General features: G+C 44.1%; 1 long non-coding RNA gene across 3 annotated transcripts; it reads left to right on the top strand.

Moving 5' to 3' along the window:
• The first annotated feature begins 29501 nt into the window (after positions 1-29501).
• On the top strand, positions 29502-118391 carry LOC148474709 (uncharacterized). 3 transcript variants are annotated; one of them, XR_015872854.1, is made up of 4 exons: positions 29502-29712; positions 42051-42146; positions 116679-116956; positions 118054-118391. It is a non-coding gene; the product is annotated as an uncharacterized LOC148474709 (long non-coding RNA). The 3 variants fall into 3 exon arrangements; XR_015872853.1 differs by lacking the exon at positions 118054-118391 and having other exon boundaries at positions 116679-117948; XR_015872855.1 differs by lacking the exons at positions 29502-29712; positions 118054-118391 and adding an exon at positions 32731-32758 and having other exon boundaries at positions 116679-117948.
• Positions 118392-144179: the final 25788 nt, after the last annotated feature.

The following is a 144179-nucleotide window of genomic DNA, read 5'->3' as shown; positions in this document are numbered from 1 at the left end:
TGTCCTACCAAGAGAACAGCTCCTCAGATTACCCTATAAGTGTTACAACAGAAGTGATTCCAAGAATCAAGCTAAAGACACATCAGCTGGATTTAATCCCAGGGGGAATAGCAATTAAAATATCTAGACAGTATATTAAAAGGCTCTAAGCACACCAGGAGAGACCCCAACTAAAGCTTTTTTTCAACTTGATAAGAATAATTGGCACATACAGTGCCTAGATGAAAGCTATCTAACTGATATGGACTTAAAGTAGGGGTTGATTAAGCAAAGGCAACAAATGGTATGAAAAAAAGAATCAGTAACCTACATCTTTTCTACAGCCACCATCCCAGTCCTGAAAACTAGAACTGGCTCAGCAAAGACAGTAAGCTTATATCATTGCGATTCGGATTGAATGACTCATGGTAAAAGATTCTCTGCAAACACCACAAAGTGGACTTTTACCCACAAACACAATTGCAGGACAATAGAAGTGATTTAGGGCCTGATTCAGAGCCGTTCGCTATTTGTGGTCGTTCGTTCAAAAACAAGGGGTGGCTATTCAAATGATCCGTTCGCAAATTGCAGTCTGTTCCCACCTCTAAGTCTGAACGAGCGAGCAAAACATACGCTCGTTTATTTGATAAAAACGCCCCCTGGCCGCACGCACCATACGTCATGTCCGCTATTTATTAGATTAATCGAGTACATCGTACAGCGTATGAACTGCTCGCTATTCTTGTGGTTGGTGTTTTCAATCGCTATTTTGCGAGCAGTTCTGAGTTAAAAAAAACCAAGTGACGTGGTCAATGACGCTGCTGTATTAATTATGCACTCCCTTAAAACGCCCGTTTTGACCTTTAAGCACGCCTGCGTTCGGATCTCCACTCCCCGTTTTCAAGCACCTTCCCCTGTTACCACCCACATACGCCTCATTCTGTCACTCAAAATAGCAGGCCCTCGCTATATTGCGTACCAACGATTTTCGGCCGCACTGACTGGTTCGCGCATGCGTACTAAAAACCGTACGCATGCGCAGATGTGCGAACATCGCTCGGAACGAGCGTACTGCCGCTAGCGAGTGGCTCTGAATGAGGGCCTTAGTTGGCAACGTGTATTTGTAGCTACCAGTATGTAATATGTAGGGGAAATAAATAGAGCTTTGCATTCTAAAGGTGCATACACACGTAAAGATTTTCTGTCCAACCATCCAACTAGTTGATTGGTTGGAATGAAAATCTAGCAAGGTATGAAAGCAAATGACAATCAGCAATTTGCTCCCAAATGCCGGAAAATGGACAAAAACTGTTGTTTGAACAAATTGTTTAGATCAAACATTTAACAAACTTGTCTGACAACCACTTTCATCTGTTTTCTGGCATTTAGGAGCAAATGGCTAGTCATCATTTACTCCCATACGTTACCAGATTTTCATTCTAACCAATCAACTAGTTGGATGGTTGGGCAGAAAATCTTTACGTGTGTACCCAGCTTTAAACAGTTCTGTCAAAAATTGCATTAATACCATGGCACCAGGCAACATTAATGCAAAATACAAGGGACAAGCTGAAGAATACTGGTGGACGTCTGATCCAATTTAAAATAGTGTGGATTTCCGAACAGTTTCTGTAGTCACGCTTCATGTAGAACTTTATGGGGCATATTCAATTAGTTGTGAAAAGTCGCGTTCACCAGTGCGAACTTTTCACGCAAATGTGCATATTGCGCTATCCAATTGCTAGAGTTTTCACATGTGCGAAAACTTCATAGGCAGAAACCGGCGAAAAGTTTTCACCATCTCAGAAGCATGTGATGAAATGTGCAAAATCTCTATTTATGGCTAAAAATGTGGGGACTTGGGGCCTCATTCAGCTTGGTAAGCAAGTCTGAGTTCTGCGCATGCGTACGTGCAGTGCGCGAACCGACCGCTGCAATCGCAAAAGCGAACACAGAGGATACACAGGGCTGGCAGTCCAATTAGCAGATAACTGCAAGATTGAGATCGATGGTAATATGGTGAGACTGGTATATATTCTTCAGTCCACAGGAAGAACCCTCAGGATTAAATCCACTGTGCAGATCACTGCAATGCTGGTGGTAGGTAAAGATGTCTCCATGATAGTCTCCTTGTGCATAAAAGTGAAACCTGGTATTTTCACAGGATTCTCTGGATCCACAGTGGGATAGGATAAAAGTCCATATAGAGCATATGTATAGGCTTAACGCGTTTCGCTGGATCACAGAACTCCAGCTTCTTCAGAAGCATGACTGAACTGACTCTAAAGAGCTCCATATATACCCCTTTGAAGGGTGTAACTAAAAACACCTGTGTGTATAATTAATAGACTTCCGCAACATTAAAACTCCTTGTAAACCAAATAATAAATAAAACAATGAAGGCAATCCTTTTCTACATGACCATAAGATATATTATTAATTTATTAAAGGAAAATAAATAAATATAACAACCAACCTCTTTAAATTGTGCTGTTGTTATCAGAAAACACATTCCTAAAACTAATCCGATCACATGACTTCAAAGTGCCATGTGATCTGATTAGAACCAATGATGTTCATGTTGTTTTAAAATCGGTTACTAGGTAACCAAAAGAAATGATAAATATCCCGGATCATCTAGCAGTATCAATATGTAAAAGGAATAATATAGAACTTATAAGGTGAGGATAGTTGTTGACCGGCCATTTGGTTACCACCAAGTATACTTATACTTATTCCGATAATTTATCATGTGGTGAACAATAATGTTTATATTATGTTGATAGATCAAATATAATAGTCCATCTTTATTATACAGTTTGTTATTAACCATACGTTTACTACGGATATTAGTCCGGTGTTATGACCGCTAGTGTCATGAGAACGAGATCGACTACACTCGTATCATGTAGAGACGGGTTGCCAAGCAACCCGCTGCTTGTATGTTTTACCAGTCACATGTCTTCGTCACATGCCTAATAGAAACCAATAACATATTGGTGACAACAAACTATAGTTGCGAAGCAACCCACTGCATACCGTCAGGTACTACTAAGTGGTTCCCCATGGTGGACGAGTGAGATAGCGTAATGGTATGATAGAAAAATATTACTAATTCACGTAACCTGTCTAAAACATCAATAATGGGTCCATATCATTCTACAAAGTAAAGAGTGAACCATAACCTTTAGGAATACTGATATACCCAATTAAAATAACCACTGTTGAATGGATAGTGCTAAATTCATAGTAAACATATGTGAACGACCATCGATTGTGAACCTATTTAGGGATGTCTCAAATATTGACCACTAAAATCCCAGTTAGATGTCCTGACAATTTCTACTAAATAAATAGAATAGGAAGGAACTATATATCATATTGAATCTATCTAAACATGTAAATACAAAAAATATATATTTTGATGGTCATGACAATATTAGCTCCCCCTACTCTACATCTTCCTTTCATCTTATCAATGGATTACTTGTTTCACAATAATTATATGATTCCTATACATACAGATTTGGAGTATATATCATAATCAATTAAACAAATAAAAAATAAATAAATAAATAATAAAAAAAATATGTATTAAAAAAATATATATATATAAAAAAAAAAAAAAAAAAAAAAAGAATAATAATGATAAATAGAATCATATCATGATGTAGCTATAGATCTGTGCATAAAACATTTTAGATGACAGAATTTAGTTCAATTGTTTAATTCAAACCCGTCGGATGTAGAGAATTGAACTGCAAAGTCCAATATACCTCTTGGCGACATAATTTATTGTATCTGTCTCCTCCTCGTAATGTATGTGGAATTATTTCGATCCCTACAATCAACAGACAGCTAGGATTACCATCATGTTTTGTAGAGTAGTGTCTTGAAACGCTATGGTATTGGTAGTGCCTCAAGATGTTACGTCTATGTTCCATAAATCGCACTCGTAACGATCTAATAATGCGACCTACGTAATACAGCCCACATCCACAGGTGAGTACATATATAATGTAACAACTGTCACAATTCATAAAATGTTGTAAAGTATATTGTTCATTGGTCGTTGGTATCATCATGGTGGTAGTCCTCCTGTCTACATGGGAACACATATTACATCTGGATTTACCACATTTATAAAAACCCTTTGGTCTTTGAACTAACCAATTCGAACTTTTATCTTCTGTTTTATCTGTTTTTTGTATTCTAAGATGACTAGGAGCCAAAATAGTTTTAATCGATCTATTCTTCTTGTAGATTACCTGTGGATTTTTTGGTAAAAAAGTATTCAGTAAAAGGTCCTGTTTTAATATAGGATAATTACGTTTGATGATAGCTTTAATAGCCGAAGCTTGATTATTATACTTACAAATAAACAACAAATGTTTATTATCCTCATAATCTATAAAGTTTGATGTCTTAGGTTGAAGTAATTTATCTCTGTCCATTAGTAAGACCTCTGAAAGGGCTTGTTCTAGTAGATCCTCTGGGTACCCACACTTTTTAAAAGAATTAAGCATGCTTTGAGCTTGTATCTTAAAGGTCTCTATATAGGTGCAGTTGCGTCGAAGGCGCATAAGTTGGCCCTTCAGGATGTTACGTTTCCAAGGGCCATAGTGTGCACTATCATAATGTAAATAGGAAGATGTATTGACTTCCTTAACATAATTGGAAGTCACAATCTGATTATCAATTATCTCGAGAGTCACATCCAGGAAGTCAATGCGGGTGGGGTGGAACCGATGGGTGAAGGACAAATTATAAGTGTTAGAATTAAGTGATTGGACAAAGGAAGTGGCAGAACAAAAGTCCCCATCCCAAATAATAAAAAGGTCATCTATATAACGGCCATAGAAGACCAGAGACACAGCCCAGTCGCTCTCCCACACATGGGTGTTCTCAAATTCACCCATGTATAGGTTCGCATAACTGGGCGCGAATCTGGTCCCCATGGCCGTTCCCATCACCTGTAAATAAACGTGATCGAGAAAAATGAAATAATTATGTGATAAAATAAAAGAAATGGACTCCAAAAGAAAAGAAGATGAGCATCACTGAGGTCACCATCTGAAAGTAACCTCCTAGATATAAAATCACATCCTTGAATATGAGGGATGTGTGTGTATAATGCTGACACATCCAATGTAAGGAACGCAAATGTTTCCCTCCAATGGATGGAACGGATGGATTGAAGGAAGTGGGTGGTGTCTTTCAGATGCGATCTCAGTGTGCTCACTCGTGGTTGAAGATAGGAATCAACATAAAAAGAAAGGTTGGCAGTAAGGGAATTGACACCAGAAACTATAGGTCGACCAGGAGGTGAAGAAAGGGATTTGTGAATTTTAGGAAGACAGTAAAAGGTGGGAATGGTGGGAAAGGACAAAGAAACCTGCATTCCTCCCTGGATATGACCCCCGAGTCCACCGCTGCTCCCAATAATCCTTTTAGGGATATAAGATATTCTGATGTGGGATCATTTTTAAGAATAGTATAAAATCTGGAATCTTGCAATTGACTAAGGGCCTCAGATATATAATCCACTCGATTCATAATTACTAAGGCACCCCCCTTATCGGCCTCTTTGATAATTATCGATGTATCTTTAGTTAGGATTTTTATAGCCCTTTTTTCCTCCCTAGAGAGATTAGTATTGTATTTAGTTGTATTTTGACTTCTACAACATAGATTTTTAAAATCCTGTAATGTAATTTTATAAAAAGCTTCAATATTACTGCTTTTAGCACAAATGGGAAAAAATTCCTTTTACATATTGATACTGCTAGATGATCCGGGATATTTATCATTTCTTTTGGTTACCTAGTAACCGATTTTAAAACAACATGAACATCATTGGTTCTAATCAGATCACATGGCACTTTGAAGTCATGTGATCGGATTAGTTTTAGGAATGTGTTTTCTGATAACAACAGCACAATTTAAAGAGGTTGGTTGTTATATTTATTTATTTTCCTTTAATAAATTAATAATATATCTTATGGTCATGTAGAAAAGGATTGCCTTCGTTGTTTTATTTATTATTTGGTTTACAAGGAGTTTTAATGTTGCGGAAGTCTATTAATTATACACACAGGTGTTTTTAGTTACACCCTTCAAAGGGGTATATATGGAGCTCTTTAGAGTCAGTTCAGTCATGCTTCTGAAGAAGCTGGAGTTCTGTGATCCAGCGAAACGCATTAAGCCTATACATATGCTCTATATGGACTTTTATCCTATCCCACTGTGGATCCAGAGAATCCTGTGAAAATACCAGGTTTCACTTTTATGCACAAGGAGACTATCGTGGAGACATCTTTACCTACCACCAGCATTGCAGTGATCTGCACAGTGGATTTAATCCTGAGGGTTCTTCCTGTGGACTGAAGAATACATACCAGTCTCACCATATTACCATCGATCTCAATCTTGCAGTTATCTGCTAATTGGACTGCCAGCCCGAAGGACCATTAATTGGTAAGTATCTGTGGGTATTGAACCCTAATAACATTGTCTCCTGACTCCACCGTCTGGACTTATAATTCACATCTATATTCAGGATATCCATAGATAGAGAATAATCTTTTGACTCACCATCGATGCTCCAATATCAGCGATTTTTTATCGATATACTATTACATTTTTTGATGTAATTTTTATTTCATATATATTGTGCATGACATGTGTATGTTTCATTGGTATTAAATGTGTTTATTTTGTTTAATAGACTTCCGCTGCCCACTCCTATTTCTATAATCATCATATGATAGTAATATAGCGCCAGTTATTTCATTTTTTCTCTATATTGGTTCAGAGGCTGACTACCTCTGTCTGGCTGCAATAGTGATAGCGCACCAAAATATTTTGCTTATTACAGAGGATACACAGAGCCACTGAGAAATGATTGACAGGAAGTGCCGTTTGGGGATGGAGAGGGGTGGGGTCCAAATGAGCCCTTGGTTCAGAACCCTTTGGATACCAACGACTACTTAGGCAAAAAAATTAAAAACAAATTTGCTTAATTCCCTCTAATAATATCATTTTTGGTGTGAAAAGTACTGGGGGCCTGATTCACTACGGAATGCAATTCTACTAATACGCACGCACCGTAGTTGCTAATATCAGCGGTACTATTTAAATGTTTGCATTCACATTGTGAACGTTATCAGACATAAGGACGCCCACTTCCACTTACTAACATCCGTACACTAGGGCAACCTAGCAAAACCATCGGTAACATCGGACCCATATGCACACTTGCACAAGCCCTGATCTTAGTCCGAAATTGCTAACATCCACGCACTCTATCAGTGCTATGGCTGCTTATGGCCACCCAGTGAATAATTTATGCATGCTCCTGCAACGGCGTTGCAACCACTGGCACGCCTGCGTTCGCTCGACCACCCCCCCATCACCACCCACCAACGGCACTTCCTGTCAATCACTCTTCTCTGTGTCTGTGTACACTCTGCAAACGCAATTCCCTATTGTATTTCTAGTTCGTGCACTACGATGCATATGCATGCGCAGAACTCAACAATCGACCGATTGCGTGCGTATTAGCAACTGCGTTCGGCAGTAAATCAAGCCCACCCGCGCACACAGGGTTTTTTTCCGAGTACCTAGAAACCCCCCCTGGCCGCCGCACTATTAACGCGCAGCTGAACAACAGTTTTTTTCCAAAGAGAAGGAGCAGCCGGCTTTTTACACTGGCTGTGGCTGGGCTGGCTGATTGAAGGGGGAGCTGCAGCTGCAGTGCGCAGCTCCTCCCAGGCTGTTCCGAGGATGGTGCATTGTGAGAGGCTGAATGATGAGCTGCCGCCCAGTGATTCACTGACTGTATCCTTGGCGCTTTCCCCCGGAGCCCCACAGGTCTGTGTATTACACGTGGGGATGTGCAGCAGAGGAAATGAGGTGCCGGCTGGGATGTGTATGTAGTGTCTTGCCAGCGCAGGGTGGTTGCCAAGTGAGGGGACGGGGGTTGTTGGCGGGGAAGGTGGGAATCTTTAATAAATTATGCTGTAGTTAATTGCCTGCATTAACTTTTTAAGTGAAAGAGGTGTGTGTGTAGTCTCTGTCAGTTTGTGTGTGTCAGTATGTGTGTGTGACAGTGTGTAGTCTTTGTCAGTTTGTGTGTCAGTATGTAGTGTTTGTCAGTGTGTGTGCATGTCTGTTCAATGCTATAAAATAAATAAAAAAAATAATATATATATATATGGTACTTGTGTACTTTACGGACTCATTACCTTATTATATAGAATTTTCGGTGAAAGTTGTCCGCTCGCCACACTTCGGGCCCGGTGGCTCGCTACGCTCGCCACTTGGTTAGTGACCCCAATAGTAATGCTCCCTGCAGTGCCCCAGTAGTAATGCCCCTTGACGTGCCCCCAATAGTAAGGGCCCCTGTAGTGCCCCCAGTTGTAGTGCCCCAATAGTGCCCCCATATGATGCCCCCAGTAGTAAGGCCCCTGTAGTGCCCCCTGTAGTAAGCCAACCCTCCCCCCGCGCACACACATACAAAAAAAAAATACTTACCATAAACCCAGCTCCAGTGCTTGCTGCCGTCCGTCCCTGGCGCCCGCTCCTCGAAACTATGGGAGCGACGTCATGACATCACTCCAATAGTGCACTGCGGGACCCGGAAGCCTGAGCTCAGGAGTGAGATCTGTCCTCTGGCTGCCGTTGGCGCTGGGGGGGGGAAGGAGAGAAGGAACCGGGCGCCCGCTGGTAACACAATCTCAGCGGGCGCCCGGCAAATGGAGGGTGCGCAGGGGCCGGCGCAGGGGGTGCGATCGCTGGGCCGGCGGGCCCCTTAAGCTGCCGGGCCCCATAGCAACCGCACCCCCCGTAGTTAGGCGGACTCAGAAGCGCCCTCTAGTGGCCGGCGCCCCTAGGGAGCTGCCTAAAGCTTGCCTAGTGGTAGCGCTGGCCCTGGATGTGTTTTTAGGATTGCAGGTGGCTGCAGCAGGTGTATTTTTAAAATTTTTTAAAACTGCACTTTATAGACACAAAAATATACTAGCACCCATTTTAATGTACCCCCAATTTAGCTACAGCTATTATTTTTTCCAAAATAAATTGCTTTATATCAGTTTTCCACACATTCAAATATGCATATAACAACCATTTGACTCACTTTAAGAAGCAAAAATACTTTTATTAGGACTATTAATACACTTTTATTTTGATTTCCAGTGTCAGTTAGGCTTTTTATGGGGTACAGACTGATTTCCCCAAAATGTGCTGTACTTTTTGCTAGTTTCGCCATGCATAATTATCGTACATATGCTTTTTCGCGTCTTTTGCAAATGGATAGGGCGAAAAGTGGGAGCGCGCATATGCAAAAAGATTGCATCAAAACTGGTGAATGCAGCGATAACTTTGCCATGTGAACGCTTTTCACCAAATACGACTTGTTGCACCTAATTGAATACAGCCCTACTGTATATCTAACATCTATTTTCTGGTATGAAGTAAGGTATCTTTGAGGTTCTAGGTATATGTATACTTTGTGACATGCTATATGTTGTATTGTTAGTGCAGTCTTCTTAAAATACTCTGTTATATCAAAAGGATAATATGCTAAATATCTTTTCTGCTTTCTTCTTCCTTTCCTTTCTTCTCCCTTTTATATATCATTCTTTACATGAGAGAGTGAACATCCAGAGGGAGGAAGACAGAAGCTCCATATCTTTGACAGCAAAAGTGTGTTATTTGATGAGTTCCAACATAAGGGAATAAAGAGTAAGGAGATTACTGAGAGAAGTATACCCCCATGGAGAACAAGGCATATCTATTTTTCTTTGGCTATTGGACTTTCTTTTCTTTACTAAAATAAGGGGATATTATTTGTTTATTTCTAGAACCCTTTTAGTGGCCACATGGCGATTTTGGATATCACAGGATTTAATATTGAATCAATTCAGTATTACACTATGTAGTATTTATTTTTCTTGGTTTACATGTCATTGAAAAACTGCGGAGACATACATTGGAATTCATCTGGGCTTGTTCATGTAAGTAGTATTGGAATTCATCTGGACTTGTTCATGTAAGTAGTATTTGTGAACTGTGGGTCCGATTCAGACTCGCTTGCTAGGCTACGTTCGCACGCAGCCTGCCAATTTTTCCAATCTGCATGCGCGAAGTCCATGCGATCAGGAAGCGTTCACTCGCTGCGCATAGCCAGCTCGCTAGCTAGAGTGACAGGACAAGCCGTTTGTGGGTGGTGATAGGGATGGTCGATGAAAACGGGGGTTTGGTGGTGCGAACGCAGGCGTGCCTGAGCGTCTTAACGTCGTTTTTAGAGGCGAGTATAATTAAGACACAGCGTCATAGTACACATCACATGGTTAAATTACACACTGAAGCACTCACAGTGCTTGCGGTATGGTATGGTCAACCACAAGTGCTGCGTTCGCTTCCGATGGTACTCGATGTTACCGATGGTTGCATACACATCATGGAGATGACGTGCATAAGTGGTCATCTTAAGACAGGTTGGTTGGCATCTACATACACACCACGATCGCACGCCAAGACATAGAGGGCGTGCTAATGCCTTGCCGTGCGATTGTGGATTTGCATACTTTCGCTGTGTGCGAACACATCTAGTGAGCAGGTCTGAATCGATCCCTGTGATCACTTAGTGTGCACTATTTGTTCACTCACTCCCTTAATAATTCCATAATTTTTTATATATTTTATTTGGTAAATATCGTGTGTGCATAGGAGCGACCTGATTCTGTGCATAATGCTGTTGATAGTGAGAGGAGGGCTTGGGGCGCGTGCGTAGATACATCTGACAGAATACAGACGGCTCTTCACTTGGAATTAAGTGCAGCTCATAAGCAGGTGCAATGACTCCAAGTGGACCACAGAGCAAAATATACAGTCATTGGGCCTGATTCAGACCCACTCGCGAGCGGCTGTCCGCTCGCAAGTGGGTCGATGTTCTGGACTGAGCATGCGCACGACGGAGGGAGCTCCGTCGTGCGCATGCGCCAGACGCGACGAGCGAAGGAAAGTCCTTCGCTCGTTGTGTCTGATCAAAGGGGGCGTGCTGTCGATGTTGATTGACAGCACGCCCCCTTTGGTAGGCATGCCGGGGGCGTGCCTCCCTGACGGGGGCGTTCCCACGGGAACGCCTCCCGTCAGAAGCCGGCCCACTGACATCACTAGTGATGTCAGTGGGAGTGATTTTGGCTCTGATAGAGCCAAAATCACTCCGGAGCTTGCGGTTGAAAACCTCAACTGCAGGCTCCGGCTCGCAGTTTCGATGGTCGCGATGGTCAAGACCATCGCGGCCAGCAAACTGCACGCTCGTATAGGCTGTGGGTGGTGACCAACAGCTATACGAGCGTCCAGGAGGACGCTCCATTTTCATGGAGGCCGGCCCTCATTCAGAGCGTGCGCTCTGCTCAGAGCGTACGGCTCTGAATGAGGGCCCTTGTCCCATCTCGGGCCCTGATTCAGAGCCGGACACTCTGAATCTGGGCGTTATTTTTTTTTTTTGTGCGGCCTCCTGGCCACTCGCATAGCTGTGGGTGACCACCCACAGCTATAGTGAGTGGCCAGGATGATGGTTAAGACCATCGCGACCATCGGGCTTGTGACGAAACCCTTGTGGTAGGGTCTCGTTCATCGCAAGCCCCAGAGAACTTTCGTCTCTAACAGAGTCGGAAGCTCTCCACTGACATCACTCGTGATGTCAGTGGAGCCGCCCCCAAATGGCAAGCTTTCCCTCGGGAACGCCTCCGTTTGGACAGCCACTCCCCCCGGCCTGGCCACCAAACGGGGCGAGTTGTCACTCATCATCGACAACTCGTCCCCTTTGGTGCGAGCAGGGCCGGTTCTAGGCATTGTGGAGCTCAGGGCGAAAGTTCACAGTTGCACCCCCCCCAAAAAAAAACACAACAACTTTTTGTAGATGACATTCCTCTGCACACGCTGAAAGCACACGCGCTTCAGCAAAGGGGGCGTGTCCTTGCGGAACACCCCCAAATCAACACACTGTTGGGCGTGCCCAGCAGTTATGAAGGTGCTGGGCTTCCCCCAAGCTATCCCCTCGTGGCGAATAATTGCCATGTGCAGTAATGCGCCTTACACAGTAATGCCCTTTATAAATACATTATGCCACACGCAGTAATGCCCTGTATAACATATTATGCCACACATTCAGTAATAGCCTTTATAACACATTATGCCACATACAGTAATGCCCTTTATAAACACATTATGCCACACGCAGTAATACCCTGTATAACACATTATGCCACAAGCAGTAATGCCCTGTTTATCACATTATGCCACACGCAGTAATGCCCTGTATAACACATTATGCCACATGAAGTAATGGCTTTTATAACACATTATGCCACATGCAGTAATGCCCTGTATAACACATTATGCCACATGCAGTAATTCCCTTTATAATACAGTATCCCCAATTAAAATTACGCCACACATTAGTCCCTTATTCATGTTATGACACACAGTGGTGCCCCTTTTACACAATGCCCAAATTAGTGCCCCTTATACACAAGGCCCACAGTACTGAGTAGAAGTACCCCTAATACAATGCCCACAGTAGTAGTGCCCCCTATAGTAGTGCCCACATTAGTAGTGCCCCAGTAATAATGCCCCCTATAGTAGTGCCCACTGTAGGAATACCCCCTATAGTAGTGCCCATAGTTGGAATGCCCCCATTAGTGCCCCCAGTAGTAATGCCCCCTTATAGACATGCCCCCAGTAGTAATGCCCCCTTATAGACATGCCCCCAGTAGAAATGCCCCCTTATAGACATGCTCCCAGTAGTAATGCCCCCTATAGACATGCCCCCAGTAGTAATGCCCCTTATAGACATGCCCCCAGTAGTAATGTCCCCTTATAGACATGCCCCCAGTAGTAATGCCCCTTTATAGACATGCTCCCAGTAGTAATGCCCCCCTATAGACATGCCCCCAGTAGTAATGCCCCTTATAGACATGCCCCAGTAGTAATGCCCCCTTATAGACATGCTCCCAGTAGTAATGCCCCCATGCCTCCCTTCTGAAAAATAAAAAATACAAACACAATACTTACCTTAGGCCCCGCTCCTGCGTCCGCTGCCGTCCGGTCTGACCACGGATCTATGGGAGAGATGTCATGACGTCATGACATCCCCTCCCATAGTGCTCTATGCGGGAGCTGGAGCTCTGGAGTGAGCTTCGGCTACCTTTGCAGGGAGGGAGCCGGGTACCCGCTGATAACAAATATCAGCGGGCGCCCGGCAACATGGGGGGGGGACCAGCGCTGTTTTTTTTTTTTTATTATGGGATTTAGTTATTTTTTTACCTTCTGGGGACTCAGTGGCGCCCTCTAGGGGCTGGCGCCCCAGGCGACGGCCCTGTTAGCCCACCCCTAGAACCGCCACTGGGTGCGAGACCCGGAGCGACGGATTGCCCGGCTCCGTCGTGCGCATGCGCTGTGGGCCACCATCGACCCGGTTGCGAGCGCTCAGCTCTTGCGACCGGGTCTGAATCAGGCCCTCTGTTCCTATATATAAATAGAAATGCAGAAATTACAAATACACTTCACATAATGGTGAAATAAAGGCAAAACTCAATAGTATTGCCTCTTTTAAATGTCCTGCTCTTGCTAAATGCTGAGTGGTCACACTAGTGCTACTAGAATTGCAAAGCAGTGCAAAAACAATATATTTTATGGCGCTCAATTACAGTAATGAGATAAATAGCTGGAGAGACCACATAATTAGGGCTGTTCCTGATGTGCAAAAGGACAGAGCCATTTCTACTCTGGAAAAGTATTGATATTAGCTGCAGATACACACCTTCCAGTTACACTTCAGCAGAAAAGTTATTACTAGGTGTCCCTCGTATAAATTAATAAAAAGCTCAACAGAAACCAAAAATTTAATAAATCAAAGTAGTTTTACACAAAAGCAGTACAACCATACAAAACCAAGGTGACTTGTGGTAAGCATCTATTAAATTAAGACCAATGATACAGATCTGCTCTATCCCAAAACGGGATACAGTCAATATCCCGGCGGCCGTGATGCCGGCACTGATATTACTGGCGCCAGAATGCCAACGCCAATCACAAACCTGGTGCCAGCATCCCGATCACCGGAATGCCGAAGGTAAGTAGCGGGGTGGGCGGAGAGGGTTAGGGTGCAGGGTTAGGCACTAGGGGGAGGGTTAGGCACTAAGGGGGGAGGGTTAGGTTTAGGGTACGCGGAGGGGGAGGTTAGGTTCAGGCACTAGGGGGGGAGGTTAGGGTTAGGCACCAAAGAGGGAGGGTTAGAGTTAGGGTAGGAAGAGGGGGAGGGTTAGCATACCAAGCAACTAGTGTCGGTATGTTAACCTTATCGGGATGCTGGTGTCGGGATTCTTACAGCCAGGATCCCGACTGCCGGCATCCCATACCGATTCCCCCAAAACATCAACAGCAACAGTATAAACGGTGTCAATACATATGTAAACTTCTATGGCAGATGGACCAAAGCTGCAATAAGCTGTGTGCATAATTTGTGCAGTTATTGTAAAAGTTGTCATGAGTATAGTAACGGTCAGGGCCGTTTTTATGTATGTTGCTAAATGGGCTGTCGAAACTGGATTATTGGCTGAGACAAGATCAGTTTAAAATTGAATCGCAGCGACACCATCTTGCGACTGGCCGTAAGACGCCATTTTGCGAAAGGCTGCCTAAGCGCCATTTTAGATAAACTCACACTTTAGTACATGTGGCGATAATACTATTAGCATCATGCGATTACATCCGTGACCATTGCCAAAAGTTACGGTGATTCACCAAAAGCCCATTTCATGACTTTACGTAGTTTGGGTGTTCTGGATAAAGTGCATATTATTATAGTTCCCCTAAAAAGGATATATATTGCATTTAGCTAGAACAGAGCAAATGGCCACGTGACAACTAGCTTGTGTAGATAAGCTTCCTGGATAACGCCTGCTCTCACTCCAGGTGCCCCGGCTAGAATACACACCTTACATTAGCAGGCTTCCTGCAATGAAATAACTTCAAAGCCAAGAGTGTTATCTTAGGTCTGGGTCTTGTAGCTGGGCTAATTTGCATCCACACAAGAGTCTGGGAGAATAAAGGGTTTTTCTTTTGAGCCTGGGAAAGGTGGGGGCTGCTGAGAGAAGGGGCATGTGGAACTATAATGCTCAGGTGCTCACTGCTAGGTGTTCACTTAGTGAGATTTAAGTGCACCATTCCTCATACACACATTAATACGCACAATTGCGCTGGTAACTAATCGCATATTAGCGAATGCATAAGACCTTGTATGAAAACACTGTTTTATTAGCTTCATGCACACGCATCTGCCCCAAGTTAACTAGCGTCTTTATATCAAACCCTGCATACTCACACATTACATATCCACATAAAAGGTTTAATAAGCTTTAAGGTATAAGATTTAAGTTGGTTCAATCAGTATAAATGCTGTGAAATAAGATATTTGATAACTAAGGTTTTATACATGCTAAGAAAGCCGTGTTTGGTTTCGTATTGATGCGTACTTTTTCAACAGAATTCCGGTATTATCGGTGTGGAGATCGCATCATGCATTCTCAACTTATGGACCGCAGAGACTTCAAGCAACAAATTGTATATAATATGAACAACTGTTAGGATGTTGCATGGGGGCGGGAGGGCAGAGACCCCCAGTTGTTAGAGGCTGGGATGAGTCTATTTGAACCAGCCTGTTAAACGCTCTGTAACAGATGCTTCCCCCCTGGGAACCAATGGCATAAGCAAGAAACTTCTCTATTGTCCTGTCTATTCTGGGGGGGTATAAATATGTGTGCTCCAACACTGGGTTCTTAGTCTTCTTGCTGAATTCTGAGGGGTTTCTTGCTGATGCCTAACATCTGGAGCAGAATGCGCTGCGTATGTATACTGTACTTGGGTCTGTATAATTCCTTTGCGCTGAATTGTGTCTGGATCAATAGCGTGTAACTGACTGTACTTTTACCTGAATAATACTTGTGCTTTGGAACCACAGATTCCAGGTCTTAAGTCTTTATTTACTGTATGACTGCGTACGCAAATTAGCGTCATCCTTAGAGGTTTATAGGTAGGATATTAGAAGGTATAGGCAGGGGTATATAGAGGTTCTGATCCAGTATCATCAGGGCAGTTGACCAGGGGTCCCACATTTACAGTTGCTTTAACTTTATCCTCTGAAAGCATTTATCTATCCTTGCTTTACAATTGAAAATCCATATTATATACATGCTCCAACTCAATTGGAAAAAGCGTTCACACTGTAATTTTGGCTGTTAAGTGTGGGGAAAAATTAGAAAATCACCCTGTACCCCTAAAAAAGGCCCCCTAAAAATTGGTTAAACGTATAGATGTGTCAGGGCTCAGCCGGGGATCGGCGCCCGCTTACCGCACCGCCGGCTTCCCCTTTCATCCTGGGTGGTCGGTCGGCCTGCGCGACGGCGGGGGAGAAGCTGAGGATTCTCCCCGCTTGCTGTGGCTTCCTGGAGGGCTGGTGTCCGGCATCACAAATCCGGACATGGGCGCCGCCATGACAGTCGGCCCATGTGACTGGATCCTTCCTCCTGATAGGCTCGTTTCCAGCTGATGCTGTGCACCTTTCTAAGGGTTCCCCTGGGTATAAAACTGTCCCACAGGTTATGGGAAATTGCCTGAACAACGGTTGTCTCCTAGCGTGCCTTAGTGAGTTCCCGGTCCAGGTTCCTATTCATCCGTACAGCAGCAGTGTTACCACCTTTACCTGTGTGCCTAAAACATCTCTGGTGAATACCCGTGCAGCAGTGTTACCACCTTTACCTGTGTGCCTAAACATCTCTGGTGAATACCCGTGCAGCAGTGTTACTACCTTTACCTGTGTGCCTTTACGTCTCTGGCGAATACCTGTGCAGCAGTGTACCCACCTTTACCTGTGTGCCTATACGTCTCTGGTGAATACCCGTGCAGCAGTGTTACCATCCCCACCTGTGTGCCTCACGTCTCCCATGGACATCCGTGCTACAGCATTTACCGCCTCTACCCGTGTGCCTTCTATCTCTGGTGACGTCTCAAGTAACCGTGAGTCGCTTCCCACTTTGAAATCCTTATTGACGTTTTGATCCTCGTGTCAAGGTGTTTTCTATACAGTATTTTAAGGGACTGTGTTGAGCCTAACAGGCATATCCTCGCTGGGCCACGGGTGTAGTGTCTCTATCCCTGCAGGGCTTGGGTACCTGGTCAAAGGACTGCGACCTGCTCACGGGGTGCAGCTAAGCCCATATCCCAATTGGGGGGGTCACTGGCAAACACCATCCTGTGGGTTAGACTCCGCACCTTTGCCCAGGTCTCGCCAACACTCAAGACCTGCGGATGAGGAGAACGTACATCCAGGCCCCTCGTCTCCGTTTCTTTCCCCAACTTAGGCCCACCACGTCCTCTTCTCCAGTCTCAGACGTGACAAGATGCCTATTAGTGGGCAAAATAAATATATTTGAGGATCTTTAAATATTTTAAATGGCAGATTTTTGCATCTTATATATAAAATTGTTTATTTGTTTGTTATACATTCGGACACCTCTGCACCGATTGGGATGAAACCAATGTGAGGTGGTCTAGTTAGATCCTGGCCAGTCCCGGTCGGTGTACGCTGGGCAGAACTTTGACCCGGGGAGCCTGTTCTGGGCCTTCCACTGGATGGATTTGGGTGAAAACTTCACAGTGTGGAAACATTGGATCCCAGTAGACATACTAGGGGGTTAAGGGCCCAGTCGGACCTCCCGTTGGTGTACGCTGGGCAGAACTTTGACTCGGGGACGCTGGGCTGAATTTTGACCCAGGAGCTTGTTCTAGGTCTTCCACTAGATGGATTTGGATGAAAACTTCACAGAGGGGTGGCAATTTGTCTGGGATGCCTGATGGAGTGGTTGGGGTTCCGGTTGGACCTAACAGCAAAGTGCGCTGGGCAGAACTTTGACCCAGGGAGCCTGTTCAGACCCGAGGAGCCTGTTCTGAGCCTTCCACTGGACGGATTTGGATGAAAACATCACCGAGTGGTAACACTGGTTCCCAGAAGACATACTAGGGGGAAGTCCCGGTAGGACCTCCTGTTTGTGTACGCTGGCCAGGACTTTGACCCAGGGAGCATGTTCTGGGCCTTCCACTGAATGGATTTGACATCATATAATAAAACTTAATAACTTGAAGATGTAAACCTGGGTAATGTGAGGGACTTCAGCAAGCTTTCTAATAAAAGTGAAAAATGATGGAAAACAAGATTTTTCAAGGAAATAAATGCTCTACTGTAATTTGGAAGGATAACAATGATGGTAAAATGATTTTATGTCATTTAAAGCCACTTATAAAAATGTGTGAAAAAACACCTGTAACTCCCACCTGCAAGGGTAAAAACACCTGTCCCATACAACAAGCTCAATACCTGTCCCACATCTTTTAACACATTATTTTGCACCTTGAAGAATGTCATCCCAGAAATTACATGTAATTATTGGCCAAATGAAGCTAACTAAAAAGTAATCAGTGCCTAAATATTAATTAGGTGGTGTGTCCGAGGGCTTCTGAACCAAGTCCCGACATTCCTACCTTAAAATAGGGATTTTCAGAAACGTTTCACCTGGTCAGGGACTGCGAGAAAAAGGCTTTTTCAATCTTATTGAAAATCACCGCAGCTTGAATAAAAAAAAACTCAGTTGAATTGCGGGTTAATGCTAACTGAATTGAACATGCCCCTTAGTTAAATCTTGAAGCTGACATCCAGTTTTAGCATTGTGTGGAATGAAGTGACATATTAGAATAGGGGGTCTAACATCTTAATATTAATGGCGCCAGATTCCAGTCTCTATCACAAAACGGCGCCGGCATCCCGATCATGGGCATCTTAATATCAGTGATGAAGGGTTAAACTTTACATTTAACAACGCTACGTAAACCTAAAATACTCTCTGTTTTCACAGTGATTTATTGTCAATGCAAATGTGACTGTTAAGCGACTGGCGTGGAGGAAGGAAGGCAGTGACGGCCAAACTGTGGGCCTGATTCAGAGATGGACGCTAATGTGATTGCAGCTGCAATGTCGCACGGAACACAGCTGCGAAAATACGCTAATGTCGCAAAGATCATCCGAGCATAGATACACCCACTGCTGCCTTCTTACCTGTGTGTGACAACGCATACCTGTGTAAACATCAGTAACATCGCCGCCCATCTTGCCCTTGCAGCAGGTCTGACCAGCTGCAGCCTCAGGAGCTCTCCTGACCCGCAGACCTGCGTATGCACGCGCAGTGGCTAATTTATGCACAGACAGGTACGCCTGTGTTTCTCTGACCACTCCCCGTTACCACCCCCCCAAACCATCATTCACTCTGCGATGGGTTCCTATGTGCATCCGCAATCATGGTGGGATTGCTGCGCACACGCAATGCGAGTAATAAGCATGCGCAATGGCAAACAATCGCTCGATCTGCGGGAGAATCGCAATAGCATCCATCTCTGAGTCAGGCCCTGTGACAAGGTCAGTGTGTGCTATTGGACACATAATGTTGGTTAGTAGCGGTAGCAAGTACAGTATTTCCATCTGACCTCCTTTATGCAGATCTACTATACACTGTTCCTTAAATTGTTTCTGCAGAGTTTTCCCCTTCATACCTGCTGTGGGTTGCAGATATGATGATCCTGGTTTCCACAGTAACACAGTCGAAAACTGCATTGCCGGCTTTTCTGACAACATAAAACATCCCTGCTATTTTCTAGTGGATATTCTGTGCACGAGAAGAAGAGGTGACAGTTGGTTGATTTCTGCATACAGCCTCATGCCTGCCTTACTTGTTTCCTTGGCAAAAATAAGTTTATGGCTGATGTAGGATGATGTACTGTTTTCCTCTATAACAGGTTTTATGATTATGCATACAGCATTTAGCGCATTATTGGTTATAGCTTAAGTTGAACCCACACTCAGGGAGATATATATCAAACTAAATTTGTGGTAAAACCTCTAAAAAAATTTAGGTTTCATCTGGTATGCTGAAAACTCTAAAAGGCCATAGTAGCAGACAGCATCCCATTAAATAAGGCTCCACCTGACCACATTGGACCTCAAGATTATTATCGAGAGATATCAAGAGATGTATCAGGTATTACTGGTTTTTGGTATGGTTTAATAAAATCTGATTGTTTGGCCATCAGGACAAATGACTAGACTTGAAGTAACCTGTATGTATATGGCCAACTAGATATTGGTCCCGTCGCCCTTTGCTTAGACCAATCATTAGCATCGACCCATGTATCCTAATAATAATAATAATAATAATAATAATAAATAATAATATTATAAGTGCATTTACTGTGGTAGGAGCACCTTGCAATGCCTCACTTTGAAATGGGTGGGGCTAACATTTAGTAGAAGATTCAGGGACAGATCAGTCTGTTTAGCACCACTTCATTTCAGGGAAGAAATTCTTACAACACAAACAGAAGAAGGCTGATGGTCCCTTGTGTGTGTCCATTTCAAGCTGAAGTGATACAAAATCATTCAGCATGACCTGTGCTCTTTGAAATAAGGTCTTTTCATCCTGAACTGACACAATGATAGGCAGAATGAATGAAATGAGCTACCAGACCCATCTGCCAGTACAAAAAAAAAAATGAGACGTATGTTACAATAACTTTGACTCTGCTATAAACAGAAGGGGCACAAAATCGATCAACTACGTCTTTCCAAATGCTCGGTGACAATCTGACAGACAAACCAGTGGCTGATAAATCCAGCCCTCACAGCACAGGACAACATGGACAAATCAGAATAGAAAAAGACTTGTTTCCCAGTTATTCTGTCTTTCTCTGTACAAAATCTGTCTAGATTAGCCAGACCTCAAGTAAATGTATGTTCTTCAGTGGTAACACTAACATCCAATGAAAGAGGACAGTTATTCTTACAGTCTCCTCAAGAGTCTTATAACAATTAGCATAATCCTTAGCAACAACATGAATCAAGCCAATACTCGTTAACATTGATTGCTAAAGAGCATCGTTGCCTCTCAACAAAGACTGCAAGAAACAAGATATATTGATAACATTCTCCATCATATGCTTTTCATAATTAAAAACTCCCTAGCAATGAAATGAAAGATAAGGATGCTCTAGAGTGTGTTGTGCAGACACACACTTTATTAAGGTATAAAATGAGCACCAGAGTTCTGCAATCCTTTATACAATGCGAATAAACATGCATATTGATTCTGCACCACGCTCTGCAAGCTTTTATTTCAGGGAGATAGAACACAGACTCACAGTGATAAAGTCCAAAAAGGTCAATATTACCCTTGAAAGGATAGAGGATTTGTGGCTTGGCAATTTACCCTTGCTCCACTTTAAACAAAAAAGATATCTTACTACCATTTAAAAAGGCATTTATTTTCCTTTTAATGGGCAATAAAATACATTATTGCAATTTATTATGTGCAGAGTTTATACGATAACTATATATTTACACTTATAAATATCTATGTATGTCTTGTGGGAGAAGCCATATTGAAAAACCTAAAAATCTGCCATACACGGGAATATGAATAGTGATAAGTCAACCTCGGTTTTGTTTATGACTGCATTATATATGTGTATCTGACATTTTGATCTCCAAAATGTATAATTTGACCCTATACAAAAATTAAGCTTCTTAAACTCCTCCTATAACAAAGGTTCCCAAACACGGCTCTCAAAGTACCCCAACAATGCAGGTTTTAGAGATATCCATGGTTGAGCACAGGTGGTTAAATAAAATTGACTGAGGTACTAATTAAGCCACCTTTGGTCAAGCGTGGATATCCTTAAAACCTGGACTGTTAAGGTGCCTTGAGGACCACGTTTTGGGAACCTCTGTCCTATAGGCTGTAGGAAATCTCTGCTCTTCTGAGTCCTCACCAAAGATATGTGCTTCATAAGCAATCTTAAAACACAGTAATATTTAGTTTATGCATCAGGCCTACAAATGCAAATACATATGCCACACGATAACAGGGATGTGACCTGACAGTCTACGATATGTAGCCTACAGGCTATAATGGCTTACGCCATCTTAGCTACTCGGGCCAAGCTACAGGAATGTTCCATTCTGAAGCTTGGTAAATAAATAGCAGCTGCTGTTGCAATCGGAAACAGCATATCTACTGATGAACCCCTGTAATACATCTGGGGGATGATTACATTTTCACCCAAAAACATCAGTTTGGGGGGATTTCACATAAAAATGAGTTTAACAAATATGCCCCTTACTTTTTCGAGTGTAATTATTGTACAGTAACTGCATATTTTTCAGGGGCATCCCAACTATTAAATATTAAATATATGTCCCTTCTTTGTAATAGTGACCAAATATACAGCACAATGGGGCTGATTCTAATGCGGCCAGTTTTATGAATAAGGAGACTCCCACTTGCAGTATCTTGTGGTGGTGCAAATCTGTCTCTATGCATCTTTAGATGCACCATCGCTATGGCAGGTGCAGGTTCCGTGTGTCAGTATGGCGTTCTTTGTGAGCGGTTGTGTGTTTTTTTGAGCGCAGCTACTTACAGCTACGCCCTCTTGACAGGATCACATATGCTTAGTCACCCCCATGTAACCTCATGGGAACACCCATTGGATTTCACAGACCATGAGCCTTATTCTGTTCTGCATCTCTAAGCGCTAACAATCGGGACGCATATGCAGTGCGACTCAAACGCATGTAGAGACTTAAAACATAAGCTATGTTTGCGATCATAGTCCGGGGGCTAACCCTAGCTTACTCTGTCTCTGTCCTCCTGGTGGATGTGGAGGAGGTTAGGTATGGTTCAGCACGGCTCCTTCCGTCTGCTCTCCTGGTGCGTCTGGGCTTTGGCGAGTTTTTCTCCACTTCTAGGAAATGCTTTGATACACTATGGGTATTTAGTCCTCTTTTGATATTGTTAAAGAGGACTAAATACCCATAGTGTAGCAAAGCATTTCCTAGAGGTACACAACAAAAACCCTCCAAACCTAAAATTCACAGCAATACAGAAGGTGGAAAAACTGGAGAGGAGGTGACGTAACAGTAGACCTGAGAAAGAATGAAACTAAATGGATCTTCGAACTACAAACTTTACAACCAGCTGGACTTAATATTGATATAGAATTAAATGTCTTCCTATAAACAAATACATAAACACTTCTACCTTAAGTCTATCTTTATTTATTGTTTTCACAAGCTCCTTGTTTTTTTTTGTGTGTGATATTTTATCCATATTATCTATATTTTTATATATATATATATATATATTTTATGCTTTTTATTTCTCTCTTATTAAGTGGCACCTGTTTATCAATTTATATTAATTCTGAATAACCGAAAGGATTTTTATACCAATTTTTATACTAATAAAGTGGTCACCAAAAATGTGATTACCTCTCTTTTATACAGCTTCCGGTGACAACATCTGTTTCTTTTTTTTTACTGGATTCAATAAAAGGGAAGTCTCCTTAATGCAAAAGTCATCCTTGAAAAAGTGCCTGGAGAGCACGAAACGCATTGGATACTTGAAGGGGACTGAATTACATAGCCACTGCATTTTATCCACCGCCTGCCCGCCCACGGGAGTGATTTCATCGATCGCGGCCCACCAAAAAAATCCAGACGCACCAGGAGAACACACAGCAGGAGTCGTGCTGAACCATCCCCAACCTCCTCCACATTCACCAGGAGCACAGAGATAGGGTAAGCTAAGGTCAGCACAGCCCCCGGACTATGATCGCAAACGGTCCCCACCACATATTTACAAAGAGCTATAAGCATTGCTGCTAACAACCCTCTTTTTTCACAGCTGTCAATTTTTTTGTTTACTTATTTCAATTGTATTAATAGTATTAGTCTTATTTATATATATATTTGATTTTATATTTATTTTTATCATATCTTTCTGCTAAAAATGCAAGCGCTCATATCTACCTATTAATCTATTATTAACTTAAGTGAGCTGCTGCATCTACACACAGAGCGCGACAGATCCCCTGTATCTTTTATATTTTTTACAGATATTTCCTGCTGTCCCCATACACTAGTATGGGGACAGAATTCATCAAGCTCAGAAAATACTATATTTTCAGAGCTTGATTGCAGGAGCATTCGCCATCTGCAGATGGCAAGTGCTCCCGCTACCTGCTCCTTCCCTATGGGAAGATATCCTGGGTCAGAAAAAAAGGAATCATTTCGGATCCCTCAGCCCCTGTACGACCCCTTCCACCGGACGTCAGGGCTTTTGTGCGCATGCGTGACCTGTAGGTCACGCATGCACACTTGTCTCACTGTCTCTGAAACGAGCCGTGAAGCCGCTCGCAGAGACAGCTGATTTTCGGATCAGCTGTCTCCGCATCGGAGCAACGATGAATTGCTCTGCCACTCGCGGTGAGTTAGTATGTTGATCATCAGGGTCCCGGTAAATAACAATGAATAGACCCTCTAAGTGTGTTGGACTTCTGGACTGTACAAAGACATTTCATCTTGGATACTGGTGTAATTCTATGCTGTAGCCATTTATAATCTCTAGAACCCAATGATCTTTGAAGGAATATGCCCATATGTGAGGCAAATGGGTAGATCTTTGTCCAGAAGATATCTGTATGATCTAATTGTTCACAAAACAGAAAGGTCCCTTTGTATGCAAGTTTAGTATGGGCAGTAGTGATACTGTGGATCTGCTGCCCATGGGCTTAACCAAAGGGCTCTTCTGTCCACTACAGTAGATGTCAGAGTAGTCTTTCACAAACTGAGTGCACAAGGCACCCTAACAGTCCAAATATTAAGGATATCCATGCTTGATTACATTATGGGTGCAGGGTGTGCAGTTCGCACAGGCCCCTGGGTCCAGGGGGGCCCACTCAGCACACCCTGCATCCATACATTATATTCCCCTCTCCGATGTTCAGCACTGGTGCTGCAGAAATCACAAGGAAATTGTTGCTGCTGCCACTTCCCCAAAGATTTGCACATGCACAGTAGAGAAATCGCTGGAAGCAAGGTGCGGGCACCATGTTCCTGGAGACCTGCGCACATGCAGTAGACTCTGGCACACTGCCAGAGTCTATTTGCAACTGTGCCATGAGAGAGGAGTAGGCCGCAGGAAGGCTGCACATGGGCCCCCTCCTCTCTTAAACTACCCCTGACATGACCATGTGTGCTCAAAACATGGATATCCTTAAAATCTGTACTGTCAGGGTACCTTGAGGACTGGGTTTGGGAAACACTGACAGACCTTTCTGAGAGAGCAACAGTATCAATTGAAGCTTCACATAGGAACTCTATTCATCTTTACATAATTGATATGCTTCTTTAGTAGGAATTGTCTGTTTACCTTTCCCTGGACATCCATTTGAAGTTTTCCTCCCCATAGTCTGAGGTGTCTGAATACTAGGGTTATGGCAATACTGAACTTCAATGCAGTCCCTGAAGAAATATAAAGCATTTTATAAGAAATCTCTATATTCCTATCTGTGAGGTCTCTAAAAAGAACCTCCCTCTTCAAGTGGATTTGCAGCTGTACTAGACATGCTAGCTATGGCTGCATCTACCTAGCTATGGGACCAGACTCTATTTCGGTATCATTTTAGCATTAGGCTGACATTTCTCCAGCTGTGTCCACTCTTACACGATTGAATCTTTAATCACGTGATTTTCAGGGATTACCCTGTTCTTTTTTGGGCTGCATTCTTCAAAACTGAATATTTGTTCAAAACAGCACTTTTACCGTTTAATTCATCCCCAAAAGATATAGGTATGTATTTTAACAAAATTTCAAGATCTCCGAGATTCAAATTTCTAGGTGCTTTTTTTTTCCACAGCACCTAAAAATTCCATTCGGAGTGAGTACTGTATCTTCCACCTCTGCACCTGTTGAATTCATCAAAGACCTTCATCCAGGCAATAACATTTTTAAACTGCTTGGTTTATCACATGCGCAGTAGACTCCGGGCACACTGTAGTGCCCAGGGTCTACTAATGCTCCGGTGGCTGTCCAGCCGCGTTAGTCAGCTGCCGGCCGCCGGGAAGAGAGGAGGGGGCCCCGGACGGGGAATGCACACGGGCCCCCTCCTTTCTAAAGACGCCCCTGTGCAGAACATGGGGGATTTTACATTTCTCTACCAGAACTGCTCAATAAGGTAACAGACTGGTGTGCCTGGGTAGCCAATATGTTCTTAGCTTGCAGCATGAGAATTGTGCATCCCCGGGACCTAGGAAAAAATAGTAATCCCCTGCATGGAGCAGAATAAAATAGTCACTACTTGCCTACATAGAAACAGGAAGATCCATTGGGAAAGTGTATATTTTATGCATAGGGAAGGGGTTCACAAACGCGATCCGAAAGGCTCCCCAACAGTTCAGGTTTTAGAGATATCCATGGTTGAGCACAGCTGGCTCAATTAGTGCCTCAGTCAATTTGATTTAACCACCTGTGCTCAACCATGAATATCAGTAAAACCTCAATTGTTGGTTGCCTTGAGGACCGCGTTTGGGAACCTCTGGCATAGGGCATTTTGTTATTCTGTCTCATATATAGAGCAAGAGCAGTGGCAGATTGGACATAAGCTTCTACGGGAGTTTTCACTATGGGACAGTGGCTCAGTTATGTGTATATTTTTTTAAACTTTATATATTGTTTTCCCCTTTTTTTTTTAATGTAACTAGAGGCCGGATTTGGCCTTTTACTGACCAAACCCAATTGTCTGTGTGCTTTCTGAGGGCTGATCCTTCTCCTGCAACAGGGAAAAATGGGCGTGGTCAAATACCGGAAGGGGCGTGGCCACTTAAAATGGGGCGTGTTATGTTATAACACGCCACCCATTTCTCATCACTCTGGGAACATTCCTTTCCATTCCGTATGCACCTTATCTATATGGTGGTTTCTCACAATGTGGAACCTCTGAAGAAATGTATCCTCCTTGGGCAGACGGCGTCTTCAGTCGGTATTCGCTATTCATGTAGGTCACATTGTCCGGAAGATGCCTGTTTGTGTAGGAATATTAACAAGGTCATCATCATACAACAGCGGTTCAACAAGACTCGTTCCCCCTGTGTAACGTCCTTCCCCCTGCGACTCTCAGCACACCATCACCTCCCCACCGCATCGTCTCTCAGTACACCATCACTTACCCCCCTACGTCATCTCTCAGCACACCATCACCTCCTCCCTACGTCATCTCTCAGCACATCTCCCCCCCGCGTTGTCTCTCAGTCACACCATCACATCCCCACCGCGTCGTCTCTGTCACACCATCACCCCTCCTGCATCGTCTCTATGCACACCATCACCTCCCCCCTGCGTCGTCTCTCAGCACACCATCGCCTCCCCCTTGCATCATCTCTCAGCACACCACCTCCCCACCGCGTCGTCTCTCAGTACACCATCACCCCCCCTGCGTCGTCTCTCAGCCACATCATCGCCTCCCCCCCTGTGTCATTTCTCAGCACATCATCACCTCCCCCCTGCATCGTCTCTCAGTCACACCATCACCTTCCCCCCTGCGTTGTCTCTCAGCACACCATCACTTCCCCCTCTGCGTCATCTCTCAGTCACACATATTGCATGTCTGTGTATTTGATGACAGATATGCACAGACACACCCTGACACAGATACACACACAATGACACAGATACACACACACACTGTACATGCACTGACACATATACACACACACTGAGAACAGACACACACTCTTTCACACAAATGCAACCAGCCCCCCACCAATACACACCTGCGGTGAGCGGACTCAGTGGAGAGAGCGCCTGGGAAGGAGGAATCACTCTTCACCCGGCGCAGGCGGAAGCTCTCAGGTCAGAATGGAGAATGGTAAGTAAGTAGACTGCCTGGGAGTGGATGCTCGCTTCCGCTGCAGCTCCCCCTACAGGCAGCCCAGCCGACACACTTGCCTGTTTATTACAGTGACAGTTGGTCACTCAGGACGCAATGGTGGCTGGGGGGCAGGCGGTGCGGGTACGATGCCCTGGCCAGCGCCGCCACTCTCTGCTGGGCCTGCCACGGCGCCCAAGGCACGTGTCCTGCTCGACCCCCCCCTATTTACGACACTGGTATAGCAGAAGAGAAGCAACAAGCTGAGACCAGCATTGAAGCAGAGTAGAAGAGAAATGTTAGGTATCAGGGGGGGCAGTGCCAGAGTAAAGTTGGGTACACACTGAGTGCACAGGACCCAGGTGATGTTGGCCTAAAGGGCTGACATATCGGATCCTGAGTACACATCAGAACGATGTAATGAACGGAGGAACGATCACTTTCCGCCCTTCATAACACTGCATGGCGCCGCATGCGATATAGGGCCGAATTCACTTAGTTTCACACCCGCGATACTTTTTCGCATGCCGTACTTTTCGCCTACATCGCCTGTTTTGCATGCAGAAAAGTATCAGGCGTGCTCCCGCTATTCGCCGTATTCAATTAGAAAGGACGCGAAAACGGTACCCGGCGAAACTGAAAAAGGCGAAAAGTCCTGTAAAAAAGGGGAACTCAGCCTAACAGCCCCCAAAAGATGCACTAACATTGGGGATCACTATAGATGCCCCCGATTAGCCCTAAGGAAGGTATTTGGAGTACTTAAGTTGTGCCAATTAGTGTATTAACACAAGTGGAGAAGAATAGCATTAAGCAGTATTTTTTGGTGACAATAACTACTCCCAGCAAAGTTGGGGTACTTGAAAATGGGTGCTAGCATATTTTTAAGTAGCTATAGTGAAGTTTTAAATCACATAAAAAAAATCCAGCTTCCGCAAGCACCTGCAATCAAAAAAACACCTGCCCCATTGCACCCCAAAACTGCAATTCTGCACTTTTTTTCCGCCCGCTATCCATAGGTGAAACTTTTCCGCTGATTACACTGACTTTTCGCATACGCAAAGTCTTTGGAATTGAATATGGCGGAAATTTTCCGCCTGGCGAAATGACGTCATCCATGATACTTTTCCGCGGATTCTGACTTTTCGCCTCAAATTGAATACCACCCATAGGTTTTATTTGCAGCTCATCAAACCTGATGATGTTGCATGCAACCGCAGGAGTGTGCATATCGTGCATACACTCTGCACAATTTGTCATTCCGATTTGGCCAAATTGCAGCATAAGAACCCATGGGGCCCTGGGCAAAATACTGGTCAAGGCATAATCCGTTTTAGAAATATTCTGCATTACAATAAGCTCAAGACAGCGCAGCAAGTGCTGGGGGAAGCGCAGCCTGCATGTCCCTGTCCTGTAGTGCTGCTTACTGCGGCCATCTTACAGAATCTGGGCGAGCTGAGGGTCCTTACAGAAGCTTGTCAGGATCCTGAGCAGCAGGCTAGATGCCACAAGATGGCTGCCGCTTGCCTGATTCAGAGACAAGCTGCTGCTGGCCTTGGCCAAACAACTTGTATTTTTGCCCCCAGCCCCCCAGAACTGTAATTTGCACTAGCAGCCATACAGTGTAGTAACTAGAAAAGGAGAAATGCTGGGGAATGGAATCATTCTGGATAGTTCTGGCTGCCACGAGTTAGGACCCTGAGCAGCCAGCCTGATTCCTCAAAGTGTCAATCATCTTGGTCGGGAGCTCCTCCCTCCAAACAACCCGCCCACTGTTTGAACTAGTCTTCATGAGGAGAGGTCCTGTCCCAGCTTGTTTATCTGAAATTTGACAGAAGTAGACTCTAAAGAAGATTGAAAAATGTAAGTAGCCTATACAATCATTACTCTGGCTGCTGCTGCAGAATTTATCAGGTAGCCAAAATGAAAAATACAATATTTTTCCAACAGATTTTTGAGTCAGTTAATGTCTGATTTTCTTTTTTTAAATCAGCTTACCCCTCTGCTAGTCCTACTTAATTTGGGGGGAGGGGTGGGAGCTAATAATGTCTGCAGTAATGCTGGGTACGCCCTTGATGCAATAAGAATGCAGAACATGGGAGTTTTTACATTTCTCTACCAGAACTGCTCCATAAGGTAACAGACTGGTGTGTCTAAGGTAACAGACTGGTGTGCGTAAGGTAACAGACTGGTGTGCGTAAGGTAACAGACTGGTGTGCGTAAGGTAACAGACTGGTGTGCGTAAGGTAACAGACTGGTGTGCCTAAGGTAACAGACTGGTGTGCCTAAGGTAACAGACTGGTGTGCGTAAGGTAGCAGACTGGTGTGCGTAAGGTAACAGACTGGTGTGTCTAAGGTAACAGACTGGTGTGTCTAAGGTAACAGACTGGTGTGTCTAAGGTAACAGACTGGTGTGTCTAAGGTAACAGACTGGTGTGTCTAAGGTAACAGACTGGTGTGTCTAAGGTAACAGACTGGTGTGCGTAAGGTAACAGACTGGTGTGCGTAAGGTAACAGACTGGTGTGCGTAAGGTAACAGACTGGTGTGCGTAAGGTAACAGACTGGTGTGCGTAAGGTAACAGACTGGTGTGCGTAAGGTAACAGACTGGTGTGTCTAAGGTAACAGACTGGTGTGTCTAAGGTAACAGACTGGTGTGTGTAAGGTAACAGACTGGTGTGTCTAAGGTAACAGACTGGTGTGCGTAAGGTAACAGACTGGTGTGCGTAAGGTAACAGACTGGTGTGCGTAAGGTAACAGACTGGTGTGCGTAAGGTAACAGACTGGTGTGCCTAAGGTAACAGACTGGCGTGCCTAAGGTAACAGACTGGCGTGCCTAAGGTAACAGACTGGCGTGCCTAAGGTAACAGACTGGCGTGCCTAAGGTAACAGACTGGCGTGCCTAAGGTAACAGACTGGCGTGCCTAAGGTAACAGACTGGCGTGCCTAAGGTAACAGACTGGCGTGCCTAAGGTAACAGACTGGCGTGCCTAAGGTAACAGACTGGCGTGCCTAAGGTAACAGACTGGCGTGCCTAAGGTAACAGACTGGTGTGCCTAAGGTAACAGACTGGTGTGCCTGGGTAGCCAGTGTGGTCTCAGCTTGCAGCATGAGAATAGTGCATCCCTGGGATCTAGCAAAAAGTAATTGCCTGCATGGAACATAATAAAATACACTACTTGCCTACTTAGAAACCGGAAAAGACATTGGGAAGTGTATAGTTTATGTATAGGGTAGTGGTTCCCAAACCCGGTCCGCCATGCTCCCCAACAGTTCAGGTTTTAGAGATATCCATGGTTGAGCACAGGTGACTTAATTAGTACCTCAGTCAATTTGATTTAACCAGCTGTGCTCAACCATGGATATCAGTAAAACCTAAACTATTGGGGTACCTTCGAGGACCAATGTTTTGCAACCTCTGGCATAGGGCATTTTTTTATTCTGTCTCATCTATAGCGTAAGAGCAGTTGCAGATTTGACATAGGCTTCTATGAGAGTTTTCACAATGGGACAGTGACTCAATGATGTGTACTTTTTAAAAACTTTATATATTTTTTCCCTGTTTTTTTTTTAACTAAAGGCCAGATTTGGCTTTTTAGTGACCAACCCAATGTCTGTCTGCTTTCTGAGGGCTGACCCTTCTCCTGCGACCGGCCACCTTATTAAATGTGCCAGGGCTGATCAGTACCACCCCCACTTGCCCTCACAAAAGCGGCTTGGAAGTCAGGTGGAATAACAGATAAGAATTTACAGTGGCTGTAAAGTTCTCTCCCATACCCCACTCATATTTTTTACTTTTTTTTCTACCCTATAACTTAAACCTAACCTACCACTTTGTGCATTTCAATCTAACTTATCCCTGCAGCCTAATTATATATTTTTTTTTTCCCGTTCACTTTTACTTAAAGGATCATAATGTTGTCTGAGAATCATTTGATTGCTTGGAACGAGAGCAGTAATAATGAAGTGGGAGAAGTATTGAAGTACTGTATAGCAAGAGAGAAGCAACAAGCTGAGGCTAGCATTGAAGCAGAGTAGCGGAGAAATGTTAGGTATTGGGGAGCAGTGCCAGGGTAAAGCTGGGTACACACTGAGCGCACAGGACCCAGGTGATGTTGTCACAATGTGCAGACATATCGGATTCTGGGTACACATCAGAACGAAGGAACGATAACGCTTTCCGTCCTTCATAACATTGCATGGTGCCGCATAGTCAGGTTTGATGTGCAGCACATCAAACCTGACTATGTTTAATGCAACCGCGGGAGTGTGCATATCGTGCACACACTGCACAATTTGTCGTTCCGATTTGGCCAAATCGCAGCTTAAGAACCCATGGGGCCCTAGTCAAGATACTGGTAATGGCATAATCGGTTTTAAAAATATTCTGCATTACAATAAGCTCAAGACAGCGCAGCTTGTGCTGGGGGAAGCACCTCCTGCATGTCCCGGTCCTGTAGTGCTGCTGACTCTGGCCATCTTGCAGAATCTGGGCTGGCCAGGGTCCTGACAGAGGCTTGTCACAGGACCCTGAGCAGCAGGCTAGATGCCACAAGATGGCTGCCGCCTGCCTGATTCAGAGACAAGCTGCTGCTGGCCTTGGCCAAACAACTTGTATTATTGCCCCCAGCCCCCCAGAACTGTAATTTGCACTAGCAGCTATACAGTGTAGTAACTAGAAAAGGAGAAATGCTGGGGAATGGAATCTGGAGAGTTCTGGCTGCCAGGAATTAGGACCCTGAGCAGCCAGCCAGATTCCTCAGACAGTGTCAATCATTCTGGGCGGGAGCTCCTCCCTCCAAACAACCCACCCACTGTTTGCCCACAGAAAGTCTTCATGAGGAGAGGTCCTGTCCTAGCTTGTTTGTCTGAATTTTGATAGAAGTAGACTCTAAAGAAGATTGAAAAATGCAGCAGCAAGAGTAATGATTGTAGCCTATACAATCATTACTCTGGCTGCTGCTGCTGCAGAATTTATCAGACAGCCAAAATGAAAAATATAATATTATTTTTCCAACAGATTTTTGAGTCCGTTAATGCCTGATTAGTTTTAAATCAATTTACCCCTCTCAGTGTTCTCTCCAGGCTGTTTTCTGCGGGCGCATCGCCCGGCAGAAACAGCCTGCCGCCCGGCACTTTTCCCCGCTGACCTTCGCTGTGAAACACTGGCCTCTGAAGTAACGGAGGCTAAAGAAGCCTCCGATCACTTCAGAGGCCAGCGTTCCCAGTGATGGAGGAGCCTGACCAGCGCGCCTGCTGGATCTAGTTAGATCCAGTCAGCGAGCGGGAGAGCAGCCAGCAAGTAAAGGTAAGTACTGGGACCGGGACCAGTCTGGGGCACTGCATAAAGGGGCCAACTTGGAGGCACTGCATAAAGGGGCCAGCCCGGGGTCACTACTTCAGCCAGGGGGCACTGCTTAAGGGCAAAGCTAAACTACAGGGGGCAATGCATAAGGGGAAAACTACAGGGGGCACTGTATAAAGGGCACAAATACAGGGGGCACTGCATAATGGGCACTTTTGACTGAGCGCCAGTGGGGGAGTAGCCTAAGACATGTCGGGCTGGATTGTTCTGGGAGATATCCCTTTTCCCGGAGCGCGCATTGTTGCGAAGGCCCCCACCCAGCTACTTTTGGATGCCACCCGGCTGGAAAAAAATTCTGGGGAGAACACTGCCCTCTGCTAGTTCCACTTAATTTGGGGGGAGAGGCGAGAGCTAATAATCTATGCAGTAATGCTGGGTATGCACTTGGTGCAATAAGAATGCAGAACATGGGAGTGATGTGTACTGGCCAATATATTGGATCCTGGGTACACTTCAGAACAAGGTAATGAATGACTGAATACCTTGTTCCGTCCTTCATTACCTTCAAGGGGGCCGTTTGCAATATCGATAGCGTATGGAGCATGGGCAACCGGGCAATGACGCAAGCAGCCGTGGGAGAGCATATATTGGCCGATATGTTGTTCCGATTAGGCTGGAAACAATATATCGTGCCGACATCATCTCAGTGTGTACCCAGTTTAAGAGCAGTGGCAGATTGTCCATAGGCTTCTACGGCAGTTTCCACAATGGGACAGTGGCTTAATGATGGGCTGATCAGTACCATTCCCACACATCCCCACAAAAACTGCTAGAAGTCAGGTGGAATACATAATGGGTGAAGTCTGCTGAAATAACGGATGATGGAAAAAAATAAAATAAAATAACACACATTGATTAATTTTCATTACCAGTGAGTGCCTCCCTTCAGAGAGTCCAGGCCAGTGGGCTGGTACATAGGGCTCTATTTAACATGTTAATTATTGGGGTCCGAACGAACCCCGATAATTAATGTTCCTTCTCAACGCGAGTGCTGGAGCATTTCATCATTGCTCCAGCGCAGAGACAGCTGATACGAAAATCAGCTGTCTCCGACTTTTCTACTGCAGGGTCCATAGGGGGTCCACAGGGTTGACCTTGGGGTATAGCTGGATCTGGATCCACGGGCACCACGCAGTTAAAGCTTTGCTGCTCTCAGGATGCACTTGGGTCCGTCCTCCTCTATACCCTGCCCCCGAGCCACAGCACCTCAGTTTTAGTTGGTGCCCGGCCGGAGTCGGGTCACCATGGGCAGTGGGGCTGCATAAGCAGCCCCATAGCTTTATTTTTTATTCTTTTTAAAGAAGATTTTATTTATTTATTTTTACTATCTTCAGAGCGGCAGCATCAGACTGTCCATCTGGATGTCCACGCTGCCACTCCAACAGCCCCGCTGGCGCTGCAACGTCAGTACTGATCTGGGGATCGCAGCGGGACCCCGGAGTCAGTACTAGCGTGGCTCCGGGACCTCCCACTGACTGCTGCCGGACGCACGGGGCCAGGTAAGCCGCATGCAGCGCTTTGCGCTGTGCGCTGGGAAACAAATGCAGTCTTCAGCCGCCGGTCTCTGGGGACAGACTGGCGGTGCTAGTAGCGGCGGCGGGCTCCCCCTTCAAGGCATACCCCGCGTGACCGCTGGACCACCAGGGAATAATTGCTGGAAAGGAACCAGCGCGCCTGGGGTTAATTGCTAGCCAGGGGAGGCAGCCTTCCCTGGTTTAGCGGCACCTCCCCTCAGCCCAGTGCGCCTTCTCTCATGCGTGCTGGCGTCGCTGGGCTGTTCCTCTTGTGGCCACTCCTCCTCAGAGCTCTCCGACGGACATCTACTCAGTGGCAACGCAGATCTCCCATGCGGTGCGTGGACCGGTCCCCCTGCGTACCTCTCCCCTGCAGAAGGATTGTGTTCGCATTGCTATAGCCCTCCCAGACACTGAATCTGGGAGGTTGATTGTAGCGAAAGGTGCAGTGAGTATAACTTCCTGCATGGTATGTGACTTTTGCTAGTGCTGCTTTCTGTGCTAATTTTTAGCTGACTGTCATCTACCTATCCCTTTCCTTCTCCTACGGCCCGCAGGTGCGTGGGGGAGGGGTGTTCTTTCTGTGTACCTCACTTATATAGATCTACGTATTTGTGAGGTCCATCACATACAGTGGTGTGCTACACAGTACCATATTGTGGGCTGTTTGTGTTGCATACTTGGGAGTGCGCGGGTGTTATACGCCTCACCTCTTTACGGTGATACACTTTTATTGCAAAGTTATTGTGTCATGTCTGATGAGGAGAATGAGCACTCCGTGGCTCCTGTGTTGTTTTCCTGCCGGCGCTGTTCGGCAGGTGTTGATGGGGTGGATTTGTCTCAGGACGGTCTGTGCGGGCGGTGCCAGCTGGTACCTGGTCCCTCTAAACCCCCGGTGGCGCAGGATCCTCCTTGGGCGATGTTTGCACAAGTGCTGGTGTCTATCGCGGACCGGCTTGCGGTCCCTTCTAGGGCGTTGCCTCAGCCTACCATCCCCCGTTCCCCGGGTGTTACGCTTCTGGTGCAGTCTCCTCCCGGGTCTCAGACTGTGGGTCCTTATGTGGGATTGCCTGTGTATGTGCAGTCTCCCACGGTGACACAGCAGTCAATGGTACCCTTTCAGGGGTATCCTCAGGCCGTACCCCCTCCCTGGGTGGATGTCCTCTCCAGCTCTGTTCAGAGCCTGGCAGCCTCGTCATCGGCTTTTCAGTCGATGTTACACAGTGATTTGCCCCCAAAGGCGTCCAAGTGACCCGTTCTGGCTTCACTGGCGGCGCAGTTCACGGACATGGACGTGTCTTCGGATGACAGTGAGGTCCATGAGGACTCTGACTCGGATGCCGGGTCCCAGGCGGTGGAGACTAAGTCCTCCATTAATGTGCCGGCATTGGTTAGGGCGGTGCGGGCCTTCCTTCATATAGAGGAGGATGCGCTGACTCCCAGGTCGAAGTATCCTAATTTTAAAAAGCCAAAGTAGCTTCGACTGTTTTTTCCCCTGTCCGACCAGTTGACTGATCATATGGCGGGGACCTGGCAGTTGCCCAGCAAGAGATTCCAACCGCAGAAACGGTTGGCATCCAACTATCCTGTTCCTGAGGCTCATTGCAGGAAATGGGAAACTCTGCTTGCGGTGGATTCCCATGTCACCCGCTTAATTAAAAGCGCCATGTTGCCTTTACCGTCTATCTCCTCCCTGAAGGATCCCACGGGCAGGAAAGTGGAGACTTGTTTAAAGTCTATCTACTCTCTCTCTGGGGCTGTGGCCTGTCCGTCCATGGCCATCTCTTGGGTGGCTAAGGCCATCGAGAGCTGGGCCAACGCTTTGGAGGCTACCTTTCCGGATGATGATCCGGATATCCAGAGAGCATTGATAGGACAAATGAGAGATGCGGCTTCCTACATTGGGAAAGCATCGTTGGATGCAAGCCTGCTGACCTCTAAGGTGTCGGCTGCAGCTGTGTCAGCGCGTCGGTCCTTGTGGCTGCGGTCCTGGAGAGCTGACGCAGACTCCAAAAAGGGCCTGGAGGCTTTACCTTTTAATGGAGAGTTGCTTTTTGGTCCAGACTTGGACAAAATAGTGGATACTCTGGCTAAGTCTAAATCAGCCTTCCTCCCGTCGGCTTCAGCACCTGCCAAAGTACGGAGCTCCGCTTTCGGGTTCAGGGCAAGGCCAAAGGTCAGTCCTTCCCGAGGCAGTCGGCGACCAAGACCGCCTCTAAGCCCAAGAAGCAGGCCTGGAGTGCCAGGCGCCCTTCTTCCAAGCAGGAAGATAAACCTTCTGCCTGATGGGACGGGCCTCCCTCTGGGGGACCCCAGAGTGGGAGGCCGACTTCTTCAATTTGCCCAGTGCTGGCACAATACCACCAAGGATGCCTGGGTTTGAGAAGTGGTCTCCCAGGGGTACGCCCTGTCTTTTCGGCACAGACCGCCCCACCAGTTTTTCTGCACGAGTCCTTCTCAGGACAAAACCAAGGCTTTACAGATTCAGGAGGCTATAGAGTCCTTGCTGAAAGCAGGGGTCCTTGTTCCCGTTCCTCAATCACAACGAGGGACGGGGTACTATTCTACTCTGTTTCTGGTGCAAAAACCCAATGGCTCTCATCAATGGTTCTCTCAATTTGAAGTCTCTGAACAAATTCCTCAGAGTTCCCAAATTCAGGATGGAAACATTACGTTCCATCATTCTGGCGATGGAACCTGGGGATTACATGGTGTCCCTGGATATCCAGGACGCCTACCTCCATGTTCCGATAGCACCTTCGCACCAGCGGTATCTGAGGTTCGCTATCCTTCAGCATCATTATCCGTTCTGGGCGCTACCCTTTGGCCTCTCCACGGCACCGAGGGTATTCACAAAGATTATGGCAGTCATGGCCGCACATCTTCGGAACCAGAATGTACGGCTGCTGCCGTATCTGGACGACCTCCTGTTGCTGGCGAGCTCCCCGGAGGTACTGCTTCAACATCTCCACCTGACGATCACTTGCCTGCAAGCACACGGGTGGTTAATATATTGGAGAAAGTCCTCCCTGATTCCATCACAGCGGATGGTTCATTTGGGAGCCCTGCTGGAATCTTGTCAGCAAAGGATCTTCCTGACTGCGGAGAAGGTCTCCTCCCTACAGCTGCGGATACACAGTTGCCTGAGCAGTTGCCGCCTGTCGGTCCATTCGGCTATGAGAGTTCTGGGGTCCATGGTGTCGACATTCGACATGGTGGAATTTGCCCAGTTCCATTCACGGCCCCTGCAGGGGCTGATTCTATCGGAATGGAACCGGTTACCTCACTGGATCAGCTCTCAGATGCTGGTGTTGTCCCCGGAGGTTCGGCAGTCTTTGGCTTGGTGGCTTCAGACAGCTCATCTGGTCGAGGGGCGCCCCGTTTGGATCCCGGACTGGGTCCTGATCACGACGGATGCCAGTCTCTGGGGTTGGGGGGCAGTGACCGGCTCGTTGTCACTTCAGGGTCGTTGGTCTGCGGAAGAAGCTCTTCTCCCCATCAACATCCTGGAACTGCGGGCGGTATACAGGGCCCTGCAGTCGTCACGGAAGGGTGGTTCAGGTGCAGTCCGACAACGCCACCACAGTGGCTTATATCAACCACCAAGGAGGAACTCTCAGTCGGGCTGCGATGACGGAGGTGTCTCGCATTTTGCTTGGGCGGAGTGCCACATTCCAGCGATCTCGGTGGTCTTCATCCCCGGAGTCCTCAATTTGGAGGAGGACTTCCTGAGCCGTCACGACGTGCATCCCGGGGAATGGTCGCTTCACCCAGAGGTGTTTCAGCTACTCGTGGACAGATGGGGGCTGCCGGAGCTGGACTTGATGGCCTCCTGTCACAATCACAAGTTGATCGTTTACGGGTCAAGGACAAGAGACGCAGGCGCATGTCTGGTAGACGCGCTGTCAGTGAAATGGACGTTTCACCTGGCGTATCTGTTTCCGCCGATATCCCTGCTTCCTCGGGTCCTGCGGAAATTCAAGCAGGACGGCGGCACGCTCGTGCTGGTGACTTCGGCGTGGCCCAGATGTCCTTGGTACTCCGATCTGAGGAGCGTCTCCATCGACGCTCCGTACCTTCTTCCTCAGCGTCAGGACCTATTGTCTCAAGGGCCCTGCCTTTACCCGGATCTGCGTCAGCTGTCTGACGGCGTGGCTCTTGAGACAGCCGTCTTGAGGTCTCGGGGGTTCTCGGGTTCGGTTATTAGTACCATGCTCAGGGCACGCAAGCCTGCTTCTGCACGGATTTACCACAGGGTGTGGCGCACTTTCAGTGGTGTGAGTCCAGAAGCTATGATCCGAGTTTCTAGGATCTTGGAATTTCTTCAATCAGGTTTGGACCTCGGCTTACGCCTTGCCTCTCTGAAGATTCATGTGTCCACTTTGTCCGTGTGGTTCCAACGACTGATTGCTACACTGCCAGATGTTCACACCTTTTTCCAAGGTGTTCTCCGAATCCAGCCTCCCTTCGTGCCTCCTGTGGCTCCTTGGGACTTGGCGGTGGTTCTACGGGTCCTGCAGGGTCCTCCTTTTGAGCTTCTTGAGTCGGTGGAACTCAAGTGTTTGACGTTTAAGACCGTTTTTCTCCTGGCAATTGCTTCTGCCAGGAGGGTGTCTGAAGTGGGGGCGCTTTCCTGTCGCTTTCCTTTTCTGATTTTTCACCAGGACAGAGCGGTGCTCCGCACTCGTCCTGAGTTTTTACCTAAAGTGGTTTCGAAGTTCCACATCAATCAGGAACTTGCTGTGCCAGCTTTTCAGTCACCTGATCTGATCTTTCCGCTGGTGAGGCTTCCTTAGATGTAGTCCGGGCGCTTAGAATCTATGTGGACCGGACTGCTTCTGTTTGGAAGTCTGATTCATTGTTTATCCTCTTTGGTTTTCACAGGAGGGGTTAGCCTGCCAACAAACAAACGTTAGCCCGTTGGCTTTGTTCCGTTATTTGTGAGGCTTATGCACAGGAGGGTTTACCTGTGCCAACCTCGGTTAAGGCTCAATCCATTCGTTCTGTGGGTCCCTCTTGGGCTGCTAGACGTGGCGCCTCTGCTGTTCAGCTGTTTAAGGCGGCGACTTGGTCTTCCATTCAGACGTTTTTGAGGTTCTATGCGTTTGACACAATCGCCTCTCAGGATGCATCCTTTGGGCGCCGGGTTCTCCTTTCAGCATAGGAGCGTCCCCACCCTTAGTTGAACTGCTTTGGGACATCCCCAAGGTCATCCCTGTGGACCCTGAAGTAGAAAACAAGAGATATGGTAAGAACTTACCTTTTGTTATCTCTGTTTCTACGAAGTCCATAGGGTCTACAGGGCACCCACCCTGACGAACCTGGCTTCATATGGGCTGTGTGGCTGATCACTGGTTTTCCGTCTCCCATTTCTGTGAGTATGGTTTCCTGTGTGTTCCAGTCTTCCTTCTCTCTGTTTAGTCTCCTCCTCCGGCCTTGGCTGCTTACCAACTGAGGTGCTGTGGCTCGGGGGCGGGGTATAGAGGAGGACGGACCCAAGTGCATCCTGAGAGCAGCAAAGCTTTAACTGCGTGGTGCCCGTGGATCCAGATCCAGCTATACCCCAAGGTCAACCCTTTGGACCCTATGGACTTCGTAGAAACAGAGATAACAAAGGTAAGTTCTTACCATATCTCTTGTTTTTTCACTGTACCTTCCGGAGCAGTGAATCTTTTCCTTTCGGAGAAGTGAGACAAGTGCTCATGCGTGACCTACAGATCACGCATGCGCACAAGAGTCCCGACGTTCGGTGGAAGGAGCTGGACAGGGGCGGAGGAATCCCAAAGGATCCCTTTTCGCGGCCTGGGACTCCTTCCCATAGGAAAGGAGCGAGTAGTGGAAGCAGTCGCCATCTGAAGATGGCGAATGCTCCTGCAATCAAGCTCTGAAAATTTTGTATTTTGAGAGCCTGATGAATTCTGTCCCAATACTAGTGTATGGGGACAGCGGGCCATTCCAGTAAGCAGGAGATATGTGATATGTCCTGCTTTTTACCCTTTTGCTGAGTGGCCCGAAAAATTAATTTTTATAATTGCAGGTGAAAATTTTAGTTTTCACCTGCTTTTGTAGAAAAGAAGTGATTGATGATGAATAGGACCCATAGTCCCGCTACCTCCCTCATCCATCACCTGGGCCCACGGCCCCTCAGCATTGCACTGCAGCCCTTAAGTACCTGCTCAGTACTGCAGTCCAGCACATCACAGCCGAAGTCCAGCACAGCAGGCTACTCTGTGTAAGTATCTCACTCACCGAGTCACTACATCGCTGTGCGTGTACACCTGGAAGAGACCAGCACTGCTCAGGCCAGGCTACGGGGATGCAGCGCAGGGGGTGTGGGTCCAGGCATCCACTGCTCTGTGCCCACTGTGGCGTGGCACACTTGTGCACTCGCTCCACTGGAACAGGCCTTGAGCCAGCCCTAGTGGTGGCAGGAGAGAGCTGGGCCCCCTAGGACCACCGTGTGCCCGCCTGTATCGCCTTGTCAGTAATCTGGCTCTGAAGGGAGTAATAGGGAAATGGCTCATTTATCAGTTAGGTTAGCAATAGTAGGAAAACCGCAGAACAAACATGAGAATTACCAGGCTAGTAAATGTTCCAGTAGAAAATATATGCTTTTTTAAATTAATAATTACATTTTGGTCAGTTACTAAGAAGAAATTATCTGCATATGGGGACAATGACTGAACTCCACTACTACCCAAAGTGCTTGACACTCATTTTAATGAACTGGTCTTGTTTTCTAGTACCCACATTTAACTATAAACTATCATTTTATACTATATCATATGTTAGAAGGCCTGTGCCGTCTTCAGCTTAAGGGGTCTATTTACTAAGCAGTGTTAGGAGACAGAGTGAAAAGTTATAAGGTGCCAGCCAATCAGCTCCCATCTGTCATCTCACAGGCTGTGTTTGAAAAATGACAGTTAAGAGCTTCATCAGCCAAGCTTAATGTGCAACGGAGGCAAATACCTTTTTTTTTTTTTTCTGGCTCAACAAGAGAAGTATAGCATAAATATTATTTTAATAGTATAAATAGCTAGGTTTGCTACTATTTTGGTTCCAAATGATCTAAAGCGCTTTTGCTGGAACAAAAAAACTATGGGTGATAGAATAATTCGGAAACCTTATTTGAATTCAGAGTGGAAATGTATATCAGAATCAGGTATTTTTTATTGCGTGGGACAGAATCTTTGTTAACCAGTGTTATTTAATGGTGAGTGTGAGCTTTCAGTTTATTGGTGGGGTAATGATCTGGGGGTTTTTTTGTTTTTTTTTGATCTACCGATTCCGTATGAATATGACATATTATTCCTAAATCAACAGGTGGCATCCATACCGCATAATCTCCTATATGCTTAATGAATACCGGCTCAAGACACTGTCTGCCCAGGAAAGCTCAATTTCTTCAGAGACCACCATGTAAGTAAGAAAAGCCACCCAAGCACAGGGGATACATAGGGTTTGCCCAAAAAAAGTGACTCACTTGTTTGAGGGGACCACAAGGAGGCAGAACAATAACTTAGACTGACATTGATGGAATAAATCATTTATTATTTTTAAGTTATCTAACATTATAGTCTCAGCTGGTGTCAGGACTGTTAAAAAGCATGTAAAATTTATTTCACACTATCATAATCCCAGAAGCTACGAGGGCCTAAGCGGCCCACAGGTTTTGGCGATGAGTTCCACCACCTCTCCAGGGCCACTTTAAGCTCTGCACGACATGGTATTTAATTTCTACACTGGTCAGAAAAAAACAAAAACCAGCACAGCATTCTTCATGCCCAGGCAGGTCCCTCATAGGGACGAGGCATAGGAGTACATTGGTGGTGGACATGGGAGAGAGGGTGAAGGCAGACATAACAAGTGGGGAATGGTGGTGTAGCATATGTGGCAAGGGGAGAGTATGAAATGCAATTGTAAATGTATGAGGGAACCGTGAGTTACACAGGGAGTAAAAGACGTGGGGAAGTAGAGGGAATCCTGCTCTTGCCATCTGTCCTGGGCCCCAGGATACCTGATGGCGGCTCAATTTTCCTTTATACAGCAATGGTTATAAAGTATGACTCTTTGCAGCTAGCAGAGTTAATCTGCAGCCCAGTTGGAAATGGCTATGTGCTCTGGCACAAAAGAGAAAAATAACACAAGGGTCAATTAACAGGGATGTTGCTCACATCTGTATCACTATCTAAGCTTGAGGGAAGCAGAGCTGCAGGTGTCTCACACTGCCAAGCTTATTAGCAAGACCTTGCTGTGAGAAATAGTTAACGCTGGTATTATTGATGTCTTGCAGTTTAATACAAAAGACAAGATTGTGCTGGCCCCAGCTGATAATGGAGAGGTGGGAGGTGCAGGATTTGTCTAATATTTTCTGTTTCTGCATTGGTTGATCTTGTGGTTTCTCCTTAATCTCCCTCTTCTATTTTAAATATTGTATATGAAAGCAGCTTCTAAACAATCCCAGCAGGTCTCTTTTTTTTCACCCATCTTTAATCTAGCTGCAGTGTCATCTACAATGTGTATTAAAAGCAGAGAACCCCTGGTGAGGGAAAGCGGTAAGAATGTCTTTCCCTAATAATTGCCATTCTTCAACTAGCAATGCTGCACAGCATCAGATCTTGCTTTGCATTACAATTTGTCATGTGCTTAGTGCACATTCTGGCGCCCATCTCCCCCAACAAAGAACATAATCATTGTATGTTTGTGTATTTATTTATCATAGTCTGTTTAGTGCACTGTAAGAATTTGTAGATAAAGCATGGAAGCAAATGCGCGCAGCCTCTAGAGATGTGTTTTCCATGTGTTGCGTGTTTACCAAAATAATCTATTGTATAGGTGATTAACAATACGTGCAGGAGTCTCCTGGGAGCACAGGTTACCTTCTCGCGTCCCACCCACTTCCTAGTGCAATGAGTACGATGAGCTCATCTCTCTCTGTGTGATACCATGATTGAGCCATCAGGATGCGTAGGCCCAACCTGAGGTCGGAGCTTACGCAAAACAAGAAAAGTCGTCTTTTCTGACCAATGATAACAAGCCGGCGGGGACTTCGTGTTGGAAATGATGTTGTGCAGGTGTAGCTATTGCAGAGATATAAGGCACATACCAGCTGATGAATCAAACTATGAACAACCCCATTACTTAACCAGTGGTGTTGGTTTAGAGATGGCAGGCACAGTCGTACTCTCTGCTACATGCACTCTGTTAATAGAGAGCAGGGTTTGATACAGCTCACCAGCCGGATCTCTCATAGGAGACAAACGTCTCCCACCATGTAACTCTTTAACAGTACAGACAAGATGGTCCCTGCATATGCTCAGTAGTCAGTTCGGCGGCCATTTGTGATAGGGCATGAAGCCTCCCTCGAAAACAGGCAGACTGGACTCTGCGCAGTAGCGCACTTCTCTTTCAACACTTCGCAGGGACAAGATTGCTAAATAGACTCGCAAGAGCTAAATAGTGAAAGCAACAGAGATGGCCATCAGATGAACATCTGTGGCATGAGACCATTAACTGATGTCCTTGCAGAGGGAAACTGGCAGGTGACAGGCCAATCAATTGAGGGAGTGCGGCTTAGTGGCATTCCCAGTGGGTAAGGCTAATCTCTGTGCCCCTATTGACAGTTTAGGGCCGTTTGGGGGAGGTAACAGGGTGAGCCACCAAAAATGCAGACGTAAGTCTCTTTGGGACATGTCGCTGCCTGCGTCTGTGATCCCGTACATACAAAACATGACTGTAGTGTCTCAGTTCAGGAGGCCATTCTGCGCAACCATAGGGTTACTCAGGAGGCCGATTATCAAAGGATCTGCGTATGCAGCTGTGCACGAGTGCGGAGTTACTTGAAGTTGCGGTGGTGCCTGTGGGCGTCTCAATACAAATTCCAGCATCTGTGACAGCATATTTTTGCATATACTCTGTGTACAAAATCGCACCAGCGACCAGAGCCGACACTACCATTAAGCAGCTTTGGGCAGCTGCCAAGGGTGCCGGCACCTGGGGAGCACCGCTGGTTCTGCCCATTCCGAAAATGGAGGATGTCTTTGAAATTATGGTGTCAGCGGCTGCGGGCCGCGACTATCCCAAACACTGTTCAGCTGCTCCAGGCTAGCCAGAGCGCTGATGCAGTCTGACTATGATAGTAAGCGCAGTGTCCATTTTCATCCCCTGCTCTCTCCTATGGACCTCACCTTCCTCCATCCCAGCACACATAGGGAAGCTCCGCCTCCAGCTCACAGACAGGAGACAAGGGAGCTGCATGCTGCTGAGGGAAAGTAATCTGCTGGGAATCTTTATAATGGTGTCTACACTGCCAGGTGGTAAGTGCTGTATTATTATCATTAGTGCTAGTAGCCTGCTACACTACACTAAGGGGCCCATTTATCAATAACCTACCCTCCAACATGACCCGTTCCATTAGGTGCAAATTGCTCTGCTCCTGGACTTCTTATGTAATTTATGATTGCAGTCACATGTCCTGAACTAGGTGTGGAGTTTGTATATTCTCCCTGTGCTTGCGTGGGTTTCCTCCTGGTACTCCGGTTTCCTCCCACACTCCAAAAATATACTGGTAGGTTAATTGGCTCCCAATATATATTAACCCTAGTGTGTATGTGTGTGCGCATGTGATAGGGAATATAGAGTGTAAGCTCCACTGGGGCAGGGACTGATGTGAATGGTAAGATTACTCTGTAAAGCGCTGCGGAATATGTGTGCGCTATATAAATAACTGGTGGTAATAATTGATGAGACAGGTGTTTCAGCACAGGTGGCTGCAATCGTAAATTAGTCCAGTAGCAAAGCATTGTGTACCTAATGGAATGGGTCATGTTGGAGGGTCTGCAATAATTACATAATCAATGCGATCTGGGTGCGATATTCGTGCTAAAAATCGCATTTCAATATGTGATACCACCCGAATGTATTAAATAGCACATGCAGGGACTCAGAAAGGAGCCCATCCCTGCGTTGTGTTCGGTGTGAAGTGAGGACAAAAGCGATCTCTTAACTCCTTTATCGGGACTCCTGTGCATGCGCAGTCTACTGACCACGACTGTATTCCCTGTGAATTTTGGAACTGTAGCCTAGAGGTTGCAGTGGCTTATGCCTTCTCCAGATAGTGTTAGCTGTAGACGCCAAACTCCTGAATGTGAAGGTAAATCTGACCACTTCGGAACCCCCATAGAAACCTGTGGGGGTTGCAGCTGCAGTCTGCTATAGAGGGACTGGAGCAGATATTGGAGATATCTACTGCGATCCCCCCATAGTATATCTGGGGGATACTTCATATTTGTGGGTACCCCCTGAAAATACCCAAATATGCTGCACATATTTAATGATAAATAGGCCCCTATGGGCCTGATTCTTAATGCTAATATCGGTACAAGCCCGTCCGTGGTATGTACAGTAGCTGTGCATCTGAATGTGTGACACCCACTTTGAGGATTTTTAGACGCAGAAATCCGGCTTGGTGTGTCTTTAGTCGTACCATGGAAACTAGCAGCAGTCCCATGCTAGGTGCAGATTCTCCATCAGAGTAAGGCCTCCATTGTGAGCAATACAGCGTCTGAGTTCACAACCAGTTCTGCAACACTCCCATAAGACACACCATCTCCGTGCTTCTGAATAGCCACCTCTGAGTCGCCACCCAGGAACACCAGGCACATTTCCAATACATTTCACACATGGTGTGCCTCAATCAGTACTGCTACTCTGTGCTTACACCCAATTTAATGCATGCGCCACAAGAATTTTTAGAGATTTTTGCGCACGCAATAGGAAAAAAAAAAAATCAATGATACTGGAAGTCTTGCACTTGGGTGATCTACTAGGTACACACCCTGTTGATCAAGACGCAGAGCTCGCACAGGAGACTGGCACTAGGAAATTGTACTTGGATGACGCAGAACTGGCACAGGAGAATGGCACCAGGAGATGGTACTCGGATGACGTACTAAATACACACACACACACACACACACCTAGTATACACTAGGTAGCAGTCCATTGGAGGATAGTGTCAGCTGACCGCAACCAATGCTACCGTTGGGTAAAGGGCTAATCATGACTGTAACCGCAGGAACCAAATCACGGAGTGAGCACATGGATGTCCTAGCACAGTGGCAAACGCACGGTTTCTAAAGGGGGGTTTCCAAATGTTTGATTTTAGAGCGAGTGTGGCCAGTCCATGAAGAGGGCAGAATTAGTACTTATCCAGCTTTAATATGCGTCATACAATGTGTATTGTGTGTCATAATTCCAGCATATACAGGATCACAGTAAGTCATTTAATGCAGCAGTAGGGCCATCCTTCCTGAGCTGAATGTTTTTATTTTAGATGTGGGCACCATTCCAGAGCATTGAAGCAAGTCCGTGAGCCTGGAGGAGCAGCAGAAGAACCTAGCACTGCCCTGGACATATATGTACATATTGGGCTCTATAGCAGTGCATCCCTAACAGTGCATGTTTTCCAGATCTCCTACTTGGTGCACAGGTTATTTATTACTGGCTGATATATATTAAAAGATCCACAGGTGGTGCTAATTATTTCATTTGTGACACTGAGAAGAACATGCAGCACTAGTAAAATTCTATGATATTACTATTTCTACTGTGGTCATGGTATGTGCTGGGGAGGGGGGTTTCCAGGCAGACGGAAACCCCCCCCTGCCTTTGCCTATGCTAGCCGACCCCAGGTATAATCCTCAGCGCGTCACTTGCCACCGTAACAGGCGTCTGACCACTCGAGAGGTCATGGGAAGCTGAGGGGAGTAACGGCCGATCCTAGGTTGCAACCTGACAGGCTGCTTTTGCAGTCGGAAACGAGATCCACAGCAATTATCTGATGCTGTCCCCTTTAGATACATCCAGGGGTTACTTAACATTTGCAGGTAGCCCACAAAAACTTGTATTCATAATATCTCCTCAATTACTTATGCAATGAATATACTCCATAATTTAAGTTTACAATTTTAGTTGAACTATTTTATTTTCACCTAAAAATATGAATGATGAATAGTCCCCTAAAGCACTAAGTTTTATATTCTGTCTTGCTTTTAAAACCAAGCTTAGTGACTGGCAATTAAAATATATAGTACTGTATAATAGTATTGTTGCAAGATATATTGATTTATTTTTTATTTTATTTTTTGGCTAGGCTTACTAAAGTGTATGTTTAATTGTTAATCAGATGTTTGTTATATACCATAGACATGCATGTTTTCAGAATAATTTTTAAACCTTATTCAAAGTCAGACGTATTTGTTGCTTTTTGCAGCTGTAAGTTGCATTTTGTAGCATGAATGCGTGTCTTAATTTATTGCAGCCGCAAGTCTGACTTCTGACTATGTACAGCAAGGTGGCTGGGATGGGGGCTAGAGTCGACATGTATGTGTGTATGTAAGTGGAGGTTGTTGAGAGGAGCAGGAGCGCCCTTGTGTAGTTTTGCCTAGGGCACCTATAAATCTTGCACAGGCCTTGGCAGCGACTGCAGTGACGTACTTAATTGGTACAAGTAGGCCAGAAATCCATCAGTACAGAACAAAGTGTTTTTTCTTGAAGGCACGTAGACTATAATATCAGTGAGGATAATGCTTTTTAATTGGTTAAAATTAAAATATATAGAAAACGGGCCTCAGACTGCACACCCTGAAAAAAAAAAAAAAAAAAAAATATATATATATATTATAATTTGGTGGTGCTACCTGTGCACCCCTACTACATTGGTATAGAGCATGGAGTCTGGCATTGTAATATGCCCATCAGTCAGAGGCACAATATAGGTAAGTCCTGCAAATACTTAGACTGTGTAGTGCAGCTTTGGTTCATTTTTGGGGTGTGGGTCCTCCTGGGTTGCTTTGGTTGATCTGCCTCAGTGCACCGCAGTAGAACACATTTTTCCTTCAACACATTTTAACACTTCACTGGCTGTATTTTATATATGTATTCACGTTTTTATTCTTTATATGCAGCTGCTCTTAATTATTTCCTTTACACTTCACTTTTCTTATTATAGTGGTGCTTTGGGGTGGCTTAGCTGGGCTAGTTTGGGGGTGTCCTGCGCTCTGGATTTGGACCCTAGTATGTTAGGAACCTACCCTACAGAGCTTACCCGGATGTGGTGGGTAGGCCCATAACCTTTGCCGAGATTATGACAAAAACCTCTATTTACTGCAAAGATGTATGTATTTATATATAATCAGTTAATTTTTAGTTGTGCACTTGTTTTTCTTTTTGTGGTTAAAATTATTATGATAGGTGTACAGTAAATCTCCACTTTTTACTTTTGGCAAATATTAAACTGGTAAATATGTTTCAGATATGGTTTTGGAGTAGGCCTCCCATTTAATTCTGCGGAGCAGTGCCAAACAAGAGTTTAATCAGGTTTTGTAGCGATGGGGAACAAAGGGAAAAAAATAAGTGCTACCTGGGGGGGGATTTTGGGTGCATGGCTACATAATTATGCTGGTGGGGCTATGTCATGGTGGGCGTGGACATGCCCTCCAGAGCCATTTCATTGCTGCATGCATTGCAGGCACCTACGTCCACCTTACTGCACTATAATGCACCCAGTAGGTCACATTATCCCACACTGTACCCCCTCTCCCATTAGGTCACACTACGCCATGTTGTAGTGTCCCCAGTAGGTCACATTATGCTACACTGTAGTTCCCTCCCGTGGTTTACAATATACCATACTGTTGTGCCCCAGTAGTTCACATTATGCCACAATTAAGTGCCCCCAGAAATTCACATTGTGCCACTTTGTAGTGCCCCCCAGTAGGTAAAATTATGCTACAATTTAGTGTTCCCAATAATTCACATTATACCACATTGTAATGCTCCCAGAAATTCATATTATGCCATATTGTAGTGGTCACATTGTCACATAGTAGTTTCCCCAGTAGTTTACATTATGCCACACTGTAGTGCCCCCCTAGTAGGTAAGATTATGCCACAATTTAATGCTCCCATCAATTCACATTATTCCACAATGTAGTGTACCCAGTAGGTCACATTTGGCCACAATTTATTGCTCCCAATAATCTTTTGTATATCACTCTGTAATGCTCCCAGAAATTCACTTTATGCCACATTGCAGTGCCCTCATGAGGTCACATTATGCCACATTGTAGTGGCCCCATAAGGTCACTTTATGCCATGCTGTAGTGCCTCAGTAGGTCAGATTATAACAATTTTTTACTCAAAATAATTCACAGTAAGTCTACATTGTTCCACGCTGTAATGCATCAGTAGGTCAGATTATACCAAAATTTAGTGCTCCCAATAATTCACAGTATGCCACACTAATGCTCACAGAAATTCACATTATCTCGTATTTAGTGCCCTCGTGAGGTCACATTATGCCACATTGTAGTGCCCCACTAGGTCACATTATGCTACACTGTAGTTCTCACAGTAGCTTACAATATCCCACGCTGTATTTTTATTCCAAATAATTCACAGTAAACACTGTAATGATCACAGAAATTCATATTATGTCACATTTAGTGCCCTCATAAGGTCACGTTATACCACACTGAGATGCCCCCAGAAATTCACTGTCACATTGTAATGCCCCCAGATTATGACATGAAGTGAACGGCAATAGAGCAAAGCGTATAGGCAGCCTCCTCCACAACATGGCATCTGCTGGCCACGTCTATCTCATGGAGGCGCAACCCATCACTATTTTTGTATCAGGGGGAGGATTCGCTCCACCCGTGCTACGCCACCAAGTTTAATTTGTGACACAAGAGAACTGAAAAAAGGAGTGGAGAGAGGGCACATTTTTCATGAAGTCATTGCTGTGCAGAGGGTTATACTGCCATCCAGCTCAGAGGGCACGTTCTGTAAATTTAGTGGCATGCATTTTGCAGCTTTCAGACACAATCTGGCAGAGGAGAGTGTTTCTAAATGCCCCTTGTCCAATGTAAGATCAGATTCAAACACACAAGTACCACATGTAATCTCTCAGGATTGATTGTCATAAATAAAGCAAAATCATGCAGCATTTTAACAGTAAAATTGAAATGTTTTATTTAATAAAAAGTCTGGTTCTACAGTGGTAGGAGGCTGGATTTCTAATTATTTACATTTTTACACCGTGCACCTCTTGAGATTTCCCCCCCTATCTGCACACCAATGCGCAGATTGCGGAGGCGTCTCCAGAGAATGAAGAGTAAACATGCACTTTGATATGTGCTGAGTATATCATCTAGGAGCATGGCTGCAAACCAAGGTATTATTCTGTGTATGGAAATCCGTGTGCTTTGTAAACTAAATCTACGTTCTGTAAAAGTGCCAAAATAATAACTTTCCTTCATTGTACCAGCAAGTACAATTGAAAACCATATTCTCAATAACATGAATATATAAATTTTGGCCAATAAAAGGTCTCTTAGCTGCAGTAGAAAAATAGTATTCTGGATCAATCCTTTAAAAGATGTTTCAGGGAAAAAGTATACTGAAATGCTCTAAGCAGGAACCGCGTTGTAGTTAGTTTTGTAAGTGTCATATCCTATGACGGGAGCTGCTCCTAAGCACCCTGCAGGCTGCTGAGATTTAAATGGTTGCTGATTAGGTTTGTATGCAAAATGTAGTGGTAACATTAATGGGTCTGAGCATCTGTGCCAAGACCTTGCCAGCGATAAAGCTGCCAGCATGTAAACTCTGTGTGAATTCTTCTTTTCAAATACTATTTAGTAAACATCTGACCATACTGCTAATGCACTCCAAAAAATACATCAATTACAAAATGCAGATTAGGTATAGATAGATACATCTATAGCTAGCTATAAACCTGTCTATATCTTTATATCACTGGCGCTGTTAGTATATCAAAAATAGAAAACAAAAGGAACATTTAAATGTGTGTGATGTCTGTGGATGGATAGATAAAATACAATTCTAAAAATAGAGTATTTCATATGTGCTCTTGTAAATCGATGTGGTAGGTGCAGCTCTAGCTATAGCAAGTAGGTGTTGTGCTAAAGGAAAGCAGCAGTATCTGCCTAATGATCTGAGACAAATGCGGTGCGGAAATGTATATTAATCATGATTGGCAGGGACCATCAATACTAAGAGCTGTTAGCCATTTCTCTGAGGGTGGCCCATGACAGGCACAGTGAAGTTGAAACACTCTATACCAGGAATTGTGTCATAGTTCAAGCCCCCATCCCCAAAGTCATTAGTGGTCAACATAATAATGGGGAAGGACATCACCAGACTGTACTGTATTATCTATTCTCTAGGAAAACAGGTTATATGAAACATTTTGCAAGTGTCATTTTTAAACTGTGAGGACAACAAATCTGGATGACAGGTCCCTATGTTTGTGTTATAAGAATACATAGAAAAATAATTTTTAAATGATTTGCTTCCCCAGGAGCAGAGACAATTTATCACATTCTCACCACGAAAAGAGAAACCTTAATTCATTTCCAGAGCCATCAGCTGCCTCGCAGGCTTGATGACATTAAGATGGTGAAAGAAAGCCTGTACAGAGCCTGCAGTTTAGGACACGAGCTGGGTTATATGACAGTGCTCTCTGCTGGAGGGAAAATAAGCAATCTAAAGATAATGTCAACAGGAGCTGCCAGATGTATGCCAACAACATTGCTGGGTAAGGAAAAACATTAGAGACTCCTGCTGGTGAGATGGAGGAGGGGAATCCGGATATGCCCAGAAAAAAGGTCTTAAGACTATAGGAGGGCGGCAGGATAGTCTGAGTAATGAGAAAAATCACAGATGACACAAGTCGCAGAAAAGAGTGGGATGAAATGTAGAGGGCGGATGGAAATGAGACACTAGCACACGTTGTACTTATTTAGTACATATAAGGAGAGTTTTCCCTGTAATTACCTTTATAAAATATCAAAAGCTAGTTGATCCATTTCCTTGGATATCCAAGAGTTAAATCTGTACTAATCGGGCAGCACAGATGGCATAATGGTTAGCATTACTGCCTCACAGCACTGAGGTCGTGGGTTCAATTGCCACTATGGCCATAACTGTGTGAAGTTTGTATATTCTCCCAGTGCTTGCGTGGGTTTCCTCCGGGTACTCCAGTTTGATGGCTTATGGTGCGGATGTTAGCAGCGGCGGGAGGCGGTGCGGGTGCTAGCGGTGTTGTGGACCCGACTGTGGTGCGGACGTTGGCAGCGGTGGGCAAGAAAACGGGAAAATGCATCGCTCTATAGTGACAGTCATAAACATGAATCGCATATAAAGTGCAAATTTTAATCTCATAAATTCATATGCATAAGATCACCGTACTAAAATACTTATGTATAAATATATACAAAAGAATGTAAAATGAAATGGCACAATACTGATAAAAGTAAAAAATCACTCAATCCACATGATATATGTACTCTGTCCCAGATGTTATGATTAATTTATATATGAGTTCATACAAGGAGCAGTCTCTTCTTGCTAGATAAACTGAAACCAACACTGAATGATAGTTACCAGATCCAGTGTCCAAGATTATGGGGTCCCTTTAGCAATGCTGGCAAAGCTTTTTGCAAATCTGATAGTCCCCTGTAGCACCGGTCCGGTCTGTTGGTATATGAGTAGTCTCATGTAACACAGTTCCCTGTAACACAGATCCGATCTGCTGGTAGTGAGGATGATGCAGAGACCCCAGTATACAAATTGAAAGTAGCACAATTTCCTGTAACAGGTCCAATCTGCTAGTGGTAAAAGTGATGCAGGAACACTAGTGAACAAGTAGAGAGTCAGCTCCCGTTGGGTTATGAGTAGTGGAGAGTGAATCAGCCAGTCCCTTGATGCGGTTCACTGTGTGCAATTACAGCTTTATCAAAAGGTAATGTTAGACTGGCATTCGAACCCTTTTATACTGGGTTCTCAAGATGGTGCTAATTAGCAACTGTTGAGCATTAAGTTTTTTTTGTTTTTTTTTATTTATTGAATTTTTCAATTATATGAAATACACAGATAAACAGTCCAAAATAGAATGAACAATATAGGACATTAGAAATAAAATAAGAACAATAATATACCTTTGACATCACAGAAATATGTAAATATGTCTTCAGATAAAAATAGTAGAGCAACAAATAATAAAACGTTAAATATTTCAAATAAAAACGAAGTATTGGGAAAGGGAGGGGAAGCGGAAAAGGAGGAAGATAGAAAAAGGGAAGGACAAGGGAGAGAATCAGTCGGTGCGTGTCATCCAGAATCATAAGAAGTGAGCAAAACTAAATTGTAGATAGAGGAGGTTCGGCCTCAAAATGATTTGTCCAAGGAGTCCAGATTTAATAAATGTAGCAGTGGTATCATGTAGGAACCATGTGATTCTTTCCAGTCTATAGATGGACCAAACAGCTTGAATTGTGGCTGAAATAGAGCGAGGTTTGGTCTATTTTCATTGCGACGCAATATGACATTTGGCTGCACTTAATATATGTTTGATCAACTTCTGTGTTTGGCATGGGAAAGATGGAATAGGTCTAGACAATAAGGAATAGAGAGGGGTATCTGGGATTTGCAGTCCAGTTATAGATTTTAATTAAATCATGGACTTTCCAAAAGGATTGGATGTAGGGGCATGTCCACCAGATGTGTAACAGGGTTCCCTGCTGCCCACATTGTCGCCAGCAGAGGTTGGAAGCTGTAGGACAGCGGTCGCTCGCGGCCACAGACATGTTAGCTCGCCAGTGATTGCAAGAATATGAGGACCGGGGACTCTCTTTTGGACAAAGGGTGGGTCCCTGGGGATGTGCTGCGCTGACCAATCCTGTGGCTCCTTATTCAGTGATTGATGTCTCCCTAGCCCGGCCAGGGAGGACTGTACAAAGTGGAGGTGGAGCCAGACTTTAGGCGCCTTACCTCCTAGATGCTGCATCCCCCAACACCGCAGGGACACAGGCGTCCCCTGGCACACAGGCGTCTCCTGGCGACACCCACCATGAGGATGGCTCCCGTTGCCACAGATAACCCTCGGCACCACAGGCGGCCCTCGGCGAGAGGACATCCTCTAGCCTAAGCCTACAGAGATACAAACAGACCCCCGGCTACATAGACGACCCCCGGCAGCATCCAGTATGAGGACGGCCCCTGGCTTTACAAGAACACAGACTGCACCTTGGCAGCATAATGCGAACGTGGACCAGGCACGAGGAGCTATGAAGAGAAGATGGTGTTTGTGCGTGTGGCTGCACTCCCTGACCTGGAGGATAATTGAAGTAAGTGGGTGGGGGTTGGTTTGGTGCGCTGGTGGTGCTGTGATAGGTGGGGGGTGGTATCTGGGGATGACTTCCCATGGCTGCTGCTAACAGTAAAGAGGTGCGAGCGAGCAGCCAGAAGGGGATATCACCGTTTGGCAAAGTGGTAGTGCTGGTGTTTGTAGTGGTGGGATGGAGACGATGGGCTTACTGCTACTTTAAGATACCCTTCTGTCTACTCTTGCCCCCTCCCTACCCCCAGCACTGCCTGGCCCTATAACCTCCTCCTTGCCCCCAGTGCTGCCCCAGCTGATATCTACCCTTACCCCTTCCCTACTCCTAACCACCTCCTTGCCCCCCCACTTATGCCCCAACTACTATCTACCCTTGTCCCCTACTTAACCCCAGTACTGCCTACCCCCAGTGCTGCCTGCCCCCAACCCCTTTTGCTCCCTAGTACTGCGCCAGCTGTTGTCAGCACTTATCCCCTCTCTACCCATCATCCCCCTGCTCCCCGCTGACAGCTCTCAGGCATCAGAGGTAGAGTCGGGCACTTTGAAAGGGGGTGTGGGGCCTGTCCCGCACAAACCATCCAGCAGCCCCCTGCTGACAGCTCTCCACATTTTATTTCTGAAAACTAAAATCTCGCTAATAACATTTATATTTATCATTGTCTTAATAAATTCATTGTTTTTCTATAAAAAAATTTGGTTATTAGCTAGTTTTCAAAAATAAAATATGGCTCTTCAAGACGTCTTATTTTTCTCAAGTAGCTCTTACCCAAATTAAGGTTGGAGACCACTGCTGTAGGATATATTGCGTGGAGACGGGTAGGTTCTAAGTACCAGCGGAAATAGAGTTTATAGTAATTTTCTTTAATGCAAATGGAGCTTTTGGCAACTGCCAGTCTGATTTCGGACCGTTCCTCGGGGGTCAGAGCCTCACCCACGGCCTGTTGGGGCTGATTGTGGGAGAATAGCAATTTGATATATGGTAGGGATAAGCCCCTTAGTATTTTGAGAGTGTCTGCATAATGATTATATGGGGGAACTAGAGGTGGGAAGAGGGCCTGTGGGAGTGTTTGATAAGTGGTGTATTTGTAGATATTGATAGAAAACTTTATGTGGGAAAGAATAACGAGTTTGTAAACTAGCAAAATCAGGAAAAGAATGAAAAGGCGCAATGTCTAAAGGAATAAGAATATTCTGGCGTGTGCAAAAATAAAATACTTTGTGGTACATACCTGGTGGAAAAGCAGGGTTATTCCAGAGAGGAGTTAGTAAGGGGTGGGAAGACCGAAGGTCGTATAATCTGGTTCAAAAATCCCAAATGGTCAATGTGAAACGAACAGACAGTAACGAAAATATGGTTGTAGGGTGGCTAGCAAGAGAACACCAGAGAAGGCTAGATGGTGAGTAAATTGATAAAACATTGGCTTCTGTATGTATCCAAATTCTTTGCTCCGGGGGGCATGCCAATGTATACATGATGCGAGGTGTGTTGCCCGATAATACTTGAGAAGATCTGGTCGTGTACAAAACCTCCGGAGGTATAGTGTTTCTGTAGTAAGTACATCTTGACTCTGGGTTTCCTACCCGCCCAAATGAAGTCAGATAATTTTACCTTGAAGATGTTTTAATATTTTTGTGGATATATGTACTGGGAGTGTCTGCCAAAGATAAAGCAGGCGTGGTAAAACATTAATTTTCACCATAGCCATATGACCGAACCAAGATATGAGTAATCTATTCCAGGTTGATAAATCGGAGCTGATAGAAGCTATAAACCTCGGAAAATTAGCAGCATAGAATTCTGTGTAATATTTGGTGAGAGAAACCCCTAAATATTTAACTTTGTGAGGTTGCCATTTGAACTGGTAAGTTATTTGGAGGAAAGTGAGGTCTATGGAGGGGACATTGAGATCTAGTATTTCAGATTTATCGGTGTTGATTTTATAGTTGGAAAGCCGACTATATGCATCTATTTCTTCAAACAAACTAGTTTGTCAGGGATTAGCCAAAGTTAGTATCACGTTGTCTGCATATAGCGCTGTTTTATGGTCTGTGCATCCGACAGTGATGCCCGAGATAGTAGGATTGAGTCTAGTTGTAGCCGTCAATGGTTCCCTCATGAAGGCAAGCAAGAGAGGGGAAAGGGGGCAACACTGGCGAGTGCCATTTCCTATGGTAATGGGATCAGAAGTTAAACCATTAACTAGTACAGATGCCGAAGGGTTATGGTATAAAGATGCAATACCCTTATAGAATGGACCCGTGAATCCCGAACATTGAAGCGTGTGATACATGAAAGGCCAGGGGACCCTGTCAAAGGCCTTTTCTGCGTCGAGAGCCACCATCAGGGTCGACAAAAACCGTTGATGAGCAATATGAATAAGGTTAATAAGTCGTCTTGTATTGTCTGCAGCTTGTCTATTTGGGATGAAACCCACTTGATCTGGGTGAACAAGAGATGGCAACAACAGGGCCAATCGGTTAGCAAGACTCTTAGCATATAATTTTAAGATAAGCATTTAAAAGGGATATTGGTCTATAGTTACCCATAGATAGTGTGTCACGATCTGGTTTAGAGATAACTATGTCAGCCCTGGTGGCGGCGTCATCGAGTGGGTTACCCTCAAACAGAGAACTAAACAGTGAACGAAGCATAAGTAGTAGAGAGATGGAAATTTTTTTATAATACAGGGCCATGAATCCGTCGGGTCCTGAGGCAGCGGATCTCCGAACCTGTTTAATTGCCTCAGATTTCCTCTTCAGTAATGGGGGGAGTTAAGAGCAGTTACTTGGGCTACAGTAAGTTTAGGAAGGGAGCAGGAATTTAAGTACCGACTGATAGCAGCCGTCGTGGAAAGTGTATCTAAGGCTATAGAGGGTAGATTATATAAAGATGCATAAAAGCTACGGAACTGCTAGGCGAGGATCGTGAGTTGTGGAGCCATCTGAGCATTTCAGTACGTGTATGCAATTACGGGTACATTTGGCTTTTTGCTTTGTAATTTTTGAGCTAACAATGCATCTGCTTTATTCGATTTTTTCGACAATATCTCAGACAATTGGCCTTTAGTTGCTAGTATTTTTAAGTGGTACGTCATTTGGGATTGTGTTGATAGAGTTGGGTTAAAGAGGCAAGGGTGGATTCAAGAGACAAAAGGCGCGTAGTCTCAGCTTTTTTCTGTGCAGCTGATAAGCTAATGAGTAGCTCCCACATGGTAGCTTTGTGAGCTTCCCAGAGAATGGATGGAGTAACATCAGAGGTTGCATTGACTGAATAAAAATCTGACAATTTTTTGGTGAGATCTTGAACATTGGATGGCTTTAATAACAAAGAATCATTTAGATGCCATTTGCGGGTTGCAAGCGGAGTTCGTGGGACTGTGATCTCTAATTCTATAGCGGAATGATCGGACCAGGCTATAGGAAGGGTCTGAGCCCCAAGGAGATTTTGTGTTGATGCTCTGTCAACAAAAAGTAATCTATACGTGTGTAAAGATCATGAGGTGGAGAGTAAATGGGTAAATCCCCTGGCAGAGGGATAAGTGATTCACCAAGCATCGTATAGATTATGAAAGGAGAGATTTGGAAAGTTTAGCATGCGCAGGGAGAGATGAGTGTGTGAGATCTATCCAAAGAGGGATTCAAAGTGGCATTAAAGTCACCTCCAATAATAGTAAGACAGAGTGGGAGTTGAGCGAGTTGATTAAAAAGGTGGAGTATAGGGAACCCTGCTGCACATGTGGGGCATAAACGGAGGCTAGTATAATTGGAACTTGGTTATAAGTTCCTGTTAGAATAAGATGTACAAATAGATTTTTAGAATAGGATCAAAGAGCGCTCCCGATAACTAGAAACAGGCAAATAATATTCCAAATATCCCCAAAAAAAAGTTCTTACAAAGTTCCTTTCTTTTTTATTTTATTTATGCTTCTTTCACTCAGTTTTTTCAATATGAAAAGGAAAACAAGAAAAGACAATCTGTATAAACTCTTTAAACGTTCTTCCTCACTTCATAAAGACATATGTGGAAATAGGTATCTTCAAAATTAGCACTCAGTGTGTATCCACAAAAAAAAATGTATATCCATCAAAAAAGAAATAATTGTGATATGTAATATACCTTACTCACTTAGTAACTACATATACACCTGCTCATCAAGGTATCTTTATAGACACAATCTATTCAAGGGAAAGCATACCTTACTCACATAATTGATATGTGTCTTCCTCCTGTAAAGGTATCTTTATTTGGGTTTTCTCTTATATGCAAAATTCACGTATTTTGTAATGACAAATTTATTTTCTTTAAAAACATGAAGAATTTTTCTTCTTCATAAAAAACACCACAATCGCAGAAAATCCACAGATTATTGTTCTCCAAGAGACAGGGAGGGAGTAATATAGTGTTAACATAGATGGTAAGTTTTGTACAGCTGTCCGGTTCAACAGTACAGTCACCTAAAAATACCTCCAATAGTCAAAGGGTTCAAAAATTCTGGTCCTTTTCAATTGCACAGTTCCCAGCAGCTGCGAGCGGTGATTCCTCTTTATGTGAGCCGGACAGGGAGCTATATACCGGATTACCCCCAGAGGCCCGAGATCTCCACACTGGTCGCCAACTACTTCCTCCATCCAATCAACCAAGTTCTGTGGTGGCCGACGGGGTGTTCACAGAATCATTTGGACACAACGGCTTGTGTCACTTTACCTTCATCTCCACGCTACTCACTTCATACGGACACCGCAAACGGACACCACTTTCAGAGCACGGTGGATTTATTGTTACCACTCTACAGGTACTATTTACCACAACCTGTGTTTACCAATTTGCTTTTGTGGCATTTGACTGATTACGAAGACCAAACACTGTGGATTTATAATCCGGGCACAGCACAGTTTGACAATTTTTTTTTTTTTTTTTTTAACAATTTTTCTTTTATTTATTAATATCGTTCTTTATTCATTTAACATCCATTGCTTTTTACATGTCTCTTATAATTTTGTATGTTTCATTCATTTGTCCTTATATCTTAGTATTCATTTGTCTATAGTGGACTTCATTAATTTTTTTTATTCTGTTTCATTTCTTGTGTTTTGGGTATTCCAAGACATTTTTTATGTATTTTGTCCGGTTATTAAATTTGACATTTATATTTCTGTATACTAGCGCAGTATTTATTTTCAATTTCTGTTTCTTATGGGGTTGCAATTATTTGCCTTTTCTGCTACATACCGCTGCAGCTACAGTTATTATAACAGTGTGGCTTTAAGTGCTTGGGTATTGATTGCCTTTTTCTGTGCAGTAAAAATATAAACTAAAGAGATAATTACGTTGTGGACCACTCCGAGATGGGCACAGAGGGACTGTTGCGCGAGGTCTCAATTTGTTTCCTGATTGCTTCAGGAAGTTCATCTATTAAGCCAAAAGTTTGAAGCAGTTCGTAGCCTTGCGTTGGCGTCTTAATCACGTGAGTAGTCCCATTTCTGGTTACAAGCAGCTTAAAAGGAAAGCCCCATTTTGTATTTTATAGAATGATTCCGTAGCGTTTTAGTTACATTAATGAGGTCTCGTCTCTTTTTAAGCGTGGATTGAGCGAGTTCCTGGAATATTTGTAAATGAGATCTAGAGTACGAAACAGTCGAGATCCCTCTGATAGATGTTGTAATTTGTTCTTTCGCTTAGAAGTATAGTGAAAGCGAAGAATGACGTCGCGAGGAGGGTAGTGGTTTTGGACGGAGCGGCCTGTGTGCATGGTCAAGAAGAAGTAAATCTGCGGAAATGTCTGGGATTAGCTGTAGAAAAAGTCCTTCTAAATAAGCCGGATGGGCTTCCGCCATTACCATTTCAGGGATGTTTCGGATACGACTGTTTCGGCGATTTTCCAGATCCTCCAGATGGTCTTTAGAATGGTCTCAAATTACGATTTAAAATCAGCAAACTCCTGTCCAACAACGTTCTGGTATGGACATACCTCTTCCATGTATGCTCTAAGGCAGGGCTTGACAAATTTTTCTAAAATCTAGGAGTCGGGATGAAAGTGTAGGAGCCAGACCACAGTCTCCCCCCCCCCCCCCCAAAAAAAAAAAATATAAATTACAGGAGTGAGGTCTGAGCACAGCTCTGTGTGTTATGCAACTGTTATACACACTATACTAGTCCACAAAATGGTCGCAGTTGAATGGATACAGTAAAATGGAGGCCCCCTCACTGCTCTGCACAGCTCCCCTGCTCCACCCTCCAGTAATAACGGACCACATTTCACATAAAACAATGGTGCCAGAAAGTACAACAAAACCCCCCTCCCCTCGTGGTCACACCACTATCCCTCTGAAGCTGCTCCGCATTCCCTGGCCACGCATAGACCCTACTACCGGAGAGCTCTATGCAGCCGGAGATAGGAGACAGTAGACAGCCGGGACGTACAGGAGGATCAGCGTAGACTGGGACAGACAGCAGGGATCAGAGCAGGCCAGGATGGAGAGGAGTCGTCAGCACAGGCCGTGACGGACACAGGCACAGCAGTCACCGCAGGTGACACTCAGCACATGCACTCCTGTGCATGATATGAACACCGCAATACTATAGGCACGAATCTCCGCCGGGGCCGATGAGGATCTGCATCCTCCCTCAATGCAGATGGCCCCTGGGATTTGTCGAGCCCTGCTCTAAGGCATCAGTGCGAGATCTAAATTCTGTCAGGATCAATCGCATTTCAGTTTGGATAGTTTTGGTAACTATGGAAATAATTTCCTTTAGTAGAAAGAGCTGTATCTGGGAGAGTAGTTTCCTCCGAATCCGAGGTACGATCAGTAGTAGGTGAGTTGCGAGTAAGGGAGCCAGCTTTTCCCAAGCACGGAGGATGCTAGGTTTAGGAGCAGCAGAGGACTTTTGACCCTTTTGTAACACATTGAGTAGATATAACACGCTAGAGATGAGCAATGTGATTTTATAGATCAGTTTTCCTCTCGTAGACGAAGGAGTCAGAAAATATTTAACTGTGAAGGAATAACAAGAGTCCCCCTAAGCACCTAAGTGACATGGTATAGGAAATTAGCACTTACAGGAGTGTGAAATAGACAGAGTACTCACTATTATAGTAGACCTTGCCAGAACAATGTAATCCAGTAGCTGTTGCTGAGTATAGCTTCCTGTAAACAAGATAGCCACTAGTCAGGGAGAGGGATAGCAAAGCGTCTCCTGTGTACTGTCAAATAACTGGAGACCTGCTCCAGAGGAAGCAACAAGTAGGGAGGATTCATTGTATGCTGTGGTCCCAGTAAGACTGCAGAAGCAGGCCACTGCAAGGATGCAGACTTCTCCTCTCTTGCCAGAGGGCTGCGCTGTGGATCACAGTTTGGATGAACCTGCTGTGAGTAACTGGAAATGACGACTGATCCCAGTCGGGGCCACAAGCAGGCAGAGAGCCCCCGCAGTGTCACCACAGGTGAGGACTCAGTTATGTGGTGAGGGAGGCTGTCAGCGGGGTCTGCGGGTGGGTAGTGTAGGTGGCTCCAGCAGATGCCGGACTGCGATGTGTACCAGAGACCGTGGCTTTGGCAGAATCAGAAGGCCTGGGTCCCAGCTAACTACCGCGACTAACTGGAGCCGCAACGGAGGAAGCCTCAGCACAAGGGGGGCCACAGGGAGCAGAGGTCACCCCAAATGGCACCACGGGAACCAGTTTATGTAGCCCAAAACAGCGCCTGAGCAGGAACTCTCTTCAGCTGCGTCTATCTCCGAAGGCAGCTAAGCTACGCTCCATGCATTAACAAGTTTTACATATAATACATATTAATAAACAATATAATAAAGTCACAAACATAACAGACAGATGGAGGACTGGCTGATTCACTCTCCACTACTCATAACCCAACGGGAGCAGACTCTCTACTTGTTCATTGGTGCTCCTGCATCAACAGATCGGACCTGTGTTACAGGAAACTGCTACTTTCAATTTGTATACTGGTGTCTCTGCATCATCCTCACTACAAGTAGACTAGACCTGTGCTACAGGGAACTGTGTTACATGAGACTGCTCCTATACCAACAGACCAGACCGATGCTACAGGGGACTATTAGATTTCCAAAAAGCTTTGCCAGCATTGGCTTCAGTTTTTTATCTAGCACCAAAAGACTGCTCCGTGTATGGACTCGTATATAAATTAAGGCCCCAATTAATCATACCATCTGGGACTGAGTACATATATTATGTGGATTGAGTGATTTTTTTTTTTATTACTTATATCAGTATTGTACCTATTTTGATTTTACTTTTTTTTTTTTATTTTATTGATTTTTTTTTTCAATAGAACAAAAAAAGAACCATTATTACAGAACTAAAAAAATAACAGTGAAAATTCGATCATAGATAAAATGGACAATAAATGGACAATAAAGATGAATCTCTATAAGAGAAATGCAGAAAAACGACAATGAAAATGTGGAAAGTAAACAGTCACAAAGGTGCAACATGTGCAGACAAACATTACATCAAAAATAGTGTGCTAGTGCATTGGCAGCCCCCTCCTAAAATTACACAGCTCCGAATGATGGAAGAGCTCTACTTCAACGAAAATAGGGAGATGCGCACCATGGAGACCACAGTTTGTGGAATTTGGGCAAAGCCCCCCTAGCAGGTAATGCAGGTGTATAGTAGTACGGACACAATCCCACACTTGATTTCAGAAATATTGCACATCCCTACACTCCCAGAGGAGATGCCAGAACGCTGCCTCTGACAACCCGCATCTATTGGAGTCAGCCCGAATCCCCATATTAAAGGGACTAATGGTGCCCATACTCGGTGCGATTTTTTTAATTTTTTTTTTATGCACGGTTTGGCCGTTTTCGATAATTTGTAACGACCAATCGTGTAAAAAGTGGTGTATTCCAGTATGATTATCCCCGGCGTCATGTATCTGCATCGCAGATCATCTGAACCTGCAGTAAGATATCGACCTATTTGTGTAGTATTTGACACATCGTACGCTGTTTTGCTTGATGTGCGATTTACGATGTCCCTGGCCACTCCCTTCCTCCATTTTCTGACAGACGGGAGAAAAGGAAGTATCCGCATCGTCTAGCTTGCGGAGGTTTGCCTATAAAAAGTGAGTAATCGCCTGTATTCTATGTACACCCTGAACCACCAATGTACCCTGCACCTCCAATGCCCTGCCCCACCAATGCATAGTAACCACTGCACCCCCAATGCGTATTAACCCCTGCCCCACCAATGCATAATAACCTCTGTCCCCCAATACGTATTAACCCCTGCTCCACGAATGCAAAATAACTACTGTCCCCCCAATGTGTATTGTACATCTGCACCCCCAATGTACCCAATGCCACCAACGTACTAGCCCATCAGTGGTTAATATCCACCGCACCTGTAATGTACCCACTCCCCTAGCCAATGTTATAACCATGTAGAACAATGCAAGTTGTACCCCAATTGTTTAAAAAAAAAAGTGCTATGAAAATAAACTCACGTTTAAACATTTTTTTTTTCGAAAACATTTAAATCATATCAACTCATTAAAATAATTCAACACTTAAGTTAAAACATTAAAACTTTCACATTTTATAATCTTTTTTTTTTAACAAAAATAAGTGCAAGAGCTCAATTTGTGACACTGCTGCTACAATCGAACTTGTCACTTTTAGCAAGACTTTCCATGATGAGGCTTCACCGAAGTGGGTGAAATCCAAAATTTGCGTACAGTGTACGTTAAAGAAAATAAAAAGCGGCAGGATTCGTGAGCATCTGGAGCGGAGGCCGATGAGGTCTACACCAGTAATCTGTGGTACTTCGACCGCCTCAAGTTCCTGCACGAGCAGGACCCGCAGCGCTCCTCTCAAGCACTTATGGTTGAGAATGTCCCTGGGGAGTAGCAATAGAACACCGCGGAAACAGAACTTCAGTCCTCTTTGGATGTGGTAAGTACAGACATAGTGCATACACACCATGCCAAATGTTTTTTTAAAAGTTCAATAGTCCACAATTCCCATATCACACTAGCGGATACTGTCCTCCTGCCATGGTACTGCCCCCATTCCATTAAAGTAGGCCAGGTATTGCTCCCTGACCTCTTAAGCCTGCGCAGTCCCTGTTGACTCCACAACTGCAGATGGGGCCACAGAGTGCGTTTTGCAATGTCTCCTGTGGATGGTCGGGGTCACCGGCCATAGCTGTGTCTACTGTTCTCTGTTGTATAAACAAAGTTTGTCATTGGTGGAGGACACAGCAGGCCAAGACGACTGTTTTGTCCACACGTTGATTTCTAGCCATATGGAAAATACGGAAACATTTGCATAGAATGCCAAAGGTGTTTTCCACTATCCTCCGTGCCCTGGATAGACTGTAATTGAAGATGCGCTTTTCTCTTGTCAGGCCCCTTTGTGCATATGGCTTCAGCAACTGTTCATGGAAAGCAAATGCCTCACCAGCCACAAAAACGTAGTTTAGGCCATGCTTCGTTGCCTCTGTATTTGGCAAATTCAGACCATTGGTGTTATGTCTCTCATAGAAAAGGGTTTAACTGACCCTCCATCAGAAGCACGGCCACTTTTGCCCACATCAACAAAAAGAAACTCGTAATTGACGTTCACCACTGCCATGAGCACTATACAAAAAAAAAACCTTTATAATTGTAATAAAAGGATCCGCTGTGGGCAGGTGGGTTAATGCAAATATGTTTGTCATCAATGCCACCTCCGCAGTTGGGGAAATTCCACCTAAGCTCAAATTCCGCAGCAATGGTCTGCCACTCCTACACCGTTGTTGGGAACTAGAATAAAGAAAGGGGAAAAAAAAAAATTAGAAAACATGTTATTAACATTATTTTCTCTCCAACAGTCTACAACACCAGACCTTGACCCCCTCACCACTAGTCCACAAATGGCCACCCGTAGCGAGTGGGAGGCCGAATTTCCCCAGCCTGCTGCAAGACAGCATTGTTACCAGCGCAAGACCCAGATACAGCAAGATCCGCTGCTTAAACAGGTCGAGCAGGCCCTACAAAAGCCCCCGGACATGTTTGACCACCTGGGCACTCGCATAGCCAGTAGTCTACGTGAAATGGACGAAGGTCAGCAAATCCATGCCCAGAGGATAATATACGGGACAGTGATCCGGGGGCGTATGAAGTTGCTTATTCCCGTCAAGAAAGGAATATACAGGTATTACTTAAAACCTTTAAATACCGGACTACAGTACTGTTAGGAATCTCTCCAAAAATACATCAGACAATTTTGATACAATTGTACATGGTTTTAACATTGGAAATACTCCAAAGTAGACCAATGTTCTACAATGTTTCTAAATAACATTGGATACTAGTTTATCACCTGCCAGAGTTGTGGTGGAACTTTGGGCCTGATTCAGAGCCGTTCGCTATTTGCGGTCGTTCGTTCAAAAACAAGGGGTGGCTATTCAAATGATCCGTTCGCAAATTGCAGTCTGTTCACACCTCTAAGTCTGAACGAGCGAGCAAAACATACGCTCGTTTATTTGTTAAAAACGCCCCCTGGCCGCTCGCACCATACGTCATGTCCGCTATTTATTAGATTAATCGAGTACATCGACCAGCGTCTGAACTGCTCGCTATTTTTGTGGTTGGTTTTTGCTACCACAATCTTGCGAGCAGTTCTGGCTATAAAATAACCCAGTGACGTGGTCAATGACGCTGCTGTATTAATTATGCACACCCATAAAACGCCCGTTTTGACCTTTAAGCACGCCTGCGTTCGGATCTCCACTCCCCATTTTCAAGCACCTTCCCCTGTTACCACCCACATACGCCTCATTCTGTCACTCAAAATAGCAGGCATTCGCTATATTGCGAGCACATGAATTTCGGCCACACTGACTGGTTCGCGCATGCGTATAACGATCCGTACGCATGCGCAGATGTGCGAACATCGCTCGGAACGAGCGTACTGCCGCTAGCGAGTGGCTCTGAATGAGGGCCTTTGTTTCTTTTTACAAGCTGGGTTGGTGTTATTTCCTGCAAACAGGTTTTTCCACTATTTGATTTGTACTAACTAGGCTACATTCTAGACACCATTTATCTGTTTTCATCTTAATGTGTTTTTTATATGTAATATGTATATTAATTATCTAGACAGCAATTCTATATCTATTCTGTATGTCTTTTTTTTTTTTTTTTGATAAGTTAGTATAACTTATCTTGATTTTGGGCAGCAGTCAGATTTTTATTTGAAACCTATTTAATTTCATTATCGGCAGCAGTGTGCAGATCCAGCGCCAGATTGTTTGTGTTTGAAATTGTATACGAGGGGGTGTGACCTGTTAAGACCTGCTGAGAGCCACTGCGGGCCTGGGTAATAGAGGGCGTGGCCTAATAGTGGGAGGTGTGGCCACGCCCCCTTACCGGGGGTGGAGGGGAGCCCGGCGCAAAGCCATGGGGGGGCGCGATCAGTGTGATCGTTCCCCCCCACAGGCATAGAAGACTTCTGGGCTGCTGTGGGGGGGGGCACGGCGTCTGACCCGGGCCCCCCAGGGAGCCCGGGCCCGTGTAATCTGTACCCCCCCCCTCGGCGCCCCTGGGTGGCCTGACTGTCTCCCAGCCCGACATGGGTGAAAATCCATACCGCACTAAGGTAAGTATAAACTGACCTAGTCCTCCCTTAAGAGTGCCTAACCCTAACCTCCCCCCCAGTGCCTAAACCTAACCCCCACTGCCTAAACCGAAGTCTCCCGGGGGGGGTGCCTAACCCTAACCTCCCCCCTGGGTGCCTAACCTAACCCCCCCCTTTCCCTAGCCTAACCATAACCTCCTGTGGGGGGTGCTTAACCCTAAATCCCTCCCCCCCCCCCGAGAGCCCCCTAATCCAGCCGCGGCTGTCCTCACCCGGCTCACCTTTGATCTGTAAGCCGGGTGTCGGCTCCCGGCATAGGTAAAATGACAGGCGTCGGGATTTCGACACCTGTCATTTATCCCTGGCCGGGTTTAGACCGTCTGGAAGCCGTCCGTCGGCTTGCCGACTGCTTCCCCTGAATAGGGTAAGGAGTTTTAATCCTAGCCTTTCTGTCTCCCCAAACAAAGGAGGAGAGCAGAGCATTAATTACCTGAAACTCACGTTTCTGTATATATACAGGGGAATTCTGCACCACATAGATATTTAGGCTGCATAATCATTTTAAACAAATTTATCATGCCAGTTAAACTAAGGGGCAGTTTCTTCCACAAATGTGTTTTCCTTTTTAAACGATTCAGTAATCGGTTTAAGATTTAAACGTGGAAAATCTTGAGGCATACGCAATACCTAGACTCCTAAATATGTAAAACAATTAGGATCCACCTTAAGTGGGTCCTTAACAGGTTTAAGAATAACAACTATGAGGGCCTCCGACATAGAGAACGGTAAGGTGCCAGTTTCTAATAATTGAGACTATGGCCCTCATTCAGAGGCGCTCGTTCTGAATGAGGGCGGCCGCTTCATTTTTGAAGTGCGGCCTCCTGGTCGTTAGGTAAGCTGTGGATTACCACCCACAGCTTAACGACTGACCAGGTTGATGGTTGCGATGGTGAACACCATCGCGACCATCGGGGCTTGCGATGAGACCCTAAGGTCTGAAAAGAGCAGGAAACTCCCCACTGACATCACTGATGTCAGTGCGGCCGCCCACAAAATGGTAGGCTTAAGGAACGCTTCCGTTTTGGAAACCACCCCCCTGGCCCGCCTACAAAATGGGGCGAGCTGTCGATCAACATCGACAGCCGCCCCTTTTGTGGAGAGCTTGTGCACGCGCAGTGCGGTCGCTGCGCGTGCGTAGGGCTAACTATCGACCCGGTTGCGAGCACATCAGTGCCTGCGACCGGGTCTGAATGAGACCCTATGTATCTAGTGTCGAAGCTGGATAATTGGCTGAGACAAGATCAGCTTAAAATTAGATCGAAACGACGCCATCTTGCGAATGGCCGCAAGACACCATCTTGAAAATGAGATCTGCGAGATGCCATTTTGCGAATGGCCATCCAGCGCCGTTTTAGCTCACACTTAAGTACATATGGCGATGCTATTATTAGCATCATGCGATCGCATATTTTACCATACCCCATACTCGCATTAATACACACAGTTGCGCTGTTAACATATCGTACATTAGCGAATGCATAATATCCTGCATGTAAACACTGTTTTATTAGCTTCATGCGTACGCATCTGCCCCAAGTTAACTAGCGTCTTTTCACAAACCCCTAATACTTACACAATGCACACTCACATAAAAGGTTCCATAGCTTCGAAGTGTAAGATTCAAGTTTTATTCATTTATTACTAATGCTGTGATATAAAGGCTATTTGGTATCTAAGGTTTAATACATAAGTAAACAGTGTTTTGTGTTGTACTGATCTGCACTTTCTCAGTAGCTTTCCAGTATCATTGGTGTGAAGATCGCAACATGCATTCTCAACTTATGGACCGGAGAGAGTTAAAACACCAAAATGTACTTTGTAAAATTAACAGCTTAGGTTTGCATGAGGCGGGAAAACGGAGACAAAAGGCTGTCGGAGGCTGGTCTGTGTCCATTTGAATCGACCTGTTAAATGTCCTGTAACACAAGCACCGTGATGGAGAACCAATGGGATCGCAACAAACCTCTCTATTGTATAGTCTATTTCTGTAAGGGTATATATATATGTGTGTTCTGACCCCAATCTGGAGTCTTCATGCTGATGCTGTTGATGGAGGTTTCTTGTTGATGCCGGAATCTGGTCCCAGAGCTGTACCTTGGGTCTGTATAATTTCTTTGCGCTAAATTGTGTTTAGATCACAGCGTGTAACTATCTGTACTTTGCTTGAATAATAACCTTTGTGCGTTGGAAACACATTTTCTCAAAGTCTGAAGGCATTTATTTACTGTATGACTGCGTACGCAAATAGCGTCAATTTTAGAAGGTATAGGCAGGTTTTAGAAGGTATAGGCAGGAGTGTATAGAGGTTTAAATTCAGTATCCTTACTAGAAAATGGGGAATAAAATATTGTTTAAAGGTTTTATGGGTTTCGATAGGGAGGCCATCCATGCTAGGGACTTTATTATTGGGAAAGGAGGATAAAGCACAATCTAATTCCTCCTCAGTAAAGCGGGAGTAAAGGAAGCGCTGAGCCTCATCCGAAAGTCTTGGTAGATCCACCCCAGCCAAATAAACACAACTGTTGCGCTGAGTAAGTTACACAAGATGCATATAGCTCACCATAAAACGCACCAAAGGTATCAACTATGTGTTTGCCGGCAACAAGGGTGTTCCCCGACGCATCAATAATTGCAGGCACTGTTTTGTTAGCCAATTAATCGCGAGCCAAGCACGCCAAATAACTACCAGTCACATCATCTTGCGCGTTCAGGGCATGTCTGGAAAAAAAGATCCTGCGCTTGGATTTTTCAAATAAGTAATCCGACCAATCTTTTTGTGCAGTTAGAAAGGCATCTCGATGGGTGTCCAACCGGGAGTTAATATAGAGGCATTCCAGGTCACGGCAATGCTGCTCCGGCTCATTCTCACGTTTTCCTGTTAAAAATTTTAATTTGCGCAACACGTACTATAAAGGTTCCTCTGAGAAAACCCTTAGTCGTCCCAAGCTAAACATGGGGAAGAAGTGGGACACTTAACCACCAAGAATCCCACCCATTCAACAATCAACTTGGAACCAGCACCCATCTTAGTGAGCCAAAACAGGTTGACTTTCCAAAAAGCGACCCCACTGTCCCCTAGGAGATTGAGGGTAACTGAGACTGGGGAGTGATCTGAAATCCCTCTTGGGAGATATTCAGCTTGTGTCACAAACTGCAATAATGATTGAGACAAAAGAACCATAGCTATACTGGAGAGAGAACGATGAGTATTAGAATGCCGGAGAATTGTTGATCACTGGCAAACATATGCTGCCAAGCATCTACAAAACCCATTTCAGCTATAAGTTTAGCAAATGGGGTTGGTTCCGAGAAGACAGGGTCAGAGGTATGAATATCTAATAACCTTTATACCAAATATCGCTATTTAGCGATGCATGTTGCACAAGAAATAATTGCTTTCCAGACTTTGAGTGTGGTTCCAAAGCACGAAAAGTTATTATTACAATAAGAGTATTACGCGCTTTGATCAAAACAATGAGCACAAAGGATTATTAAATACATAAGGTACAGTCGATACATACGCATGCGCATCGGTCCCAGTTACAGTCATCAATCCAGAAGCCTGCAGTCATCCAAGAAGAATGGCTACTAACTGGGACCGGGACACAGGCTATATACTCTAACAGATCATGATAACAACAATGTAGACAGACAAACATAATTCCATCGGTTCTTGGTCTTTGTAGTACGCTGTAGTTCATAGGACTGTTCACTAGGGCTATGTCCCAGTTCTCCAGATTATATTTGTTTTTCTTTAATTGATTTCAACTAGAGACACTACATTAGTGTATACATTCTAACCAATAATTTCCTATATTCCATAACCATCGAACGCAAGATGCGACTTATTCAGATATCTGGAAATAAACAGTGTGTCAGTTTAGTACCAAACATGCCATGTCTATCATGTTGTATACCATTAATATCAAATACATACATTTTGCATAATAATTAATAACATTAATATAATTACTTTAACCATAATGTGCAGGAAGGAACCTTTTAAGAGTGCGTGTATATTTATGATTATATGCGTATACACACAATGTGTATGCGTTGTCTACATGCAGCGTAAAAGTTGCGCTGTGTAGGTTTTGTGTTACAGCGCAAAACATGCGCTGTGTGTGTTTCTCTTTATTATTGCAACTGTGTATATATATATATATATATATATATATGTGTGCATGCACTGTGGATACCCATGTGATAGTTTAAGTGTATATGTACATATATACCAATATATATATAAAAAAATAATAATAATACATACATACATACATAACTCCAAACAGTAATATTACTTCTGTTTGAACTAAAATAATGACAGTGGAGTTTGCCAAAGTTTGCTCAACCTGTAAACAGGACAAACCGTCTGATAATTTAAAAAAAAGGCTTTCCTATGTTTATTCAGAATACAATTGTCGGTCCCTCTTAACCACATCAGCATGGGACACAAGGCCTACAATTTCTAACGATAGCTAAACGTCTGACAATTGTTTCTGAATTCATTCTCTGAGCATATCAGTGTCTGTGTTATTCTTCAATTGCCACAGATATACTGTATCTATATGTGGAGCAAACACTCACAGTATCTTTTGTATATTCCAATTACTTGTCACAAACATGTCCATAAGACTCGTCTGTCATCACTGAATATATAAAGTTTTTAAATATGTGTATTATTTGTCACAAACATGTCCACAAAACTGTCTGTCATCACTGATATGTGTATTAATAAATCTACGTATTGTTTTTGTAAGGACTTCTAACAGTGTTCTATTGCGTAGGAAACGCACGACGCTAAATAATAACATAGTGTTGTATATTGTGTAGGATTCGCAAAATGGCGCTGAGTAGCCATTCGCAAAATGGCGTCGTGCAGATTTTAATTTTAACAGATTCTGTCTTAGCCAACCATCCGGCTTTGACAGAGGACTCGCGCCAGCGATCAAGGGTGGGATCGAGAATATCATTAAAATCCCCCATGCAAATGGTAGGGGTATCAGGAGACCGGGCCATGAATGCTGCATCCTTTCTAAGGACCTTATTATTAAAGAGACGGGGTCGATAAATAGCGAAGATATTAAAGAGACGAGTATTTAAGAAGAATCGTGAGGAAGATAAACCTTCCATATGGATTGGGCTGTACATTTTCGAGTTTAAAATGAAGGTTTCTTCAGGGTCCATAGGCTCCACAGGGAGACCTTGGGTGTAGGTGATGGGAACCAATCCGGGCACCACGCAGTTAAAGCTTTCAGCTCCCAGGATGCATTGGGTCCACTCTCCCTATAACCTGCCCCCGAACCAGAGGCACCTCAGTTTCGTTGGTGCCCGCCCGGAGTCGGGTCACCATTTTGCAGGGGGGCTGTTCAACAGCCCCTAAAGTTTATTTTCTTTAATTTCTTTATTTTACTTTTAGAAAGACTAGAGCGCGCAGCAGCAGACTGTCCGTGGGACGTCTGTGCTGCCGTTCCGTCACCCCTCCGGTGCAACGCCAGTACTGATCTGGGGATCTCAGCGGGCATTCCGGGGGTCAGCGCTAGCCAGGGAGAGGAGCCAGACTGCACCCGGACATCAGGGGGACAGGTAAGGCGAGTCGCCACTCGCGGTGACCTGTTCGATATGGCAGTCGAAACCTCTAGTCTCAGGGGACAGACCGGAGGTGCTGAGTGTGGACACAGGCTCCAGCCATCGCACTCCACTAGACCACCAGGGATAAATTGGTGCGGTAAGCCAGCATCCCAGGGGTTAATAATTAGCATGGGGAGACAGCTTCCCTGCTTTAAGCAGCTCCTCCCCTGCTTTAAGCAGCGTGCCTTTTCACTGTGGTCTGGCTTCCCTGAGCTGCTCTCCTATGGACACACCCCCCTCTGAGGTCTCTGGTGGCCATTTTCTCCAATGGTGCAGTCGCAGTTCTCCCAGGACAATGCGTGGTCCGGTCCCCCTGCATAACTCTCCCCAGGGTCACATATGTAGTGCTATTTCCTACCAGACACTGCGTCTGTGTAGTTGAGTATAGTGCTGCTTTGCAGCGTCTTTCCTGCATTGCATGTGACTTGTGCTAGCGCTATCTGTGTCGTCTTTTTCTGTCAACTTATGGCTATACCCTTTCTCTCATTCTGCCCTAATACAGGTGTTGTTAGGGTGGTTCATACCTGACATATATAGTATGTGTGTGTGTGTGTATGTAAAAAAAATAAAATATATAATTTTACTATATTCGTGAGGTCTGTCACATACTGTTGTGTACTGTACTGTGCCATATTTAGGCAACAGGTTCCTGCAGCTTACCTAAGCATAAGACAGGACCAGTATATTGCTCCCTGTTAGTTTTTTATTCATACTCGTGGTTGCTTTGTACTCAGTACCATATTGTGCATCATTTTACCCTGCAGCCCTGTCTGACAAGGGTAATGAACACATTCCTGTACCCATGCCGCAATCTTGTAGATTATGTACTAGTTTTCAGTGAGAAGGATGTGGTCCGGGATGGGTTTTGTGTGAGGTGTTCCAACGCGCCAGGTTCCTTGAACCCCCCCCGACATCAGTACAGGAGCCACCTAGGGTGACTTTTTTGCAGATGCTGGCCTCCATTGTGAACCGCCTGGCGGTCCCGGTTGTTTTTCCTCCTATGGGGGTACCACAGTAGCTCATCCCTCCCTCAAAGGGACTACCACTGGTTATGCAGACCCCTCCTGTACCACAGCAGGTGGTCAATTACCACAGGGTTCTCTCTAACTCAGGACAGAGTCTGGCAGCGACCTCTACTGCTCTTCAGGCCATGTTGCAGAGTGAGAAAAGATACAACGATGTTAATCTTTTATGCACATAAAACAGTTTATCCGGGTTACCCCATGCCTCTTCCATAAGCTCAGTGAGCTGCTCAGATTTAGGAAACTCAGTTTTTACCACTTTCTGGTGTTTAAACACTGGAGCCGTCTTACTTGGAGCTAGTTAATCATCCTTAGCGTTCCCTCTAGGCTGTTTAAGTGGGGGGGCCGCGCCCTGCCCTATTTCTAAAGGGTAAAAAGCACCCTGCCCTTCGGTACAGCGACCCGCTGAAACAGCCTGCGGGTTCTATCCCCTCCCGCGGAATGCAGTGTCCCGCCGGTGGGGAAAACGGCAGTGCTAGGTGTCACCTCTGGTGAATGGATGCCCGACGCCCCTTTTCTTTGGTCATGCCCCTTTTTAGGGCGAGCGCAGAAGTGCCCTTTCTCTAGGTCCGACTCCGGACCTAGAGTGGACACTAACCCTGAATATCTAGGATTGATTTAACCAACCTCACCAAAGAAGGAACATCCACTGAGGACGGACTGTCCTCCCGAGCTAGAGCCTGGAGAAGAACCCTGCGCATCGTCTGATTCGTCTGATGCCTCTGAATCCATATGCTGAGCAGACTGATAAAAAGATAACTTGCGTTTAGGCGCCTTAGTAACTACCGGTCTGATTGCAACCGCTGGCTGAGCCATTCTCTGACTTGAATGGGCATAAACATCCATCCAGGAAGGATGTATAGGAGGTGTAAACATAGCATGCTGTGGGGGTACCCCATACAAGGAGGCATTTTGGGAGTAGCCATACGATTCTCAAACTGCTTCATAACCTGAGACAAGGAAGACACCCAAGATGGCTCTTGTACAGGGACTGGTATACTGGACTGGTGAGGTGGCTCTTTATAACAGACAACACACAAACCATCCTTAATCAAGCCCACTAAACAGGCTTTCCATGAAATCAGCACAGAGGCCCCCTCCTCCTGATTGCCTTTACTTTTTGAAATATTAATTTTAACGGTAAAAATTAAATGTAAAAAAACCCTCACACACCTGCAACAGAGAGATGAGGAGAAAAACAGTGATACTTATAACTGACAGTCATAAATAAAAGGCAGTATAAACACAGCAGCTAGCAAACAGTCACATACAATGCATATGCAATACAATTGCAATGGGCTCTGAATCAACTACTTAAAACACAATGCTTGGTTTGGATATAGACCACTATATACCTGACCCATGGGAGAGGTATACAGGGAGACTGACCCACAACCTCCTAAGACCAACAGCTACAGCAGCGCACTGATAGTGGACTGTGAGCGCCTCATATATACTAGGCGGATAGGAGGAGCGAACCAGACGCGCAAAAACCTTTGATGGGACTGCGTCTAGGTTGGGGGAGGAGCTGCTGGGGGAGCACCTACCTCCCCTAAGCTACGTCAAACGAACGAGTACGCTGGCCTTGTGGCAGCAGAAGCGTCTGCTGCCGATCCCCGGCATCAGACGATAAGGCCCCCAGTGGTCTAGTGAGGACGCTCCGGGTCGTGACTGCAGCGGCTTCCTGTGCTTCTCCTACACCGAAAGCAAGGACTGCCACGCGTGATTCCCCGTAAGCGAGGAATCGCCTTACCTGACATCTCCGTGCGTCCGGTTGCCGTCTGGGTCCCAGCATCGCTGGTAGCACGCTCAGCCAAGACCTGCCGGAATCACCAGCTCTATTACCGGTGTTGCGGCCCGGCGGAGGTAGACTGAGTCGCAGTATATGCGTCTAATTCAGACACTCACTACTGCAAACCTAAAAACATAGAAAATAAAATAAAAGCTTAGCCTGAGCAGTCCCCAGTTACAAAGGTGCGTCTGAATCCTGCCGCACCAAACAAACAACTGAAAGCCTGTGGCTGGGGTATATATGGAAGAGGACCCGAGGCATCCTGGGAGCTGAAATCTTTAACCGTTTGGTGCCTGAATCTCTCCAACCACATTACCCCATGGTATCACTGTGGATCCATATGGACCCAAAAGAATATATGGATTTATGACCAGCTTCTATATGTCTATCTGTAGTCTCCTTCAAGAAGGTTGCAGTATGAATGGGTAAGCTGGCATTTTTAACCAGACGTGTTACATGAGAATCCACTGCTGGGGGAACTTCCCATTTCGTACATTCAGTAGCTGGATGAGGGTAAAAGGAACTGAACCATTTTTTAATTTGAAACCTTTTACTGGGCATATTCCAAGCTTCACTCATGTGATTAGATAACTGGTCAGAGTGAGGAAACTTGTAAAACTACCTATTGTCGTTTAAAGAGTGTGTTTTTTTCTTAGGAGTGGGTTCATCCTCTTTTATTTGTAAAATTGATTTTACAGCTCTCACAAGAGCAGGTGTATTTATTTTAGAGGGTGGCTCCTCTTCTGATATGGAGACAGCATGAGAGAGGTCTTAGTCTGCTGCCTCCCCAGATGATATATCAGAATCAGATAACTGTGTGGACTGAGAAGATAACAGCACTTGTAGGCTTAGTAGGTAAAGGCTTTTCTTTTTGCAGCATTTGCTGAAAAACCATAGAGGTATTAGCCAAACTCTGTACTGAGGTAGACAGTACGTCTACCCATTGGGAAGGCAAAGGATTTGCAGGGAGTACATGCTGTGGCCATCCCGCAGGTGGAACTACCAAAGGGACTGCTATGTGGTCCGCAAGTTTTGTGCACATCTGTGAAAAGGCAGCCCAGGGTGGGTCCTGAGGGAGAGACACCAGGGCTGAGGGGCCTGGGGCTATGTAACAATTAGTACAGAGACCATCCTGAATGAGGTCCTCTGGGGCTAAGCCCGCTGAGCAGGATTTACAAGACACCAGAGTAGGAGCAGCAGCATTAGGCTGCTTGTTTTTCTTTCCTCTGCCTGACATAACCACAAGAATAGTAAAATACACAGTATGATACAGTGCAGTGAACACCCTGCAGCATGTGTAATATGGCACAGTGTAGTGTGCAACTGCGCTATATAGTATGTGATAGCCCTCACAATTATATAGGAGATGTGAGGTACAATGACCTCCTCATGCCTTAGTATGTCAGGGTATAGTAGAATAAAGGGAAAGGTATAAGCTGACCGTGTAGAAAGTAGAGATTAGCGCTAGCACAAGTCACATACAAATGCAGAAAAACATTACATGTCTGCAATGGGCACTAAAATCAACTACACAGACCACAGTGGCTGGTAGGATATAGCGCTGTATGACCTGGCCCGTGGGAGAGGTATACAGGGAGACTGACCCAGTGTTCCCGGAGACTTGCTTGCATAAAATGGCTGCCGCACATCTCTGGGAGGGCGGAGGATGAGGGAGTAGCAGCACAGGGAACACCAGGACCGCAGTAGAATGGCACCCTAGACTGGGGCTGCAGGGAGAGCGCCTTCTCCCCTTGCTGATGTTAACCACTGGGTTCCCTGGCCTCTACATATGCCCTACGCCAGTATATTATATGCTCTGGTGTCTAGTGGAGTAGTGGGCACATCAGTGTCCACATCAGCTCCTCTGGTCTGTCTCCTGAGACCGGAGGTAAGACTGCACAAAAATGCGGGTCCCCACGAACGGGGTTCCGTCTTACCTGTCCTGTGAATTCTGGGCTGCAGTCTGGGGTCCGGGAAGCCTGCTAGCTAGTCACCCTCGGAGCCCCGCCGGGAGTACCTAGCACAGGCTTGGATTCACGGGGCCGCAGAGGGGTGATGGGACGGCAGCACAGACGTCCGGAGGACAGTCTGGTGCTTCTCGCCCGTTATAGTAAAAATAGAAAATAAATCATAAAATAAAAGTTTGGGCTACTTAATGCAGCCCCCTGTTATAATGGTGATCCAGCTCCTGCCGGACACCAACAAAAGTGAAGTGCCCTCAGGCTGTAGGCGGGGTATAAGGGGAAGGACTGGAGCATCCTGGGATTGAAAAGCTTTGCTGTTGGTGTCTGGTCCTCCAGGTCCCACCTACACCCCAATGTCTCCCTGTGGAGCTCTATGGACCCTGCAGAATGAAGACGAAATTGAAATTTTCTAATGTACTAACATAAGTGTCTAAGCAAGGCTAGGAATAGGAGTAACACAAACAAACCTTTTAGAACTGTGTGCAAAAGCTAGGAGCTTTGGAGATAAAATTCCAAAACAAATTGCAATAGTAACTAGCGATGATTTGGATATTGTGACAATTATAGAGTCTTGATGCAATGAAAAACATGACTGGGTACTTAGCTATACCAGGTTACACTTGGGTGACCATAGAAATTGTGTAAAAATGAGAGCTATGGTAAAACTTACCTTTGTTAACTCTTCGAAGTCCATAGGGTCCACAGGGATACCTTGGAGTGTAGGTGGTAGTTATAACCGGACACTATACAGTTAAAGCTTTCAGCTCCCAGGATGCTCCTGTACTCTCCCTGTACCCTGAGGCAAATCCATTTGTTAGCAAGCCTGAGGCTGGAGGAGTATAGGAGAGAAGGAAGACTGACACAGAAGAATCACACTCATAGATAGGAGACGGGAAACTGGTGACCAGAGGCACAACCCATAGCAGCCAGGTGCATCTGGGCGGGCGCCTTGTGGAACCTATGGACTTCAAAGAAAGAGTTAACAAAGGTAAGTTTTACCATTACTCTCATTTTCTTCAGGGTCCATAGGGATCCACAAGGATACCTTGGGGATGTCCCAAAGCAGTATTCAAGGGTGGGGAAGCTCCTGAGCTGAGAGTAGAATCCTGCGCCCAACGGAAGCATCCTGAGAGGCAAAGGTATCAAAGGCATATAACCTGAGAAAAGTGTGGACAGAAGACCACGTGGCCAGCTTACAAAGCTGTTCAGCTGAGGCGCCACGTCGTGCTGCCCATGAGGGACCCACAGAGCAAGTGTAATGAGCAGTGACAGAGGCCGGCACAGGAAGGTCTGCCTGGGTATAGGCCTGTATGATAGTCATGCGAATCTACCTTGCCAGATTCTGTTTGTTGGCAGGCCAGCCCTTTTTGTGAAAACCAAATAGGACAAAGAGAGAGTCCCATTTCCTGACAGAAGCATTACAGGCTACGTAGATCTTCAGAGCACGAACTACTTCCAAGGAGGCCTCACCTGCCGAAAGGTCAGGAAACTGGAAGGCTGTAACCACAATTTCCTCATTAAAATGGAAACTGGATACCACCTTGGGAAGAAATCCAGGGCAAGTCCGAAGAACAGCCCTGTCCTGATGGAAAATCAGAAATGGGGAGCGACAGGAAAGCGCATCGAAATCTGACACCCTTCTGGCCGATGTTATAGCCAGAAGAAACAGTCTTAGCCATGAGCCACTTGAAGTCTGCAGAATCCAAAGGCTCAAATAGAGGACCCTGAAGGGCATGGAGAACCACTGACAAATCCCATGGAGCCACTGGAGGAACAAAGGGAGGTTGTATGCGGAGGACACCCTGAAAGAAGGCGTGAACATCCGTCATGGCAGCAATTTTTTGCTGAAGCCATATGGACAAGGCAGAGACCTGCACTTTCAGTGAACTAAGATGGTCCTTAGTCCAATCCGGTTTGAAGGAAGGCCAGGACTCTAGAGACCCTAAACGCTTGAGGGTCGTAACTCTTAGTGGCGCACCTTTGAAAATAGGTAGGCCACACTCTGTGATAAATACGCGCAGAGGCCGGTTTATGGGCTCTGAGCATAGTCTGAACCACAGAGCGAGAGAAACCCTTGAACCTTAGGAGGGATGTCTCAAGAGCCACGCCATCAAAGGCAGCCGACCCAGGTCTGAGTGGAGACGGGGACCTTGATATTACAAGTCTGGCCGTTAAGGAAGCAGATACGGCGTGTCTTGAGTACCAATGCCGTCTGGGCCAAGCTGGTGCCACCAGTAGGAGTATGCCTCCGTCTTGCTTGAACTTCCGAAGAACTCGAGGAAGCAGGGAGACCGGAGGAAAGATACGTCAGATGGAAGGTCCACTGTACTGACAATGCATCTACGACAGCTGCTTCGGCATCCCTTGTTCTGGTCCCGTGCACCAGTAGCTTTCGATTGTGTCGGGAAACCATGAGGTCCATCTCTGGTAGGCACCATTTGTCCACTAGGAGTTGAAAGACTTCTGGGTGGAGAGACCATTCCCCTGCATGCACGTTGTGACGGCTGAGGAAGTGCTGTGAGTCGGAGCTGTATTGGGAGAGGGTTGCTGGGTGAGGGATGCTGTGCTGTAATCTATGCTGTGGGGGTACTGTGCTGGGTGACAGGTGCTGTGAGGGGAGAATTTGCCATGTATAATGCCTTCTGAGGTGGGGGTATAATGAACTTTCCCCTAAGACTTGTCCTATTTCTCTTTCGTTACAGCAGTGTTCTGAAAGGGGTGCTGTGAGGGGAGAAACTGGGATTTTCTGCTGGGGGCACCAGACAAAATCCTAGGGCACCAAATTTGTTAGGGCCGGCTCTGCATGGACTAGCAGCCAGTCCAAAGGGAAGAGCCTTGTACTGAAAATGTTGCTGTAGAACAGCAAAACGCAGGTATTTTTGATAGTTGGTAATAGAGGTATATGTAGGTATGCGTCTTGAATGTCCAGGGAAACCATAAAATCCCCAAGCTCCATAGCCAGAACAATTGAACGTAGAGTTTCCATCCGAAACCTCGGCACCTTGACAAACTTGTTCAGTGAGTAAGAATAGGTCGATAAGCCAATCTTAAGAGCTAAAGGTTTCTCCAGTTCTGTGATTCAAACTATGCTTAGGGCATTATTTATTACAGTGTTTTGCATTCTTTTTGTCACTGGTGTTCTTACAGGAAGTATGACCCTAATGCTGGTCATACACCTGCACAACCAGCATACGTTCCGATTCAGCATCCAACTCCTCGGAGCTCCCTGGTAGTCCCAGCAGCATATTTGTTGTTTTTCTTAGCACAGGATCTGTCATATGATCGATCCTGTGCCTCACACACTCATTAGGGAAACAGTCATTGAAATGACTTGAATTGCCGCATGATGGATCGCATGAACAAAATAAATAGCACTATCTGCACACGATAGGATGGAACATATGGGCTGCGCATCTGATCATAAGATCCAATTATAGGAGCTGCGGGAGTGCGCATCAGATCGTATATTACTAAAAAAATACACGATTTTCACAATATTCATCATATGTCTCGTCGAAAATAGGGCAATAGGCCTGAAATCGTGCAGGTGTGTGGCCAGTCTAAGGTGTTTAGGGTTTCCCGGGTACTGGCTTTTCTCCAGGCTGGTTTAGACCTTGGGCTCTGCCTAGCCACTTTGAGAGTGCAGGTTTCTGCATTGACAGTCTGGTTCCAGAGAAAGATTGCTTCTTTACCAGAAGTTAGAATTTTTTTTCAGGGAGTTCTGCGAGTTCAGCCTCCTTTTGTCCCACCGCAGGATCTGTCTTTGGTTCTTAAGGGGCTACAAGCTCCCCCCTTTGAACCTTTTGGATTCTGTATATTTGAAAAGATTGACAGCGGAGGCACTTTTTCTCCTCACTATCTCCTCTGCACGCAGAGTCTTTGATTTGGCAGCGCTCTCTTGTCGCTCCCCATTTTTGATTTTTCACCAGTTTAGAGCTATTCTTCGTACATGGGAGAGTTACTTTCCTAAGGTAGTGTCCCGTTTTCATGTAAATGAAGAAATTGTAGTTCCAGTTTTTCAGGCTCAAGACCTCTCTGTAGGTTAAGCCTCCCTGGATGTAGTATGTGCGCTCCATATATATGTGGAGCGAACAAACTCTGTTAGAAAATTAGATTCTCTTTTTGTATTATATGGTTTTCACAAACGAGGATGGCCAGCTAGTAAGCCGACCTTGGCTCGATGGTTACATATGACTCTCTCACAGGTGTATACACAGGCTGATCTCCCTGTCCCATACACGGTGACGGCGCATTCTACTCGGTCTGTAGGGCCATCATGGGCATTTAGTCGTGGTGCCTCTGCTGAACAATTGTGCAAGTCAGCCACGTGGTCTTCTGTCCACACTTTTCTTAGGTTCTATGCCTTTGATACTTTTGCATCTCATGATGCTTCCTTTAGGCGATATGTTCTTCTTTCTGCTCAGGAGCGTCCCCCTCCCGGTATACAATCGGGAAACTGGCTACCTTAATACCGGCAGCCAGCTTCCCGACTGTCCTATACCGGCGAGGGTGAAATGCCGGTTGTCTAGATGTAGACGCCTGACATTTCCCCGACTCCGGGATACCGGCGCCCGGCCCGGACAGCTGCGGGGGGGGAGGGTTAGGTTTAAGGCACCCGGGGGGACTTAGGGTTAGGCACCCCTGGGGGGGACTTAAGGTTAGGCATCCCCCCAGGGGACTTAGGTTTAGGCAGTGGGGAAGGGGGGGTTAAGGTTAGGCACTTGGGGGGGAGGTTAGGGTTAGGCACCCCTAAGGAGGGTTAGGGGGTTAGGTTAGTTGATACTTTAGGGACAATCGTGATTTCCAGCGCTGTCGGGCTTCCGTTGCCGGGCTCTTCTCATCTGTCGGCCAGGCGCTGCCGGGAATCGAACTGCCGGCCATGCGGCCGGCGGTATTTCATACCGATTCCCCCCCCCTCCCTTGGGAAACTTCTTTAGGACATCCCCATGGTATCCCTTTGGATCCCTATGGACCCTGAAGAAGAAATTTAGTTATTGTAGACTTATCTTGATAACTCCTTTTCTTTGAGGTCCATAGTGTCCACAGGGCACCCACCCTGATGCACTTGGCTGCATTAGATCAATTTTCTTTCGGTCACGGATTTCCTCATCGTGTGAGAGTGTTTCTGGTTTACGATTATTCTTCCTTTTTCTGATTCCTTCTCTTGTCTTGAGGCTTGTTTACAAAACCAAAGGCCTGGGGGTGGGGTATATATGGAGGATAACCCGAGGCATCCTGGGAGCTGAAAGCTTTAACTGTTTGGTGCCTGGATCTCTCCAACCACATTACCCCATGGTATCCCTGTGGACCCTATGGATATCGAAGAAAAGGAGTTACCAAGGTAAGTCTAACATAACTCTAATTCTCTCTTACAGGAGCTATTATTCGTCCTGCTAGGGCTACGGCCTGGGTGGCAAAAGCCATTGAGAGTTGGGCAGAGGCCCTGGAAGAGACTTTTCCCCCTGATGCTTCAAGGGAACAGCTGTCCTACATATCTCACATTAGAGTTGCAGCCTCCTACTTAGGTGAAGCATCTATGGATATGGCTCTCCTGGCATCCAGGATATCTGCCACTTTGGTAGTGGCCCGCCGTAGTATTTGTCTACTATCTTGGAAAGCATAGTCAGACTCAAAACTGGCTCTGGAGTCTCTGCCTTATTCTGGAGACATCCTATTTGGTCCAGAATTATACAAAATTGTGACTACTTTGGCAGCTTCCAAGATGGCGTTCCTGCTCTCTGCATATAATACAAAGCCTCAGACGTCATCCTTTTGGTCCTTGCGCCCTCAAGGAAAACCAAGGGTCAGTCCTTTTCTTGACAGCAGACTTCAGCCAAGGCCTCCAAGCCTAGGGCCAAACAGGCCTGGGCTACTAGACATCCACCTGCCAAGTCTGAGAACAAGCCTACAGCCTGACGGGGCGGGCCTCTCGCTGGGTGGGAGGCCAGATTTGGCATCAAACCACGTCAGATGCCTGGGTAAGGGAAGTGGTCTCCCATGGATACACCCTCTTATTCCTGAGGTTAAAGCAGTTCTTTTGCACAGGACCTCCATCTGATCCAACCAAGGCCCTGCTGCTCCAAAAAGCCATTCAATCTTTACTGAATTCAGGAGTGATTTTTCTGGTCCTCTCCTCACAACGGGGTAGGGCTATTATTCTACTCTTTTCTTAGTTCAGAACCTCAATGGGTCTCGTAAGCCTATCCTCAACCTCAAATCTCTGAACAAGTTTATCAGGGTGCCCAGGTTTCGTATGGAAACCCTCTGTTCCATTATCCTAGCTATGGAGCCTGGGGATTTTATGGTATCTCTAGACATTCAGGACACTTACTACATGTACCTATAGCGCATTCTCATCAACAATATTTACGGTTTGCTACACTACACCAATTTCAGGCTCTGCCTTTCAACAGCCCCCCCAGGTCTTTACCAAGATCATGGCAGCTATGACTGCCTCTCTTCGTCGTCAAGGGATCAGACCGCTCCCATACTTGGATAATCTATTGCATTTGGCCAGCTCCCCAGAGACTCTTCACCGCCATCTGCATTTAACCATTGCTTTTCTTCAAATGCACGGTTGGCTGGTTAACTGGAAAAAAATCTTCCCTAACACCGTCTCAAAGGATGGTACATTTGGGAGCCCTCCTGGACTCTCGAGTTCAGAGAATCTTCCTATGGCAGCTAAGATTTCAGCAATCCAGCACAAACTACGCAGACTGCTCCACAATCGTCTAGTGTCAATTCACTCTGCAATGCAGGCCTTGGGATCAATGGTGTCGACATTCGTCATGGTGGAGTTTGCCGAGTTTCATTCCAGGAACACCTGATCCCCTCCAGGTGGAACGGGCTACCCCATCTGCTCAAATCCCACATGGTGAGCCTCCCCCAGAGGTTCGCCTGCCCCTAGCCTGGTGGCTACAGACTTCCCATTTGAACAAGGTTCGTCCCTTTTGGATCCTGGACGCAAGCCTCAAAAGGATGGGGCACAGTAACCGGCCAGCACTCCTTCCAGGGCCGATAGCCCCCAGTCGAGGCAGAGTTACTAATCAACATCCCGGAACTTCGAGCCATCTACAGAGCTCTCACTCTGACTCAGAATATTCTGAAAAAACAGGCCAGTACAAGTACAGTCTGACAATGCCACGGCTGTGGCCTACCTCAATCACCAAGGGGGCACTTGAAGTCAGTCAGCAATGACAGAAGTGTCCCACATTCTCACATGAGCTGAACGCAATCTCCCAGCCATCTCCAATGTGTTCATCCCAGGGATTCTCAATTGGGAAGCGGATTTCCTCAGCCGTCATGACATGCATGCAGGAGAATGGTCTCTACATCCAGAAGTCTTTTCAGCTTCTAGTTGACAAATGGGGTCTTCCGAAAGTGGATCTCATGGCCTCAAGACACAACAACAAACTTCCAATTTATGGAGCCAGAACAAAGGACCCCGATGCGGCCTTCATAGACGCATTGTCAGCAAAATGCAACTTCCGTTTGGCATATCTCTTCCCTCCAATATCCCTGCTTCCTTAAGTGCCTCGAAAAGTTCATACAGGGGGGAGGGGGCACCGTCCTGTTCATAGCTCCAGCTTGGCCCAGACATCATTGGTACTCCGATCTTCAAAGGCTCTCCATAGACGTTCCTCTTCAACTTCCTCTACGAGTAAACATGTTGTCTCAGGGTCCATGTCTACATCTGGGCCTAGCCAATCTGTCTAATCAGACTCTACTTAACATTAATCTAGCACTTTCTAGAAGATAATAGCTAGAATCTGATTGGTTGTTATGGGCATCTCCACTTCTAAAAACCTGCACTTTAGTAAATATATCCGCCAGTCAGCTGCCCGATAGACTGAAGTTTAGGTATTGTAAATCTGATTAAGGCACAGGCTTATATCTGAGCCAATTGGTTAGCTGCTCAAGATGAGCAATTTGTACTGTTTGAGTAAACCCCAGGCAGCATGCAACAACTACTGTATGCTTCACTGATCAAAATCCCCCACAAAGGTAATAACAATTACATGCAAGTCATGAAATCGCATGCGTTTAAATTAGGGATGTGCAGGCTCGGTTCTACTCGGTTCCGTTCGGTTCTTTTTACCGAATCTTATTGGCTATCCAAAACTCGTGACAGCTGAAACCCAATAAGATCCGGTAAAAAGAACCGAACGGAATCGAGTAGAACCGAGCCTGCACATCCCTAGTTTAAATAAACAGATGTGTTTGCATGAGGGCACAAGGCAGGTTTGAATTACTGGTAGTTCCATAGTTTCAGAGATGTTAGGGTTATTGTTGTGCTTCTTTTGTCTGTCTGTGTACGTCCTCAGTTGTTTTAAAATGTAAAAACACTTGTTTGTTCCAAAGTTCTAATCCAGGCCTAACAACCCACCCCCAACTGCAAAAACTGCAATAAAGCTCCAATAAAAGAAACATTGACATAACAAATTACCAACACTTTTGGAAGTAGAGCCTGATTCAGAGATTGACTGATTTACACAGCTGCACACAATCTGCTGTGCAAATCAGTCTCACATGCAAATGCAAAAGGTGTCAGACACTTCCTTGCTGCATTTGCAATCCCAGCACTGCGACCGACGTCCATTTCTGTGAATGGCGCCCATGCACGCTCCCGCATGTCAATCAAGCTGTTGCTTGGGGGGGGTCTGTGAGCGAGTGCAGACCCTGCAACATCAGAGATGTACGTTCATCCTCTGATGAATGTGCATCTCTCAGTCAGACCCTTAGTGCAGTCAGTCAAGTGGGTCCTGTTAACCTCTGATTCTCCTCTGCTGCTTAAGAGCAGCTATCAGCAAAGTCAGATTCCCATAGCTGTATTACCCTGGAGAATTGGTGGCCATCCTGGATCCAACTGGGGCTAAAATCTAGGTTCTGACAGCTACAGCCATGATAATTACTATGAGATGAAGGGAACCTGAGTTATGGCACCTAGCTTACGAGGTTCCCTGCTTGCTTTCTGCTTAGATCATCTCTGATATGCTTCCTCATGGGTAGACAGAGCAGAGCTAAACATTCAGCTGCCACCCCAATTAAACCTTCACCTAACACTACATTCCACACTCTAGTGTTTCTTCATCTACGGCCGTTACCTTATCAGGACCTACCTCTCCCTATATGACCGTTGAAAAAGTCACATGATCTGTGACGAAATGCATTAGACGGGACCTATTCATCACTGGACACACTATTGCCAGTTAACACAACTCCGTCATTCGGCTTAGTAGCCTCTGTTCGGGACCCTGTAGCCCTGCTTTCGCACCAGCAGGATTCGGCTGGATAGAGCGCACAGCCTGCCTGTATACATTGGTTCGCTGCAGCATCGATACACACCGCATTGGCAGCTTTCAAGTTGGCCACAAGGCATTAAGGAAGGTCGTCGGGAACCAGAGGACAGAATTGCAAGGGGGGCCCCCACACCAGTTTGTTCTTCATTCCGTCAGTACTCCCAGCAATACTGTGATTATGCAGTACAGCTGATCTGGATACTCTCACCTTGGCCGTCCCTGTATGTTAACAGCTCAGTGGCTACCCATATGTTTTAACACAGGAAAATATGTTGGATCTCTAAATATTGATTAGTATACACGGGTCATAACTTGGGTTTTATACATATCATTGACTTTATACACAAGTCCTTTATCAGAGCTACAATCAGTGTCGGAACATTGCACGAGTTGTACAGCTAAACGTGTTTTACTTCCTAATTGCTGTTCTTCTAAGGAACTGGGACACTATTTCCACCATTTAGTTAAATACGTATTCGTTTTGTATCCTCTGGAGATTAAACATCAGCTGCATTTTTCTATATGCTACAAATATCACTGATGGCAACACATTTTCTATTTGTGGAAACATTGTTATTTGGTACGACGAGTGCTCTACAGTACCAGATTCTATCATTCATATCACTTTTCTTAGTCGCACTGAAACTGTTTTATCACGGTCACTGGCAATAATTTTTATTGTATATGTATTTGATTGGTGATTACATTTTTCACACAATCCCCTTTTTTATTGATATTGTTATGTGATCTTAATATGGATTAAAATTTACTATCTATATATGCTCATATTCACCACCTGCTTGTGTTTTAATTTATTAATAAGTAAATCGATTATTGATGTCATGTTAAGACAGCGCAGATTCTCCATTTCCTTTCAAACCTTCACCTAACACGACATTCCACACTCTGGTGTTTCTTCATCTACGGCCATTACCTTATCAGGATCTACCGCTCCCCATATGGCCTCAGGTGGTTCAGTGGGAGGCTCTACCCCAGAATTCCACTCACTGCATTTAACACCACCTGTCAATAACGGGTCTGCTGAATTTGGTAAGATATTGTAACATCTACATTCCTTACCGACCAGGCAGGACATTCAGCAGGATCTACAACTATTGGAAAAGAGGATACAAGAAATGGTCCAGACCCACCTCGCCTACATTTCGTCAGACCTCACCCAGGTGGCAGAGAGGGTGGTCTTTGGAGGAACATGTGGAAACTTGACACCCAGCTTGGTGATTTTGACCTGTTTCTTTCCTATCGTTCCTGTGTGCTTAAAGAGATGCAGCGGCGTCTGGATGATGTTGACAAAAGGGGCCTGAAGAAGTAATCTGTGGGTATGAGTGGTCCCTGAGGACGTGAAGCCATCTGGAGTTGAGGATGCAGTCACTAAAATATTTAATGAAATCCTGCAAGCTGACCCGGACGTTTTCACAATGCCGTGCACCCTAAAGGTATGCCCTCTGAAAGACCTAGAGACATTATCTGCCGATTACATTACTATATGGTGAAGGAGAAAATTTTGTGTAAAACTAGACAAGTGATGGAAATTGACTTTAACAGTTGCTTGGTGCAGATTTTCCAAGATCTTTCCTGGAACACACTCCAGTAGAGGTGTCTGCTCCTCCCACTCACAGAGAAACTTCGCAAGCAAGATATTAAATTTCATTGGGGGTATACCACTCAGTATGCAGGTTATACATAAGGCAGAGGTTACCAAAAGTGGTCCTCAAGACTCTCCAACAGTTCAGGGTTTAGAGCTATCCATGGTTGACCACAGGTGACTTAATTTGTACCTCAGTCAATTTGATTTAACTATCTGTGCTCCACTATGGATAGCTCAAAAACCTGAACTGTTGGGGAGCCTTGAGGACCGTGTTTGAGAACTACTAGAACAAGGGGAAGCTCCATGTAGTACAGTTTTGTACCACAGATTTGTGCTTCCCTTGGTCTCTGCTGTAAAGGCTGGACCTTTCGGATACTAATATCCCCCTACCACCTTGTAAGGAGACTTGTCAGTGAGTCCGAGGTTCCAGATATAGACCCGACAGGGACTCTGTGCCTGGGGGCAGGGAGGAAGTTACCTGGTCTGGGACTCTGTCACTTATTTCAGTATCCTTTTTGTTCTCATTGACTCTGAGTGGAATATTTGTCAGCCCCTTGTTATTTCATTATGCTATCCAGGCTATGTCAAGATGCTATGTCGATTGGAGTTTCTGTTATCTGATTATTCCTGTTCCACCAGGCCCTGTGCATCTATTCTGTTCAATGTAGAACACCTGTTGTTTCTAACTACAATTCTAGTTTAATGTCTCCTTACCAGTAAAGTTGCATATACACGTACTATTTTGTAACAAATGATTTTCTGTCAGATTATCCTTTGAAAAAGTGAACGATTTTTTTGAAGTGTAATGAACGATTTTTACAAAGATGAATGAAAGGGCGTGGCCGAGCAAGCTAAGATGGCGGACGCTTACACCTTGAGCTCCGTTGTAGCTCCCGACTGACTGACCCCGGATCCCGCACTAACCCTCCCCCCCGACTGCCGGAGTGGACTATATCTTCCCCTTACCATCTGGGCCATCTGGTGGAGCCGCTGGTCTGAAGCACGGAGCCCCTGAACGGACCTAATACAAGTGCCGAGTGCTCAGCGTAGCACCCGCCGGCGCCACCTTGCTACTCCCATCTCCACTCTCCGAGCTGCCTCCTGCTCCGTGCCGCGGCCTTCTCCCTTTAGCCAGCCGAGCGCTCGGGGGTTGGTGCTGCTGCCTGCACCCTGGAGCTGCCTGTGGGGAGATCCTTGGCGAGGTTTACACATCGTGGCCTAGCGCTGACCTGAAGCCGGGGACTAGAGTACACAGTGCAGCCCACTGCGCATGCAAGATCTCATACAAGGCGCCCTGTAAAGTCAAAAATCCAGAGTAAAAAGGCACCCAGTTATTATTGAGCAAAGCCTTGCCTGCCTTTATCCTGAGGTGAGAGTTTACACTAAACTACAAGATATTATGCCATCTTTGATGCTTTAGACATAGATCTACAGGCAGACACTGCGAGATCATCTCCTGTCATACTCCTGTGATCTCTCTGTGAAAGTCTTCAGGTTAGTGGATTTTCTACACTTGCTCTATTGAATCTTGAATATGTAATCCCACAAGATAACGCCCGATGAGCGGGTCCGGGACTGGATGTCTCTTATAATGGACTGATTATTAACTCACCCATACAGTAATGTACTGACGACCGGATCTAACACTATCATCTCAGGTTCTCTGTCTGCCTAAACTCACTCCTGGTGCCTCGATTTTGCATTCATCTAACACAATGCCGACGAAGAAAGGAGGGAAAACCCCCCCATCAGCCTGCCCCTATTCAATTCCCAAAGCCAACTATGCCCAGAAATGAAACACAAACAACAACAGTGAAACTCTCGGGGTCTGCGGTAATGCCTTTGACAATGGGATCCCCTCCACAGACAGGAATGGGTCTGGATTTGGATCCTTCGGCTCCTCTCACTACCCAGACAATGTTACAGCTGTTTACCGCTTTTCGTACAGATATTCTCACAGGTTTGGAAACTTCGGTCCAATCTCTCCGGGCGGATATTGCGGAAATAGCGGGACGTACAGACCACCTAGAGTGCAAGATGCAGGAGTTGGTGGAATCCCACAATGACCTTCTCACAGCCCACTCTGAGCTACAAACCGAGATGACTTCCACCAGAGATAAATTGGCAGACCTCGAGGACAGGTCAAGAAGAAACAATCTAAAAATAAGAGGCATCCCAGATTCTGTCGCGCCTGGCCAGCTTCAGGAATACGTGATCAAGCTCTTCCAGAAACTACTCCCATCAGCGTCTGAGCATGATCTGCTTATCGATCGAATACACCGCTTGCCGAGACCAAGGGGGGGATCCTCTAATTTCCCCAGAGACACCCTGATGAGGATTCATTTTTTCCACGTTAAGGAAAATATTCTAAAGGCTGCAAGATTGGCGGAAGGCTCCGACGCTTTGGGTGGCTTACAAATTTTTCCAGATCTATCCCCCTACACGCTAAAAGACGCTCATATCACGCTATAACTGCTGCTCTCCGAGAAAACGACATCTCTTATAGATGGGGATTCCCTGTCAAGATTCTGATACAATACGAGTCCTCCACTTACGTGATTTCTTCTATTGATGCTGGAGTCAAGCTTCTAGCAGACTGGGACATTCCTATTTCAACTACTAAATCTACCTCTTCCGACTGACCCTTTGGGACTGTGATGTCATCTAAAAGTCACTGGTATGACGATTCCAACTCTTAGTTAAGATACCTTTGGGTACGAGCCTATAGTGTTATAGATTTGATTCATACCCAAAGACAAATGTGGATACTGTAAGTTGTTTATCTATCACTAGATATCTCAATGTCTTTTTTCATCTGCTAGCTTTACCTTTCTAGCGCCAATATACATGTTGTATTTTTAAGTTACAGGATCCTGTTATAAATATCGAAACTCTGTTGATGCTGGAAACTGCAGACCATGTTCCTATTGTGATCCATATCCACTCAATTTTGCTAGACATTTATTATGTTTATTGATATTAGATTATTCTTCACTATTTAGTCAGTTTCCAGCTAATATTGGTAGTGATGTTATTGCCATTTCTTAATGACCCATATTCTATAGGATTGTTTCGTTAAATCGTAGAACTGGTCAGATGTTTATTTTGATCCCTATAATTCTCAATTATTACAGTTATTTATGTTGATTAGATTACTGTATGGGTGAGCCTTATGTCGGCCACCACCCAACTGTTCTTCCTTTTTCGGTTTTGTCTCCAAAGTATCCCGGAGACAACACTATGACCCAAATTTTTTCTCTGGGTCATTTCAGTTTTTCTACTCCCCTCCCCCCCACACCTGGCATCCTGTGCTGCCCTCATACCCCCCCCTCCTGCTCCAGTTGGGAATCAGGACTTCTACTATTTTTATGTTCGTATCAGCTTCCTACCATACCCTATGGTTAAGTTTTGCAGTTTAAACACACATGGCCTTAATTCCCCTAATAAACGACGTCTTGCTCTTGATACATTTCACAAAGGAAAAGCTAAAATAGTCGCCCTCCAGGAAACCCATTTCTCCTCATTAGCCCCCCCAGTCATTAGCAACACCAGATATCCTACTGCTTACTATGCTAATGGCCCCTTTAAAAGAAATGGAGTGGCCATTTCGCTCCATCGTTCAGTGCAGTTTGAACTAACATCGAAGATAGCAGATAAAGATGGCCGATACCTTATTATAATTGGGAAATTAGAGGATAAAATGATCACACTAGTTTCGATCTATGCCCCCAACTCACGTCAAGCGACCTTCTTACGCAAATTTCTAGAAATACTTCAAAAGGTCAGACAGGGACATTTAGTACTAATGGGTGACCTTAATCTGGTGTTGGATGATAGGCTTGACAGAACTCCACTAGCTCAGGGTTACTCTGGGAGGGGAAGTCCTGCTGGAGCTTTGTGGCGTTTACTCGCTGAGTTTGATCTATACGACGCATGGAGGACATATTCACCTCAAGTTAAAGATTACACATATTTCTCTCATGTACACAATTCTTACTCTCGTATCGACTACATACTAACAGATAAGTGGACACTGCAGCACACCCTTAAATCTACCATTGTCCCAGTAGTATGGTCGGATCATGCCGCGGTGACATTGACGTGGAATATCTCCCAGTCTACTTTGCCCCCTAGACGATGGAGATTCCTTAGCTACTTATTGTCCTCCCCAGAGGCGGTTGCTGCACTATCTGAAGCCATATCAACTTACTTACAGACTAACTCCCCTCTTGATACCTCATGCCCTACCTTTTGGTGTGCCTTGAAAGCTGTTTTAAGAGGGGTAGCCATCCAGGCGGGAGCTAGGCTTCGAAGGCAATATCTTAACAAACAGACAGCTCTAGAGGAAAGGCTTCACCAGGTGGAGTCACTGAATAGGACTCAACCCTCTAGAGTGCTCAAAAGAGAACTAGTCTCTATTCGAAATCCACTACATAAGATGTTCCTCTTCCGTATGCAATCGGCCTATACTAAAATGCAACAAAGGTTTTATACCTTGGGGAACAGATCTGGCAAGATTTTAGCTAGTAAACTTCGAACTAAACACGCTAGAAACAGAATTAAAGCTCTACGATCCCCTGATGGACGAACCCTTCTAAACCACTCAGATATAGCTAGAGAATTTTCTAGGTACAATGGGAAGTTGTATAACTTAAAAGATGACTCTTCAATTCCTCAACCTAGCGCCACCCTTACTTCTTCTTTTCTGAAGGACTTGGAACTCCCTGTATTGAGCGAGGAAGATCTAGAATCCCTTAACTCGGCATGGTCCACTGAAGAGATTTTGGGGGTGATTAGTTCCTTACCTTCAGAGAAGGCTCCTGGTCCGGATGGATTCACAAACTCTTTCTACAAAAAATTTGCAACAGAGCTATCCCCTATACTTAGAGATCTTTTTTTGTATACTACTAAAATGGGCTCCCTCCCTAAGGAAATGCTCCAAGCCCAAATAATCACTATCCATAAGCAGGGGAAGGATCCTTCTCTTTGCCAGAGTTATAGACCCATTGCATTACTCAACACTGACGCAAAGATGAATGAAAAATGTTCCTTCCCTTAATGAAAATCGTTATGCTGGACAGTCTGAAATGGACGATGAACTACAAACAGGAGCACGTTTGAACGATTACCGTTCATCGTTATAACTCAGAAACTGAAAGATTTTTTGAATGATAAAGACGTCGTTAACGACAAATCGCTCAAAAAATTGTTACGTGTGTATGCGCCTTAACACTTTGCTGTTCTAGGCAAACACGTTCTACTCTAGTTTGGTCCCATATATAAATGGATCTCATATAGGTGTCAGGTTCATTACTACCCACATACTCCCATATCTCTGTTGTACACACAAGGTCCATGGACCCAATAGGGGTTTCCATGGCCTTTTCTACACAAGTATTATACACGGACTATTCACCAGGAATCAAGTGTCCAAAGTGTAATTGGTTTTGTGTAACATCTGAAAACAATCAGCTAGTGAATTCATATATGGGGACTATACCTAGGCAAGCTCAGAGTATAATAATACAATGTATGAAGAAATTCTAAATTGTTCACATATATCCAGAGGTCAATCAAATTTTAACTAAATAGAAAAGGTCTTAGAAGTAACCCAAGCTGGCTTTCTTATTTATGTATTGTCTAAAATTACCTTTAACAGGTGTTGTTCCATAATAAGTAATATTCTCCAAACCAGTATACTTAAGAATTTGTCATTTTATTAATTAGTTAAATAATTAGATCAAGCCCTTTTAACTGGGACATATTCTCCCAGGGTTATAATGCAGGAATAACAATGATTGACATTGTCACACAGTACTTATACATTATTACAATATTCAGATTATACGCCCCTTTAACGCCCACTACCATTATCAGATAATAGACAAAGCTTGCTCTTGTTAACTCCTCCTTGACAATCAGACTCGAAACTGAATTCCTTTTGAGTGATACTCATGGAGTATTGCATCCCATATTTAGTCTGAATAGTGTCCCCAGCACAAGGACACATATATGGGCATGATCTCTTCACTGTGTTAGATAAACAGTTTCCCTCGGGTGCGGCCTTAAAGACATACACTCATTTCCATTTAAATCTAAGTTTGGACAGAGAAACAAAATGGAAGTACCAATGCTCTGTTAAATCTCATGTACTGCTTCATTATACAGCATAAAGCATATGTAAATATGGAATTATGTAAATTAGTCTTCGACAGCTCCACCCTTAGATAAGCACATTAATTACATATGCTATATCTCATCTCCATTTCTTGTATGTTTTCATTTTTAAAGTAGCCATCTGAATACAGCATAGGCCAACTACAAAAAATCAGGATTAAGATTTCAAGAATAAACTTTGTCTGTACATAAAACATGTTAAAAAACATTTGTAAACCTGAAAATCAAAAGTTAGTATCTAATCATGATCATCATAAATCACTTTAGAGTCTTTATCATAATGCATTCATAGACATTCTTCTTTTATAGTATAAGCCTCATTTATGCAATTGATAATAATGGTTTCTTCATCTGTAGTATTATTAGTCAAATAACTTCAACATTGAATGTCAAGATTTGTATAAGAGTTCAATAATATCCTCCAGTATGTATAATTAAGCAATCAATTATGACGGTGTTGTAGTAATAGTTCATTCCGGAATATTTTAATAAATGTCCAACATATATGAATGTCTTATCATATAAAGTCCAGTATCATTGTCAATAAATTTGTCCAGTTCAATAATTTCATGTTGATTATATAAATATCCCCAATTATCATACGTAAGGATGTTAGCAGTTTCCAACATAATGTCTCACTGAAGTATCAATCAGAGAAATGTATTTTTATTCACTGGATCAATATCTCTTGTAAAACATCTGGCATCCTGCAAAAGAACTTATCACAAATCATTATGAGTTATAACATAAAATTGTAGTATCAGTTTGCCTAAAAAGGAAATATCTTCAGAATTAATTGGCAATAATTTGTAAGCATACTTTCCTCATAGGTAATAAAGATTATCTGGTAACAAGAAAATAACATCAAACCCAAATATTGTAGTAATTAGCATTACTAACATGTCTGAACTATATGATCTGTATCACCATTTGGAACACTCAATATTGGAACTAATCCCTAGCAGTGTATAATCAAATGTCTCATTGTAAAAATACATTGTACATAATAAGCATTTAGTTCTTTTAAAATCTTCCTTACATTGTTCATTATAGCAAGGAATTTAAGGTTTGTACACAGTAAAGATTTTATTACAATATTATGACTCATCATTTTCTACTTGTATTGGATTAGTAAATATTCCTGTAGTTATTCAGATCTGAAGTGTAGTCTGCTTCATATTTCCTTATTAAAATAAAATGGAATATTTTCACTTACATATGAGAATAACATAATTATTAGTGGTTTTGTCAAGTTATAGTTATCAGTAACCCCTTTTCCTGTTTACAACCTGTTTTCACAATTCTCACATGGTTTTATGTTAATTATCTTAGTATTTTCAGTATATTTCAACTCAAGAATGGTTCTGGCACAAATTCAACAATTAATACTTTACCCATCAATGAATATTTTTTTGTAGAATTGGATACTCTTTTGAATAATATCCATACATCATAGTATACATCTTTCTTCTGGTTTAGTACAGTAAATGCCAATGCACTTTTCAATAGATGATAAATCAGACTTCTGATACCGATCATTTTCCCTGCTTAGAAAAGAGGAAGGAAAGGACTTATTAGAATAACCCTATCATCCACACTACTGGATGTGTAGTCATACCAGACCATGAACCCTTGCTCGCCCTCTCTCCAAAATAAAAATAAGTCTCAATGTTGCAATAAACACGATTGTTTCCATCACGCAGCTAAGAAAAATTATGGTTCCTTTGTCATCAGTCTATATCATAGTCTATTGTGAGCAATAATCTCCATCTTGATTGAAGAGTTCTCATAGTCTTATATCACAGTCTTTATAACTCAGTCTCTATATCAGCACTTGAGTCTGAGAATAAGTCCCCTTTAAGCTCGGATCTCTCTCTGACCTTTTTTAATGTGATGGATCCAGGTGTCCTTCTCAGCAATCTTTATAGCTGTATCTGTTGTCAGCATCACTTTGCCATGCCAAGGACCATCCCATTGATCTGTAAGGGAACCAGAATGTAACAAACTTATCATCATACCATCATAGTCTCTAGACTGTATTTCATCTTCTGCATCAAATGCTGATATTGGTTGAATATCCTGTTGAGCTTCCCCAAAAGTCTTCTTGTTGTAGCTGCTTAGACAATTGTATAAAATATTGAACAGTCAAATCATGTTGTAATTTCAAATCAGTCTTTGGTTTAGTACCACATCTTGATTGTAGTTCAAAAAAATTAATAATAAGGAGAGAGTGAGATAAGGCTCAGGTGTGATTCTATTACTATGAAGCACCAAATGTAGGCCTTCAAACAATGCCATTCCTGTCTCTTTTGTAAGTTTCATTTGTTTTTTTATAACACCATTGTGTGTAACTTTCATTTTATTCCCATCATTTCACTTATTTGAAAAACTTTCCTTGTCACTTTCAATAACACTTACAGTAAGCAAACTATACCTTACATACAAATTCCTCCATAAACTCTTCTCTTAGCATTATGGAGCTATAAGTTCAGAAAACTCCAAGAACATGCTAACACTATATTTTACAACATCCTGAAACCTTAATAATAACATACTTTAATCCTCTTAAACGACATGCTTTAAATCATTTTTTTTCTTCATTGGTAACTGAATAATATCAATTATCAATAGTACTTTGAAAATGTTTTAGTAGGTATCATTTTCTCTTCATTATTTATCATCTGAATTACATAAACATTCACATTTTCACTTTATCTCTGGCTCGAGCATACCAGTAAGATTGTACAATGTGATTCATATTATCTGCTCTTAAATGTACTAACCCATGAACATCTCTATATGGCTTGTATTAATTTCAATTCTACTCAAATACCCATTATCATCTTCTCTTGTAACAATGCTCTAATTTCCAGACATTGACCTCATTGTGAGAAGTATTTTTCTGATATTGTCTTAATTGGTCAAATGTGATATCCTTAAACAACATCAACTGAGTTTCTATAACTGATTCATCATATGTACTTAAAATTACCTTTCATACTACCCTGTCAGCTAATATGTTACCCATGACAATAATATCAATCTCTTTAGTTTGTACCCGACACTTAATTACTACAAGTTATTATTAGTAAACATATTGCTTCTTTCAGTTCCTTAACTGTTTGTACATGTAAAATTGTAGTTCCCAGAAGCTATGCTGTAACCCCTATGCTTCCAAATGCTATAATCAATACTGTACATTACATTCAGCTAACTACGTTGAATGTGGTAGTCACTGTAATGCATTCCCTGTCACCAAAAAAAAACATTATGCATCTGTCTGTAGCAGTTATCATCAGTAAAGAGAACTAAGTCAGGATTATCTAATGAAACCTCCCATTACTGAAAAAAAAATTTTTATATTTCATTATTGCAAACATGTTCATTGTCTTCCTTTTTCCTCACCATTAACCATAATCAACCATATTCCCCCCTGTTGAGGATAAAGAAGATCAATGTAGCACAATTGAAATTATGACATATGTAAGATTGATATGAGTCTAACATATTATCTCCCATTGAGAAAATCTGGCTGTAGGAACATGTTTAAGTTGAGTATTATTAAATATCTGAATAACCGTATGTAAAACCAATAGATGCAATTCAACTTAACAGTTAATGCCACCCTTTAAGGATATAAATGTCTTCGAGCTGATGGTAAACAATGTCCTGTATATTCAAAATTATCAGTATATAGTTGGATTTTTGTCCCATTAACCTTTTAACTTGCTTCTGCAAAAGAAACATAATTGTTTGTTAATAGCTCTTATTGAAGTTTAAAATAACTTTGAATATAACCATAGATCACTGTTGGATAAGGACTGCGTCATCTGTAAGATCATAAAAAATTGCAGATTATTCATCAAATATTGTAAACTGTTTGTAAACTTTTTCAGAATATATCCTTTTGCTTTATTAAAACATTATGTAGATACAACGTATATACTAAAAAGTATGTTTCATAACCTTCTTTTATTAGTACCCTAGCTGAGGTACAAAAGAAACCTATGATGCAAGAATCCAGACACAGTTTCATGCTCTGAGATAGTTAAAGTATTTGTCTGAAACAAAACTGTATTTTTTCTTCTCGTGCAGCTTCTCCATCTGGGAGGGGGTATAGAGAGAGAGTTAAACTCACACTGACGCACTAGGTACACAGACAGACAGTTTCTCACTCCGAAAACATTGAAAGTACAAGTTAAACAGTTTGTCATCACAAAAGTTTACAATCCTGCTCTGAACATAGGAAGTATATAGGATCATGTTTATTAGACCCCTCTAATATAGATGAAGTATCTACACTCTTCTTATCTCATTCCTAATACTCCACAGAAACAGCATTCTCTTCCTATGTAAACAATATAATCCTTAGGTTTTCAAGACACATTCCTTCTTGATTGACATCCTACTTATATAATCATTCTTATACTGTGCACTGTTCTGATTTTACCTCCATTTTTAGCTAACTAATCTGCTCCTTTGATTTTCAATATCATCTGTATGCAGACAATACTCAAATCCTCCCTATTCTCCCCAGATTTGTCACTAACTGCGCTTATCTGTGTCACTGTATATCTCTCCACCATTACATCTTGGAATGTCATCTCGCCACCTCAAAATTAATGTATCCACAGCAGAATTAATTATATATCTACCAGTCAATAATAGTTACCATGCTGATATCCCTATAACTATTGACAACTTGACAATACGACAATCAACCCCACTTCACAAGCTCACTGCCTTGGTGTCATCCTCGACTATAAACTTTCTAATGTTTCTCACATTCAACTGTCTCTAAATCCTGTTACATACATCTAAAAAACATAGCCAAAATTCGACCATATCTTACACAAGACAATGCAACAAATCTAGCACATGGAGTCATTATTTCCTCATAGACAATTGTAATAGTCTCATTACTGGTTTTCCCCACTATACGGCATTTTTAATATAGCTGCGAGGTTGATTGTTCTCAACAAACATCCAGTGTCTGGTAATCTACTCTGTCTGACTCTCTATTGGCTGCCGGTCTTCTGCCGTATTCAATTTAAAATACTTACACTCACGAATGACGCTATTAACCAAACCAACATACATCTCTTCACTTATATCCAAATATCTTCCAACCCAACATCTCTGTTCTGTACAAGATCTTTGTCTGTCCTCTCCTTGTTAAGTTGGCAATTATGTTAAAGTATAGTTCTTCCCACTCTAGATATTAAAATGCTGCCCTATTAAATCCTTTATGATTAGCAGCAACTGTCTTATTATTTAGTCTGGTATAACATAGCATTAAACATTTGGCTTATGGTCATTAATAACATCAACACTATTTATCTCAAAAATCAAATTTCTCTAAAAATTAGCTGTTTCCAAACTTTCTCTATTGGTTTATGTAACAATGATAATGTAATAAATATATAAGCCTTTATAGTTCTCTTGCTTTTGTAAACTCTTGTCTTTTGTCTGGGACATTCTGAACTTATAAGAACTTTCTTGGCAAACAATAACGTAAACTCTGCCTGTACTTTTCAGATACTGTGACAGCGTTTTGTTTTACAGATACTAAACACTATTTTAAAGATTTTTTTAAGAATATTTTTAAACATTACTGACACAACTATAGAAATAGCAATAGCAGCTGCAGCCTGCCATTGTGTTCCCAACAACATACATTTGTTTTTGTTTTTTTATAGAGTTTTAACATGACATACTTTACGCAAGCGCGCGGACTGATCTCTGCATTTAATTTAGAATTACTTATACTAATTATGTAAACATTACAAATTAACACTTTACGCTGCACTTTTTTTTTTAATTTCCATCCACTGGAATACACATTTTATCATCTCTTGTCATTTTTAACATTCACCATAGAAATGCACATAGTCAGAACAAGCTTTCTATGGTCACCTGTTTTTCTCCAAGCAAATACAAACACATTTGTATTACCTCTTGCGACACGTCTGTCTGTCGAAAAACAGGTACATCTCCATATTTCATACACTCATAATTCATACATTCTTCACTACACAAATATTAAATAAACCTTTGACTGTGAGTGATCAGTTCACAGCCTAAATTATTAAAGCATCTTAATACAGTTAACTCTATTTTTTAGCAATATTACTTAAATGCAACAACACACAATATAAAATCATGTCTGAGTTCAATTTTAGCTACACCCCTCTCATCACGTGGTACACCATTTCCTCTCATTACATAACATCTCGGAGCACAGAAACATAAATATATATACACATAATGTATATATATAATTAATTCTGATACTCCCGAAGATTTTGGAGATTGGATGTCCCAGCTGCTGGCCAGACAGCAGGTACAGCCACTCCTCTCCCATTGTTGAGGTAGTGAGGAAACCTGACAGGTGCACAGGTAGATGATGGATGTCGTAAAGGAACAGCAAGTGCCTCCAACTGTCTAAAATTACCTTTAACAGGTGTTGTTCCATAATAAGTAATATTCTCCAAACCAGTATACTTAAGAATTTGTCATTTTATTAATTAGTTAAATAATTAGATCAAGCCCTTTTAACTGGGACATATTCTCCCAGGGTTATAATGCAGGAATAACAATGATTGACATTGTCACACAGTACTTATACATTATTACAATATTCAGATTATACGCCCCTTTAACGCCCACTACCATTATCAGATAATAGACAAAGCTTGCTCTTGTTAACTCCTCCTTGACAATCAGACTCGAAACTGAATTCCTTTTGAGTGATACTCATGGAGTATTGCATCCCATATTTAGTCTGAATAGTGTCCCCAGCACAAGGACACATATATGGGCATGATCTCTTCACTGTGTTAGATAAACAGTTTCCCTCGGGTGCGGCCTTAAAGACATACACTCATTTCCATTTAAATCTAAGTTTGGACAGAGAAACAAAATGGAAGTACCAATGCCCTGTTAAATCTCATGTACTGCTTCATTATACAGCATAAAGCATATGTAAATATGGAATTATGTAAATTAGTCTTCGACAGTATCTGTGTGCATGTGTGTCATTGTCTTGTGATCAATTGTGTCTGGCCACTGCAGTCTGCTTATACTGTTAAGATAATGCAAGTATTTGCCTGTCCACGTGTGTCCGAGTCACGCCGCCTGCTGTTTTTCCATCCTCAGTCACATCATTAGTATCTGTACTTGCACCCACCCCATGCTGCCTGACTTAGGCATCCCAGCCATGTCCAGACATCTGAAAGAAGCATGTAAGTCGTGGTGCAGCCCATGACTTTCTCACAAGATTCAACTATTTACTGCATCCAAATAGTAACCACCTGTTGCTGCCATGAAATACCTATTTCACATTATGCTCTGTCCTCTCCAGGTGCAGCTCTGACTAAGCCACTTGTTACTGCAGACACAATCGCAGTCCCTGTGTGCTGCTCCTACTGCATGCGCAGTCAGCAGAAAGTTGTGAGATGAGTTTGTTTCTCTAGCTGCATCCAACTTAGAATCAGCTCCTCTGTGTTTAGTTTGCAGTAGACATACTATTCTGGTTGCTTGGTTTATGTCTCTTGGGTACCTGCAGTGCAGCACATGTATATTGTATTTGTAGAATACAAATTCTCAAAAATGTATTGGACACATCAGGTCTTGTTGACTAAGGGCCTGATTTAAGGTGGGTACACACTAGGCGATCAGGAAAGACAGTCCGATTATGACATCGTAATCGTACCGACGTTCCTGATCCCCTGTAGTGTCTGCACTGAACGATCAGTCGTTCAGTGCAGGCACTGTCCATCATTCCTGAACATGCCAATCTGTCATCGGCAGATTGTGCTGCATGTTCAGGCGATGGACAATGTCGGAAACGACCAGCGGGAGTGCGCATCGCTGGTCGTTTCTGACATAAAAGTGCACGATTTGTGCACGATTACTGAGCGATAGCACGATTACGTAATCGTGCAGTTGCTCAGTAATATCGCCCAGTGTGTACGCACCATTAAAGATGTATGCATATCCAATGGTTTGCATACATCTCCTATATTTTGAGATCTGTAAATGTGTAGAATGTGTCCTTCCATCTCGCTCACAGATCCCCCAAGTTGCAACATGATTGACAATCTGCAGCGTTTATGGGGCGGAGGAGGGACATGACTGGCCAGCGTTCTCGGTGGTGTGTTGTCCCCGTTTTCCGCGAGGAACGAGTCCTGGGTCTGCATCGGTGCAGAGATTTCCTGGAACCACCCAGGCTGAGTAAGTATCGGCTTACGCAGCCCGGTCATGGTTGCGATAGTGATTCGAAGCAGCATCTACGGATGTTGATCTCTCCGATCGCAGACGTAGCAAGGAGGTGTCTATTTCCCACAGACACCTCCTGCTGCATTTGCATTCGAGTTGGATGTTATAGGACAGTTGCTTCCTTGTGGCTGTGCAATACCGTCCATCTCTGAATCAGGCCCTAAGTTCACATAAATCCTCAGATAGTGACTGGTTATGTGAACCTTTGGTGTGTAATATATGTCGGCAGTGAGAAGAAAGGTGAAAACATTGCATATCTTAATATTTGTACAGCTGCTGTAACTGATAATAAAGTACAGTAGCTCTTGGTAACTATTGAAATAGTAATCCTGACCAAAGTACCAACAAATGCAGTCCTTATGCATATATATTATTTGCCTATGATGTTCTTACAATAACTGAGAGAATTATGTCTGTTAAAATAATAGTTAAAAAGAGGAGGAGGACATTGTCTTATGGGTGAAATGAGTTATGTTGGAAGGTGCCATAACTCTGCAGAATGTAGCAGCATCACCTTCTAAGCAAAGCATTACCAGATAAAGGGGGAGATGTATCAAGCACTGATAACAGGGAGCAGTGAAGTTACCCATAGCAACCAATACGCTTCTGCTTATTTTATAGAATGTAATTAATAAATGTTACCTCGATGCTGATTGGTTGCCCTGAGCAACTGCTCCACCTCTCCACTCTCCACTGTTTGATACATCACCTCCAAAGTCTACAGCAGTCACTTTCTTGTGCCAATACCACCCAACATCCCAGTGTAACTATTTATGTGCATTGATTATAAAATCTCAACTTGTAATTGTAATAAAATGTAATTGTGTATAAATTCAGTTTATTTGATGGTAGGAGCTTCTCCACACTGTGAGTCCTAGATGTTTGACCTCTTGCCAAGGTTAGAACCCTGTCGATGTAAAGGGCAGAAAAAGCTGGTACAATTGTGCTCCTGAAATGACGTAACTAAGGGATTAAAAGAGAAAAAGGTGGAACATTTAAGTACATCAAGTTGACAAACTATTGAAACATAGGTATCTAATACATTACATCATTAACTGCTCTAAACCCAAAATTCATAAGGCAGAGAAAATGCACAGATTTACACATTTGTGCGTGCGCAACTGGTTTCCATGGGAGGACATGCAGCCCTAAGACTAGCTTTACATTGTGAAGGGTGAGTGACAGCAGAATATGGCAACAGTGGCAGAGACACATGCTTATATGTATTGTGCAGGTCTTTGGAAGAGTTGGAATATAAATTGGCTCTCACTGGTCTAAAGTCTGTGTATTACTGAATTAAATAGTATTCCTGAAATAACTGAGGGGGTATGTGAGGAAATGACACTGAAGATATAGGGAGGATTGGTAAATTTGAGAGCTTTGTAGGTGAGAGAGAGGTGTTTGATTCTGCTTTAATTCTGAGTGGTATAGGGAGCCAGTGGCATGACTGGCAGAGAGGTAGATCCATGAGAGAAAAAAATGAGGTTGGCAGCAGAATTGAGAATAGAGTGGAGAATGGTAAAACCGATTCAGGAAGGTCAGATAGGAGCAGAATGCAGTAATCCAGGTGAGAGATGATGAGAGATTTAATAGCATCCGCAGTGAGGAAGGGCCTGATTTTGGAAGTATTGCGGAGGTTGAAATAACAGGATTACGAAATGCACTGTATGTAGGAGGAGAAAGAAAGGGCATAGTCAAGGATAACACCTAGGTATGGGTCTTGGTGAACAGAGTAGAGTGAGACGTCTTGGCTTAGGGAAAGTCGAGGAGTTCAGTTTTATAAATTTTTAGTTTCATGATGCGTGTCATCCAGGCTGAGATGCCTGACAGATGGGACATGACACGGTAGAGGACAGAGGGAGAGAGATCTGGGCAATAGAGGACATTTTGGGCATAAAGTTGGTAGCAAGGTCCAAAGGAACTGATAATCTCACCAAGGTCAGATGTGCAGAGGAGTGAAAAGAGAAGGGAACCAAAGACAGAACCTTGAGGGAGCCCCGACAGGAATGAGAAGCGAAGAAAAGATGGGTGTAAATACTGAGAAGGGGCGGTTGGACAAGTAGGGGGCAAAAATGGAGATTCTCAAAGCTCAATAGAGTAAAGGCTTTGGAGGAAAATTAGATGGCCAACAGTGCTGCTGTGAGGAGTATAAGAAAATAGAGCTGGCCTTTCTGAAGATGGCGAATGCCACTGCACTTAAGCTCCGAAAATATATTTTCAGAGCTTGATGAATTCTGTCCCCATACAAGTGTATGGGGACAGCGGGCCATTTCCCCAGAGGAAAGTAAGTAAGAGATATCTGTGATATCTCTTGTTTTACCTTCTTGATGAATGGCCCAAACACTTAATTTTTACAAAAGCAGGTGAAAATTGTTATTTTCGTCTGCAATTGTATAAATTAAGTAATGATGAATAGGCCCTATAGTGTTCCACGTTTCTTTAATAGGTAAGAGCATTACAGGGGGTAGTGATCATTATAGGGGCAAGATGGAGTATGTCCCAAGGAAAATAGGGCCTGATTCTGACGTCGATGGTGGGGTACTGCGCGCGCCATGTGCATGTGCAAGCCCCGGAGCGAGAGAGAAATTCTCTCGCTCCGAGACTCACTATAAAAGGGGCGGCTGTCGATGTTGATGGACAGCTCGCCCCGTTTTGTAGGCGGGGAGTGGCAGTGGCTACACAAACTGATGCGTTCCCCAAGGAACACCTTCCGTTAGTGGGAGGCACCACTGACCTCACCAGTGATGGCAGTGGAGAGCTTCCTGCTCTGTTAGAGCAGGAAGCTCTCTGGGGCTTGCGATGGACGAGACCCTACCACAAGGGTCTCGTCGCAAGCCCCGATGGTCGCGACCATCACCTGGCTGCTCGCAAAAGCTGTGGGTGGTCACCCACAGCTTAGTAAACAGCCAGGAGGCCGCAACAATAATAATAATGAAAAAAAAGCCCTGACTCAGAGCGAGTGCTCTTAAAGAGCGTCCGGCTCTGAATCTGGCCCATAGTTCATAGACATGCGCCTCCTCTCACAGTATAGTGGAGGTATGAGGCATAATAAGAAATTAAAAGTATTATAGTGGATTGGTGCAGTATTTGGCAAGGAGACCTTTACCTAGATATCATATTTTAAAATAATTTTTTTTTTATTGGTGCTAATTTAACAAAATTGTGAATATATGCATGTAAAAAAGTTTTTGGTGTATTCAAAAGAGAGGACCTGACATACTCTTAGGACTTGTAGTTCCACAAACACACAGCGTGAACTATTATTCCTAGAGCACCCGGATTATTTATTATCAGGTGCAATCTAATGAGATGGGGATAGAGAGGGTACAGATCACACCATTCAACCTGCAGCTAATTTAATCAGCCACTAAGAATTTTTAGTACATCAATATGTGTAACTTTAAGGGATCTATTAAAGTGTCTGAATATTACAAGCCATTAAAAGTTATTTGTCTATAGTTTATATTTATATTTTCACACATACTTAATTATCACATATTTCCATTTGTCACAACATCTTCTGACTGTTGTATTACATGTCTCTTTTATTGCTATCCACTTAGCTTCAAGTTCCTCCATATATCTCTAACTACAACAGCTGTGTATAAATAGGATACCTAATTTCCGTCCAGTGGGCTTTGGACCCTGAGGTGGGTGAGGCATCCTGCTAATATATGGTGGTATAGATGTTCCGGATCCCTGTGTACAATTCAGGAGCATGGATTTTCCTACGGAATTTAGATAAAAATAAGTAGCAAAAATGTAAAATTAATACTATTGACAACCATCTGTTTTGATCAGAAAACTATTTCAGGAGACTAGTAGTCTGAAAATAAGGTGCTTATTGGAAGATCAGAACTGGCATATTTTGAAGAAGGAATATTTGAAGCCATGTTTTTTTATTTAATCCTGATCATTTCAAAATGTAACTTCTGAGATTCAGAAAATTAGGAAACAAAACTAGTAAAAAGTGTCCATTCAAGACATATGGGTAGAACTGGTTATAACAGGTGTAAAGGGTTCTATAGATGTGGCATGTGCATAGGGCAGTGGTTCTCAAACTCGGTCCTCAGGACCCCACACAGTGCATGTTTTGCAGGTCTCCTCATAGAAACACAAGTGAAATAATTAGCTTCATGTGTGGATCTTTTAAAACATGTCAGTGAGTAATGAATACACCTGTGCACCTGCTAGGTGAACTGCAAAATATGACCTGTGTGGGGTACTGAGGACCGAGTTTGAGAACCTGTGGCATAGAGTATAGGAATATCAGCAACTATAAGACCACTAAATATGATACTTTAGTGAACTGAAAATTGAAGAATTTATCACCTGCAATACCTCTAAATGCTATTGAATGCAGTTGCGGCAAATTCTATATTGGTGAACAAGTAGACCCCTAAAAGTTAGGATTGGGGAACACCTTTGAAATATTAGAAAGGGTCTTGAGTCCCACTTGCTGTCATTACACTTCAAAAGAGACCACAACTGCTCTGTCTCTGATGTCAAATGTTTTATGGGATTAGACTTGTAAATGCTACAGAGAGAATGAAAGATGTCACAAAACTTTTAGCAAAAACTGAAATGAAATGTATATACAATTATAGAACCTAAAGTCCAATAGTCTTGAATCAAGATTTTAAATCAAAGTGTATTTTTGTAGTGTATACCTTGATCTTCATTAGTTTTTATAATCTCCACAATATTTTTAAAGCTTATAGGGGTCAATCCTATTAGGTGCGAATTGCGAGTAGCGAGGTTGTTTCTTGAAACTCGCAAACTTCGTAGCGAAGCGCGCTCCCGAGCATTCTCCAATCTAAATATGCCTATTCGCACTACTGGCAGCGGAGGGGTGCAAATTGACTGGCAAATGAGATTTGAGAGAAATGCATGAAAATGTGGGGAGACCGTCCTGGACCGCCCAAAATGGATAATTTCATTAGCAAGACCATATAGAAGGCTGTTTGTGGGCATTAGGAAGGTACTGTAGGTTTTTAAATGGTGTCAAATGGCTGATTTGTGGGGGTTTTTTTAAATGCAAGAAAATTATAAAAAAAACAAGTTTTTTCGTTTGATCTCAAACGAATCAAATGAAAAATGCAAAAAAGGGGTTGAGTACAGTGTCCCATCATTTTAACCTTAAAATAAAGATTTTCCTTTCCATCTCATTCTTAGGGAGGTGCGAGTAGAAAGTTGCGAATTCAGTCTGTCTGATTCAGTGCGAGTTGCTAATTGGATTGTAAAATGAAGTCGCTATGCAAATTTGAAGTGAAAATAGCAACTCGCAATTTGCAACCTAATAGGATTAGAATGTGTTATTTATATTGGAATACTTTTTACATGTTTACATATAGTGTTTATATTTACACTAACGAGTTTTTTATATAATTTTTTATTATACTTTATTTGTTGTTTTCTTTTTTGGATTTAATATATATCCCACTCAGTATATGTGATGTATTATATTATCATATGATGGAATTGTCGAAACTGTTGCTGCGAAAGCATTTTTATGTTTTTAGAATATTATTTGGTCAAGTATATACCTCCTATGAAGTAAATTGAACTTTGGAGAGGATTTATTTATGTCTCCATAACAAAAACAAGGATCAGCGGGATACTGAAAGTCTCATATAAGTCCATGGGTAATGTCTGCTTCACCGGACGTTTGATATGGGACTTGGAACTGATGCTGTACATGACCATAACAACGAACCACATCTAACATCTGGTGACATCATCCCACCAAGGAAGAGAAGAACCGGACATGTCACAAGGATCACTAGAGTAATGGAGATACATGCCGCATCACTTTCGGTTTGGAAACCAAAATGTTGGGAGCTGGCGCACAATGTTTTGTATGAACGCTGAACTTGATACATCTATTGCGGGTTATGTTGCATGCAGGGTGAGGGACAGTATAGGTTAGGACCCACACTTGGTTCAGGTCCATTAACCATTTGATTCATGGAGTAGGGAAGTGGTTCCCAAACTTTTTCGAATCATGGCACACTACAGTATCAGCATTTTTTCCATGGCACCCCTGGGCCAGAAGTTTCTTATTGAGAAATTCAGCATAAATTACATAAAGTAAATTGTGCTAATACAGTATGTCACCCTTAGGTTCAGTTATGTGGTGGTTGAAAGTGCTGCGCTTTTTGTCCACATTTTTTGATTGGCAGCCATTAGCACTGGGTTTCAAACTGACTAAAAATCATTTTTTCTACTTCAGGGTCCATAGGGTATCCACAGGATACCTTGGGGTATAGGTGATGACGTCAGGCATCGGGCACCATAGAGTTAAGTTTTCAGCCTCCCAGGATGCACCCGAGCCAAGGCATCTCAGTTTCGTGTGGTGCCCGGCCGGAGTCGGATGCACCTGCTAGAGGGGGGCTTAGAAGAGCCCCTGAAGTTTTCTTCATTGCAGCTGTGGCTGCACATCTGGAAGTACAGCATGGACAGTCAGTACTGACGTCCATGCTGTCTTCCCTACACCCCCGCCGGTACCAGAACGCCGATACCGATCCGGGGATGCTGGTAAGCATCTGGGGTCACAGCGGTGACCCCAGATGTTTTGGACCATGGCCGGATCTAAGGGGGACAAAGGTAAGCAGCAGGGGTCCCGCGGTGGGACCCTGCTGAACATGGTCCAAAAGTCCCCAGGCAGGGGGCTCCCTGGGGACTGGCTGCAGCGTGGAGCCAGGTATTAACCTGCGCTTTCACTACCCCCCTGGGACAGCGGACCGCGGTAGCGCTGCGGCGTCCCAGGGGTTAAATGCATGCCAGGGGAGCGCGCCTTCCCTGTCTCACAGCCGGCGCCTCCCCCGCTGCACACAGCCCTCTCTGCACATGCCGACTGGCCCTGTGGCAGCGCTCCTCCCCCAGGCCAGCCTCCTCTATGCTCCTCAGTGGCCATCTTCAGAACGCATGGTGAACGCTGCTGGAAGCCTAAGATCAGAGGCATCGTGGTCTGGGTCCCCCCGCATACCTCTCCTCCGCTTGGTCAGGTCTGTGTATGCAGCGCTGTGTTCTACCAGACTCTGTGTCTGTGTAGTTGAGTATCAGCGCTGATAGTGCAGGATTTATTTTTCTGTGCATTGTATGTGACTGTGCTAGCACTGCTGCCTGTACTTTTGATTTCTTACTGTCAGCCTTATCACTGTCCCTGTTCTTTCTGCTAAAGCCCTTGCGGTGCGGTGCTGCAGGGTGGTCTCTCGCTATACTAACGAGTATTGTGAGAGGGGTCACATACTTTCCACCATCATGTCTGATAGTAACTTTCCTCTCCAACTTCAGTGTACTATGTGTAAAGTACCTATAGCGTAGGGGGAGGGTAGTGCGGAGGGGCTATGCCGGCAGTGTTTTTTATTGGCGCGGCCAATTACGGTCACAGCACCGGTACAGGAGCCGCCCTGGGCTTGTTTCGCTAAGGCGCTTACAACCTTGGTGGGCCAGTTAGCTCCGCAACCCGCGTTCTCACAGATGGGATTGTCCAAGAAATCAGTGGTGTCATCACCCATGCAGGGTTTCCTGAGGCAATTGATGGTACCCCACAGTCTCCCTATTTCCTCTCCCCTGGTCTCTCAGGAGCCTGCGTGGGTTAATTCCCTGACTAGTTCTGTACAGCACTTGTCGGATGTGTTACAAGGGAAGTCTGTGTTGCGGCCACATAAGCGGCCGGTGGCATCTCTGTCTGCTCCTTATGAGGATGACGAAGTGACGTCTGATGATGGGGAGATTCTGGATCTTTCCGACCAGGAACCTCTCCGTACTAAGGAGGCGGACGCTAGGTTCAAGGTGTATATTCCTGGACTTATTCGGGCAGTCCGCACAGCTTTGGTGATTGAGGACGAAGATCCTCCGGTGTCCAAATCTAAACATGCCTTTTTTAAGAATGTTAAGGGTGACGCCACAGTGTTTCCTCTTTCGGGTCGGTTGGTGGACTATTTAGAGGAGGCGTGGAAACAGCCTGGCAAACGATACCAGCCAGAGGCGTTTGGCAGTGGCTTATCCGTTCGCGGATAATTATTTTTCTAAGTGGGAATCCCCTGCACAGGTGGATTCTCATGTGACACGCCTAGTCCGTAATGTCACATTACCTGTGCCATCCATGTCTTCTCTTAAGGATGCTACGGACCGCAAGGTGGAGATCTGCCTAAAGTCCGTTTATTCCCTTGCGGGGGGGGGCAGCTAGGCCGGCTATGGCCATTTGCTGGATTGCCAGAGCTATGGAGCGCTGGGCTGACACTTTGGTGGCGTCCTTCAATTCCGACTGTTCGGCTGAACAGACGGAGTTGATCGTCAATCTCCGGGATTCGGCCACTTATATCAATGAAGCGGCCTTGGATATCAGTACCCTGGCGTCTCGCATTTCTTCGGCAGCTGTAGCTGCTCGTCGCACCTTATGGTTGCGATCTTGGAAGGCGGACGCTGATTCCAAAAAGGGCTTGGAAGCGTTGCCTTTTAACGGAGAAGTTCTATTTGGTCCGGACCTGGCCAAAATTGTAGCCACACTGGCGGCAGCCAAATCGGCATGTCTCCCGTCTGCTGCAGTTCCTTCAGGTTCAGGTACGTCGTCCTTTCTGCCTTATAGGGCCCAGGGTAGGCCTAAAGCACAATCCTTTCCCCGACAGGCTGGCCCCACAAAATCGGCCAAACCCCAGAAGCAGGCCTGGAGTACCAGGCGTCCGGCCCCTAAGCCACATGACAAGCCTGCGACCTGACAGTCCGGGCCTCCCTTTGGGGGATCCCAAAGTAGGAGGCCGCCTGCTGCAGTTCGCCCAGTGTTGGTCAGTCACCACGACAGACACTTGGGTTCTCGAGGTGGTTTCTCACGGGTACGCCCTCTCCTTCCGGCACAGACCCCCGTCTCGATTCTTCACCACGGGTCTGCCATCAGACCGGAACAAAGCCTTGGAACTGCGGAAGGTTTTGCACACTATGCTCCAGGCTGGAGTTATAGTGCCTGTTCCATTCTCCCAGGTGGGCCAGGGTTTCTATTCCAATCTCTTTTTGCTGCAGAAACCCAATGGGTCATATCGTCCAATACTCAACCTCAAAGCTCTCAACAAGTCTTTGCGGGTGCCGAAGTTTCGGATGGAGACCCTGCGGTCCATCATTCTGGCGCTGGAACCTGGGGACTACATGGTGTTGTTGGACATACAGGACGCTTACCTGCATGTCCCTATTCTTTTACGCCATCAACAGTTCCTCAGGTTTGCAATCCGCAGCGTCCACTTTCAGTTCCGGGCGTTGCCTTTTGACCTGGCGACAGCACCACGTGTTGTCACCAAGGTGATGGCGGTCATGGCGGCTTCCCTGCGGCCGCAGGGAGTCCGCATGTTACCGTACTTGGACGACCTTCTCTTGGTGGCAGGATCTCCAGAGCTCCTTCTACGCCACTTGGACCTGACCATTGCGGTACTGCAACGGCACGGCTGGTTAATAAACTGGCAGAAGTCCATACTGATCCCGTCTCAGCGGATCATTCGGCGATGAGGTTACTGGGCTCCATGGTGTTGGTATTCGGTATCGTGGAATATGCCCAGTTTCACTCCAGACCTCTGCAGCACCTGATCCTGTCCAAATGGAATGGGCTGCCTCAGTCTCTAAAATCCCAGACGATGGTGCTCACTCCGGAGGTTCGCCTGTCGCCAGTTTGAACCTGGGGACTACATGATGTTGTTGGACATACAGGATGCTTCCTTCGGGCGGCGGATTCTCCTTTCAGCACAGGAGCGTTCCCACCCTTGAAGGATACTGCTTTGGGACATCCCAAGGTATCCTGTGGATACCTTATGGACCCTGAAGTAGAAAATATGAGATATGGTAAGAACTTACCCTTGTTATCTCTATTTCTACGAAGTCCATAGGGTTCCACAGGACTCCCGCCCTGTCGCACCTGTGCTGCAGATGGGCTTTGCTCTGGTCACTGGTTTTTCCGTCTCCCTCTGGTGAGAATGTGATTCTTGTGTGTGTCCAGATCTTTTTTCTCTCTCTTCCTTCTCCTCCTCCAGCCTATGGCTTGGTACGTAACTGAGATGCCTTGGCTCGGGGGCGGGGTATAGGAGGGGGACCCTAGTGCATCCTGGGAGGCTGAAAACTTAACTCTATGGTGCCCGATGCCTGACGTCATCACCTATACCCCAAGGTATCCTGTGGAACCCTATGGACTTTGTAGAAATAGAGATAACAAGGGTAATTTCTTACCATATCTCATATTATTTGTTACTGGACCACCAACCTGAAGCACCCCTGTAACTGCCCTGAGGCACCCCAGGGTGCAGTGGCACCCAGTTTGAGAACCACTGGAGTAGGATTTAAATTGTAGGTTTGGTGGACTGCCCCATACCTTGAGAAATATTTGTATTCTTACCGAAATCCATGGTGGGGGCAGTCTGACCAGGAGAGAAAGGAAACAGATAAAGGAGGAGGAGTACTAATCAGGCCTTGTTTTTTTTTAACATCTTGAAGACTCTTTAATCCTTGGGTATGATATCTCTTTATTATTTAATCTATGTCTGCTTTTTTTCTTGTTGGAATAAATATACTTTTTATGGATTGTTTTCCTGTGGCACATTTCTTATATGGTGTCATAATCTCCAGTGATTAAGAGTGCTGATCCATTGCTTGTAAAGAGAAAACTCCTCTAACAGACGGGATAAAGAACCTTTGATATGTGCACATTATTTCAACAAGTTGTAAGTGTTCCCCGACAACACACAAATGGTGAATATGAATAAATGAACAATCTATTTTGATATGCACAGTTGTTTACATTTCTTGTGGGTGCTATGGTGAGGGGGCATCTATATTAACCGTTAATTACAGTTTTTAAGGAAAAATACTCGTTATATTTATGTCTTAACTGTATTACATAAGATTTTTTTGTATATTCTCTTTATTTTATATGTGTCAATCCTTCGAGACTGAAGATGCACAAACCTTCAAGAAAACACAAGGGAAGTGTAGTTAGTGTATTTATTATTTAGCGCCAGTGAATTCAGTTGATTATTTATCTGTATTATCTCTTGTGTTAGGGACTATAGGTATGGCCCCCTTCTTTTTGTATTCATAGGCTGCTTATTGATTACCAGGATTATACATTTTGCATTACTTGGGAGATGGAACAGACCCTAGGCTAGCAGGAGAGGAGGATGACAAGTACCAGAACTGCCAGGAATGCAGTATCTATGGGAGTGGGATGGAGCGGGGGCGGGATAGTGCGGGTGGGATGACAGTGAGGAGCGGGCGGCAGAGCAGGACAGCATAAAAGTGGGGGTCAGAGCAGGGGACAGAGAGGGTACAGGGCAGAGCAGATCGCACCACTCAACCTGCAGCTAATTTAATCAGTCCATAAGAATTTTTAGTACATCAATATGTGTAACTGATCTATCAAAGTGTCTGAATATTACAGGATATTAAGTTATTTGACTAGTTTATACTTGAAATTGGCTCAATGTTGATCTTTCACAGACACATAATTATCACATTTCCATTTGTCACAACATCTAATGACCGTGATATTACATGTCTTTTATTGCTATTCACTTAGCTTCAAGTTCCTCACATCTGTGTATAAATAGGATACCTGATTTCCGTCCAGTGGGCTTTGGACCCTGAGGTGGGTGAGGCATCCTGCTAACATATGGTGGCATAGATTTTCCGGATCCTTGAGTACAATTCAGGAGCATGGATTTTTCTATGGAATTTAGATAAAAATAATTAGCAAAAAATGAAAAATTAATACTATTGAAAACCATCAGTTTGATCAGAAAAAAATATTCTAGGAGACTAGTAGGGGTATATTTACTATAGTGTGGGTTTTTAAAAGTGGAGTTGTTTCCCATGGCAACCAATCAGACTCTAGCTATTATCTTCTAGCAGTTGCTAGATTAATGATAAGTAGAATATGATTGGTTGCTGTGGGACCAACTTCACTTCTAAAAACCTGCACTTTAGTAAGCTTATTGGAAGATCAGAACTAGATATTTTGATGAATTAATATTTAAGCCATGCTTTCTTCTTTATTCCTGTTCATCTCAAAATGTAACTTCTGAGATTTCAAATAATCATTTCTTTACCTACAGAAAAACAATATCAAACGTGTCACACATATCACCTATTGTCTCTGTATCTGTAGCCTAATCTGTCAGTTGTGGATGGTGTAACAATCTCCCCCCATCTATCCTGGGAACACATTCCTTTTCTAGGATTAACAAAACTACAATTCACACTGAGGCCTATTTTGTATGTATCTCTCTGAGATTTAATTATTTACAAATTAATATATTTCTATCAGTTGCATTCTGTGCTTCATAATGTCTCATGGGCTTGGTGCGAGGAATTTGAGATCAAACTTTAATTTGTTTTCACTGTAAATTTTATCCTCGTAATACATGTGTTTAAAAATGCACCGCTATAAATTTAAAAACGAAAAAAAAAAATCCTTAAATCTTAAATATGTTTTCACTCTAATTCAAACTAAACTTTATGAATGATATTGTGTTTGGTTGATAATGCCTACTGTGTAAGGAAGGACACTATGGCAAGTTAGGTGTGTGTGTATGAGTATAAGATTGTTACAGACTTTCCTTAATAAACTTTTGATAATTGCATTCAATTAGTCTTTATCAGCATTTAATTTTGGGGGGTTAGGGATGCGCTGCTACCATAATGACTCCTGGTAATTGTTTAGCAATACAGAATCCAGAGATAAGATGAGAATTTCATGTAGGACAGATATCTTCTAGGTAAAGATATTCTTTGTTTATGGTCTTATGACCCATCAGTTTCATAACCTTATGTCTCCTCTGTATCTCCTCATCCCAACCATACCACACCTCCTGTAGCTCTCCCTCCAGGTTCCCCTCTCCTACACTCTCCCCTCCTTATGAACTCTCAATTTTTGATAAGTAAATACTAAATGGTTCCTTACCACCCTTGGTGTAAATTGGTGGAAAAAGGCAATCCTTGTCCTGGCAGATTTTCCCATCCATACCTCGGATGTCCACCTTTCCTTGCTGGTGCTGGTTAGAGGTAAAATAAAGAAAAGTAGAAAGGGGGAATGTGGGAAGGAGAGAGAATTGAGTAGGATAAGACAGGTTATGGGGGAATATGTAGCTGTAGTTTATGTGCAGTAGATAAGAGATGCCATAAAAGCAGTATAATAAAGGACATATAGTGAGTGAGAGAAACATGGTAAAGGGACAGGAATAAACTGTATAGCAATCAAAATGTAACCTGTTTTTACATGTAGTTGCCAGTAACATGCCTGTATCCTCATTATTATACTCATGTTTCCTTTCTCTTACCTTTAGGTCAACCATCATACTGTCTTCTCCCTGAGGGGCACAGGGGCTGATACTCGGCAGCCTTATGTAAAGACTGTAATCTATGTCTTCTTCGTGTCTGCGGAATGTTTCTCTAATAAATAAAAAGACAGAGGATCAAACCAGTCCCATCACTTCTCACAGTCAGCCTCCTCATAGCTCCACCTCGCACGTGGTGGAAGTTTTCTTACTTAGCTACGCCATGCTCCCAAACCTGCTTTACAATGGCCCTGATCGGCTTTGGCCATACTTACAATTTGCTGCATGTAAGTGATAATATTGGATTTTTGACTGTTTAATTTACTTTAAATAAACCAGTAAAAAGTGGGCAACACTGCTGTCCATGACATAATGTCACAATTTGTGGCATTACATTACAGGGGGTGTAGCCATGGCTATGTAATTTGTTAATTCTATATTACTGTATATCTGCCTCTATGTTATAATGGAACTCAAAACCTGATGCCCCTAATGATATGGACTGGAACTTCCAACTGTGAATGAAGTTACTGTGAAATTTATTAATTTGTAAAGAAAAGTTGTGTTCAGTGAACTTCTCCAGTGTAAGTTTATGGCTTCCTCTACTCTCTTCATTCTCTCATGTACTTCTTCACAGTCCCATATATGTCTTTATCTTTCACTATTATGTTGTCTATTTTTTATTATCTCTTTCCCTGTTTTTTACTTCAATTTTCCAATGCACTACATAGCTCTACTCTGGCATGGTAATACATACATGGCCAGATGCACTAATGCTAAAATGCACTCAAAACTCTGAAAACTGCCATTTTCATAGGTTTGATGGCATTTTCCATATGTACAAAGCATCGGAAAGCAATACTTTCTGGATCTTGTACCTGAATGGCAATGCCATCTTTAGATAAAGCTGCCTAATTGAAGCCTATGGGGCAACGGTCGCACATCGAAGTATTCCCAGGTCATAAACCCGGAGAGTTTGAAAGAGAGTTCTTTGTGATTTGAATCGCAATTGTACATGCATACCAGTGTTATTAACGCCAGTATGCATGAGATCAGTGTCGGGGTGTATTGCATCCTAAATGCGATGCTTGATACATCCCGCCCATAGACTGTGCTCCCGCTCTCCTCTCTCACCTAAAGTCATGTGGCTGTAGCTTCCTACTGATGATGTTCTCCACCTGGTCACCAGTTGCTGGCCTCTGTTTCACTGCGTAGTGCAGTTCTTTCTGCAACTGTTCCTGCTAAAAGCAGCAGTATGTGAGTAATACACAGCATTAGATGACAGTACAAATAAAAAGTAGCTAAATACAGTTAGAGGTGTAAAATGGATCAGCTATGGCTGAGAAAGAGGTCGCTGTCTCACCGGTTTTATCTCCGTTTTCAGGTCATGAATCCATCTATCCATGGATTTTGCCTTCCGCAGTTCAGGAAGATTATTTATATCATCAGCTGGAAGAGAGGAAAGTTTTACATAACATCATTATTTGAGTAGCAGAATCAGGATATGCATACTGGTCCTCGGGTACATTGTATCATGGAAAGTTATTTGTCAGATTAAAAAAAGGATTTTTTTCTGTACTCACTGCAAAATCAATTTATTTAAGTCCATCTGGGGGATTCTGGATAATTGGGGAGGCTGTGGAGTAGGCGCTAAATAGTTAACTATCTGAGCTGAACCATCCCCCCTACCCCCCCTCTTAAACCCTCTCTCTTCCTCCAGCTAATCAGTTATTTTTCAAATAAAGTGAAAGGAGAACACAACATAGTGAAAATAAATGGTGTAACTGAAAAAAAGAGCCAGAGGCACAATCAAGTTAACAAATAACAATATATCCCCCAGATGAACTTAGAGGAATTTATTTTGCTGTAAGTACAGAAAAATCCTCTTTCATTTCAGTTGGGGGATCCTGTGACTCTGGGACAGCCCAACTTCCAGACTGCCCCGCTTCGGTCAACTTAAATCAACAATGCCCTGACAACATATAGGAAATGGAGAGGGCTATCGGAATCAGAAGGATGAAAAGCCGGTGACACAATCTCCTGATTCAGATGGAAATGAAAAACCACCTTAGGCTGAAAAGATGGCCTAGTACCCAGCACTGCACGGGCAGAGTAAAAAATTAGAAGAGGAGAACTAGCTGATAATGCTGCCAACTCTGAGACTCACCAAGCAGAGGAGATGACTAAAAGAGGCTCGAGAGCCACCAAGATTACATTTATGTCCCAAGGGGGAACAGGTGGGACCTATGACGGCTGTACATGCAGCACCCCTTGCTAGAATGCTTTTAAGTCACAATCTGACGAGGATGCACCTGGAGACTGTGCTGATTAATTTGATATGTGACACAACTTACAATAATCGAGCTGCTGTATAACTAAACTGTAACTACAGGCTAGAAACTAGCCTTACTCAGCACTCCCTACTGTCGAGCCCCCAGGGTTACTGGCTCCTGACATCGCAGCCTGGTAAACAGGCCTGGCGAAGGGGGGCCCAGGGGTACAACTGTACCGGGCTCTGAGTTCCTAGGGTGCCCTGTAGTTTACCGCTGCCTGCACTGCTGCTGCTGTAATCAACAGGGTGCAGGCATGTATGAAGCCCCTGCTGATCACTGCAGCAGCAAGTCCAGTGGCGGGGTGAAGGCAGGGTGTCATCTGCAGAAATTACCTGCCGCCGAATGCTGCACATACATTATATTAGCAGCGCCAGCCCGGTCTGAGTCACTTACTGCTGGCTGCTGTAGGGGCTTGGTGAGGCTCAGCACTGTGGTGGGGGGGCTGCTGCCTGATGACTCCTCGGATTTCTCAGCCAGTAATCCGAGAAGTCTGATGTAAGTGGAACTGTCTCCTCAGATCACTGGCTGAGAGATAGAAGCAGTCATTAGGCAGCCCCGCCCACACCACAGTGCTCTGCCTCTCCAGTCCCGACCAGCAGCAGCAGACGGAGAAAGACACAGCAGAAGTTGCCCAGGAAACTCAAGCAGGAAAGTGCAACCTGGGAGGAGGGGGAAACAAAATTTGTGATGTGGATGGGACAGCACAGTGTGAGAGGGGGGATGGGATAGCATAGCGTGAGAGGGGGGATGGGGATAGCACAGTGGATGACTGGAGAGCACACAGTGTGGGATGGGGGATGGGAGTGCACAGTGGGGGATGGGAGAGCGCACAAGGTGGCATGGTGGTCACAATGGGGAATAGAAGACCACATTGTGGGATGAGGTGTGTGTGTGTATATATATATATATAATTATGCAAAGGAGCAAATGCCAGCCCCATGCTGCTTAGGTTAAGTGCTTTGAGAATCAAGTAGCCGGCGGAGTTAAGCCAGCACCAAGAGACCATAAGGGATCCAGCGCATGACAAGCTGAGGAAAAGACACCCAAGCAAAGATGCTGCGGCAGGCATACATAGAGTAAGGTAAGTGTGGGGCATGGAGTGACACTGTGAGGGCATGGGGGGAAACTATGGGGGCTCAGAGGTTCCCCAGAAAAACCACATATAGGTAAGGCAGACTCTCAAGTGACTGGCCTGTTTCTGCCAGGGAGCCTGGATTGGGGGTCCCCTAAAAGAATGGGTGTATCGGGCCCTATGATTTCAGTTGCCGGCCCTGCTGGTAAACTGAGATTAAAAGGATAAGGGCTAAGCCCCACCCAATCTCAGGAAGTGCTGGGAAAATGGCATCTGCCATTGCTAGATGGTGTCTGGGATATCCAATGTAAGACCAGGAGCACAGCCGCCCGCCACCCTGTACCTAGAACCAGAGGTATTTTTACCTTTTCCGGTTCCAGGCGAATTGCCCACCACCACTCCGGATGCCCAGCACTGCCTGTTGTAGGCTGTGGAGGCTGCTGTGTGACTGCAGCCACCAAGATGTGGTGCGGCTTGAAAAACGAATACAGGCTCTCATGCCTCTGTTAGGCAGCCACTGTATATGGGGTCCCAGAGTGCCTGCGGGTGCCTGGTGACCCTCTGCCAGTAGCGGGCTGTGTAGTGGCCAGCTGCTGGGGCTATTACTGATGCCTGCTCCATTATCCATGATCAAATATGGAGATTCAGGCTATCCTTAAAAACAAAACTAGAAACTAAAAAATAAACATACTCCTGGCTCCAATATATCATGCCTCTCACTGCAGGCACTGATTAGCTGGAGGGTGGGGGGGAGTTGGGGTGTTGAGCTCTGAGTTATCTAGTGCTCAGCCTTCCCACTTAACGCAGGGTCAAAGTACCCCCCATTTGAGACAAAAGAGGAAAGGCTGGGGCAATTAGACATGTTTAAGTATATAATGGGAATATGTGGGTGGGGGTCAAAGGAAAGGTCATGGTGGGTTACACCTGTTTTCAACTTTTCCACAGTTAGTCATGTATGACATGAACAGGTATATTTTTCATATTACAAATTCAGCCATATATAGAGTAATAATAAGGGTAGGGAATGGCTACATAGGCTCCTTTTCCCCACAGAGTGAGTCTGCAGATGCACTGGGGAATATGTTGAAGAATAATTTATCCCTCTCCAAGTTCCCCTCTCCTATACCTTCCGCTCATTATGAACTCTCCCTTTATGATGAGTAAATATATTATAGATTGTTTCTTACCTTTCTTGGTGTGAAAAGAGGGAATATATAACTCCTGTCTGCTCTCATAGATTGTCTCATGAGAACACTGGATGTCCACCTGTCCCTGCTGGTGCTGGTTAGAAGTAAAATAAAGAAAAGTAATAATCATAGACTGAGAAAATAAGGGCAGGAGAGAGAAGTGAGTAGGGTAAGACAGGTTATGGGGATAAATAGCTGTAGCTGTAGTTTATGCGCAGTAGATAAGAGATGCCATAAAGACAGTATAAGAAAGGACATATAGGGGCCCATTTATCAACAATCACATTTGAAGTGCGATCTGGGCATGTTATTAGCGCCCATGATTGCACTGCAAGATGTGATCTTAGCGCTGGCATGTATCGAATAGCGCACAGGGGCTCTGTAAGGAGCCCGTTGCTGCGAGGTGCTTTGAGTGAAGAGACCGTCTCTTCACTCCTATGTTGGGGTCCTACGCATGTGTGTTTTACAGACCACGCATGCCCAGCACCCATTGCTGTGGAGAGTTCCTCTGGAACCCTCTCGTAGTTTGTTTGCGATGTGTAGCTTACAGGCTACAGAAGCACAACGCCATCTTTAGATGGCATTAGCTGTGGGGATATCTGCTGCGGTCCCTCCATAATACATTGCAGGGATACTTAATATTTGCAGATATCCCCCGAAAACTGATGTTTTCCGGAGAAAATGCCGCAAATAGTTAATGACAAATGGGACCCACAGTGAGTGACAGAAACATGACAAAGGGACAGCAATAAGCTGTATAGTGATTAAAATGTAACCGTTTCTTTTTACATGTGTTGCAGTTGACAGTAACATGGCTATATCCTCATTATTACACTCATGTTTCCTCTATTACCTTCAGGTCATCCACCACACTGTCTTCCCCTTGTGGGGCACAGGGGGTGATGCTCGGCAGGGTGATATATCGGTAAGGGATGTCCTGCATGCCTCTGTCACCCCAGCTCTGGGAGGTTGAGATGTCTCCAGATACTGATTGCTCAGGAATTATTTCACAAAAAAAATTAAAAGACGCCGAGCATGAAACCAGTCCCATCACTTCACACAGTCGTCGTCCTCATAGCTCCTCACACATGTGAAGCTTTCATATTGTTGTATCTAATTTAGTTACAGATGTGTCCTCCTACATCTAACCTCAATATGCCACACAGCACGATTTGCCTGGCGTAGGTGAGCCGCCAGGACCTGTGCTACTGTGCTAGCGTCAGATATTTTTTTTTTTTTTTACAAACCTGCATCTAAGTCGCAATGCGATGCGACTATGACCCACCAGCAGACTTTAAATCCATATTAAATGTCACTCTGTAACCGACCCCACCCGGGCTAAACCGCAGCAAAGCACACACTTGCTGGAACACTTGACTCTGCGGTTTGGCTTTGATGGGGGTCGGTCACGGAGTGACATTTAATATGGATTTAAAGTTGTGTACTGCACTGGTCTAGAACGACCTGAGAGAGGACTGAAGTCGACAGACAACTTGAAAGAATTCTCTTAAGTATATTCTATTGAATTCTGCTGTGGATATAAGTGCGTTGTCATACCTTTTTGGACATTTGAACAGCGAAAATGTTTTTCTACTGAGTGTGATGAACATTAATTAAGTTCCTTTTTGCATTGTTGAAAATTGGAGTAGCGTCCTCTTTATTTTGTATATATATAATATAATAAATGTATTTACGTTTTGCCAGGATTTCATAGTCCTGCAAGACGAGCAGCCAACCACAGGGAGACTTACTGCTGATTGGGAGGGGGAGGGCGCAGGGGTAGGGGGGCTTCTGCAGTGCAGTCAGTCCAAGCTTTTGGGAGACACTGACCCTACTATCAGCCGGCCAGGTGGGTTTTGCCCTGCTGCTGGAAGATTAGTTTCCTGCAGGCACTGGCAGACTCCTCTGATGTGGTCTCATCAGATGTGACCAGGTCAGGGAAAGCCCAGCTTGGTGTGGTCATCTCTCATTCAACCACACCAGGCAAGTGGTCAATGTGTATGTGACTGAGTATTTTATGTAGAATGCATAATTTCCAGATGCTGCAACATGAGAGGGAACAGCTGCTATTGATACACCTCATAAGTAATGTATATATGGCTGCTTCCCCTCTACACAGGACCTAAGGAGCATTAGCACTTCACACTACAATGTCCAGTCTCCTATTTCTAGTTTCAAATTTTAACCTGGAAAATTTGGAAATCAGTCCAAATCACCTGTTTGGCATTTTACTGTATCTATATTTATTACTTGTTACCTGCTGCTTCTCAGCAACCGATAGAATGACAGGACATCAGTTTCTTATTGCAGGACCTCCATATGACAGGCTGGGGGTTAGGTAAATGCTATGTAGTATGATGTCCAGCTACTAATTACTTCTATTTTCTATCAGTATTATTGTATACCAAGTGTAAATTGAGGTCATTAATACATAAATAAAATTAACCAATAGGGGATTAACTTACTCACCAGCCTATTTATCTATGAAAATTAGTTACCTACTAAAACAGCTGTTTTTGTGGGGTACCTGCTATTAAGTATCCCCGGGAAGTATGAAGGGGTGACCACAGCATATATAAAAGGTACCTGCTGCGATCCTCCATTTTTGACCACATTTTCTATGGGTGCAGCTTTATTGCAGAATTTACCAAGCTCCAGGTGGCGATAACCATTGTAGCCTGTGGGCTGCATAATGTACTATTTACCGGGAAAAGGATCTGTAGGATCCCCCCAGCAATGGCCACCCATGTGCAGTAGCGCCGGGGTCCTGAAGAAGAAGTGAAGTGATTGCTATTGTAATCACTTCATTTCTTACACATTGCTGGGACGGGCTCCCTGAGCCTCTATCCCTGCATGTGTTGTTTGCTACATCGGAGTGAGCCCTAATTCCTTATTGTTGTGATACGTGGTGATAACAATTTATAATTATTGGGTCTAAAACTGAATACTATTATATGTCCCTAAATAAATAACTAATTTCTCATAGTGTTAGACAAAGGAAGAGACAGCGAAACTGTTTTCTGACAGCTGATTTGTGGTGAAGGGACAGCTCTGCAATGCTTATCTGCCTAGCCTATTCCCACTTCTCGCACTTGCCCTTATCCACCACAGAGACCAGACAGCACTGGAAGGATAAAAGCAGAGCTGTCAGGGTGATGGTAGGAGCTCTATAGTATTTACTATATCTATATGTATTTGCGCTAGCGTGGATTAGCTTTTAAATATCCAATTCCTGTATTCTATCTGCTTCCGTGTTGGATACTGGTAGCCAAATCCTGATGCACCTAATGCTATGGGCTGGACCTTCCCAGTAGCTGCGATTGATGTTATTGTGACATTTAAAAATGTGTGAAGCAATTTTGTGCTTAGTGCCCCCCCCCCAATGTAAATGTTTGGCATCCCCTACTCTCATCATTCTCTCACATGATCTCAGTCTTACGTCTGCCTTTATCTGTCACTATTATATTGTCTAATTTTCATTATCTCTTACCCTGTTTCTTATTCCACTTTTCCAATTCACTACATAGCACCACTCTGTCTCTGGCATGGTAACACAGAGACTTTGGGGCTGCTCAACTTAGACTCAGCTCCTCTGTGCTCCCGGGTCTCCTCTCTTACCTGAAATGACCCAGCTGCAGCTTCCTATCACTGATGTTATCCACCTGGTCATCACTTGCCAACATCTGGTTCAATGCTGAGCCCAGTTCTATCTGTGACTGTTCTTTCTGAAAGAAGCAGCATGTGACCCATAGAATTATATGAAAGTCAGTGATAGCTCAGATAGTGGAGATGGTGGGGAAGGGATTGGTAAATCAGAATAGACTATGTAAGTAAGAGTAGCTAATTACTGTGAGAGTTACAGGTATAGAAAGGATCAGATGAGGCTGAGAAAGAGGCCACTGTCTCACTGGTTTTACCTCTTTTTCAGTTTATGAATGAGTCTGAACACAGAGTTCCACTCCTCATCTAGGTTTGGAAGGTTCTTGGTGTTGTCAGCTGGAAGGAGAGGTAAGTTTTACCAAACATCATTATTTGGGTAGCATGCCCAAGGAATACATACTGTACATTGTGCTACATGGTAACATGGAAAGTTCTTTGCCGTGGGTAAAAAGGCTTGGGCAATTAGGGAGATCATATAGATGTATGTAAGTGCTTGGGGGGGTATCAAAGGAGGGGTAATGCTGGGTTACCCCTGTTTGCAACTTTTCTACAGTTGATCGAGTATGATATAAGTAGGTAGCTTTCATATCAGAAATTCAGCCATATATACAGTAATAGTAAGGGTAGGGAAATTACTACATAGGCTCCTTCCTCCCACAGATGCAGTGGTGAAAATGTTGAAGAAGAATTTCTTCCCCCTCCAGGTTCCCATCTCCTACACCTTCCCCTCCTTATCTCTCCCTTTATGATGAGTAAATAATAGGTTGTTTCTTACCATCCTCGGTGTGAATGGAGGGAATATATGAATCCTCTGTGCTCTCATAGGTTTTCTCATCCATATCTCGCATGTCCACCTGTCCCAGCTGGTGCTGGTTAGAAGTAAAATAAAGAAAAGTAAAAAGGATAGAATGGGGGAATGTGAGCAGGAGAGAGAAGTGAGTAGGAGAAGACAGGTTATGGGGGGATAAATAACTGTAGTTTATGTGCGGTAGATAAGAGATGCCATAAAAGCAGTATAAGTAAGTACATATAGTGAGTGAGAAATATAGTAAAGGGACAGGAATAAACTGTATAGCGATCAAAATGTAACCTGTTTTTACATGTAGTTGCCAGTAACATGCCTGTATCCTCATTATTACACTCATGTTTCCTTTCTCTTACCACACTGTCTTTTCCCTGAGGGGCACAGGGGCTGATACTCTGCAGCCTGATGTAATCCTGGTAAGGGATGTCCTCTGTGTGGCCGCCACCCCAGCTCTGGGAGCATGACATGTCTCCAGACACCGGTGACTCAGGTATTGTTTCTCTAATAAATAAAGACACATAGGATAAAACCAGTCCCATCATTTCTCACAGTCGTCCTCCTCATAGCTCCACCTCGCACATACTGGAAGCTTTCATACTGCTGTATCTTACTTAGCTATACCTAGAGGTGAGCAAGTGTACGACTCCAAACTAAATATACTGTACACAATGGGGCTCATGTAGAGTTGAGTGTAGGTTGTGTAAGCATACATTTCTTCCATAGAATTGTGTAATATGCAGAGCTACAGGCATCTTAAGATGAATGTGACTGTGCATTTTATGTAGAATGCATAATTTCCGCATTCTACAACATGGGAGGAAGCCGCTGCAATTGATACACCTCCTAAGTGGTATATATATGGTTGCTTCTCCTCTACACAGGATCTAAGGAGAATTAGCATTTCATCATTACAGTACGTCCTGTCTCCTATTTCTGGTATCAAATTAGAACCTGGAAAATCGTGAAATCAGTTTTACAGTTAAGAAGTTCCCGAATCACCCGGTTGGCATATTACTGTGTCTGTATTATTACTTATTACCTGCTGCTTCTCAGCTTCCCATACAGTGACAGGACATCAGTTTCATATTGCAGGACCTCCATATAACAGGCTGGGGGTTAGGCAAATGCTGTGTAGTATGATGTCCAGTTAGTTGTTACTATTATTTTCTATCAATATTATTCTATACTAAGTGTAATTTGAGTGCATTAATAAATAAATTAACCAATAGGTAACTCTCACTTAGGGCCTGCGTCAAAGCAACACTGCGCACACGCTGCGATTGACTAGTGATGGCGGTTGCAGAGAGGTTTTATTTGCAAAGTGAGTGACAGTAGTCGTGTATGAGGGAGGTATCGGGAGGAGGTTTGAAAAACGCAGTTGTGTCGGGATCTTCTGGGCATGCTGTAGTGAGCCTCTGCATATTCATTTACAGCTGCAAAGGCCTCAGCATCTTAGGTAAGATGCTCATTCTGAGACAGCATGGGATTGCTAAGAGGATTGGTGTGTATCTGATGTTATCACTATTGTATGTAAGTAGCGGATGTGAGACACAAGAGGTGTGCAGCGGCTGAATCATTAGCTTATTTTCACAAGTCATGGTGATAGGAGGAGCTCCTGCATATTTATTATATGTGTTTTTCTCTAACGTGGATTGACTTAAAGTTTAAATATTAAATTTCTGTATTACATCTGCCTTCTATATGTGCTGGATACTGGAAGCCAAATCCTGATGGTATGGGTTGGACCTTCCCAGTATCTGCGAGTGATGTTACTGTGACATGTAGAAATGTGTGAAGCAATGTTGCGCTTAGTGACCTCCCCAATGTATGTCTATAGCTTTCCCTACTCTCATTATTCTCTCACATACTCCCAGCCCCATTTTTGTCTCTATCTTTCAGTATTATGCTGTCTAATGTTAATTATGTTTTTTTGTTTCTTATTTCACTTCTCCAATTCACCACATAGTTGCACTCTCTCTCTGGCATAGTATAGTAATACATACAGGTCAGTTTAATTATGAGCGATGCTGCATTTAGGTGTGTGCATATGACGCCCTTCTGGCAACCTCAAAATTGCAGAGTAATTGGGGTATAATCGGGGTTATTTGGTGAGTTGTTACTGGTGTTTCCATGCTGTTACAATGGTACATCACAGGCATCGTCCACAATTGAATCAACCCCATAAAGACTGTTCTCCCGGTCTCCTCTCTCACCTGATGTGACTCTGCTGTTGGTTACTTTCATTTATATTCTCCACCTGGCCATAACTTTCTGACCTCTGGGTCACTGATACATCCATTTCTTCCTGTATCTGTTCCTGCTGAAAGGAGCAGTATATGAGTAATACACAGAACTGTATGAAAGTCAGTGGTAGCTGACAGAGGAAATTGGAGGAAGTAGTGACTGGTAAGTTAGAAGAGACTATGTAAAAGAAGAATAGCTGTGAGAGTTAGGGGTGTAGAATGGATCAGCTGAGGCTGAGAAAGAGGCCACTATCTCACCGGTGTTAGGAAATCTCCCAGTTCCTGGATCAGGTTGTCAAGGTCTCTGAGCACCGAGTTCAACTTCTGCTGGTCACGGAACTCATTGGTGTCATCAGCTGGAAGGAGAGATAAGTAAGTTTTTTATAACATCATTATTCTTGTAGCATGCTCAGGGTATGCATGCTGATCCCTATGCTACATTGTCACATGGACAAATATTTGTGAGGGTAAAATGGGAAGGGTGATCAGGCAGTTTTTGTGTGTGGGGGTGGGAGGATGGGGGGGTGTTATGCTGAGTTGCATCAGTGCCAAAAATACTACCCAAAGTCTGGTTTTACAGTTGGTAAGTTTTTAATGAGCAATACAAAATAGTGGTTGCTCATATCAACTTCATGTTTTTTTACAGGTGTTTGTAAAGGGAGGGATGTACTTTGTACTACAGAAAACAGAAAATAGTTTCCCTCCAGCACACTGCAAAAAAATTATGTTTTTAAATGAGTAGACACCCCTCATACTAAAAATCCTCTACGTAAATTATAATTTAGCTTTTCTCCCCAAGTACAAAAAGGAAGTACATAAAGTATTCACAATCTGAAGCCCTAAATTAATCAAACTGATGGATTAAGATGATAAACTTTAGTGATATCTTAGTAAATTTACAACACGTGTAATAATTACGGTGCATAAAGAAAGTGGGCAACAAAAATTGCATCCAAGTCAGTGACCTGGTAGTGACTTCTAAATAATTTCTTGAAATATAGCTATTCAGCCAATGAAGAAAAGGCAAGATAGGTCACCATACAGTATAACAAGATGTAGTTTTACACATGTGTAATTCAGCTGGGATTTTCATCATCCGTAGCAATCACACAATATGGTCACGGCTTTCATGATGGCTAATGAACAATTTCAATAGCTTTGTTACATATAAACCCAACTTTCATTTACAATGTTTGTATAAGTGCATTAAACAAGCATTACCTGTACTTCCCTGCAGTCCGAGTCCTGTGTCTGCATCATTTTTATCACTTTCCCAGTTAGTTTGGGAATCCTGCTAAGAGAAGGAGATGAGACTACTTATATCAAACAATTTTGAATGCAGACTATGGGCCATATTCAATTTGATGGCGAAAAGTCCGAGGTCGGACTTTTCGCCATCATCGCAGGTTTTTCAGGAATAAAGTATCGGGCGCTTGCCCACTTTACCCCCGTATTCAATTAGGATTTGGCGAAAACGGGACCTAGCGGAAAGGTAAGTGTCGAAAAATCCAGGGAATTTTTGGGAAATGTTCCTGGCACCCCCTAAAGATGTCCAGTCATGGGGGATCACTATGGGTACCCTCGTTTTTGCCTGCTGAAGATAGTCGGGGTTTTTAAATAGCCGCGGCAGGTGCTTAAATGCGCCTGTGAAGAAGGGGTGAAGAATAGCACTTAGCTTATTTTTTGGCAAAAATAAAAACTACTTCCATCAAATTTGGGGTACATAAAAATGGGTGCATTTTGAAAATTCTTAAAAAATGCACCTGCCGCTACTACCCACATTCTTGAAAACACCTGTCGCATACATGGGGACCCCCCCCCTGAATCAATTTCGCTAGTTTAAAACTTTGTTCCCCTTTTTTTCCCCAAAAACATTAAAGTACATTTTTTTTGGGTGTCCTGAGGATTGTTTTTAATTTTTTTTTACACAGATTACTTTTAAGGGACTTTAAAAATGCTGCAGGTTTTTTTTTTTTTATTTATTCTGCACCCCTAAACCCAAATCTGCTTTTTTTTTTGCCATGTATTACATGGTGAAAACTTATCCCCGTTTTTTAACAAAGATTTTTCGCACCGGCAAAAAGTCTTTGAAATTGAATACGGGGATAATTGAAACAGGCGAAAATTACGTCATCCCGTTTTCGCCTCAAATTGAATGTTATTATTATCATTTATTTATATGGCGCCACAAATGTTCCGCAGCGCCTTACAAAGTACATAAACAAGTTGTAGACAAGCGATTTACAGAGCAATACACTACAGGACATGGATAATATACATTGCTACATTAGCGACCATAACACCCAGATAAGCAACAGAGCATAAGCAACCAAGTGTTAGGTGCCCTAGTGGTAAGTAAGAAGTAGATGAAACTAAAGTAGGGAGAAGCACAAGAGGGTAGAGGGCCCTGCTCGTAAGAGCTTACATTCTATGGCCCTATGCATCATATATAGTCAGTCAGGGTACAAAAGAAACATTAGGTCAATTTGGTTATTTTGCATTGTGAAAACAGACTAGAGATAGCACACCAAGGGGCCTATTCATCATCACTTAATGCACATTTTCACCTGCAATTGTAACAATTAAGAATTCGGGCCATTCATCACGAAGGTTAATCAGATGTAATAGGGTGAGCGTTCTCTAGCACTTTTTAAACTATGCCAATGTAATAGAGTCTGAGAACATGCAAACTCGCATGTTTTTCAGACTCAAATATCTCTCACGATTTAACTCTCATTCAGATGTTTTCCCATTTTTAAGATACAACTCGACTAATGTAATAGTGTGAGCGTCTACTGCTAAACTCACATTTTCGAAACTCTCCCCCTATTACATTTGGTCAGTGGTGTATATTTATATCAATATTGCTAGAAAAGATTGGAATTATTTTTATCCTTGGTATGTCTCTTCTCTTCAATACCTATTACAATTATACATGAGCTATAGGTTTAAGCTCCACTGTTGCCACTTTCACTACTAAAGTCGAAATAACCTTATTTTATAGATTTAATTTATCACAAATTGGTGGATTATTTCTTCAAACCCCCATATCTTATAATAAAATAATTATATGTATAAACTGGTATTGTTATCCCTCATCGCAACCCGGGCCTCCTTCCCGTAGGTAAGGAGCAGGTTGTGATCCCGGAGCAGGAGCATTCGCCATCTTCCTGCAGTCAAGCTCCAAATATATTATATTTTCGGAGCTTGATGAATTCTGTCCCCATACTAGTGTATGGGGACAGCGGGCCATTCCGCAAGAGGAAGGTAAGTAGGAGCTATCTGTGATATCTCCTGCTTTACCCTCTTGATAAATGGCCCGATAACTTAATTTTTAGAATTGCAGGTGAAAATGTGCATTTTCACCTGCTTTTGTAAAACTTAAGTGATGATGAATAGGCCCCACGATTAGTGTCTCTGGTTGTCAGCAGCAGGATTCCAGAGACTGTAATCTAATGATATAATAATCTTCGGTGCACATAAGGAGTCTTTAGCGCATGTAATTAGTGGCTGACCACTCCCCATAAGCATGGGCCCCGACCACTGCATTTCCCTTGTGGGCCCTTTATGTTCCAGTCCAACACTGCCATACGTTTAATGTCAAGTGAACAGTTAAAAAGAAAATAAAAAAAGTCTATACCCTTATTTAAAAAGAGAATAATACTCATAACATACATCTTATAATTAGTTTTTTAAGAAATGGAATATTAATAAAAGTTATATTGGTTATGTCACCAGTGGCTGAGTGTGCCCCACAATACAATACTTTCCTCTTTCTTGTAGTAATTATAATACATTATGCTAGGTAGCACCCCCCCAGATATCTAATAGGTAACTTTACCTCTTATTGAGTATATTCTGGGTGACGGTGAATTAATCTATGTAAGATTATATCTAGTGCGGATTTTCCTTTCCTCACTTCTATATGATTATGACTGCTATCTACACTATATATTGTAGATAATTCAGGTCACTGATACATGATGCATACATTAGTATGTGGCTAGGCTATGCCGGGTGGAGGCTTAGGGTCAGATATTTTTTTCGTTCTAGGTTATTTACCTTACACCTGGATTAGCCCTCACTGGGGCGTCACATAGCAAACTGCCACCTTTCAGCAACAATGTTCATTTGAACTGCAGGATGACTTGGAAATAATAATGGAAGTACACCCTGGTTTTTCTTTACCTCATACACCGTGTCCTCATCGTCCTGATGTTTCTCAGTCAGACACTCATCCTCCACAGTACTGATTTCTTCATACCGTACTTTAGGTATCTTCTCCTCATACTTAGCCAACCCGTCCGGGTGCTTGTACATATTCCAGTCCTCTTCTGGAATTACCACCTTCTCCTCTTTTATATCCATGTGCTGGAGTATGGCATGAATTAGGGTTTGCAGAGCCCTGCAATTAACCACCCCAATTTCAGATGTCTCAGTGGCCAAATTTGCCAACTCAAAAAGGGTGACAACCCTCGCCATACTCTCTGTCCAGATATAAATTTACATCAGGTGTTTAGATATAGTTTTAAATAAGTCATATATCATATGAATATAGATAAATTCTATAGAAAGTAGAAACTGTTCAGAAAAACCACCCTGACTCTCCTGTGTCTAAACAGCTCTAGAACACACGTTCCATTGGCTCATAACCAGCCTCTGGCCTCTACTTGTGACATCACAAACAGCTGTAGAGTGGCAGTGGGGCAGCGTCTGTTGCTAGGCAGCCGCGTTGTACTATTTTAAAAAGACAGTTACAGAATTTCTAATGAAATTGAAATTGTTCCTTGTTACCTAAAACAGATAATTTTTATTCTTTTGAAATCATTGACACCTTTAATATTTTTTGTTGTTACAAACACTTTAACATTTGTTTTTGCACTTTATTTGGTGGCTGTCATCTCCATCTTCATATCTTATTTACAACTAAAATAAAATTAATTTATTTAACTTATAAAATTACTGTAATGTTATCTTGAGCTCCGAGCAGTGGCATTTCAAAATGAAAGGCTCCATATGCAAGTTCATGTGTTGGCTCCCCTGAAAATTGGCACCACCCTATGTGCAGGAGATAATAATGACTGTAGCACAGTGCCAGAGTCCTCATTTACAGTTTCGCATTCCCATATTTCCAGTGATTTTTTCAGAAATGTAGCACCAAAGCCATAGTTATGAAGAAATCACTAGAAAATTAGTAGTCAGGCCTAGCACAATAAAACCTTGTTCTGGAGTGCAGGATGTAAGCTGATGGTCCAAGCCCAAGGGCCCGTGTACACCTTGCATATCTTATAGCTCAGTGCTTGGCATATGACTTTTGTTTTAGTTATTAATAGTTGTTTCTTCTTCAGGGTCCATAGGGCTCCAAAGGGGAGACAATGGGGTGTAGGTGGGACCTAAACGACCAGACACCAACGGCAAAGCTTTTCAATCCCAGGATGCTCCGGTCCTTCCCCCTAAACGCTGCCCACAGCCTGAGGGCAACTCTGTTCCGTTGGTGTCCGGCAGGAGCTGGTCCGGCAGGAGCTGGTTCTCTGTTTTAACGGTGGGGTTGCTATTAAGTAGCCCAAGCTTATTTTTATAATTTATTTTTATTTATTTTTCTACTTTGGACGTCTGCACTGCTGCTCCATCACCCCTCCTCTGCGCCGTGACACCAGCCCTCGTATAGAAACTCCCGGTATGGCTCCAAGGGGGACCTAGCTAGCAAGGCTCCCCGGACCCCAGACTGCAGCCGAGACTAAAGGGGACAGGTAAGGCAAAGATAGACCGGAGGCACTGATGTGGAAACTGGTTTGTCCTGGACTGCACTAGACGACCAGGGCATTACAAGCACTGGCCAGGGCACAAATAAAGCCTGGAGACCCGGTGGTTAATGTCAGCATAGGGGAGAAGGCACTCTCCCTGCGGCCCCTCCCCCAGCTCAGTGCACCAGTCCACAGCAGCCATTTTCTGCATTCAGGTCTCCGGGAACGCTGGGTCCAGTCTCCTTGTATACCTCTCCCAAGGGCCAGGTTTATACAGCGCTATATCCTGCCAGCCACTGCGGTCTGTATAGTTGTTTTTAGTGCCCACTGCAGTTATATTGTATATTCTGCATCTGTATGTGACTTGTGCTAGCGCTGCTGACTGTTTTTTTTATTTTTTTATTACTATCAGCTTATACCTTTCCCTTTATTCCACTATAAACCTGTCATACAAAGGTATAGAGGGTTCATTGTACCTCACATCTCCCTATATTTGTGAGGGCTATCACATACTATATTTCGCTGTTGAGCATTACACTGTGCCATATTACACATACATCTGGGTTGCTCACTCCACTGTGTCAGATTGTGTGTTACATTATTCTTGCAGCTATGTCTGGCAGAGGCAAGAATAACAAGCAGCCTGCTGCTCCCACTCTGGTGTCTTGTAAGTCCTGCTCAGCAGGCTTAGCTTCAGAGGACCTCATTCAGGATGGTCTTTGCGCATCTTGTTATACTGCCCCGGGCCCATCATCTCATGCAGACCTCTCTCACTCTGACTCCCCCTCTGGAGACGAGGAACCCCCCACTAAATTGAATATACCTGCACTAGTGAGAGCTGTAAAATCTATTCAAATAGAAGATGCAGAACCCACTCCTAAGGCAAAAGAGCCACTTTAAACGACAAAAGCTAGTTTTACCAGAGTATCCTCACTCTAATCAGCTATCTGATCATATAAGTGAGGCATGGAATATGCACCGTAAAATATTTCAGCTGCCTAAACATGTAAGTTCCTTCTACCCTCTTGCTACTGACTGCACTAAATGGGAAGTTCCCCCAGCAGTGGATTCCCATGTGATACGTCTGGTTAAGAATGGTATCTTACCTATCCATACTACAACCTCGTTGAAGGAGACTACGGATAGAAGGATGGAAGCTTGTCTAAAATCTATATACTCTCTTACAGAAGCTATTACTCGTCCTGCTAGGGCTACAGCCAGGGTGACAAAAGCCATTGAAAGTTGGGCAGAGGCCCTAGAAGAGACATTTCCATCTGATGCTTCGAAGGAACAGCTGTCCTATATATCTCACATTAGAAATGCAACCTCCTATTTGGGAGAAGCAGCTCTGGATACGGCTCTCCTAGCTTCCAAGACATCTGTCACTTCTGTAGTAGCCCGCCGTTTTGTTCGGCTCCGCTCATGGAAGGCAGATTCTGACTCTAAAAAGGCATTGGAGTCTCTGCCTTGTTCTGGGGATATCCTGTTATGCCCAGAATTGGACAAAATCGTGACTACCCTGGCATCTTCCAAGACGGCGTTCCTACCCTCTGCATATAATGCAAAGCCTCGGATGTGATCCTTTCGGTCCTTTCGTCCTCAAGGAAAAGCTAAAGGTCAGTCTATTCCAAGGCATCAGGCATCAACTAAGGCCTCCAAGCCTAGGATTAAACAGACCTGGGCTACTAGACGTCCACCTACAAAATCTGAGGACAAGCAGTCAGCCTCACGAGCCGGGCCTCTCCCTGGGTGGGCGGCCGACTTCTTCAATTCGCCCAGTTCTGGCTTTAGACCACATCAGGGCCTGGGTAAGAGAAGTTTTCTCCCATGGATATGCCCTCTCCTTCCTAAGGCGACCACTCCATCAGTTCTTTTGCACAGGACCTCCATCGGACCCAAGCAAGGCCCTGCTGCTCCAAGAGGTCATTCAGTTCTTACTGCTCTCCTGAGTAATAATTCCGGTCCCCTTCCTGACAGCGAGGGAAGGGCTATTATTCTACCCTTTTCTTAGTTCAGAAGCCCAACGGGTTTCATCGGCCTATCCTCAACCTCAAGTCTCTAAACAAGTTGATCAGGGTGCCCAGGTTTCGTATGGGGACTTTATGGTGTCTCTGGACATTCAGGACGCTAACCTACATGTACCTACAGATGGGTCATCATACGTCATCCATGCTCGTTTAACAGCCCTTCTAGTCGTGCCTTGCCGTGGCGTGGCTCGGTAGTGCCAAGCGTCTTTTGTGCGATTTTTTTTACCATCAAATGTGTCTTGTTCGCACAGCTATGTGAATAGATAGCACAAGCAGATTCTGCTGATTAAAATGATATGCAGCATGCCTATTGTTCTGTGAGCGAGTGCCAGTGTATCTGCATGCGAACTTCTACGTTACAGTGTCAGCGGCTGTAACACTAACGTAGTGTTTTGCATGCAGATACACACGCAAACGCAGAGAACATAGGCATGCTGCATATAATTTTAACCAGCAGAAGCTGCTTGTGCTATCTATTCGCATAGCAGTGCGAATAAGATGCACTTAAATGTAAAAAGTTGCACAAAAGACATTCGGTAATACCAAATCACATAAAGCTTTCACGTTGCGTGGCGCAACTTGTAGTGCACGGAGGATAGATGTATGTGGACACATCTGTTTAGCGCCTTCTCATCACCAATATCTCTGGTTTGCTATGCTATAGCATTATTACCAATTTCATGCTCTGCCTTTTGGCCTTTCAATGGCTCCTCGGGTCTTTACCATGGTCATGGCAGTTATGGCAGCCTATCTTCGTCATCAAAGGATCAGACTGCTCCCATACTTAGACGATCTCTTGCTGTTGACCAGCTCCCCAGAAATTCTTCACCGCCATCTACAGGTAACCATTGCCTTTCTACAAACGCACGTGTGACGAATGTGCCCTCACAAATTATGATATTGTATGTTGTGTGATGTTCCGTCATTTTATATTCTGTATAAACATGGGGTGTCAATTGCTATTCGGTGTGCAGGTCAGGAAGGACTGGGTTTAACAAAAGGTGAATTGTAAATAACGTGGATGGCTTGCAGATAACAAAATAATGTATATCCCTCACAGTGTGAGGTCATGTGTGAACAACTAGCCCTCTCCCTTTGTATGACCGCTGAAGTCAGGGTCCTGGATCGAAAGTCCTAAAAACCAGACCTATTTTTACACTGCTCTACTTCTAAAGATTTTTGTTATGCTGTCAAGGCTGAGATAAGGATTCTGTTATTTACTATAGGTCTGGAAGGGGGAAGTTGAAGAGTGAGTTATATCGTAACCTATCTTTAAAGAAGGGACCATGTTAGTTTGGTAACATAACCCTGTATTGGAAATCTATTGATCTTAAACCTTGTTGACCTTATAGGGAGATCCTGTTAAGTATGAACAAAGAATTAGGGATGTATAAAAAGGAATACCATTCAGCATTCAATGTTCATTATTGGGGATCAGACGGACGTGCTGGGAGTGCACCAGGATTCTTGTGGGTGAAATCCCCCACCCCACCAGCAGTACTAAGAACTTTATTGTGAGTTGTCTTAGGAACGCTGAGTTTTCTTTTTTGAAAATATTTGCATTATAATCTGTTTGTCATTTTATTAATATTTTTATAACTAAGCCTTGAAAATATTTTTTGGATTAAACACATTTAATCTAGCATAATCTCCGTGACTCTTATTGAACCTGCGTGCCTGGATAGGCCCATGCTACATATTTGTGTGTAATTTGAATGTGATTTATTATTAATCTGTTGGGAGATCGCAGACCACCGGAGAACCGTCTGCGTGGTGACAGAAGAACCGTGTATTTTGGAAAGTGACCGCGGTGCGTCGGCATCACAACCAGCTGATCCAGATTGTTGTATCTGCGAGTCAGCCCTGGTTCGTGACAGCACGGTTGGCTTATCAAATGGAAAATGTCTTCCTTGACAACTTCTCAAAGAATGGTACATCCTGGATTCTCCGGTTGAGAGAATCTTCTTAACAGCAGAGATAATCTCGGTTATTACAGCACCGGGTGCAAAGACTACTACACAGTCACCGAGTGTCAATTCATCCGCAATGCAGACCCTGGGATCTATAGTGTCCACCTTCTACATGGTGGAGTATGCTCTGTTTCACTCCAGACTCCTACAAATGATCCTCTCCAGGTGGAACGGGCTTCCCCATCTCCTCAGATCCCAGACAATGGACCTCTCCCCGGAGGTTCACCTGTCCATAGGCTAGTGGCTACAGACGTCACACTTAAAATGGGACTCCCCTTTTGGATCCCAGACTGGGCACTCCTCCCCATGGACACAAGCCTCCGTGGGTGGGGTGCAGTGACCGGCCAGCACTCCTTCCATGGCCTCTGGACTCCAGCCAATGCGGTCTTACCAATTAACGTCCTGGAACTCCGAGCCATCTACAGAGCTCTCACTCTGGCTCAGGATATTCTTCAGGGCAGGCCAGTACAAGTACAGTTCAGCAATGCCACGGCAGTGGCCTACCTCAATTACCTAGGAGGCACTCGAAGTCGGACAGCAATGGCAGAAGTGTCCCGCATTCTCTCATGGGCTGAACGCCGTCTCCGCAGTGTTCATCCCAGGAATTCTCAATTGGGAAGCGGATTTTCTCAGCCGTCACAACGTGCATGCGGGAGAGTGGTCTCTACATCCAGGAGTCTTTCAGCTCCTTGTGGATAAATGGGGTCTACTGGATGTGGACCTCATGGCCTCAAGACACAACCACAATCTTCCATTGTATGAAGCCAGGTCAAGGGACCCCAACGCGGCCTTTGTGGATGCATTATCTGTTAGGTGGACCTTCCAGTTGGCGTACCTCTTCATTCCAAAATCCCTTATACCTCGGGTTCTTCGCAAGTTCAAAATGGAGGAGGGCACAGTCCTGTTGGTAGCTCCAGCTTGGCCCAGACACCATTGGTACTGTGATCTTCAAAGTCTCTCCATAGACGTTCCTCTTCAACTTCCTCTACGACCAGACCTGTTGTCTCAGGGTCCCTGTCTACATCCGGACCTGGCCCGTCTCTCTATAATGGCTTGGCTTTTGAGACATCCCTCCTAATGGCTAAGGGATTTTCTAGCTCTGTGGTCCAGACCATGCTCAGAGCATGTAAACCAGCCTCGGACAGAATTTATCCCCGGGTATGGCATACATATTTCCAGTGGTGTACTCCTAGAAACTACGACCCTAAAGTTTGGATTGGATCTTGGACTCCGCCTAGCATCTTTGAAAGTGCACGTCTCTGCTCTGTCCATCTGGTTCCAGTGCAGAATTGCTCCTCTACCGGATGTTTACACCTTCCTACAAGGTGTTCTATGAATACGACCTCCCCAACCTCAGTGGTTCTCCACGCACTTCAGAAACCTCCATTCGAACCCCTGGAATCGGATGTCAAGTGGCTCACTGTGCTGACTCTGTTTCTTCTGGCTATAGCATCTGCCCATAGGGTATTGGATTTAGGAGCACTTTCATGTTGCTCCCCCTTTTTAATTTTTCATCAGCACAGGGCTGTTCTTAGAATGCGCCCGGGCTTCCTTCCCAAGGCGGTTTCTCTTTTCCACCTTAATGAGGAAATTGTGGTTCCAGCCTTTCAATCACCAGACCTCTCTGCAGGTGAGGCTTCTATGGATGTGGTCCATGCTCTGATGATCTACGTGGACTGTACTAGTTCCATCAGGAAATTGGACTCCCTCTTCATCTTATATGGATTCCATAAGAAGGGATGGCCATCTAACAAGATGACTCTGGTCAGATGACTTCGCATGACTATCTCACAGGCTTACACACAGACTGGCCTTCCTGTGCCGGCTACAGTATCTGCTCATTCTACTCGCTCTGTAGGTCCTTCGTGGGCAGCCTTGTATGGCACCTTTGCTGCACAGCTATGCAAGGCGACCACGTGGTCTTCTGTCCACAACTTTCTTTTATGCCTTTGATACATTTGGCTCTCAGGATGCTTCCTTCAAGCTCCGGGTTCTCCTCTCCGCTCAGGAGCGTCCCCGCCCTTGAACAACTGCTTTGGGACATCCTCATTGTCTCCCCTGTGGAGCCCTATCGACATTGAAGAAGGAAAGGAGAGTTATGGGAGGACAGAAACCTCCCGGTATAAGTTACCCTTGTTAACTATTTCTTCAAAGTGCATAGGGTCCACACGGCACCCGCCCTGGCTTCTATGGGTTTCTTCTCTTGGTCACTTGTATCCTTGTCTGTGTGAGAGTGTGATTCTTCAGTGTACCAGTCTTCCTTCTCTACTATCCTTCTCTGCCTTGGGCTTGTTAACAAAACTGAGCTGCCCTCAGGCTGTGGGCGGGGTATAGGGGGAAGGACTGGAGCATCCTGGGATTGAAAAGCTTTGCTGTTGGTGTCCGGTCCTCCAAGTTCCACCTACACCTCTTTGTCTCCGCTGTGGACCCTATGGACTTCGAATAAAGAGAGTCAACAAGGGTAAGTTTTACCATAACTCTCCTTTTATATAGCACACACATTCCGCAGCTCTTTACAGAGAATATCTGGCCATTCACATCAGTCCCTGCCCCAGTGAAGACTACAATTCATATTCCCTATCACATGGACACACACACAAACTTGGGTTTATTTTTTTGTCAGTAGCCAATTAACCTACCAGTATGTTTTTATAAATCTATTTATTTAGTCCCCCACTTTAAAAACAATCTGCATTCTTTAAAACCATACTTTATTTTTAATTCTACTAATCCAACAGAATAGGTATTACTACAAAACTGGAAACCTTCTCTAGAAAGCCTGCATTTGCCTCTGGAATTGGTCCCCACACTATTTAGACTTTGGATAATTCAGTTGCTAGTAGACCTAGGTTAACAACCTGACATCTATTTATGTAGGAGTTTTTTAGCCACCTTAACCCTTTCAGGCCTACTTCTAATATATTAGTTGGGCTTTGTGCTGTTGGTCCCTGCTATTACACTGAGCTGATAATGGTGCCAAACTAAAGACACAACAGCAAGTCTGATCAGTGGTGTCACTATACATGGTGTCACCCGGTGCGTTAGTGTGTAGCCTTTGCCCCCGCCGAATGGGCATTGTGCCTGCAAAGCCATGCCCTCTTGTTTGTGACATTTGGGGGCATGACCATGTGTCACTCCCCCTATTTTCATTACACGGGGGGGCTTGCACAGCACTTGGGGAGCTGTTGGGCAGCGACCAGCCTCTCCTGGCACAGTGTGTGATGTGCGCATCATCCATTACCACTGCTCGGTGACACCGTCCGAGGGTTTGAAATCAAAATAGCAGAACACGATGATGTCCTCAGAATTCCTATTACATAGTATTTCAGCACTGAGCACACTGCATTCACGGTTTACGCTGTGTGTAATGATCAGAAGACTCTGTGTAACCTCCCTCCTCTCCTGTCATTGACAGCAGAGGTCAGACATATAGCTGGTTTTGTCACTATACAAACACTCTTATAATGCCCGACTGCTTTGTTAATAGAATTAGTAACTGTGGAACCACTGTTTGGCATCTTAAATGGGCTAACTTTGTGTAGTAAGCAACTATTCAATGATGTGATCAGTGTAAAAAAAATAGTGAGTACTAGCATCCTAATGTATATAATGTTATAAACATGTCAAGGTTGTCATCTAGAGATCATTATCAAACGTGATTCCAATAGAATTGCGTCATTTGGCTCCACCCCCTCCCAATTGACACACGAATACGGAGGGGCACAATGACATTGTGCAAGGTAAGTGTGTTTTTAATGTATGTGTGATGTGTGTGTATATATGAGTGTGTGTGTGTGTAAGAGATGTGACATATATGTGTGTGTACAGTATATATGTTTGTGTATATCTACAGTCAGGTGCATAAATATTGGGACATTGTCAGAATTTTCAGATTTTGGCCTCTGTTCACCACCACAATTGCTTTGAAATGAAACAAACAAGATGTCCTTTAACTGCATGCTTTCAGATTTAATTTGAGGGTAATTACATCCAAATCAGTTGAACGGTGTAGGAATTACAACGGTTTCTATATGTGCCTCCCACTTTTTAAGGGACCAAAAGTAATGGGACAAACTAAACAATCCTAAATCTTACTTTCACTTTTTAATACTTTGTTGCAAATCCTTTGCAGGCAATTACAGCCTGAAGTCTGGAACGCACAGGCATCACCAGACGCTGGGTTTCATCCCTGGTGATGCTCTGCCAGAACTCTACTGCAAATGTCTTCAGTTCTTGCTTGTTCTTGGGGCATTTTCCCTTCAGTTTTGTCTTCATCAAGTGAAATGCATGCTCAATCGGATTCAGGTCAGGGGATTGACTTGGCCATTGCATAACATTCCACTTTTTAGCCTTAAAAAACTCTTTGGTTGCTTTTGCAGTATGCTTGGGGTCATTGTCCATCTGCACTGTGAAGTGCCGTCCAATGAGTTCTGAAGCATTTGACTGAATATGAGCATATAATATTGCCCGAAACACTTCAGAATTCATTCTGCTGCTTTTGTCAGCAGTCACATCATCAATAAATACAAGGGAACCAGTTCCATTGGCAGCCATACATGCCCACGCCATGACACTACCACCACAATGCTTCACTGATGAGGTGGTATGTTTTGGATCATGAGCAGTTCCTTTCCTTCTCCATACTCTTCTCTTCCCATCACTCTGGTACAAGTTGATCTTTGTCTCATCTGTCCATAGGCTATTGTTCCAGAACTGTAATGGCTTTTTTAGATGTTGTTTGGCAAACTCTAATCTGGTCTTCCTGTTTTTGATGCTCACCAATGGTTTACATCTTGTGGTGAACCCTCTATATTCACTCTTGTGAAGTCTTCTCTTGATTGTTGACTTTGACACATATACACCTACCTCCTGGAGAGTGTTCTTGATTTGGCCAACTGTTGTGAAGGGGTTTTTCTTCACCAGGGAAATAATTCTTCTGTCATCCACCACAGTTGTTTTCCGTGGTCTTCCGGATCTTTTGGTGTTGCTGAGCTCTCCGGTGCGTTCTTTCTTTTTATGAATGTTCCAAACAGTTGATTTGGCCACACATAATGTTTTTGCTATCTCTTGATGGGTTGGTTTTGATTTCTCAGCCTAATGATGGCTTACTTCACTGATAATGACAGCTCTTTGGATCTCATATTGAGAGTCGACAGCAACTGATTTCAAATGCAAATGTCACACCTAGAATCAACTCCAGACCTTTTACCTGCTTAATTGATAATGAAATAACGAGGGAATAGCCCACACCTGTCCATGAAATAGCTTTTGAGTTGATAGTCCCATTACTTTTGGCCCCTTAAAAAGTGGGAGGCACATATAGAAACTGTTGTAATTCCTACACTGTTCACCTGATTTGGATGTAATTACCCTCAAATTAAATCTGAAAGTCTGCAGTTAAAGCACAGCTTGTTTGTTTCATTTCAAAGCAATTGTGGTGGTGAATAGAGGCCAAAATATGAAAATTCTGACAATGTTCCAATATTTATGCACCTGACTGTATATGCTGTGAATATATATATATATATATATATATATATATAAAATATATATATATATTTTAAAATATGGAACCCCCCCTCTAAAAATCCTGCGTTTGCCCCTGGTGTTAATAAAGATGCATAGAAAAAGGAGCCTTGTAGGGCTCTAAATACTAGAAAATTTTGATGCTAATAAGTGGTTGCCCATAGTGACTGTAATTAGTTGTCAGTGAAATCAATAGAAATAGTAGTTGTCTCCAAATATTCTACAGATGATTTAATCTACTGAATTGCAGCCCAATGTAATGGTTAAGGATTGAATTGAAATCTCTTATAAATTTGCACGTGGGTTTTCGTAATCAATGTAAAATGATCCCCTTGGGATGAAAAGTAACATTAGAGCAATACCTTAAACCAATTGGTATAATTTTAAGTGCAGAGTTGAGCATAGTCCTGGCTGGAGATACTGTTAAAAAGGGGTGCAGGGTAGCGTCCTGGAGTAGCTAGGAGTAGGCAGCACTTTCTCGGCCTCCCGCGGAAATCCTGATAAATATCCTGTATTTGGCTATTTTTTTCTCTGGATTGTCTCCTATTGTGGGGTAATCTCTCCTGCTGCTTTGTACCTTGAGGGGGACTTTTTGCTGAATATATTACCGCATTCTCCTCGAAGCTCCATGAAGTCGGCCATCCTCTTTACCCTGACCTGGTGATTCTGCCCCATCTCCTGCTACTACCAAGTGGAGTGGCGATTACCTACTGGACTTACATACTTACCTTCGACTGTGTCTCCTGGGGTGTTGCTGCCGGCTCCTGCTGTTGATCTCTCCGTGGTTGCAGCTTGTTAGCTCCAGTAATTGTGGAGTCTGTAACGAGATCCGGCACCATTTTGTTGTTGTGATACTTCAGGTTGCCTTCTGGATATCCGTGCTGATGTACCGGCATATCTGTTTTACGCTGATAATTTGCTGCCTGATGCCTCCTATCTCCTG

This window comes from Taudactylus pleione, unplaced genomic scaffold (assembly GCF_031769625.1).
Source record: "Taudactylus pleione unplaced genomic scaffold, aTauple2 ptg000817l, whole genome shotgun sequence".
Taxonomy (NCBI): Eukaryota; Metazoa; Chordata; class Amphibia; order Anura; family Myobatrachidae; genus Taudactylus; species Taudactylus pleione.
This window is presented reverse-complemented; position numbering and strand designations above follow the sequence as displayed.